Genomic DNA, 144,179 nt, shown 5'->3' with positions numbered 1-144,179 from the left:
TCTATCAAATTGTTTATCTTATCTCTTTCTTTTCTTCTTTATTCTAAATTTGAATATCTTCTTTCCTTATTTTCTTTCTTATTCTGAATTTGAATATCTTATGTACAGAACAATTAAAATAAAAGTAAAGAACGTAGAATCAAAATATAGATAAAATGTATCACAATTTTTCAATGACCCATAACCCATATGATGAAATATATAAACTCAAGAATCTAGCATATTGATAAGCAAAGGAATATTCGCTACAAGAAAATCTTTCTTCGATAAAAACCTAATCAAAAGTATACACGTCCAAGACGGACATTAATTGGTCCGCATGAGGCCTTTTTTTTTATTATATATATATATATATATATATATATATATATGGAGAGAGATCTATAATTTAAAAAAAAATAATTACAGATCAAATTTAATTATTTAAAAAATTTAAAAAAGATAAAAATATTTATTATTTTATTTTTATTCACTTACGTTGATTAATAATTTCATAACTAAATTGTTAATATCATATTTAATAGAAAATTAATTTAAAATTTTAGCTTCAGTATTTTATTGTTAATACTCTTAATATTCAAATATAATTTAAAAAATCTATTAATCATTTTTGAACTATAACAATCTTTATCAAGAATAAGAAGTACATCTTACTTAAACAAAAAGATTTTTTTTTGTTAAACAAGATTGTGAAGTAAAATAGAAGATTATTTTTTTTACATAATATAATTATTTACACTGAAAAATATATATAACCGAAAATTTGTCACTATTAGAATTTTTTATATTTCATGATATTTTTCATGCAATCTTTTATAAAAGAAAAGATTTTTTTTGTATTTTTTCCAAAAGTTTTAATTAATTGCTAATTCTTTTATGGATAATTATTTCTTACAAAATTATGAAATTTGCAAATATTTCTTAGTTTTTCTCTATGAAACCCTAAATATTTTACTAAAAAATTGGTAGCAATTTTTTACAAATTATTTTCTATAACAAAATTTGTAAGTATTTTTTATAAAAAAAATTTCAAAACAAAACTGACAGAAAATATATGTTTTTTTAGTAGTGTATGTTTTGGCTTAATTATTGATGGGTTCAATCATCTAAAAGTACAAAGAAAAAATTTATTAGATATATGTGATTTATTTTATAGTTATAATTAAATTATATATCGCATTTTTCTACTAGTGATAATGATAAAATATATAAATTTTAAAATATTATTTTGGCTCCTCAAAAGTTAATATTTAGATCTGTCACTGTAGACACCACAATCAACGATAGATAAGTCAAGACGTCACAATCCAATTTATGATTGATAAGTCAAGATGCAAAGATCAAGATTAATAAGTCTGACGAAGATTCACCACAAAGATCCCTGTTTTTGATAAGAACTTAATAATATTGACATCATAAATATCTCTTCTCTGTCTTTAATAAGAATCTTGAGACATAAGCCAAAAATAGAGAGAATTATCTTTCCTCTATTCATTTTACTTTATTTTCAATAAATATAAATTTATTTTATATATTAACTTAATAATATTATAATATTATTATCTACTTTACGTTTAAAACATAATAGACATGTATAATAATAACACATTTATTTACACTAACTCTAATATTTTGAAATATTATTTATAGTGATAGATTCCTTAGTCACCCATCGTGAATCTCTTGATCTATATCTCAGACTGATGGAAGTAGATCATTCACCAATCTCCTGTACTGTTGGTAAGGCCCAACGAAAATTAATGTCATGTTTTGTATATCTGTGCAGTTGCCAGGGTTCGGAGATCATAACAAGAGAATCTCGCTTGAATAATTATAATTGTTTCTAAAAATAGATCTACATAAGCTCGCTTAAGTAATTAAATTGTTTCAATTTTTTTTACTCTTAACAAATATATCTGCTAATGAATGCTAATTAAGATGGAAGTAGATCATTCACCCATTCATGCTATCACTATAGAAAAAATAAATGATCGAATCTATAATTTAATTACTAGAGAAAAATCACGAATGACGCCCTTATTATGGTTTAATTACAAATGAGGTGAGGTAACGAAGAGTTGCGAAATAGTAAAATACGATCATGAATGTTTTCAGAATTTTTACTGTTGTCCTCGTAAACATTAAAAATACATTGTATTAATGTTTTAAATATTTTTTTAATATATTTTAAAATGTTAGAATTAATAGTAATCATATATTATGAAAATACAATAAAAAAACAACACACGAAAAATCAGATAAAAAAATCTAAATTTGTATTTTAGCTTCCTATCTCTCTTGGATAGAATACCATTTGGTTATTTAAAAGTGATATCTTATTAATACAATCTATTCATTATGAAAATTTTTAAAATGGAATAAATGAAATTTATCTATTTCAACATATTTTTAAAAATATAATATAAAAAATATAACTTGTATTTTACCTTTAATCTAATTATTATTATTATTATTATTATTATTATTATTTTGTAATCTACCAAACGAACAAGACACAAGACATGAGAAAGTAGCATCCCACACCTAAAACAATGATAATCATGTCATCCTGCTCGCTGTCCATGGATTATGACCAAATTCCGGAACCGTCCCGTTTAGGGAACATTGCATTACATTACATTGCGTATCCATCTATCACATTGTGTCAGTCAACACACTCAACCCATCCATAGTCAATATACAATATACAACGGGTATTACTTTTGTCTTTGGGCTCATAAAATTAAATGAGTTTCATCATTATTCATAAATTAAAAAAAAAAAAACATTTAAAGTTATTGATGCAAATTGATAAAATTGACCGTCACTAGCAATATTAACGTATAGCAAAATTCCTCCTCCATACACTTCGCCAAGTTGCAGATTTAGTTAGGAGAGGTTTTTGACAAGTAATCCTAAATACTAAAATATATAAATGCAATTGAAACAAACTATGTAATAAAATGGTAAAATGTAGGCGCATTTTTCACATACCAAATCTGTGACAAGGAACTATAAAAGCAATGAATTACTTATATGTGGTAAAGCAAATTTAACTTGGCAATGACATTACTACTGGGGTTTTATTCGACAGAAACAGAATTGTTTGAATTAATCGGACTAGATTAGGGTAAATAACAAAAGTCGAAGCAATTAACATTTTAAAATAGAAGATAAGGCGTTGAAGGTGTGGTGGGTCAGAATGAGAAATAGGTCAGAAAGAAGTGAAGCCGAGCAGGGAAAGTAATGACTACCGAACCCATTTGCAAAATTACTTTTCCAATTATAAAAGAGTGCAGACACAGCAAAGTTACGTTCAATTTGAGTCCCAGGTGAGTTTTGCAGATCCAACACGCCTCAACTTAACTCCTCAATCTCTATTTATGTCCACTGTCCCATCCTTGCTATAACACATACTTCCTTTTTTTCCTTTCATCAACTCAATTCTCTAGCCACGCCTCTCCCTGTTCACATCCTCCAAACATCACACAACACAACCATTTCTAACTGAACAATTCTCCATTTATTAAAGAAAACGAAGAAAAAAAAAGATTCTGGGCATTTGTCGGATTCGGGTTCGCGTTGGTCACATCCATCAAACACACCCTGATTCTTGGCGTGCGTCAGTGAACCTGGAAGAGCGTCAGGTTCATTTATATCCAAACCCAAACAACTCTTTCTCTCTCACTCCTCCCTCTCCTGACACCTACCGTGTTGTACGTGTCTTTCAAACGTCACCCACTTCAAAACGTAAACCATGTATCCACCAGATTCATTATAATATTCATTTCCCAAATTGCTACTACTCAGATTGATAAACCCACCACACCACACTCTATCTTTCCACCATAACAATCGTTGTGTTTGCAAGAGAGTCGGTTTGGAAATAATAAAGATGGGGAATTGCCAAGCTGCGGAAGCGGCTACTGTTGTGATTCAACACCCTGGGAACAAGATCGAGAGGATTTATTGGTCGCTTAGCGCACACCAGGTTATGGACTCCAACCCTGGTCATTATGTTGCACTGGTCGTGTCCTCACCTACGCTTAAGTCCGACAATGGCACGCCAATGAAACAACTTAAGCTTCTCCGACCAGACGATACTTTGCATATTGGCCAGGTTTATCGGTTGATCAGTTTCGAAGGTATAATAAATTATTACCTCCTATTCTTGCCTGTCTTTGTTTCTTTATACAAAAAGATTAAGAAAAATTGATTGTGGGTGCGTGTGTTTTGGTGGGCCATAGATGTATTGAAGGAGTTTGCTTCCAAGAAATGTGGCAAACTCGGGAAATTGCTGAAGGAAACAGGGGGTCATGGGGTTCAGATGAAGCACAGAGATAACAGAGCTTCAAATCCTAGCCTCACTTCCAAAAATGAATATGGTTCCAGTAAGGTAATCGTGTTTCTTGTTCTCTCTGTTTCAATTTTTTTTCTCTCGTGCAACTAGTTAAATTGGTTTGAAAATATTAGATTCGTATGCATGCTTGTGTGGGGATGATTATGATTATGATTATGATTATGAATATCATGTTTGAAGGATAGTATGGCCTTTTCTTTTTCATTTCCTTATCTTTAAGGCATTGTCTAGTTGGAACGTGGAACGTTTAGGTGCGGCGTTTTTCTTTTCTCTTAATAAAGGATCTTTACCATACCTTTTCCCTTCCTCTGTTTGCATGTTTTAAATTCATAAAAACCCATATCTTCAGTACATTAGCAGAATTTGATCATTATTTATTTAAGTACGGATCTCGAGGGTGATTTTCTTTTTTTGCAAGTTTGGTTATAAATATTCCTCACTTTTAGTTGGGACAGAGACACTGGTGGTGAGTGCATGTAATGATTGTTTATTTTAGTTGCAAGTTTGTTGTGCTATACGATTCTTCGCACAGTCATCCACAATCGATCCATGGTTTCTACAGATCTTGCGTTAAGGGGTTTTCTCATTAAACTCAATTCCTAATTTGTTGTTGCGCTTACTAAAACCCTTTCTGCTGCAATGTCCATTTTTATTCTACTATTACTTAATTTGACTGTGTTAGTGGTTATAGAAAATGGTAAAACCTTTTCTGAACGTTCAAGTGAACCATCTGAAGTATAGAATTTTACATAAACAACACACTAATGGGGATCATAATAATTCAGCATGCATTTGTCTTAAAACTAGGAAGTAATAATTTTGATAAAATTATTTTTAAACCATTTACTGTAGCTGAAATGCATATCCAAAATAATAGTTAAAAAATTATATATGCTATATGGTTAGATGTTTAGATTAAAATGAAGCCGAATCAATTTTGAAGCATTGAGCACAATTAAAATGTGTCTAAATTAATTTTAGCAAGAAATGGTGCATCAGGACATGTGCATATCAAAAGAAAATGATTTTGAGTGTAAAATAAAACAGTGTCTAGTCGAGCATGCAGTGGTAAATTAGGAAAGTACGTCAAACAATGCATGCTCCACTATCCAAATAACGATACATGTCTTTGTTGTGTTGGTTTTTATCTCTTTTTAAGTTTCTTCACGTTTCCACTTCATGAAAGCACTACCAAATTGCAAAATGCAAAAGGCGTGTCAGGACCACTGGTGATCTTATCATAGGATACCATGGATGCTTTTAGTTAAAGATATCATCTTTTCAACTTTTAAGTGACCTTTTTTTTTTATTAACAAAAAGAAGAGAGTAAAGAAAGAAAAGTGAAGATATATCAGATAAATACAACATTTACTATAAGTATTAATGTTTCGGAGACATGGATGATTATTATTATTAAGCACAGACATGGATTGAAACGCTGTTGAAGCCTACCATCTGTGACTTGTGTGATCTGTTGTACTACATGAATGAATAAGATTTGTCATTTTCCCCTTACCTCTTGGCGTGTGAAGCTATCCAACGCAATGTGAAAGTTATCTCTTTTTCCTGTTCATTGTCAGGTGGAACAAGAGATCCAACGAATGGATAGCAATGGCAGCGGCGGCAGCAGCAGCAGCAATAACAAAGGTGTTGGAAGGCATTTCGTTGGTTCTGGTGGGCAATGGAAGCCAGCCTTACAGAGCATTGCAGAAATTGGAACTTAAACGCACTGTTAGCACCCATTTCCATGAATAAACCATGCAGAGCAATAGCACCACCAACAACAACAAGACATTAGGGTTTGTATTTGTTAAGCTTATCTCTCTGTGGAAAGGACATGTATGTATACATTTTAACCCTACAATTAGACATCATCCAAGTTCTTATAGAATACTGTACGTTTGCCTTGAAATTTTAGTAGCGGACCACCAACCATTTCGTTAATTGAATGTTCCTCTGCTTTTCAGACTTCATTTTTGCCAAATTGGTGTTTTTTTCGAGTACTGATTCTTAATATTATACGCATGACCAGCAGTGTCTGGGTTCAATTTTAAACTACACAACAAATAATGCTACCCCACAAACTATAGACTCCACAGCGATCACATAATATATAAGTTACAATATTAAAAAACGAAAGTCTTAAACAGAGACTTACACTATTCTTCTCCTGCATCATATTAATGATCATTTTAAAACTTAAATCATATTGACTTATATATAATGGTTATTATATATTTTAATAAAAAAGTATTATTTTTGTAAAACATAGAAAACAGTTGGGCTCATTGGTTTATGAGTTCGTCTCACTTAAATTCATCTTTGATAATTGTTCTTTTATTCTATAATCCATTTTACAGATTTTCAAGATCCATATCTAATCGTGCTCTTAAATGCTAAGGATCCGACATGGCCTTGGTAGTGGTAGTTCCACTATGCTCCATTCACATATTAATGTTTGAATGTTGGTTGGTTGGTTTGTTTGGATGGAACCACGGGTCAAAGGTGCAATCACTTTATCCCTTGTTTTTCATTCAATTCTGAGTTTAATTTAAAAGACAGGGTACTTGTTCTAAATATTGTTTGTTTGTGTTTTCATCAACATGCTTGTCCACTTCAAGTTGGGGTATGACCTCCAGCTGTAAGGGAAGGGCATAGACTTCTTCAATGTTATATTAAGATAGGACATTAAGAACTATAAATTGCTTCTTTAACCATTCATTACCTGTACTTATAAATATATTAAAAAAATGTTTAATAATTTTTAAGCTCAAAAACTCCGCGCTTCCTAAATAGATGAATGTTTACAGGGGTTGAATCTTTTATTTGAAAACTAACGATTCCTTTATGAATAAGAGGTGGCTTATTCTATCCGGTGCCTAAGGACACCGTTAAGGAATTAGCATAGTATAAACAAATGCACTATCTATTATCTATTGTGTCTATGTATGTATTTTTTAAATATACATGATATTATATTAGTAGGTGATAATATTGTAATATTATTAAGTTGTTATATAAACTAAAATTATATTTATTAAAAAGAAAGTGAAATATATCAGGATAGATGAAAGAATAACCATTGATAAATAAAGAAGAAAGAGAAGAAGCAGAGATAACCGAATTTATAAAAAGATTATAAAATTAATGGTCAATTTTTAAAAATTTAATAAATTACTATATTTAAAGGGTAAAATTGGTATTTTAAAACGTGGACACAAAAAGGATAATCCCCTTTATATATTGTTATAGATAATAAATATATTTTGGTATTATCATTTTTACATTGAAAATTAAAATAATTAAATACAGTAATTAAAATAGTATAAATGTACATAATAAATTTTATAAAGACAAAAATATTTTCTTAAATTTATAGATAATAACTCACTGTTACAAAACAAGAATTTTAAAATTTGTAATGTCTCTACTAAAAAGAAAAAAAAATTCAATTAAATCTCAAATTGACACTTTAATTGTTCTTTTTTTTTGTAACATTTGTAGATGTTTAACACTAATTTTTTTGTTGGTTTTTCTATTAATTTATATTTTTTTATATATTTTTAAAAATTTTTAAATGTTTAATACTATTTTTGTGTTGATTTTTCTGTTAATTTAAACTTTCTTATATTTAATTTTTAATAACATTAAAATATAGTTATTTTATTATTTAATTAGTTTTTAACTTTTATTTGTGAACATTAAATAAAATATTAAATACACATGTACAATATTTATGAGTAGGAATGTCAAAAATATCCGTATCTATGGGTATCCGCGGATAAAACCCGCAATGGGTAGGAAACGGATATTCAAAATGGATACCCGTTACTCGGGGGTATGGGTATTTTTGATACCCGCATGTTAACGGGGCGGGTACGGGTATCATAGTATCTGTGCCCGTGGATACCCGTACCCGCTAAACTTTAATTCACAAAAATATCTTTATATATATATATATATATATATATTGTTATGAATTAATGGTCGTCCATTGATTTATACAATTACTCATATGATTGATAATCATATTATTCATTACTCTTTATGATGTAATATTTTGTATTTACTATTTGATTTTATATCCTTTCTGGGTTACCATATTGTACCTATAAATAGGACTCGTCCTATCAGTAATGAGACACACATAAAAACAGAAGTTGCTCCCTACTCTCTCATTCTCTATTCTTCCTCTCCTTTGTCTCTCTTATTACCTTTATTTTATAACACGTTATCAGCACGAGGGTTATCCAACTGAGCGTGAAGGCATATTTTTTTTTTTTCTCCCTAAGAACAACGCTCTATATTCCTTAACCGAGGTTCTTTCTAATCTTTTTCTCATTCACAAACTTTATCTCATTTTCTTTTTTTTGTGTAATGATAATTGTTTGATTTATTTTTCTCTGTCATATTATTATTATTATTATTATTTGATTTTAATAATTTCATACATGAAATTTGATTATATTAATATTTTATGTGCTAGTTTTAAACACGCGAAACGTTGCAAAATTCTCTGTCATAATATTTTTATTATGACGATGATTATTATTAATATTATTATTTTGATGATGATGATTATTATTAATATTATTATTTTATGTGTTAGTTTTAAACACGCGAAACGTTGCAAAATTTGGATTTGTGACCCTTGATATTGTAAGGAAGAATTCCTTATATTGGATTTTAAATGTTGAAATATATTTAGATGCAATGGATATTGGGATACCATTAAATAAAGAAATAAAGCAACTAATTTGCTCATAACAAAAAATATTGTGAAAAGAGACTTCACAAATATTGTGAATTTATTTCATGCCTATGCATGGCTGGCTGGACAAAGCAATAAAGCTTTTGATGAAAAATCATGAGATCCGCCTAATCTGCTCCATTCCCAGAAGTGAATGGAGCAATCAATATTATGAATTGATTTCATGCCTTCTTGTGGCTGAACAAAATAATGAGCTCTTGATGAAAAATCATGAGGCCCGACCAACTGGTTCTGCTCCATTCCCAGAAGTGAATGCAGCAACATCTGATCCATATAATCATGGACGAGGTCAAGACCATAATAATAATCGTGGTCGTAATTTTGGCCGTGGTCGTAGCCATGGTCGTGGTTGTGGTCGTGCTATTAATCATGGTCGTGGACATGGTTATAAAGGAAATTTTCAAAGAGAAACTTCATCAACAGAAGTGGAACAAGAATGCGAAAAAGGAAAAAGAAAGGGGTGAAAATAATGGCAAAAAGGCTGAAAATATATGTTACCGTTGTGGTAGTAAAGGTCATTGGACCCGTGCCTGTTATACACCAAAGCATCTTGTTGAACTCTACCAAGAATCACTTAAAAAGAAGAATGTAGAAACACACTTTGCTTATGAAGATGGTGATTCTGATTATGGTCATATGGATACTACTCATCTTGATATTGGTGATTTCTTTTCTAAACCCGATGGAAGCATTGATCACCTTATTGGTGATGGGAGTGTTAGAAAATAGTTTTATTTTATGATTAATTTTTAAGACAATGTTTTATATTTAATTCATGTTGCTTTTATATGTACAAGTTTTTATGTTTTTATGAATAAAATCCTCTATTTTATTTTTTTTTTTTCTTTCTCTCCTCTTACAAAGTAATCTCTAATATTGATATTTATGTTTATATGAAGAATGAATATTGGCATTAACACCAATGATGAGGATCTGTGCCTTGCTGATAGTGCAACAACTCATACAATTCTCAAGAGTAATAAATTGTTCTCTACTTTGGTAATGCGAGAAGTCAATGTTAGTACTATTTCTGGTACTACAAATATAATTGAAGGCTCTGGAAGAGCTACAGTACTTCTGCCAAGAGGTACAAGATTGCATATTAAAAATGCATTTTATTCTCCTAAGTCCAATAGAAACTTATTAAGTTTCAAGGATATTCGTCTAAATGGATATCATATTGAGACAAATAATGAAGGAGATGTTGAATATCTTTATATCACTCAAATTGAGTCAAATAAAAAATGTGTATTGGAGAAATTATCAGCCTTCTCTTATGGCTTGTACTACACATATATTAATGCGATTGAGACGCATGTTATTGTAAGCCAGAAGCTTACAAATAAGAATGAATTTCTTGTTTGGCATGATCGGTTGGGTCATCCTGGATATATCATGATGCGAAAAATAGCTGAAAACTCATGTGGACATCCACTTAAAAGTCAAAAGCTTCTTCAGTCCAATGATTTCTCATGTACTGCATGTTCGCAGGGAAAATTGATAATAAGACCATCACCAGAAAAAAATTAGAAATGAGTCAATCTCATTTTTAGAACGAATACAAGGTGATATTTGTGGTCCAATACACCCACCATGTGGATCATTTAGATATTTCATGGTATTAATTGATGCGTCCACTAGATGGTCACATATTTGTTTACTATCAACTCGAAATCAAGCATTTGCTAAGTTATTAGCACAATTGATCAAGTTAAGAGCCCACTTCCCAGATTATCCAATTAAGAAAATTCGTCTTGATAATGCTGGTGAATTTACATCTCATGCTTTTAATGAGTATTGTATGTCAATTGGAATTGAAGTTGAACATCCAGTAGCACATGTTCATACTCAAAATGGACTTGCAGAATCATTGATAAAACGTCTAAAATTGATTGCACGACCTTTACTTATGAAAGCTAATCTTCCAATGACTACTTGGGGATATGCAATTCTGCATGCTGCAGTATTGATTCGCATCAGACCAACAAGTTATCACAAATACTCTCCTTTACAGTTGGTTTTTGGTCAACAACCAAATATTTCTCATTTAAGAATTTTTGGGTGTGCTGTATATGTCCCAATTTCCCCACCAAAAAGGACTATGATGGGTCCTCAAAGACGTTTGGGAATATATGTTGGATATGATTCTCCATCGATAATAAAATATCTTGAACCATCAACAGGTGACTTATTTACAGCTCGATTTGCTGATAGTCATTTTGATGAATCAATTTTTCCAACGTTAGGGGGAGAAAGAAAGAAACTGGAAAAAGATATTGGTTGGAATGAATTATCATTATCTCATCTTGATCCTCGTACAAAAGAGTGTGAACTAGAAGTTCAACGGATAATTCATTTACAAAAATTGGCCAACCAATTACCAGATGCTTTTACTGACACAAAAAGGGTAACTAAGTCGCATATACCCGCTGCTAATACTCCAATCAGAATTGATATTCCTGTTGGACAATCTAATATAGCAAATGAATCTCAAACACGCCTAAAGCGTGGTAGGCCTTTGGGTTCCAAAGATAAAAATCCTCGTGTGAGAAAAAGGGAAAAAAGGCAAGATGGCCTAATCGAGGGGGTAAAAGTCCCAAAAGATTCTTTTGACATAATCAATGATTCGGTTCCAGAAGAACCTCAGGTACCTGAAATTGTTGAAAATGATGAGATCTCAATAAATTATGTCATGAATCATAAAATATGGAATCGAAATAAAGTCAATATTGACGAGGTTTTTGCATATAATGTAGCAAAGGATGTCATAAGTGACAATGATGATCAAGAACCAATGACAATTGAAGATTGTCGGCAAAGAAATGATTGGCCAAAATGGAAAGATGCAATCCAAGCAGAATTAGATTCGCTTGCTAAACGAAAGGTTTTTGGACCTGTAGTTCGCACACCTGAGGGTGTAAAACCTATTGGGTACAGATGGGTTTTTGTACAAAAACGAAATGAGAATGGTGAAATTGTTAGATACAAAGCACGGTTAGTTGCTCAAGGTTTTTCACAAAGACCTGGTATTGATTTTGAGGAGACATATTCTCCAGTATTGGATGCAACAACATTTAGATATTTAATTAGCCTTGTTGCACAAGAAGGTTTGAATTTGCACCTCATGGATGTTGTTACAGCCTATTTGTATGGCTCTTTGGAAAATGATATTTATATGAAACTCCCTGAAGGATTTAATGTGCCCAACAAAGCAAATTCTAAAAAGGATTATTCAATAAAATTGAATAAGTCCCTTTATGGATTGAAACAATCAGGACGTATGTGGTATAACCGTCTAAGTGAGTACTTATTAAAGGAAGGGTATAAAAATGACCCTATTTGTCCTTGTATTTATATGAAAAGATCCGAGAATGAATTTGCCATAATTGCTGTTTATGTAGATGACATAAACATAGTTGGAACTCCTAATGAGCTCACAAAGGCAATTGATTGTTTAAAGAAAGAATTTGAGATGAAGGATCTTGGAAGGACAAAGTTTTGTTTGGGATTACAAATTGAGTATTTAAACAAAGGTGTTCTTGTACATCAAGAAGCTTATATAACGAAAGTGCTTAAAAAGTTCTATATGGACAAATCACATTCACTATGCACTCCAATGGTGGTGAGGTCATTAGATGTTGATAAAGACCCTTTTAGACCTCAAGAAAAAGATGAAGAACTACTTGGTCCTGAAGTACCATATCTTAGTGCTATAGGAGCACTAATGTATCTTGCTAATTATACTCGACCCGATATAGCATTTGCTGTAAATTTGTTAGCAAGATATAGTTCTTCACCTACAAGAAGACATTGGAATGGAGTAAAACAAATACTCCGTTACCTTAAAGGCACTATGAATATGGGCTTGTTTTACCCAAATGATTCAAAATTAGATCTAATGGGTTATGCAGATGCAGGTTATTTATCAGATCCTCATAATGGTCGATCACAAACAGGATATTTGTTCACATGTGGTGGCACAGCGATTTCATGGCGATCTGTGAAACAAACAATAACAGCAACATCGTCAAATCATGCAGAAATTTTAGCATTACATGAGGCAAGTCGTGAATGTGTTTGGTTAAGGTCTATAATTCAACATGTGCGACAAACTTGTGGTTTATCCTTGGGAAAAATGAAACCAACAACGATATATGAAGACAATAGTGCATGCATTGCTCAATTGAAAGAAGGATATATTAAAGGAGACAGAACAAAACATATTCTTCCAAAATTCTTTTTCACTCATGATCTTCAAAGAAATGGTGATGTAGAGATCCAAAAGATTCGCTCATGTGAAAATCTAGCAGATTTATTTACAAAGTCTTTGCCAAGGAGAACTTTTGAGCAATTGGTTCATAGGATTGGACTCCGCCATCTTAATGATGTAAGTTTACATGAGGGGGAGAAATTAGAAGATGCAAAGAACAATATTATATAGAATGATGTACTCTTTTTCCTTCACTAGGTTTTTATCCCAAAGGGTTTTTCCTAGTAAGGTTTTAACGAGGCACATTCTTTTATTAATGGACACCCAAGGGGGAGTGTTATGAATTAATGGTCGTCCATTGATTTATACAATTACTCATATGATTGATAATCATATTATTCATTACTCTTTATGATGTAATATTTTGTATTTACTATTTGATTTTATATCCTTTCTGGGTTACCATATTGTACCTATAAATAGGACTCGTCCTATCAGTAATGAGACACACATAAAAACAGAAGTTGCTCCCTACTCTCTCATTCTCTATTCTTCCTCTCCTTTGTCTCTCTTATTACCTTTATTTTATAACATATATATATATATATATATATATATATATATATATATATATATATATATATATATATATATATATATATATATATATAAAGATATATATATATATTAGTAAAAAATATTCTGACGTATTTTTTTCTCAAAAATCAATCAGAGAAAGTGAGTTTGTAGATCAAAGCACTAATTAAAGAATTTTCAATGTGTTGAACGTCATTTTATATTTATTTTTATGATTTTTTATATTTGTATGGACTTGAGTTTCTTTAAACTTTATTTAAAATTTATGACAATGATGTATTTTGTTTTATTTTATTTCAATTTATGATTAAATATTTATTTTTAAAATAATTTTGTAAATACCCGCGGGTACCCATGGATACTCGCGGATATGAAAAAAATAGACGGGTACCCGCATAACAGATACCCGACGGATATAGGTACGGGTACGGAGCGGATATTTATCTAGCAGGTAGGGTACGGGGGAGCTACTACCCGTACCCTACCCGCCCCGTTGACATCCCTATTTATGAGTATTTTTGTTCTTTAAAGAAAATAAAGTTACAATAATATTTTTAAGTCAGATTTTATTTAATATCACACTTATCTATATATTTTTATAGAAAATCGATGTATATTAATTATCCTTAACCGGTGGGCACTAGTTACGATGACCCTATTTTATTTTACACAACCCTCTCATTTTCCTTTCATTCTTGCTTCCTTTAAATCCTTTATTTCCTTACCAAATTTCTACCCCTTTTACTGTAATAAAATTCTTTCATTCCACGCCAACCTCTCAATTATTCTCATTCAATGGAACCAAACTAAAATGAGTGCAGTGTGAATCCCATTTTTATTTCATGCTTGATTAACTTCCCACTAATCCAATTTTTCAAAATTTTTCACAATTACCATTCACACAAAATAATCCAAATATATCCAATTTTATACACTCTAATTTTCATATCAATTTTCATATAAGCTATAGTTCTACCATTGATCAGGATCTTCAATGTACTGATGAAAAATAGTGAATATATATATATATATATATATATATATATATATATATATATATATATATATATATATATATATATATATATATATATGAGACACATCATCCGATTTCATGTTATAATTTCAAAATCCAGCACTTTTCACTCCAGTCGAACTAGAAAAAATCATGTTCAGTGAAAAGGGGAAAAAGAAGGAGAGGAATAAGAATAATCTCAAACACAACAAATAGTAAAGTCCACCGCTAAAGAGGATGAACCCATCATTGCTATGAAAGAAATACAAAAGTCAACATTTCATCAATAGAAAGTTTGATTGGAACCAAGCATGAACACAAGTTGAAAGACCTTTCTGTGTTGGGCCTTTTGTGGTATCTCAAAGGAAATGTTTTAGGTTGAGGAGTTGATAGAACTCAAACCTAAGAAAATTCAAGTACTTTATGTTTTTTTTTTTTGTTAGTTTTCTGTAACAGAGAAGTTGAATTGACACCTTTTTCTCTCTTCCCTACCATCTAACACTGTGTCCCCTGTCACTTATTTAAATAATCTATGGTGAGGGACTCAAGGTTTTCTTTTAAGATTAAAAGAAGTTGAGTTGGTGGTTTATAGGGTGAAAAATGTATAAAAAATTAGTATTTTTACACTTGCAATGGACAAAATTATTTTCAATTATATTAAATGTTTTCGTATAATAATTATAAGTAATTAAATGAGTCTAAAATAGATATTCTAGTTTAAATATAGATGTTAAATATGATGAATTTATTATTTCATGATCTTGACCTAAATAATGATTATGTGAAATTGATCAGCAGCTTCACAAAATGTGTATTTGAATTTTCTAGTTCCAAAATTAATATACAGTAGATACATAAATAAGAATTAAATTAGTATTAGAATAATTTGTATACTCTCGTATTCATGACCAATGAAAAAGGCACTTTATTTTAAAGATTTTCAATTTTTTTTAAACTGCTTTTGTAGCTATTGTTGTTACATTTTATCTTGATCTAGAATAAATATTTTCGATTCATTTTTAATTTTGACTTTAAAAACCGCTACATATAATTGATCTTATATTAATTTTAGAGAAATAGATTTTAACTCTTGTTTATTGTTATTATCGGAAATTGTCTTCTTTGAAATTTGAAAGAAAATAAAAAATCAGCATAGATCAAGTCCATGATTAATATGAATATTTTATAACCAATGTTCTTGACTATAATTATTATAGTAGGAATAACAATTTCTTTATAATTATTACTTGCAACCTTGTATCATTATAATACTATTTGTTTTATCAATATTTTCTAAAAGCATGATAGATAAACCAACTTTCAATTTTAAATCTATGATTGAAAATTTTTGATCATTTAATTTCATTTAAACACTCTAGTATAAATTATTTGACATGAATTTTTGTTGTTTTCATCATATAGACAATATGTATCTAAACTTAAATAAGTTTCTTGTTAAATAGAAGTAAGAAATAAAATGAAATCATTTACTTATTCTACATACTCAATTATAGGATAATGTACTATCATCTTTAAAAAAACAAGATTCATCGTATTATGCAAGAAATCAAGATAAACAAATTCTACTAAAAAACGTAAAGATAAATCATTGTCTTCGATTAAAAGATCTTCTGATATTTTAATATTACATTCACTGTTATCATTCAAATCCAAGTGTTGATCTCCAATTTTTATAATCCAATAAAAAATATTATAGTTGTTGCACTCCCATTTGTTTTTGCTGTCTTTAATCTTGTGTTTTCTCCAAGTTTTAGAACTTTGCAATGTTTCTAAAATTGTAGGAGTTTATTGGTGAATTCACACCATCATGTCTTGATCTTTTTAATATAGAAAAAAATCATCTAAAATTATCTCCTACGATATCTTGGTTTATGTGGTGAAAAATGTATAAAAAAAGAGTCATCTTCTTTAAAGAAGGGTTAAAAAATTGTTTCTTACTTTATCCATGTCAAGAATGATGTGAAAGTTACAATTGGTCCATACAATATGAAAGTTGAATATAAGCAACTATAAATGTTAAATTTGATTACAAAAAGATTTCCCTTTAACCAAATGATAAGAGACAGCATATCTATCAAAGTTTTGTCAACGAAAAAGAAATTTCTTCTTAGTCAACACACAACCTTTTCCTCATCCTGTAAAAGATTGTCACCAAAATAACATTTTCAAAATTAAAACATCACTCTAATTAATTTTATAAAATATTATTTTAAAATTTGGATAGTATACACTGATTCAATATAAAAAAATAGCCTATATATTAACTAAAAAGAAAAATACTTATCTTAAAATTACTCAGAACAGAATTGGTCCTTACTACGTATAAAAAATTGATTTGAACATATATTTTTTAAAAATAATGAATAATTTATTTTAAATTTAGTCTTATTTGCGATGGCCTATAAAACATGGGCCGTACATTTTCGTTATGATTCAAGAAAATAGTCAATTAGAACCCCACTTGTAAGGAATTTCTTCCTACACCCCCATGTTTTCTTACTGCAGGCCCATAAGCAAGGTAAAAAGTCAAATTTGTCCTTCTTTTCTTCTCTCCTCCTCCCCCACAGCACCTCCATACATTTTCCAACCTCCACCTCAATCTTCTTTTTCCACCTCCACCTTATTATCTTCTTCTTCCTCCTCCAACTCCATCCCCTCTCCCACCTTCATCTCCATCTTCATCTCCATCTCCATCTCCACCTCCACCTCATTTTCTTCTTCCACCTCCACCTCCATCCCATCTTTTCCTTCCATCTCCACTTCAAAAAAAAATCACAAGTATCCATTAAAACAAATGAAAATATTAAAAATATTATGAATAATATGAAGTGTAAAAAAAAATGGAAATTAACGATGAAAAACATAGAATGTAAGTTATGGATTCTACGATCTATGTGCATTCTAGATTGTACAATTCGTAATGTAAAATTATATTTTGGATTGTACAATCCGAAATGTAAAATCACAATCTGGGATATTAATTTGTATTATGGATTGTACAATCCATAATGTAATTTTGTATTACGGATTGTATAATCCAAAATATCTATGGATTGCACAATCTAAAACTATATTTACAGCATGAGTATAATTAGAATTTTCAAATATATGGGCTGCAGGAAGAAAATATGAAAATATGGGATGCAGAAAAAAAAATTCCCTTTGTCGTATCACTAAAAATTGTCTAACGGGTAATTCAACTTTTTCTTATATAACTTTATGGGGATTTCTTCCTGTAACTCCAAGATTTCTTCTGCACCTCCAAACATTTTTCAAATTCAAAAATGTTCTTTGATGATATGAAAAGAGTAAAACAAATCTCATCCCTAGATATGTCAAAATGGGTTCTAACTCGTGAGCCAACCTGGTTCACGGGTTGAGTTGAGAAAAATTAAGTTTTTTCAAAAATGGATTGAATTCAACCCAGCTCACTTAATCCACTAACATTTTTTTTACAATTTTATTTTTATTTTTTTATAATTATTTACCACTCTTAATTATATAGGTTCACAATTTTATGTTTTTAAATGCTAAAATGTTGCTCAATAATATTTGAATAGTTTGATTGTTTAATTAATTTGATTATATATGTTGATACTTTAATCTTTAATTATTATCTTTATAATAAACTACTCAAACATTTATCTTATAAAGACATTTTCCTAAATTAGTGTGACAAAACAAATATATTTTTTTCATTTATATTTTGTTAAATAGCATGACAAAAATTGTGTGTTATTAGTTATGTTTTTTTGGATTATATGGACACTTTCTTGGAAACAATCCATCATATATTGGTGGTGAGTATGATGAAGACATTGATTTTTGATTTTATAGTGATTGTCATCTCATGGGTTACTTAAACAAATATTTGAATATTTGAATATTTAAAAATAAATAATTTTTTTCTTTTTTATATGGGTTGGTGAGCCAACCCATTTAACCCACCAACCTGTGGTGGGTTGAGATGGGTTGCAAAATTTCTGGCTCACCATAAAGTGAGCCGGGTTGAGCTTACTCATTTTTAACCTAACTCATGGTGAACCAACTCGTGTGAGCCGAGTTGGCTCACTTTGACATGTCTACTCACCCCCAAAGTTACTTTTGACATGTCAAAGTGAGCCAACACGGCTCACATAGATTGACTCACCACGAGCCGAGTTGAAAATTAGTGAACTTAACCCGGGTTACTTTATAGTGAGCCAGAAATTTTGCAACCCGACTCAACCCACCACGAGTTGGTGGGTTAAGTGAGTTGGTTCACCAACCCACATAAAAAATTATTTATGTATTTATTTTTAATTTTTCATATATTTAAATAATTTTTTAAACAAACCATGAGATGACAATCATAGGAACCAATGTCTTCATCATGCTCACCACCAATATATGATGAATTATTTCCTATAAAGTGTCCATAAAGTGACTGGAGGAGCCCATGGCCCCAAATTTTTTAGATTTTTTTAAAATTTATATATTGAATTTTTAAATTAAATGTAACATATATTAAAAATTAATGAAAATTAAATTATATACAAAATTTAATGTTAATAAATAATAAAATATAAAATCAAATATTACAACGAATAAAAATATTTATTAAGATATTTTCTTTATTTTCTTCCACATTATCTTTTGAGTTTTTCACATATTATAATCATCTTTCGGTCTCACTTTTTTTTAATAAAAAAATAAATAAACACAAATTCACTATTTTTGTTTTTATCTCTTATGTTCTCTTCTATTCTTAAAGGGGAAAAAACTCATTTTTGTCTTCCTTAATAATGAAGTATTAGTTTAACTGTTAACTTTATTTATTTTTTACCTCATGAGACATTGTATTTTCATTTTTTATTAATATAGAAGAAAAATTAACGTACTATTTTTTTTCATAACCCATTTTCAATTGTGGCTTGATTAGTATAGAGTTTTCTTTTAGTAATTATGTCTTTGAATTTTTTATAAGATTATAATAAACTATTTTTGAATTCTAAACTTAAAAAAAATGATAGATTGATGAAGAATAAAAAAATAAATTTATTTTTTAAAAGTAATATAAGGGAAGTCACCCATAAAGATGAAAACAAAATAAATTCAATTTTTTTACATAATCTGAAATATCATACTAATAATACAATCGTTCAATTAGAAAAGTGATTTTTTACGATTCAGACAATTACAGGTGATGAGTTTAATATTAATTTCTTAGAATGTGATACACAAAAACGTCCTTAAATAAGAAATTCAATAAGTAAAAATGATGAAATTAGGAAAGTTTATTTAAGATAGTGCTTATATCAAATACAACTTTATAAACTTTAAGTGTATTACTTTGACTCTCCCAAAATTATTGTTAAGATCCGCCAATGAAATATATGTCAAATGATATTCAAATAGAGAGTTGCAAACACTAAAACATGAATGATAAGTTAAAAGTTTACTCATTATGAATTATGTATAGAAGGTACTATAATTTTTGCTAAAAAATATTTATATTTTATTTGATAATACTTTGTGGTTTATTCTACTTTCAAATTTAGATTACAAATTTTACTAAAATTTATTTATATTTTATTTGAAAATACTTTTGTAAATTACAAATTATAACATTACTTTTACTATAATTTAAAACTTTTAACTTACATACTTTATTTTTGTGCTCAAAATTTTGTAGCTCAAAAAAATTTTATTTTTTTTAATAATTTCATTAGTTATTTATTATTTTTAAACATTTTTAATGTCTTATTTTATCTTTGTCAACCAAATTAACTGAAGTTGAAAAATTACAATATTTTAAAATGCCAACATCCGCGCGTTGTTTACGCTGGTGGTTTTAAAATAGATTTAACTTTGTTACGGTCTCTTTGTACTAGAGAAATAAAAATTAAACATTTTTTAAAGTAAACATTTAATCTCTATTTTTACAAATTAAGTGATGATAATTAAATTTTCCCATGTACTATAATGTGAGTAGAGGTTGGCTTTAACTTTTTCTAACGTAAATACGTTAAAATCAATTTATTTATACAATAGTTTTTAGAACTTCTCTCATAAATTCTTTTTTTTTAATATTTTAATTTATGTAGAAGTGAAATTTTAGTTTATAGAAAAGTTTATTGTATTTTACTTTTTACTAAAAATGTTAATAAAAAACTTTTTCTGATAAATTTAAAACTATTTTATTCTTATCAAATATTTTCTCCTTAACTAATTATGATTGGCTTAACGCTTTCTATAGAAATATCATGCCTTATTTCTTCCTCCCTTGTATTTTATTTATTTCATTTGGCTCTGTTAATGTTTATTATTATTTTTTTCAGTTGGCTCTATTAATATTTATTATTTTGTAACTTTGTCCAATCTTCTTCTTTTTTTCAACCTTTATTTCTTATTCTAAGATAACCAATCTAATGGCGACGCCTAAAAATAGTATAATTTCTTACAGTTTTACTAAACTTTATTCCATAAGCAAAGCCTCTAGTAGGTTCCGCTTACAACAGAAAAGGAAAAACATTATTATTATAACTCTTATTTGTCGTTTTAACAACTGACTTTAGTCATTAACAAATTTTTTTCAATGATTATATATGCTTTCTGATTAAATAGATAGATACTTATACACTTTTGAAAATAAAGAGCCTATTTTAAAAGAAGATTAAAGATAACAACAGCAACCGTTGTGGTGGGTTGATTCGAATCTTTATAGTTAAATAACGTGAGTGGTGGGGATGAAGAGAGAGGGAAGAAAAAGGTCAAAAAGTTAACGGAAAAATTTGAAAGGTGCTTTAAAAAAAAGGAGGCAATGCGTAGTGGAAAAACAACGTGCAACATCCACACTCAACGGGAATATTACGTATGTAATCTTAAAAAGAAAATATTTGTTTCAAATATAACACGGGAATGGTTGCAGATTTTGAACGCGTTTTTGTTTCCTTAGTCGGTTCAGTTCAGCGAAAGAAACAAGAAACTTCCTCTTCCTCTCACCGCCGCTGAATCTTCTTTATATACAACACCACAAGCTCTTTCTCTTCCCCGCATCACTCGCCTTCGTTGTCGATTTGTTTCCATCAAGTTTCGTTTTCAAAAACACCCATCAACATGAGCTACTACGATCATCACCAACAGCCTCCAGTTGGGGTTCCTCCCCCACAAGGTATTCATCTATCTATTTTAATGCCTCTTACTTAAACCATATTTCAATGCTTCAAACCCACTGGGTATTCTTCAATTATTGAATTGTTTTTGTTCTGATTTGTCAATACTTTTAACTCAACAGGGTATCCAGGAAAGGACTCTTATCCCCCACCAGGGTACCCTGCTCAAGGTTACCCTCCGGCAGGCTACCCTCCACCGGGGTACCCTCCCCAAGGCTACGCTCCTCAGTACGTTCAACAACCTCCTCCTCCTAGGCAAGAAACCGGTTTTCTTGAAGGATGGTATGTTTCTCTTTCTCTTTCTAGCTATTATGCGTTGACGCTGTTTCCTTTCTTGTTTGTTTTATCAAGAGAAAAACGCAAATTTCACAGTGGGCTGGCTGGAGATAATCTAGGGATTGAATTAGGTTTTTAGATTTCTGGCCGATATAGGTTGGACTGAAATTAATTTAAACCTGTGTGATGGGTTTGTATTTGTTTGATGAATCTGGAGATAGGAGTCAAATGTTCTAATAATTCGTGATTTGTTTCTTTGTTTGGATCTTATGTTAACGTTTGTTTGGATCTTATGCTAACGTTTGGTGTGCCTAGTATTGATACCCGTGAATTGGAAAAAATTGACAAAAACTGACGTTGTCTTCTGTTGCAGTTTGGCTGCACTCTGCTGCTGTTGTTTACTTGATGCTTGCTTTTAAGTTCTGAAGAGACGTGATTGGTTGCTGATTCGGTGTCATTATACTGAGTTCTCGGCTATATGTTCTGCTAATTCAGTATTAGATTGGTGTCGGTGATTACTGTATTTATACGTGTTAATTAACGGATTCATTTTTAGCATAGTTATTATCATAATCTTTCTCTCATGCATTTTTCTTATTTACGATTATTAATTAATTAAACAACCTTGTATCTTATAACACTTAATAAGTCTAGATAATTTCATGTCAGATATATGATTCAAAAATTTATGTTTTTACCTTTTCTCCAATTCTCATGAACGACGTTATAAAGTAATATATTTTCTCTTTCATTTGTCATCGTTTTATTCTATTAAAAAACTTTAAAAATCTCTGTTAGTACATATATCTATATATATTTATAGGGAGGAGAAAGATAGATAGTTAACAAAGTGAGCCTGTTTGAGATTGGTGAGCTGATTTTTGAAGATAAATGTAAAGAAAGATAGTTTTAAAGAAACTTGCGATGAAGGAATTAGAGCGAAAAAACATTTTAGCATAGTTTATTTTATGCCAGTGGCCTCATCTTTGTTTGGATTCTTTCACCAATCAATAATAATAATAATAATAATAATAATAATAATAATAATAATAATATCAATTATAAAATAGAAACTATAGAAAAAAAAACTACTACTAATAATAATTATAATAATTTAATACTAATTCTAATAATTATTATTACAATAATAATTATTATATTTAATTATTATATTAATTTTAATTATAAAGATAAATTTATAATTAAATTTTTTTATCAATCACGTCTATACATCATTCAAAATTTTAGTTTTAATCTCTTCACTTTTATGTCTGTGTCTCTTAGAATAAACAACTTGATTTTCATGTCTTTATCTCTTCTGAATTCACCCACTCCTTTCCAAAAGCAAACACACCATATAAAAGGCAGCACTAGAAACGAGCTACGGCACATTGGAACAGAAGGAGCTTCAAACAAACCGTATAAGCTGCGTTCTAATTCTCGTGTAACACTAGACTGAAAAAAATAAATTTACAAAAAGAAAAAGAGACGGTGTCGTTAAAATGTTTAAAAAAAATACAAAAACTGAATATGTTGAAGTTAGAAATATTTATGAGAAGGCTATGAAGTTCATACATGAATTCGGATATATACGAAATTGAAAAATATCAAATATTAACAAAAAACATTTATAAAAAAAGTTTGAAAAATTTATGTAAATACTCTTATAGCTATTTATTTTAGGGTTAGATATATTTTTGATCCCTTAACTTTCAATGAATTTTGGAATTAGTCCATCTTGAAACTTTAGACCAATTTAGTCCTTCATCTTTCGAAATGCATGGATTTAGTCCTTTTAATCAAATGTTATTAGGTTTATTCGATGTTTCGTTCGTATTTCAGCATTTTATTTGAGTTGTTTATACTCTTTGACACATTTTTGTTTTAATGTTAAGTCAAATACTATTATGAAACGTGCTTGAGATGTCAAATAAACTTAAAAAAAAAATTGATTAAAAGGACTAAATCCATGTATTTCAAAAGATGAAGGACTAAATTGGTCCAAAGTTTCAAAATGGATTAATTCCAAAATTTACTGAAAGTTAAGGGACCAAAAACATATTTAACCCTTTATTTTATGTTTGTTCCTATGGTACTCAATACCCTATATATTTATATTATTTAGAAGTTGAAGTCTAAACGATTTAAATATTTCTTCTTCCTTTCACTATTTGATTAGTGATTAGTCTTTTAAGGAAACAAAATTGGGAGAGAGTCTACACTCTAAAGCGGATAATACCTTGAATGTATGGTGGTTGACCCTAATGATGTCTTGGAATCAAAACATTGACACTCACCATGGAGTCAATAACAGAACCATCAGAACATTGGTTCTCACCATGGAGCCGATAACGGAACCATCGGTCCTGTGGGATCGATAATGGAACCATTGGTCCCTTAAACCCTCCATTGGTGATGATCCACTCATTTCCCTTATACCTCGACTTAGAGAGTTATGTTCCTACTGCACCCTGTAGTTGCACATTGCATAGAAGTCGAGGCCTAAAGCGGTTTAAATACACATTCCTCCTTCCACTCTCTGAGATGTCTTTTAAGAACAAAATTGTGACAGAGTCACTTCAAAGTGGACCATACCTCGAATGTATAGTGATTTACCCTAATGATTGGGATTAGAACATTGGCATCCTTTGTAGGGCTGATAACAGAATCGTCAGTCCCATGAGATCGATAACGGAACGGGATCAATATCAGAACCATTGGTCCTTTAAGCCCTCCATTGGAGATAATATTCCCTTTAGACTTCGACTACGAGACTTATGTTCAAATCGCACCCAGTACTCTCATATGGCTTAAAAGTCGAGACCTAACACTTTAAATAACCCATTTAAAGACCCCTTCCTCCTTCTACCCTCTAAGGTGCCTTATAAGGACAAAATCATGACAAAGTTGAAGCTCCAAAGCGGACAATACCTATCTATGGTGATTAACCCAAATGATGTCTTGGTGTCGCAACCGAGATCGCGACAGAACAACAAAAATAATTTTAAATAGTACAGAGGAGTCGCCACCATAGTTTATTATGGAAAACTATAGAAAAAACCTTAAAAGAATGGTCTTCGAAACCAAATTTGGGTTCAGGAGTCGGTTACGTGTGGGAAAGGTATTAACACCCCACAACGCCTGTCTTAAGACGGTTCCCTCTTTCATTAAGTGTGAAAAGTAGAATTTTGATGTTTAAAATATTTGTTATTCCCCAAAAAAATCAAACAAAATAAAAAAAACACATACAAAAATATTAAAGATTCAAACAAAATTATTTTTTTATTTTTTGGGCCCGACGAAAATTGTACCTCGCTCTTACGTATTTTCATTTGGAAAATCAGGGATAACGTAATCCTTTATAAAAAAATTGTTGTTTGATTTTGTTTTTTTTAATTTTCTAGATTTTGATGTATATGTATATTTTATTAATATCAAGAGAACCGAAGATTCTACATGATAAATATTTAGTTATCAAGCAAATACGAGATTTGACATGATAGTTAAGATGATTTTATAATTTTTTTTTTATTTTTATTATTTCTAATTTTTTTAAAAAAAAAAGAATTAAAAGCCTATAAAAGAGTGTTTTGATTATTAAGCAAGTCCGAGACTTGATATAACATTCACAACTTATATAAAAGAAAATATAACTTTTTATTTTATTTATTTATTTATTATTTTTTTTTAGAAAATTAAAGTCTACGAAAAATATCTTTTTAATTACCAAGATAAAAAATAAAGGAAAAGAGAAAGGTTGACCACATCAATGATAAACCCAAAATCATCTAACATAGAATCTCGAACACATTTAATCATACAAAAATTCAAACGATCATATATGTGATGTTATAAGAGAATCATGAAAAACATTAGGAGCAAAGAAAATTTACCTTAAGGTGACCCCTTTTTGTGTGTGCTCTATAATAAAAAAAGAGAGGGGTTTTTCGAATTTTTTTTTCTGTGTCTTGCATTGGAGAAATTTTGTACTTATATAAGCCACTTGAATACTACTAAGATCCTAGTCTTTAATTATAATAAAATATACGGGAAAGAATTGGTCTTATTGAATCGTTGCATAATATCCACAATATTGATTATAATTATTAACGAAATATTATCTGTAATTACTAGAATCATATTTTCTGTCACATAAAGATCGTGATCAAATCATAACATATTATTCATATAATTGATTCCAATTATTAAATTCGTACCATTCCCTAAAAACGTTATTATTAGGAATATTTGCTTCTAATTAAATAATACCTTCCCAAACTGACCACAAAAAAGGACACATAAGTGTAAATGCACAATATTTATTCAAATTATTATAAAAAAATATTACTCCTAATATTATACGCTTCTCCAAAAACAAAATTATGAAACGTCCTTTTCTGACATGTCATGTGGAGAGTGTACATAGCAAACAGTGGGGTAAAAATATGTAAAACATTTGGGCTCATGAACAGAGTGTGATAATTAACAATAAATTAGATTCTCCTTCTCTTGTTTTTTTTTTCTTTTTTCTCATGGTAGAATTAAAGTTTAAAAACCTACCATCAATCAAAACATATTTTTTATTTTATTTTATTATTTATTATTATTATTATATTATATATTATTATTATTATTATTATTATTATTAACCAAACAAATACATTTATCCGGACGAAATTGGGTGTTGACACTTGGGATCAGAACATTGATGCCCATTATGGAACCGATAATGAAATCATCAATCTCTTAAGCCCTTCATTGGGATATGAGGTTGATAATGGAATCATCGGTCTCTTAAGCCCTACATGGGGATGATCCTCTCATTCCATTTAGACCTCGAGTGGGGGACATTTAAATTCATTTTTTTTAAATCAATTTTAAAAACAATATGAAACCAATTTATAAGGATCAAAACTATTTTTTTTATAAAGACAAATTTGAGTTATTCTCATAAATATTTAGAATTAATCCAATTGTTCCAACCACAAGTGCAACATAGTATCATTAGGATCAACCACCCACTGCGTTCTTAAGGAATTGTGCGCTTTGGAAGGTGAAGTTCCATCATCCATCACTCTTGAAAGACATCTGGGAGGATGAAGGGAGGATGGAGTATTTTAAATCATTTTTCCTTCCTTCACTCTCTGACACGTCCAAAAAGGTTAAAGGTATTGTGCGCTTTGGAGGGTGGGTGAAGTTCCATCACTCTTAAAAGATATCTTGGAGGTTTATTTTAATTTTTTTTGACACTTAAATTCATTTAAAAATAATCAATTTTAAAAATAATATGAAACTAATTTATAAGGATCAAAAATATTTTTTTATAAAAGATAAATTTAAGTTATTCTCATAAATATTTAGAATCAATTTGATAGTTCGAACTGCAAGTGCAACCCCTGTGTTTTTAAGGTATTGTGTGAAGTTTCATCATCATCCATCACTCTTAAAAGATATATTGGATAATGAAGGGAGGAAGGAGTATTTTAAATACTTTTTTCCTTCCTTCACCCTCCAACATGTCACCCTCCAAGATATTCTAAGAGGTTAAGGGAAAAAAGAGATATTTAAATTATCTTAGAACTCAACTTCTAAGTAATATTTAAACTATCTCTATTTTCATCATGTTTGGTCCAACATGAATAACTTTTATCAATTCTGTTGCATACTAAATGCTCTTCCAACTCATCTGTGTTGACTATCCTTGAATGACAACACTTCAAGCAAGGACAAATGATTCTATTAGGGTTTTTTGCATGCTCAACTGCAAATCTTTGAAACTCTTTCACCCCATCCTCGTATTCTTTTGATAATTGACTGGCAAACATTCATTTTCGGTCCATATTTTCTTGATCTATCATGTTAGTTATCAATATTAGATATATAGAGATGCTAAGATACAACATAATAATAAAAAAGAAAATTCCTAATCTAATAATTTAATTTTCTAAAAAGGATAACTAAGAAAAATTCATATGCCTGTATATACACGTCAAACTAACACCATTTTCATAACAAACTATAAGATAAGATTCATCATACCTCAACTTTGAAGACACTAAGATTTTTGTAATAAAAGTTCCCAACTGTAAATTAAAAAAGAATAAAAATGCAATCAATTAAAATAAAGAACTATTTAAATGATAGCATATCATTTTTCATCCACCAATATAAAATTTGTTTAACAAAAAACTAATAACTATTATACCTACACTAGTACCATAAAAAAAGGTATAGTTTTAAATTACTACCATAAAAAAATTAAAATAACTTATAAACCAAAATAAATAGACTACGACGAGAGGATTCCATACTATAGTATCTATTAATTATAACATGTCCCACTTTTTGATTTCATATCTCCACCATTCCTATATATGTATAATATCATGGTGATGGCTAAGAAAGGCATTAAAACACTCTTTCCCTTCTTAATTTTCTCTATCAGTATTGCATAAACTTTATAAGACAAAGAAAATAAAAATATAAGAATTGAATACCAAACCTAAAGGAGAAGCTAACAGGTTTAGAAAAACAAAGTCCCACCCTTTTCACGTATACTGATCCATTTTTATAATACCTAAGTTCATTAAAACACATTCATTTGGGTTTTCTTTTTCTTTTCTTATAAATCAAAATCAACCTTTACTATTTTAAATTTTATTATTTACGTGGACAAGACTATCAGAAGGTTACTTCCATAAAGAAAAAAAAAGATTATTCTTCTTACTCGTTGACAATGAATGAATACTTTAATGCATCCCTATTATTCCTTAGTTGGGATTTGGTTTTTCTCTAACTAACAACTATCCACATTTCTTCATAAATTCTGATTGACCCACTACTTGTGCACCTCTTGAATTAAATTTTGAATGCAAAAATTCACAGAAATGTGTTTAAAATCTTCGCACCACTTTCTGGTTTTCGATATCTTAAAATCGTTTTCAATGGCATGTTTGAAACATTTGTGCCTTGTCCTAAAATTCACAAAAATGTTCACCCTAAATCCTATAAAACTCAATAATCCCTATAAAACTCAATAATCTCAAAAGCGACACTCCTTTTCACCCTTTTCACTTACAAAAACCTACTCAATAAAAAATTTCTCAAAAAAAGAAATCACATTACATGGTGACAAAACGTTACCTCGAGCTTTCAACGGTACTTGTAGTTGACCTTTGTGTTGGAGAGCTTTCAATCTTTGCAACGCAGACGCACACGAGTGTTGATGAAACGCAGACGCACATGAAACGCAGATGCACACAAAGCACAGAGGGCACCGCACACAAGTGTTGATGAAACGCACCGCACACGAAGCGCAAGACTGTTGACACTACGCAGACGAAAAGCACAATTGCAGTAGAAATGAACGAACAATGATGAAAATGAATGGGCACGGTAGAAATACAATGGCATTGATGAAGAAGGGAATGTGAGGGCATCACACACAAGTGTTGACAAAACAAAGACAGAAAGCAAGAGTGCAGGACGGTGCAAATAGAATGGGAACGACAATAGAATGGGCGCTAATGAAGAAGGTATTTGATAGAGGTCGTACCCCACCAAATTAAAACATATTAAATATAGTATATGAAAGTGAACCAAGTCGTCTCCCAATGACCAATATTTTCATTTAAAGCGAAATTTCCAGATTAACACAACAATAAAACACAAGGGGGGGTTGGCAGATTCACACAAGTTTGCTAAATTCTAATCAAAACACCAAAACTGAATTAAACACACAATTCAAAACGTACTGGTCCCTTGATTCCACTGAAAATCCACCAATCACAGGTTACTAAATCAAGTCTCTTATCCAATTTACTCTCATGAAATCCGAATTAATCAACTATGCAAAAATTAACACAACTTCATTATGCCATTAAGCATAACACACATCCTACTTTCAATTTCACACACACACACACACAGATTAAGCAACTGTGGCCAAAACCCGAACTCACTAAGCATGACAAGGATTCTGAAATTGTGCAAAATATGAACCCACGATTAAGCATCACAAATTCCATTTCATTCAAAGCTACGAAATTGAATAGGATGAAGAGAAATTAGGAATTGAAGTGCACTGCAAAACATCAACCTCATGGTTTCAAATCGGTTTCTTCAAGGAACCAATACGAAAAACTTAGCTAGACATGGAAAATGAACAATCAAACACTTCAAAACTGCAATAACAAAACAGAACCAAGAACCCTAACTTATGAAATCTGAAAAACGCAATTTAAGAGAAAAAATAGAGATTTCAAAGCTTAAATGGAATGCAAAACGGTATTGTCATATATTTACAAATTCGTGGTCATATCGTGGTCATATCACCCCTGCCACTCATATTTACAAAACTGCCACTCTGCCACTCAGATTTACAAAAATGCCACTCTGGGCCTCAAATGTTGACCCATTGACTTTGCTGACGTGGAAATGACATGAAAATGTTGTGGCAATGATGTGGAAAGTCTCTTCAACTAAATATTAATGTCCAAGCTCCAAAATTGCTTCACCCAAATACCTAAAAATAATTAAAAACAAAAATTAGGCCAAATAATGTGAAATTAGTCCAAATTCGGAACAGTGGCCCAATAAAGTCCAACAGATGAAAAACACTCTAATGATGAACAATTAAGCACTAATCAACTGTCTAATGGGTGCACAAAGGCTAGTGGAATAGAAGAAAATAATGACTCATCAAAATCGACCACACTTACCCTTTTGCACCCCTGGGCAAAATTAAAGAGTAAAGCAAAGCAAGGACATCACAAACATAATAAGAGAGACAAAAAGACACAAGACAAACAGACACATGACAAACGGAAACACATCTAACACAGAAGGATTCAAAGCTGCAAGGTATCCATGAACATCATCCAAGCAATTCAAAACATGTCAAGTACCCAGTTCAGCTTAAGGAGAGAATTGAAAGCAACATAACCTCACGAAATATGCACTGTATCACTCAAATCTCTAGGTTACTGTTTACTCTCAAAGCACCCCTGAAAAACAAACATCAAACAGACTTGGCAAGCCTCTAGAACGAACAATCAAACCAGAAACACATGCAGGTCAAGATCAGAAGGACTTTTCAAGGTTGTAATGGGACTGGGACAAGGTGTGGAACATATGGATAAGTAGCTAAGCAACCAAGGAAATAGAGGAGCAATGGGGAATAAGTCTCAATCAATCATGAAAGTAATCCCAAACACCAACACTTCCAACTTCGGTTCTCACACAATGCTCAAATCCAAACTCCTTTTTATTTATTTTCTTTATTCTCTTTTCTTTTCTTTTTGTTTTCTCTCTTTTCTTTTCTATACAAAGAACATGCAAAGAAACAATAATTTTGAAATCCCACTTTGGTGTACAAATGAGCAATTCCAAGAACCAACCAACAACAAGTGCGCGCACAACCACACTTGTTGTGTGCGACCACACTTAATTGAGCACCCATTCCCAAAACAATTCCAAAGCTCCAAAATTTCCTAAGGTAGGAATAATCATGGTTTTTCAGGCTAAGGGCTTGTAATGAGCTGTAGAATAATGAAAGGGTATGCAGGCTCAAAAAGGGGTATCAACAGAAATAGTTCAAGGTAGGCTCATCTGGCTATAGGCTCACAAAACAAAATTGCCTAAATCATATCCCAACATGCATGTGTATCAGGAAAGTATCAGAAAGAGTCAAGCCAAGGCCACTGTGCAAGCATTCAAGAGGCGGTATCACACAACAAAGAACAGAGAGTGGCTCAAATTCTCACACAGGATAAAACAATTCCAAAAGCAACTTGACATGCAAAGACAAAGCAAGGATATCAATTCACAGAATAACCAACAACTCATCCTCCAAAAGTGAAGTGAGTGTTCCAAACAGAAAGCAAAAATATAACACTAACTAACACAAATTAACAAAAAGGAATCAAACAAAAGGAAACAACAACAGACAGACCTAGACAAGTGCAATAAAAGTAAAGAAGAAAGGGAAAGAAAACTCCCTGAATCATGGTGAAACAGTAGTGGGGCAAGCAGGGAGGTTTCCTCCACAACAGTATCCACCAAGGCAGGATTGCTGAGGAATGGCTTAAGACGATGCCTATTCACTTTGAAGCTCTTATCTGTGGACTGGCTTTTGATTTCAACTACACCATAAGGATAAACATCAGTGACAACAAAAGGACCAATCCACTTTGATCTCAACTTACCCCCCATGAGTCCAAGTCTGGAGTTATACAGTAAAACTTGCTGACCAATAACAAACTCCTTTCTAGCAATGGAGCTATCATGGAATCTCTTGGTCTTCTCCTTGTAGAACATAGAGTTCTGATATGCCTCCAAACGGATCTCATCCAACTCGTTTAACTACAACTTCCTTTCCTCCCCAGCTTGATCAAAAGAGAAGTTGCATGACTTGACAGCCCAGTAGCCTCGATGCTCTATCTCCACTGGAAGGTGGCATGGCTTACCAAAGATAACCCGATAAGAAGACATCCCTATAGGTGCCTTGTAAGCAGTCCTGTGAGCCCATAGAGCGTCCTCAAGTCTACCCTCGGCTGCTTATCAATCCTTTGAGCTAGAACAACCCCTAATGCATAGTTGGATGCATCACACATAAGCTCAAATGTGGCTGTCCAGTCGGGCGCCTGAATGATTGGAGTTGTGGTCAGGGCCTTCTTGAGGCAATCAAAAGCCTCTTTGCATCCTTCATCAAAGATGAAGTCAACATCCTTTTGCAGTAGATTGGATAGTGGGAGGGCCTTCTTACTGAAGTCTTGAATGAAGCGCCTGTAAAACCTTGCATGGCCAAGAAAATAACGAACCTCTCGCACAGAAGAGGGGTAAGGCAATTGAGAAATAATTGAGATCTTGGCAGGGTCAACTTCAATGCCCTTTTTTGAAATTATGTGCCCCAATACTATGCCTTGTTCTACCATGAAATGACATTTCTCAAAATTGAGAACAAGGTTAGATTGGATGCACCTGTTTAAAACTCTGTCCAAACTATCCAAACATGCATCAAATGAGGACCCATATACAGTAAAGTCGTCCATAAATACCTCTATGTATTTTTCAAGAAAATCACTAAAAATGCTAAGCATGCAACGCTGGAATGTGCCAGGGGCATTGCATAGGCCAAACGGGATCCTCCTATAGGCAAAAGTGCCAAAGGGGTAGGTGAATGTGGTTTTTTCTTGGTCCTCAGGTGCAATGTGAATTTGAAAATAACCAAAAAACCCATCAAGAAAGCAATAGTGGGACTTACCTGCCAAGCGCTCAAGCATCTGATCTAGAGATGGCAAATAAACCCGTCCCCGTGGGTATTGCCCGAACCCGTCCCCGTTTTGATGGGGAATCCCCACATTGACTGGGTATGGGTATGGGTATGGGGAATCCCCGACTTTTTCAGTTGGGTATGGGGATGGGTATGAGGATGTACATATACCCGCCATAATACCCGTCCCCGCCATATCTCCATTCTCGTTTAAATTATTAAAATATTCACAATTAATTAAGTAACTCCTATATATATATATATATATATATATATTTTTTTTTTTTTCTATTTTTTATTCTTTTAATTATTTCATTTGTCATGAAACTCATTCTCATCTCCAATATATTTTTTATCTTATCATAACCTTTATGTAATTATGTTAAAATGATGTATGTTAATAAAAAAAAATATTATGCCTCACATTTGAATATTTATATTATTTTTTAATATTTTTATTTATTATAAATTTTCCTTTCACATGAGAATGTTTATACTCTCAATTTAAGATAATATAAAAAAATTCTTTACTTATTATTATTATTATTATTATTATTATTAATTTTTGTTTAATTTGAAGAACTCTTTTGTTTCATTGAAATAATTTTCGTTATTTTTCAACCATTAAGTATATATGTTGATATTTGAAAAGTTTTCTTAGTTCTCTAAGATATTTTTCATCTTATCATACCTTAGTTATACATTTGATTTCCTTTGTGTGATTTTTTTCGATAGTCTCTCAAATTATTTCTAAAACACACATTTGTTAGCTTTTTAATATTTTTATTTATTGTTTTTATTTTTATCATGTAGAATAATATTTCGATATATTCTATCTAATTATTTTTTATTTTATAACTCATTGTTAATCATAATGTAATTTTTTCACTTTCAATTCTGTTTGAAGTGGTTAAAATTATATATATATATATATATATATAATGATATTTAGGAATAATATATGATAATTCACTACAAGAAAAACATGAAATGGTGACTGATTTAGTCAGTAACCCATATCAGTCACTATTTTTCATCATTGGTGGTAGTAGTTGATTTATTGTCTGAATCAATGACTAAATTAGTGACTGATTCAATGATCGAATCGATACTTGATTTAATGACCAATTTAATTACTAATTTATTTGTAATTTAATGACAAATTTTTTGGTCACTAATGATATTTCTATTTAATTTCAACCACTTCAAACGTAATTTAATAATTAGTTCTCTAATGTATTTTTTATTTTATCATACCTTAATTATACATTTGATTTCCTTTGTGCGATTTCTTTCGATAGTCTCTCAAATTATTTCTAAAACACACATTTGTTAGTTTTTTAATATTTTTATTTATTGTTTATTTTCATCATGTAGAATAATATTTCGATATATTCTATCTAATTATTTGTTATTTTATAACTCACTATTAATCATACTGTAATTTTTTTCACTTTAATTGTATAAATAACTTTTATTTACTACAATATAAAAATTTAATGTAATTGCTATGAATATTTTTTTGTCACTATCCAACATATATTGAAGTTCAAAAGATACAAAATCTATGTCAAAATTTTATTATTATGTTTATTATTTGTTCTTTGTGTCATTTTGATCAAGTGATGTATTATAACTTTTATTAGTGTATAAAAAAGAGATTTATTATAATTTAAAAAATTGAAGTAAACAAACATTTAAAATATATTTTAATTTGAATATTTTTTTCCTTTTATTATTATGTTTATTATTTGTTCTTTGTGTCATTTTGATCAAGTGATATATTATAACTTTTATTAGTGTATAAAAAAGAGATTCATTAGAATTTAAAAAATTGAAGTAAACAAACATTTAAAATATATTTTAATTTGAATATTTGTTTTCCTTTTATATTTTTTTGAAATATTTTTTAATTTTATCAACTAAGTTCATCAATGTTGTAGTTTGCAAATTTAATAAATGTTTTGGTTCACATGAAATTTTATTTGGTATTCTAATATAAAATGTAAACAATTATAATTTATTTTAAGGTATTTGGCATCAAAGAAAATCCTCCTAATATTGAATATTTCATAATATTATGTTTTCTTTACCGTAATTTTTTTTCTTTTATAAAAATTAATAGTGAAGTAGTTAGAACACGGGTACGGGTATGGGTACGAGATTATACCCGTTACCCGGTGGGGATGGGGATGGGAAAAAAGTTTGATACCCGTTGGGTTTGGGTATGGGGATGGGGATGAATTTTTTATGCGGGGATGGGTATGAGATAGCGAAACCCGTCCCCGCCCCGCCCCGTTGCCATCCCTAATCTGATCAATAAAAGGCAGGGGGAAGTGGTCTTTTCTGGTTTCTTGATTTAGCCTTCTGTAGTCAATGCAAACCCTCCAACTGTTTTGCACTCTTGTTGGAATCAGCTCCTCTTTTTCATTCTTGACTACAGTGAGGCCAGTCTTCTTTGGAACAACATGGATGGGGCTAACCCACTGACTGTCAGAAATGGGGTAGATGATCCCAGCTTGTAGAAGCTTGGTCACCTCCTTCTTTACAACTAGGGATGGCAACGGGGCGGGGCGGGTACGGGTATCATGATCCCATCCCCATCCCCATAATAAAAATTCATCCCCATCCCCATCCTCAAACCCAACGGGTATACAACTTTTGACCCATCCCCATCCCCACCGGGTAACGGGTATTTTCTTATACCCATACCCATACCCATTTTTTTATTGTTCCATATATCAATTAAATATTTTTTATAAAAAAAATTTAAAAATCACACCAACGGAATCATGATACTATCAAAATATTCAATATTAAAATAACATACTCTTTTTGATTTTCATGATGTCAAATATTAAGAAAAATATTATAATAGTATAAATCTCAAATTAAAGTATCAAATAACAACTAAATAAAATTCAAATAATTATATAAAAGCTAAAAAATTACACATTACTAAAATTTTATAATAACCAAAATATTTATTAATTTTACAAATGATCAGTGGTTTCATTTGCATTCGATCCACCTACACATAGAAAAAAAATGAAAAATTAGATATGATATAATAATTGAAATTGAAAATTTTAATTACTAGAATATAATGTACCTTCTTCATCAGATTCATTTTCACTCATGAGAACATCTTTTCCTTTTAATTTTTTAACACCTACAAACACCAAATGTAGAATATTAGATGAGAATTCACAAAAAATACTAACAAAAAATATTAATAAATTTGAGTAACTTACCTAGATGGTTTGAGTTCCATATCCAACTTCTTGTACACATCAAAGCCTCTATAGTAATATGATGAAGTCGACTACGGTGAGAAGTTAATATCTGACCACCAGTACTAAAAGCAGATTCAGAAGCTACAGTTGTTATTGGAATAGCTAAAACATCCCTTGCAATTGCTTGAAGGGTTGGAAACTTTAACCCATTTGTTTTCCACCATGATAGGATATCAAATTCTTGTGTAACCGGCAAATTATCTTCTTCCAAGTAATAATCCAACTCTGTTTTCATAACTGTAGTTCTAGATTTTTTCTTTTTTGCCATAAACTCTAAAAATTCATTCGCATCATTATCAACATCCTTTCCCAACTCCAATGATGTAGCTCTATAAGAAGAAGTTTCATTCTTTTTTAATTGATATTCCAAAACCAAATCATAGCACATTTGACGAATCCTACTAAGTTTCAGATCAAAATCATTACCATACAATTTATAAAAATAATATTCTAACATGTCCATCTTGTACCTTGGATCTAAAACTGAAACAATTGCCAATATGTTATATAACAAAAAACAAAGAGAATGAGAAATATGTTATATATATATATATATATATATATATATATATATATATATATATATTATATTATATTATATTATATTATATATTATATTACTATGTATATATATATTATATGTGTGGATATCTTATGTTTATATATATATATATATATATATATATATATATATATATATATATATATAATTATTTATATATATTATATTATATTATATATTATATTATTATTATATATTATATTATTATTACTATGTATATATATTATATGTGTGGATATCTTATGTTTATATATATATATATATATATATATATATATATATATATATATATATATATATATATATATATATATTTTTATAGATATATATTTATTTTAAGTATATATTATATTATATTATATAATAATATAAATATAATAATATATATTATATTATTATGTATATATATTATATGTATATGTGTAGATATTTTATGCTTTTATATATATATATATATATATATATATATATATATATATATATATATATATATATTTCTTTTAAATTTTTATAAATTTGTAATGTTATAAATTTGTTTATAAAAGATCTCACTAGTTAAATGATTAATTTGTTTTATACGTATATATTATATATATTATATTATATTATTATGTATATATATTATATGTATATTATATTATATTATATTATATTATATTATATTACATGTATATGTGTAAATATATATATATATATATATATATATAAAAGTATATTTTATTTATATGTATATATACTATATTATATTATATTATATTTTATGTGTAAATATATTATTTATTTATATATATTTTTTAGATTATTTAATAAATTATAAATAGTTTAGTAATTTAAGCGGGGACGGGTATTTGGGCGGGTATATATATATCCCCATCCCCATCCCCATCCCCAGTTGAAAATTTCGGGTATTACCCATACCCATACCCATACCCAGTCAAAGCGGGGATTCCCCGTCAAAACGGGGACGGGTTCGGGTAATACCCACGGGCACGGGTTTATTTGCCATCTCTATTTACAACATCCGAGATGACAGGGTTGAGTAGCCTATGTGGCTGTCTCACTGGCTTTGCTCCATCTTCCAACAATATCCTGTGCATGCATGTTGATGGGCTAATACCAGGGATGTCAGCCAATGTCCATCCAATTGCCTTCTTATGCTTCTTAAGAACTTGCAACAACCTCTGCTCTTGTTCAGCAGTGAGGGAGGTGGAAATGATGACATGCAGTTTTTTCTCCTCCTCTAAGTAGACATACTTGAGGTTGTCTGGCAGTGGTTTCAACTCTAGAGTACTGGATGCTGGCTGAATATCAGGAACCAGAGGGGAGGGAGAAATGGGTTCCATAGCCTGTACTTGAGCATAACAATCAGATGCATATGTACTTCCTGCAACATGGTTAGTGCAACCTGATTGTATAACATCAAAGTGAATAGGTACAACATCCAGAGAGTCAAACTCTGTACATTCAACATTATCCACATCATATTCAGCATCATCAGAATCAGAATCAAAATCAGAATTAGAATCAAGAACATCAATGCATGCAAATTCAGATAACTCAGACACGGATGAATGTTTTAATGTATGCAAAGAGTGGAAATCAGAAATCAATCCATCAACAGCATCATCAATAATATCCACGTGAAAAACAGAATGATCCTCAGAAGGATGTTTCATGGCATCCAGAATGTTGAATCGCACAACAATATCATCAAACTCCATGGACAAAGTACCTGCATGGACATCAATTTTGGTTCGTGCAGTTTTCAAAAATGGTCTGCCTAAAATGATTGGTGCAGAACCATGTGAAAATCTCTCTTCCATATCAAGAATGTAAAAATCAGCAGGGAAAATCAATTCACCAACACGAACCGAAACATCATCAACCAAACCTGCGGGGTGGGCAACACTTCTATTTGCCAACTGAATCACCACACCCGTAGGTTACAAGGGTCCAAGAGAAAGAGATTTAAAAATAGACAGAGGCATTACATTTATTGAAGCACCAAGATCAAGCATTGCATTTTCAAATTTATTGTTACCTATGATGCAAGGTACACAAAATGTACCTGGGTCCTTGCACTTCTTAGGAATCTGAGGAACAGATTTACCTATCAATGCTGACATGTTTCTGCCACCATGCTGATGTTTTCGTTTCCCTTTAGCCTCCTCTTGTGCGTGCATAGCTCCTTCAAGAACTTTGCATATCTGGGAATCTGTTTAATGGCATCCAACAGAGGTATGTTCACCTCCACCTTCCTGAAAGTTTCTAAGATCTCCCTGTCAACCTCTTCCATCTTTTTGCTTGGAATGGCTCTTGGAGGGAAAGGAAGAGGTATGGAAGGTGCAGCAGTAGAGGTGGAAGGTGTAGAAGTCGCACGAGATGTGGAAGGACCAGCTGCATGAGCATCACGCTTTCTTTGAAGTGTGGCAGGGTCGGCTTCCTTTGGAGGTGTAGGCTCGAAAGTGGAAACTTCAATGTTCTTCCCAGATCTCAAAGTAATGGCATTCACATTCCTAGGATTTTCCACCGTCTGTGATGGAAGCTTGTCAGAATTCTGAGCTTGTGCCTGGTTTAGCTGAGTGGCCATCTGCCCCATTTGATTTGTCAAACTCTGGATTGAGGCCCTAGTCTCCTGCTGGAATTGCATATTTTGAAGGGTCATCATCCTGACTAACTCCTCCAATGAAGTAGAAGAAGAAGGTGCAGGTGCTGCAGTAGGAGCTGGTGTGGGTATAGGTGGAACAGGAGCAGCTTGTGGTGCAGGTGCAACTCTTTGTTGTGGAGGTGGTTGCACATTTTGAAATTGTTGGGGCTGCTGGTACCCTGGTTTCCCCATCTCAAATTAGGGTGATTCCTCCATCCTGGATTATATCTGTTGGTTGACAAATCATGGTGGTTTTGTTGTTGGGGTCTATTGTTGTTGAAAATATTTGCTGCATAAGCCTGAGGTGTGTCCACTGGTGTAGAAGAAGAAGGAGAAGCAGCTTGTTGTTGCAATGCTGGGCAAGATTCTGTAAAATGATCAACAGATGTACAAAGGCCACAAACTCTTGCAGCTGGAGCTCTCTGATTGGAAGCAAGTTGGTTGACCAGTGTGGTAAGAGCATCAATCTTACTCTCTAACTTCTTCGTGTACTCGGTTGCTCCTACATCATGAACACCTCTAACAACTATGGCATCACTCCTTGTGCCAAATTGTTGAGAATTTGAAGCCATGTTCTCTATCAGTTGTCTGGCTGCAGCTGGGGTTATGTTACCAAGGGCACCACCACTTGCGACATCAATCATATTTCGATCCATGTGGTGCAAGCCTTCATAAAAATACTGCAGAAGGAGATGTTCAGAAATCTGATGGTGTGGACAGCTTGAACAGAGATTCTTGAACCTCTCCCAGTACTCATAAAGGGTCTCCCCAGATTGCTGCTTGATGCCAGAAATCTCCTTCCTTATGGTTGTTGTCCTTGAAGCAGGAAAGAACTTGGCAAGGAACAATCTCTTCAGGTCATCCCAGCTTGTGATGGACCTGGGTGCTAGGTAGTACAGCCAGTCTTTCGCATTACCCTCCAAAGAATGAGGGAATGCCTTCAAGTATACATGGTCCTCTTGTACATCTGCAGGATTCATGGTGGAACAGACGACATGAAACTGCTTCAAGTGTTTGCACGGGTCCTCACCTGCAAGACCATGGAACTTTGGCAACAAGTGTATTGAACCAGTTTTCAGCACATATGGAACCTCCTCCTCAGGGTATTGTATGCATAAACTATCATAAGTGAACTCTGGTGCAGTGAGCTCACTCATGGTTCTCTCATGAGGTGGAGGAGGTTAAGCCATGTTATCAGTATGAAAATGAAAATGCTCAGAATAAACAGTATGCTCAGAATGTAAAGAATGAGGAGTGTCAGGAATGTGATGAGAGTCAGAAGAATCAAGAAAAGTCACTGAATATTCAGCATGCAAAGATGGATTCCTAAGATGCCTACTTCCTCTGTGGAATGTCCTATCAATCTCAGGGTCAAATGGTTGTAATTCACTTGGGTTTCCCCTAGTCATGCACCAAAAAGCACTAATTGTAGTGATATTGGCATAACAAAGGGTATAACTACAAGTATACTCAAACGACCTTCAAATGACTTGAAAATTGGTAGGATATTCCTTTGAGTGGTCAAACAGAAGCACACAAAAAATCAGATCAAAACTCAAAGCACAAGTATTTTTTTCAATTTTTCAAAAGTAAAAAAAATGAAGAAAAATCACAAAAAACATTGCTGAAATGTAGAAAATGGCATTTTCTGGAGAATCTGAGTTTGCAAACCGGCGGAGCGAGTTAAGACAAGGTGGGAAATCAAATTCTACCCCAAATCCATATAAAATAATAGTGATTCTGATAACCAGAGCAAAAGTTATGGTCCTCTGAAGTTTCACTAAAAATCAGTCCAAAATTTTTTTGAATCTCTTAACTCAGACCATACCAACTGCTCTAGCTATTTTTCCTATCAAGTTCAACGTCTTAGAAGTGGGGGAAAAAATTTCAAGTCAAAACAAGCACCGTAGCTACCAAAACAAAAATCCAGAAGTTAAATGTCAGATTCGGACACTATTCAAACACTATTTACTACTACAAATGACACTATTCATGCGCGCCGCAACACTATTCACTACACTACACAGAAACACACAGGAATGGAAACAGGCATTGAACTTAACACAACATTAACATCACAATGAACATATACCAACTCAACCACACTTGAACTACACACACACCAAAACACAAAACACAAACACACTGGAAATTTTACTTTGAACGAAACGATTGGTCCCCGGCAACGGTGCCAAATTTGATAGAGGTCGTACCCCACCAAATTAAAACATATTAAATATAGTATATGAAAGTGAACCAAGTCGTCTCCCAACGACCAATATTTTCATTTAAAGCAAAATTTTCAGATTAACACAACAATAAAACACAAGGGGGGGTTGGCAGATTCACACAAGTTTGCTAAATTCTAATCAAAACACCAAAACTGAATTAAACACACAATTCAAAACGTACTGGTCCCTTAATTCCACTGAAAATCCACCAATCACAGGTTACTAAATCAAGTCTCTTATCCAATTTACTCTCATGAAATCCGAATTAATCAACTATGCGAAAATTAACACAACTTCATTATGCCATTAAGCATAACATACATCCTACTTTCAATTTCACACACACACACAGATTAAGCAACTGTGGCCAAAATCCGAACTCACTAAGCATGACAAGGATTCTGAAATTGTGCAAAATATGAACCCACGATTAAGCATCACAAATTCCATTTCATTCAAAGCTACGAAATTGAATAGGATGAAGAGAAATTAGGAATTGGAGTGCACTGCAAAACATCAACCTCATGGTTTCTAATCAGTTTCTTCAAGGAACCAATACGAAAAACTTAGCTAGACATGGAAAATGAACAATCAAACACTTCAAAACTGCAATAACAAAACAGAACCAAGAACCCTAACTTATGAAATCTAAAAAACGCAATTTAAGAGCAAAAATAGAGATTTCAAAGCTTAAATGGAATGCAAAACGGTATTGTCATATATAAATGCGAAAACCCCATGAATGGGTATTGTTCCAAGTCAATAAAACCCACAAAACGAACTGCCCAAGCAAGAAAACGAATTCAAAACGTAAAACCCTCAATGGGTGCTGTCAAATATGCATAAAAACGGTAAAAATGAGCCAAAAACGTGAAAAACCGCAAGGGGGGCGTCCATGGAAGCTTGGAGAACGAAAATGGAGGTTTTGAAGAGAGGTTGAAGAAGATGGAGCGGCTGGCCTCCTTTCATGCAGACCTAATTCGTGGTCATATCACCCCTGCCACTCATATTTACAAAACTGCCACTCTGCCACTCAGATTTACAAAAATGCCACTCTGGGCCTCAAATGTTGACCCATTGACTTTGCTGACATGGAAATGACATGAAAATGATGTGGCAATGATGTGGAAAGTCTCTTCAACTAAATATTAATGTCCAAGCTCCAAAATTGCTTCACCCAAATACCTAAAAATACCTAAAAATAATTAAAAACAAAAATTAGGCAAAATAATGTGAAATTAGTCCAAATTCGGAACAGTGGCCCAATAAAGCCCAACAGATGAAAAACACTCTAATGATGAACAATTAAGCACTAATCAACTGTCTAATGGGTGCACAAAGGCTCGTGGAATAGAAAAAAATAATGACTCACCAGTATTGCGAGGGCGCCATAAATCACTGTTGACGAAACGAAGACGGAAAGAAAGAGTGGTGCTGAAACGAACGTTGATGCAGAAAGAATGGACACGACAATAGAGTAGGCACTGACAAAGGAGTGAATGTGAGGGCACCAATTTTCTTTTAATTAATAAAAAGATCAGAACAATAGATAACACTTGTTCAATTACATGCTCTCTCTTTGTATCTCAATACATTGCACTTATTTCTACAAACACTCTCTTTTGATCTACTAAAATTAAAAAATAAAAAAAATATAGGCGGTGCTTATATAAAAAATGCTATTTATGTAAAATAATTAGATAGCACTTATTTTATGAAGCGTTTTCTTTTTGGTTCCGTGTTTCTATAGATAACACTTGATTAAAAAAAACACTTTTTAAAATGCATAACGGAAGTTTAAATTATTTCTAAGATAATATAAATTTGAATCCTGGATGATTCTAGAATACAGTATCTAAAGGATTTGGTGTAATGAATTTGTCATTTGCACGTGCTACATTGTGACAAAATTTTGTCAGTGGTGGAGATAGGCTTTGGGAATTTGGGATGCTCCTTGCCAACAAACAAGCGCGGCTTAGACTGAGCCCCAGAAACAGAAAAAAAAAAGAAGACATAATTCACTTCCTTCTTTGTCCTCACTTCACCAAAGCTACTCATTCATTTTGAGTCATACCTTCTCGTGATCAACCTTACATGTCTGCGCATGTTAAGATGGTGTTTGTTGTTGTTCTGTCTCATGAAATTGTTGCTAGTCATTGTTTGGATGCCACTCTCAAGGTACCTCTTATCCCTCCAATCTCATCAATTATCAATTATAAAATACAAAACTCTAATAGTTTCTATTATCAACTCTTCTGCTTAAGAAACAGTCACATCTTTTAGTTTGCATGCAAACATACACTTGTTGTTGATTGATAACAATGGAAATACTAGTCATAGAACTCTCTAAAACATTTTTATAACCAGCTATTAATTAAAATTTGTTCGCATTTCTAAAATCTCATCCTTTTTAACTTAAAATGTTTCTTTCCATCATCTCTCTAACAATGAATTTACTTGAACGGTAATAAATATATAGAACAAAATAGTACGAATTATAGCATATTTTCTTGTTTACTTTAAATAAGGAAAAAAGTTGACTTTTAGAACTTCTTTTTACTTCCAATTCAAATCTTTAAATTTTATTATTTTATTATTTTTCATCAACTTAACAAAGAGATATCCTACATTAATTAATATCAAAAGTAATTTAAATGTAGTTTTTTTTCTAAAAGAGAAGCAATTACTATATTTATTCCTCCACGTTTTCTTGTTGAGTGTTGGTTTTTTATAGAACTGTCAAAACGGGTAATCCAACCTAATCTGACTTGACCCACCACGGGTTGTTCATTTAGTGACTCAACCCAACCCAACTCACTTATTATTGAATCAAAAAAAATTGAATCTGGTCTGACTCATCATGGGTTTGTGGGTTAAACAGGTTGACTCACTGACTCACTTAATTAACAAAAAAGTATAATTTTTTTTCCTTCAGTTTCAAAAAACCTAAATTATAATTTTGATTCAAATCTAAATAAACTTCAATGCAATCCAAAAAGATGTTAAACTCCAAATAGAAACCAAAATTATAAAAATACAAATTATCAATGTGTTGGCTAAAAAAACAATCTAACCCAACCCAAATCAATGCCCAACATAATTAAAAATATGTGTGATTATTTATCTGCACCAACTCGGCTCACCACCGGTTCAACCCGAGTGTGCTGAGTTCTAGGTGGACTGGATCAAAAATTAATCCATGTTGAAATTTGTAAAAAATTTTAGCCCAATCCGGTCCAAACCCGTGGTAAGCCAAATTGGCTCGTGGGTTTCAACTCATTTTGACAACTCTAGTTTTTTAATTAAAAAAAAATATTTTTTATGTCACTTTTTACATTTCAAGTGAACAATTTTTTTTCTAATTATATGCTTAATTTAATTAATACGAGAAGAGAGTAAACATAATGACACATAAATATACATGAAAATTAAAAATTAAAAAATATAATAGATAACTTGTTTAAAATTATATTAAAATAAAAAATAAAAAATATTCTTGATTTTGGTGAAAAACTTTAACAAGTATTATAAAGTACCTCAATTCGTTTTGAACAGTTAATTATTTAAAAAATATTTTTATCGTTATTTTTTAATTTTGAAGTAACATTATTTGATTTAATTATAATATAAAAAATAAAAACTACTCATGAAAACGAAAACATTATAATAGCACTAGATTAGGAAAAGAAAACTGATTTGAAGATTAAAAAGTCCAAAATTTTGAAAGTTTTATAAAGCCCTTGAACTTTAAAAAATTAACAAGATTATTGGTTATTTTATGGAAATTGTCTGGTCTCGGGTTGAGAGTTTGAAAATACTTGTAACAGTTTCATCACCTAAGTGTCCATAGCAGAAGTAACAATGATTTTTTCTGGTTTCAAGGTTCTGCAATTTGCATATTCTTCATACTTTACCATTTCGTCACAACACAAGTCACGCAATGCATACATTACAAGAAAGGGAGAGCTTGTGTCGAACTAAAAATACATCATGTGAATTTTATAAATCACTTATTTTTTTTTATTTTACTTTGTTTTTGTAATTTAAACATTTTTTTCAATTTTTTGTATTTGTTAGTATTGGAATCTTTTAAAGTTTGAAGATGTATTGAAACAATCTTTTGGTCCGGCATATTCCTTATTTTCCGGAGATATGTTTTTTGATAGTGTTGGTTGGTATAGAGGAATTTGTTTCATCCTTCTTTCTTCAAGTGTTTTCATGCCCGCAAGTCATTTAATGTTTGGAGGTCTTTTCAGACAAAAAGAAACGTGTCGAAAATAAAATCAGTAGAAATAAACATTTTGTACAAAGAAAAATAAAATATTAAGTCTTGTAATGGAAAATAAGAAAGAAAATATAAATTTTTCTTTTGTATCTAAATTAATTTTATATCCCAAATATTTTTGTACGAAATATCTTCACACGTTAGTATTTCTATCTTTTTTACCATTTTAGTGTAATTTTATTATAAAATAACAAGAGTGGTGTAGGTTTAAAATAAATTGAGTTTGGATAACTTGTACGGAGTTGGCACGGTTATAAAATGAATAAGTTGTGTCATATTGTGACGATTTCAGTTTTGTAATGAAATAAATTAAAATCATTGCATGTTATGACAATATCAGTTTTTGTAATGATATAAATTGAAGTTGTGTCATATTGTGATGATTTTAGTCTTCTTATAAAATGCATTGAAGTATTACAAAATTAAAGTCATCATAGTATAATACGACTTCAATTTATTATATTATAGAACTGAAGTTGTCTCAAATTGTGACAATTTTAATTTTTTCAAAGAAATCGTCATGAGTTGGCACAACTTCAGTTCATTTGCAGTGAAGTTACTTTAATATAACTCAATTTATTTGTTTTGAAGTCATGTCAGGTTAGCACAAATTGTCCAAAATCAAATATTTTAAAAATTAACACCATTATTGTAATTTATATTGAAATTACAAGTAAAAAAATAACATCTCCTATAAAGAAGCTTAAACTTTTAGGTAAAAAATTATGGAGATCGTACATGATGTGATTGAAAAATTTACCTGGATGTAATGCAAAACTAATTAATTTTGGGATAAAATTTGTTTTTAATCACTAAATTTAGACTTGAAATTTGAATTGATTTTTGTTTCAAACATTGATATATTTTGGTCCTCAAACTTTAAAAATAAAAAAATATTGTCATTTTAACTCAAATACATTAAATTTCTTTTTGACATGTCGAACATATTATAGGATGATGTTTGAGTTGTTTACGTCTTTTTGACACGTTATAACTTAAATTAATGTCAACATAAAGTACCATTTAACAAGTAAGAAAAATTATATTCATTCATAAGAAAAATTATATTCATTCATTTTTAAAGTTTGAGGACTAAAATATGTGAAAGTTTGAGATATAAATTAATTTCATTTTAGACTAAAAAATATTTAATCTTTAATTTTTTTACTATTAATCAATTTGGTCAAAAAGTTCATTTATAGCAGTGGTTAAAATGAATGGATAAGATAAAAGTTTTTATGATAATATGATCATAATTATCTTCCATACTAAAATTAGCACCTTTTATAAATTATTTTATTTATATTTAATGTGATTTTAATTGTTAAAAAAAATAGATAATGCATTTGACAATAATTATTTGATTAGTTTGGTTGGAAAGTTTGATAAGTGACATGTATTTACTTTCTTTACAAAAATACTTAAAAATGAGATACTGTTGAAAAAAATAATTAAGTGAAGACTAATTTGAAACCGTAGAAAAACTTAGAATCAATCGGATAATTAAACCGTAGAAAAAATACAAATATAACTTAGACAATTTTGAATATTTTAAAAAACTATTTTTCAAAAATAATTTTAAAGATCTAATAAATTTTGTAAATACAAGGAATATTTTTAATAAAATTATCGGTTGTAGATTAATACCTGTAGAGTTGATTTTAAGAATAAATTTGTCAATGTAAATTCACTCAACCATTTTTTTTTTGTAAGTTATAAATCAAGATCTATTAAAATATACTTAAATTTTAATTTATTAGATACTTATTCTATAAACATAAGTGAGTATGTAATAACATACGCATACTTTTTTAAAAAGGAAATATTATAATACTATTTTTGGTCTCATACAAAAACTAATGAATAATTTATCAAGATCATAAAAATAATTAAATTAATTTATTCTTGAATTAATAATGTCAAGTATTCGAATTTTATTTAATAAATAATCATAAATTTAACGGGTTTAAGTAGTTTTTAAATATAAAGACACGCAACTAAATAATTTTTTAACCTTTCCGTATTAATATTTTAATATAACTAGCGTAACACAGGCGCTATCGCGCCTGTGTGTATATATTTTTTAAATATACGTGATATTATATTAGTAGGTGATAATATGATAATGTTATTAAGTTAATACTAGCGTAACACAGGCGCTATCGCGCCTGTGTCTATATATTTTTTAAAATGCGTGATATTATATTAGTAGGTGATAATATTATAATATTATTAAGTTAATATATATTTTAAAATTATATTTATTAAAAATAAAGTAAAATATATCAAAACAGATAAAAGAATAACCATTGATAAATAAAGAAGAAGAGAAGAAACAGAGACATCTGATTTTATAAAAAGTTTGTAAAAGTAACGGTCAATTTTTTAAAATTTAATAAATTGTTATATTTAAAGGGTAAAATCGGTATTTTGAAAAGTGGACACAAAAAGGGGAATCCCCTTTATATATTAAGTTAATATATATATATATATATATATATATATATATATTAGAATTATATTTATTAAAAATAAAGTGAAATATATCAGAACAGATAAAAGAATAACCATTAATAAATAAAGAAGAAGTAGAGACATCTGATTTTATAAAATTTTTGTAAAAGTAACGGTCAATTTTAAAAAATTTAAAAAATTGTTATATTTAAAGGGTAAAATCGGTATTTTAAAAAGTGGACACAAAAAGGGGAATCCCCTTTATATATTGTTATAGATGACACAAACAGTTACTAATATCTATCAAAATTATCTTATGTAAGAACCAATAAAATAAAGAAGCATAATCACCATGATAATGCTACAAATCTGTGTTGAGTATCCATTAATAAAATAACCGATGAGACAGAGCCTTTGGAGTTCTCTTCAGTTGTGTCGCAATTCAAGAGCCTATGGCGGCTTTGTCTTCCACCTCTCGCACATCCTTTCCAAACCTTCCCAATTGTTCATCCCACAAATTCAATTTCCACCCACAGCTACTCAATTTACGCCCTCGCTCACCAAAATTCAAGCCAAACAAGCCGTTATCTTTTACGAGAGTCCCAACCTCAACATTGGAGCCCTGCAACGTGTTCAGCGAGGAACTGGTCGGAAGCGTGGCGGAAGACGAGGGTTACAGCAGCTCCATGGACGATAAGCGATTCGTGCGTTGGTTTCGTGAGACGTGGCCATACTTGAGGGTCCACCGCGGTGCGACCTTCGTTATCATCGTTTCCGGTGAAATTGTCGCTAGTCCTTACTTGGATCCTATTCTCAAGGCACCTCCAAATATTTCATTTTTTTATTTATTTTACTGGCTCATTCAGACACAGATAAATGTATCAAATTATTTTTTGGAATGTATCCTCGCAGGTATAATATGAGAGAGAAATATTAGATAGTCTGGGATCAAAATGTGTTTATGATCTTAATCAGTTTGTGACTCATACTTCAATGTTTCTATGTGAGAAAAAGAATTAATAAAGGGTGGAGTGATGGAGAGATTAGTTGAGACTATGGTGGTCCTGGATCGTGTGATAATTTCTCTTAGGCAAATAATCCTGGGTAGGATGATGAAAATTTCCTTTCAAGAACTTAATTATGTATAAAATTGTTGAATTAATTAATTTTCTTTAAAAGGGAATATTTTCTAGATTAATCTCATACTTAGCTCCGTAACGTGCGTGCAGGATATAGCATTTCTTCATCACCTGGGAATCCGGTTTGTTCTTGTTCCGGGGACCCATATGCAAATTGACAATCTTTTGCGTGAGAGAGGTGAGTCATGCTTTCCGCACAGGGAAATGAAATCACGAGTTGAATATGAATGGGTGGTAGTGGCTAGTTTTCTTAATGTAGTGAAAGTGACTATTTTTTATGATCTTATGTTGATTGATACATGCCAACCCCACAAGAGAGAAATGAAATTTCAACTAGTGTGAATGAGCATTGATTAATGATGTTGCTATTTTGTAGGGAGAGAACCTAAGTATGTTGGTCCATATAGGGTAACTGATGATGAGTCTCTAGCAGCTGCAATGGAAGCAGCTGGGAGAATAAGATTGATGATTGAAGCAAAGCTTTCTCCTGGACCCTCCATTTGCAATATTCGTCGACATGGTGACAATAGCCGTTTGCATGAAGTTGGTGTCAGTGTTGCAAGTGGAAACTTTCTTGCAGCCAAGGTTTGAATTCTGTGATTCAATTTTCTTCATATTATCTGGAGAACATGGTTTCTTTCAATTCCCTTGTTCTGTTGTTGCGGTATCAATGAGATTTCAATGTTATCCCCTGTTTTTTTTTTTTTTTTTTTTTCTGTTTTCTGCTTCTGTTACTGTTTTAGAGCAAGTCCTTTTAAACGTTTTGTTTGGCAGAGAAGAGGGGTTGTCAAAGGAGTTGATTTTGGGTCAACTGGGGAGGTTAAAAAAGTTGACGTTTCTCGCATGCATGAGAGGCTTGATGGCAACTGCATTGTTATTTTAAGCAACTTGGGTTACTCCAGCTCTGGAGAAGTATTAGATTGCAAGTATGTTTTAGAACCTCTGATAACTCCTTTTTACAACCTGGTAATTCTTGATTGCTTCCTGACATGTATATTCTGTTATACAATGTTTGTAATTTTTTTTTTAATCTGCTATATTTTTTCACCATGCTCTATTATTATTTGTCTATTGTAGAAAGCCTCAATATTTTATGTTGTTCATATTTTTCAATTGGGAGGTTAGTTATGGACCAATGGGGAGGTTGTTGCCTTGTGACAAGGTCAAAGGTTCTAGTTGTGGTTCAGCCTCTGCTCTCAAGTGAGTACGGCTTTCTAGATTTTACCATCCCCAAAAAACCATCACTGAAGAAGCTAACTATCTATTATCAATTATGTTTCTTATATCAATACCTTGGAAAATATTGATATCTTTCTTCAATGATAGCTTTTAAAGGTTGGAGTTAGACATAGATGGGAAGAAACAGCTTCATGGAGAATGTGTTGAAATAAAATCATAGAAAGTTAGTTTCTTTGGAAAAAAAAAAAAATACATTTACAAAATTTCACACAGTTATTTAGTACGCAAAATAGTTTATTATAGAATTTGACATGCTGTGGAATGTGAAAACAAAATACTGAGGAAATAATACAAGGTTTTTGCTAACTATTTTGTTTGTAAATCAGATTTACACTTGTATCAATGTGTTCGATTTATTTTTCTTTTGAATATTGCTATATAGTACTTGGATGTGATCCAGCAGATAAAAAAGAAATGCTTGAATACTGGACACTGATGATTTGTTTTCCACAGTACCTATGAAGTTGCAACAGCTTGTGCGTTGGCAATAGAAGCAGACAAGCTTATATGCATCATGGATGGTCCTATCCTGGATGAAAGTGGACACCTTATTAGCTTCTTGACTCTTCAAGAGGCAGACATGCTAATCCGTAAACGGGTTGAGCAAAGTGAAACAGCTGCTAACTATGTCAAAGCTGTTGCGGAAGAAAGTTTCAACACACTTAATAAATTTAATGGGGCTCTGCCAAATGGAGAACCATTTTCAGGATATCATATTGCAACCTTTCATAATGGTGTTGGTTTTGAAAATGGGAATGGCCTTTGGTCTGGGGAGCAGGGTTTTGCTATTGGAGGTCAGGAGTCCCTAAGTCGGACGAATGGTTACCTATCAGAGCTAGCTGCTGCAGCTTTCGTTTGCAGAGTAAGTTGATGATTCAACTTTTCCTTGGTTATTTAGGTCTACAATGTGCTTTAGTATCTTCAATCACTTAAAGTCTGAAATTTTTATTTTCATTGCATATTGTTCTGTTCCGTTATGGCAGACAGGTTTTATTTCATTATTTTTTCACAAACCAAATAGTTTTTAAAGATTTGTCAAGTGACTGATTTTTATAAATATAGTGACCCCAATGTAACTATTTTTTGTAGAAATTACCTATTTTTTTCCAGTTCTTTTACCTATCACTTCATTATCATACTGAAATTCCTTGAGAAGTTGCTTTTTCAAATAAGATGGTGGTGCTTGAAATCCCAGTTAATATGTTGCTAAGTATAACTTCTTCTGTCTGTCAGGGCGGTGTTCAAAGAGTTCATTTGTTGGATGGCACTATTAGTGGAGTTCTCTTGTTGGAATTGTTCAAGAGAGATGGGATGGGGACAATGGTGGCAAGGCAAATTTTTGTTTATCTATGGATTTTTTTCTTATTACTATGAAATATTTTCTCTATTACTTAGGAACTAACTGGTGATAGTAACAGTACTATGGTAGGTTGTATCCTCATTCGTTCAACTAAACTGTTAAGTTTCTTGATTTTTTTCAGTTATTAGATTTTAATAAATCATAATTTTAGTTTGCATTCTAGCGGATTTTCTGCTAGAGTCATCACATTGGTTATACCAGTGAGAAGCAAACTTTTTTGTAGTTGTCTATGATGAGTTGATGGTTACACTGTTACACGGATATTTATCGAGATTGAAAGAAGCAAATATTTGATTTGGATCTATAGATCATTCTCCTGTTTTACCTTTTAAGGATAGCTGAGTTAGTTGAAATATATTTGTTATAAAGAGAGTAAAGTGGTTAAATTCAACCATTCTATGACCATATGCTGCACCCTTGAAAGAAATTTTTGCCTGCTTTTATTTTCAAACCCCAAAAACTAATTAATGGCAACATGATGTTTATGGGATAACCATTTCTGCTACTGCCTACTAGCATAAACTATGTGGCAGATTGCCGAAGGTGTTATGGATAATTAAGGTCTTTTTTCTTTTCTTTTATCTAGTTATATTTCTTAAAGCTTTTTAATCTTTATTTTTTTGCTTTCAATTAATTTTGCAGTGACCTTTATGAAGGCACCCGGATGGCTCAAGTAACTGATATTTCTGGAATTAAACAACTTATCCAGCCTTTACAGGAGTCTGGCATATTAGTTATGCGGACTGATGAAGAGGTTTGCTCACTTTGCTTGATATCTTCTTCATAGATATTGTAGAGGCCACATTATCACCATCAATGGGGATTTCCTTAAATAGTCCCCTACATTTTGACCATTGTCTTTTTATAGCTGCTTCAATCGTTGGGCTCCTTCGTTGTTGTGGAAAGAGAAGGTCAAATAATTGCTTGCGCTGCCCTTTTTCCTTTCTTTGAAGAGAAGTGTGGAGAGGTTGCTGCAATTGCAGTATCCCCTGATTGTAGAGGCCAAGGACAGGGAGACAAATTACTTGGTATGATATGCTATTATTGCCTCTGTGGATTGACATTGTTGTTTTTAATTCATAGAGAAGTAGTCAGTGATTCCCTATTTTTGTAATATATTGAAATTCCATGGATTTATTATTCTTTATTCTGGCTTGTTTCTATTATTTTTCATGGATTAGCATTAATAAGAAAGGTTTGGACTTTGAATTGTGACTACTGTTCCCTTCTGCTTCTCTTATGAATTTGTTTCTTAGGGTCTTCAAGTTTTTACCTTCTATTTCAAATTATTTCAAATTTCCATTCATTTACTGTGGTTCTACAGAAGTTCCCAACATAGTATGAATTATTAGGCATTTAAGACTCTTGCAAAGTTTTCAATGTCTTTCATTTTCTGATACATAGAAAGGATCGTATTGTTTCACTACACTAGGAGGGACTGATTTTGTACTTCCAGTGTACACTACTTTTTCTCTCATATTTCAGCAACGCAGTTTTAAACCAGAGTCCCAGATTGACCACTCAACCAAGTTAAATGTAAACTGGTCTGATTAAACCTTTTAAACTGTCATTCTAGAAATGCCACTAGACCGAATGAGCCTATACTGAACTGTCAAGACCATGAACATGGTTTAACAGGTTCAATCAGTCCTAGGTTAATATTATCGTGATGAAACCAAAAGACAGGAAATGAAGATTCATACTTCGACCTGTGGTTGTACTTGAAACTGTCTTTCTGATACCAAGCTACTGACACGTGCATTGCTACTGATCAGTGTTGGATTTTAATAAACTTAAACATATTAGCTGTGGAGAAGAGGTCGGTTGAGAAACTCAAATGTTTAGTGTGGCAGGTATGACCATTATGCAAAGGAGTGCTACTCGAATAAGTGCTTCAGTTGTGGTAAGGTTGAGCTTTTTGCCAAAGATTGGCAGTTTGAAAATAGGAAAGAAGAGACGATCAACCTCACAAAAGAAGAAGTGACGTTATTGACAATGACACATAGCTCTAGGGCCGAGAACAAGCGAGTGGAGAATTCACAAAGAAAATCGAATAGCAAGGAGAATTCGGCAAGACAGCCGAGTAATGTGGATAGGTCGGCTACACAACCAAGTAGGTTGGTAAGATATGCAAATAGCCCTGACAACACGGTGGACCATATGAAAAACTCGAGTAGCACAATGGAACAAGTGAACAACTCAGATAGCTCAGTGGAGCAAGTGTACATCTTGGAAAGCTCAATGGGGAGCCTAGGTAGCTCGGTGGAGAATGTTGATAGCTTGGATAAGTTGGAGGAGCAAGTGTTGCACAGTTCAATGGTGCATCTATACAATTCGGATAACTTAGACATGTGCGGGGATGAGGTTGTTATCCAAAGGTTAGAGATTGCAAAAAGTGATTTGCAACAAAGAGTTGAAAAGGAGGTTAGAGGTAATGCAATTTTACAAGCAAGCTTAGAGAGAAGGAAGCAGACTTTTGCAGAAACGACGCTTGGAACTTGAAGAACGGCGGTACAGAAAAGGAGTACTCGTGGTTGGGCAGAAAAGGAGTACTCGTGATTGGGCAGCTTCCGCTGGAAGGGGAGTGTACCAATGTGGTTGAAGGGACTCATCCTTGAGGGGGAGATTGTTAGAAATTCAAGTGTGAGTCTAAGTCCCACATTGACCAGAAATGAGAAAGTAGAGCATCATATAAGGATTAAGGCCCATAAACCCATTGCCTTGGTGTCAGTGTCTTATGTGGTTGGGCTCAGGTCTCATTGGTGTTGTTCTCCCTAGTAAAACCCCCTCTGTAATCCTGACAAGTTGTATCAGAGCCGATGGTTAATATCGGCTCAGACGAGTGCAGTACCAGTATGGTCCTAGTATCGAAAGTCTTCCTAGCAAGAGTCCCAGGTAAGGGTTCCAGGTAAGCGTGGGGGAGTGTACCAATGTGGTTGAAGGGACTCACCCTTGAGGGGGAGATTGTTAGGAATACAAGTGTGAGTCTAAGTCCCACATTGACCAGAAATGAGAAAGTAGAGCACTATATAAGAATACAGACCCATAAACCCATTGTCTTAAGGTTTTGGATTGAGAGTGGTGTCAGTGTCTTATGTGGTTAGGCTCATATCTCATTGGTGTTGTTCTCCCCAGTGAAACCCCCTCTGTAAAACCTGACATGTGAGAGGAGTTATTGCACATGGGAAGCCGGGATGAAGAATAAAGGAATTGAGATGAAGAATAAAACAAACATTTAAGTTTACGGGAGAATTTTGTTGGATTTTTAATAAACTTAAATGTATTAGCTGTTGTAGGTAGTTTATGTAGCCGTTGGAGTGTCGATAGTTAATGAATTAGCAGTTTATAATTGTTTTTGTCTGTTTTGAGTACAAAGGTCAGAAAATTGTGAGCCTATAAATTGTATTGCTGATGACATGAATGAAACAACAAGAGGTGAATTAAGTTTTTCACAATAGAGAGTTTGTTGTCTACAAACTGTTCATACTGTTCATGGTTAATCTTGAACAGGTTCAACCTATTCAAGGCTATATTATGGTGATGATAGCCTGAAACTCTTAGAGAGGACTAGGATTACTTCAAACCAACACTCTTTTTAAGTACCTCTCGAACTACTATGCCAAGTTTGGCTTTTACTTTTGATGCACATGTAATATTTTATGTTGTTTTATAAGTTAAACTGTTAAAACAAACTGAACATGGAGTCATACTTTACGTTGAATCAATCAATTATTAATCAATGTATTATAAATGTATATGAAGTTGTTAATACTTTCATATAGTGCATGGTTAATTTAAGTAACATAGCTCACTTTTTTTCTATTTTTATGCATGGATGTGCATTATATTTGTCTAACATGTTGCCACTTACGTACGTTTATAAGCGTACACATATTGAACCATGGTTTAACCTTAAATTTCTCACTTTGCCATTTCAATCGCTAATTTAATTTTGAAAAGATTAAGTTTTGGGAAGTTCATCTGTCAGAGTAGCAAACGTCAACTCATGTTCATCTTGATATTCCTTACTAGGAGTATTCGATCTAAAAGCAAAAAACCACACTGCTCTTCCTTTTATTTATTTATTTTTTTCCTATTTTGTCTTTGAAAAGTAGTGAATCCTACTAGGCTTGTAGGTTCTTGCATACGTTCAGTGGCTGACTAGTTCCTTATGCAATTCTCCAAGGATCAGAAATTGTTTGCAAATATCAGACCATAACATATAATTTCTAGGCAAAAATTGTTTCCGATTTCATCCAGAAACTACTTTTAGGGTGTAGTGTGAAGTCTATGCAGTGCATGGTAAACCATATTTTTTAGCAGCCGTTTGATTATAATCTTTGGGTACTTTCGCTCATAATAGTATTTATCTCATGTTTTGACTGTATTGTTTAATGTTATGATCAAATGTAACAGATTATATAGAGAAGAAGGCATCATATCTGGGATTTGAAATGCTTTTCTTGCTTACAACTCGTACAGCTGATTGGTATGTACCTTGGACATCAAACATATGTCAATATATTTATCTAGAATCAACGTCATTTTTTCTCAGTGGATTTTTACTTGCTGCATGCTCTATCTTTTCTTGGATGCTTTATATGGTTTGTTAACTCCATAAATCCTTTTCTAAAGACAATGGATTCATAATGTGTTAACAGGTTTGTGAGACGTGGATTTTCGGAATGTTCAATTGATTTTATTCCTGAGAAGAAAAGGAGAAAGATTAATCTATCCCGCAAGTCCAAGTATTACAGGAAGAAGCTTCTACCCAGTAAGAGTGGAATTACGTTTGGTAGCAATTTTTCTTCCCCTTAGCATATCTTTTTTTTTTTCACTGGGGAAAGGTTAGTTACATAAAGCGTTTGGCATTTTCTGTAGGTAATAATATCGTAATTATATGTTTTCTGGAAAATCAATAGCTATAACAAGTTTTCTGTTATTTATTGTTATTTAATTTCCAGATTTAGAGTTTTTTCTCTCTCGCAAATCAGTTGTTGAATAATATTGATTTGCTACATGTTACATATATATGGATTAATTTTTATTTTGCATCTAATAATGTGATAAGGAAATTAACACCGGTGAAATAATGAAGAGAGGTAATTAAATAAAGCAGGATTTACAAAAGTTCAATATTTAAGCAAATATTTTACTAACAAAGGACTCTTGCAGTTTTAGTATGTGTTTAGTTCAGTGTTTGAGGATTGATTCTAATTGAATCAATTTTCTATCGTAAAAGTAACAATTAATTATATCTCATATTCAAAGTTAATTTTTTATTTTTTAATTAATTTTAAAAGTCAAACGCATATTGATTTTGTATTAAAAATTTAATTCTTACCAATTATGTATTTCTGTCTGACATATCCATTGTTGAAAGTGATATCTGTTGTAGAAAGTGAAAGTGTTTTTAGTGTTTATAGCGGTCTGGGGGTATCAAACGCAGGCAAGCACACAATTTGTGGTTGTATAAACTACACTATTGCCATTTAGCACAGCCCAATCATCCTCATCACCATCACATTAAAATGACCATCAATTTAAAATGAAGGAAATTGTTCAATCATATAAAATAGGTTCATGTACTATTTGATTAGTTTTATTCTTGTGTTTTTTTTATTTTCCACAGAAAAAAAAAATGAAAAGAGTATTAAGATGTGTAATCCACTTCATTGTTCCCGTTTCCTTTATCTGTACAATAAATTATTAAGAGCATCTTCGATAAGAGTTGGTTACAAGAGGTTTTTTAAAAATAAAAGTATTATTTTAATAAGCAATTCCTGTGAACAATGAATGTTTATAATGTTAAATAGTGAACTTTTAATTGGATTGATTTTTAAGGCTACTTACAAGAGTAAAAAAGTGTTTATCGATTAAAATTAGGTTTAATCACTCGAATGATATTTATTTTAATAGGATTGTATCAATTTGGTACTCGCTTTTAAAAAAATATCAATTGTATTTCAATTCTTTAAAAAGTATTTCAATTAGATCCCTTTCAGATGTAAATGACTACCGTCGTTAACAGCGTGCCACGTATCAATATGTGATTTTTTTTTTAAATTAAGTCAAAATTGAATCAAAGATACAAAAAATTAAAAAATAAATAAATAAACCACATATATTGACACGTGACACATCATTGCGTTAGTCATATGAAACCTAATTGAAACACTTATTTAAAAGTTGGGATGCAATTGACATTTTTTTAAAAACTGGTACAAGATTGATACATCTCTACCAAAGTGAGTGTCATATGAATAATTAAACCTTAAAATTAACTTATTTATTAGTTAGTTAAACTTAACTTCTTTTTTGAGAAATTGTTTTAATTTTTAAAATATGTTTTGCTTTATTAGAACTATAATCCATAAGCACTAAAAGAAAATGTGGAAGAAATTAAATAATATCTAAAAAGGTTAAAATTAGTTTAAACATAAGTTCATAAAAAAGGAGTGGAAGACGAAGGATAAAAATTTAGCGCTTCATGAAAAAAAGACGAACATTCTTGACTAACTTGTAGCTTAGAATTTAAGCCAGATTAAAGATAAATATATATATATATATATATATATATATATATATATATATATATATATATATATATATATATATATATATATATAACTCACCAACGAACATTCTTTACCGCTTTTTATCATATTTTTATAGGTTTTTATTATCATTATTTATTATTTTTAATTATTTAAATTGACAAATTGATTTTTTTTAAATTAGAATGTTTTTATATAAAAATTGAATAGTTTTAATATTTAATTTATTTGTTTTTCAAAAATATGTATTTTTAACTAATGTATTTATAATAACATTTGGTGAAATAAGTGAATACATTAATTGTGTTACAACAAATATATAAAATAAATTAGAAAAACAAAATATTCTAAGTTAACCCACATAATTTATCAACTCTTAGTAAATCGAGTTGTGTTATAAAATTTCTTACTCATAAAAAAGTGGGTTTAGTTGAGCTGATTTAATTTTAGCTCAATCCAGAATAAATAAGTTCTTATAGTTGATTCTTTTTTTATACTTCTTTATAAATATTGTCATCTTTCACCTTTGTAATTATTAGTCTCTTTACATATATTGTTATTAAGATACATGTTTCATTTTAAGTTGTTGAACTTATGAGTCTTATTATTTATAATTATTAGATAAGTAATTGTTTTAGGTTAACCATGTTAGTAAGTATGATTTTAGTAACTTACTATTTCATACATATTTACTGGCATGAAGATTTTTTCTTTCAAAGATTAAGAATAAATTTGCTATACTTATGAGATATCTTTTACTAACATTTTTCTCAAGCATAAGTAATACGAATGATTAGTGATGTAGAGGAATTTGAGGATAAAAAAAGCTATGACTTTTATACGTTGTAGAAGTTTTAAATTTTAAGTTTATACATGCCAGATCCATTATTTTTCTGTTTACTAGAGGTAGAAAAACAATTTCTAAAAAGTTTATAGTAATTAAACATTTTAATTTCTCTCTTAATTTAATAATATACTTATTACAAACATGATGTATATGGGTTAACTAATAATTATAATAAATATTAATAACGATTTATCAAAAGATTCTTTTTAGACATTTGTTAAATATTTTTTTTTTCAATTTTTAATAAAAAATTAGAATTAGTCTCTATTCGAAACTTTAAACCAATTTAGTTTATCATATTTAAAAATGTGAAGATTTGATATTTTAATTAAATTTTGTTAAATTTATAATATTCTGCTTGAAACGTTTTAACAAATTTGATTAAAATGACTAAATTTTCAAAATTTAATAAAAATACTAATTTTAATTTTTACTCAACGATCAAAAATATATTTGATTCTTAATTTAATTAAAAATTACTAATTATATGTTTTTTTTAATTAAAGTAGCTCGGGTGAGTTACAGTTAATAGTAAATACCTCTAAATTTATTTATTTATTTCGGTCTTTAAGATTTTAATTTCTTTCGGTAATAATAAATATGAATTTAAGAGAAATTGAAGATAAGGTCAAATAAATATTAAAAAAGAACGCAGAAAATGGTTTTAATTGAGAATGAAAAGGTAGAGCGCTTGGTCCAGTTCAAAAGTGCAACAGTGCAGTTGGGTGAAAAACTCAGCTAATTCTCTTTCAATCAATTACCCACTTCACTTCATTCCACTAATTCTATTCTGCTACTTCCTTCCACACCTCACTTTCCGTTTTATTCAATGCACTCTGATTTTATAATATATATTTATTACAAACATTCATTTGATGTAAATGGGCTAAATAATAATTATAATAAAATATTAATAGCAAGTTATCGGAGACATTTATTTTAATTAAAATTTACTAAATATACGCTTTTATTCTTATAGATTAAAGTAACTTGGGTGAGTTGCAGTTAATAAGAAATATCTTTCAATTTTGTTTACATTTATTCATTTATTTATTCAGTCTTTAAACATGATTTTAATTTCTTTCGGTCATAATAAATATTAATTTGAGAGATATTGAGGATAAGATCGAATAATAAATATACAAAAAGATGGCAAAAAAGATTGTTTTATGGTGAGAATGAAGTGTAGGGAGTTTGGTCCAGTTGAAGAGTGCAAGAGAAGAAGGGTGCAGTTGGGTGAAAAACTCAACTAACTCTCTGCTGCTTCAATCAATTACTCATCTCACTTCATTCCACTGGTACTTCCTTCCACACCTCACTTTCCGTTTTATTCATTGAACTCTGATGTTAATTTTATCTATATTCATCTTCGTATTCGCATGTATTCAGCAGGAACAGGGTCTGGTTCGCTCGCGATGAAGAGGTCATTTCCGTGGGATAATCAAATTGATTTGTCTTCTTCTTCACCAAACTCCATAGGTATTCTTATCATGTATTCGTCCATAGTCATACATACCTATGTTATAACTCTTTTTAGAGTTAGGGTTGTTCTTTTTCTGTGATTCTTAAACAGAATCAGTTGTTCTGTTTCTCTTTTGGATATCAGAAAATCTATATTCAGTTTACCTTGTGTGTGACTTGGAGTTTGAGATAGGAAGCGTGTGTCTGAGTTCGGTGAGTTTAGCCGTGAGTGTGCGTCCGTCACGTTGAAGGAGTTTGCTCCCTGGGGGGTTCTGCGAGAGTGAAAAGAAGTTAGAGTTAGGAAAGAGGATCTTCTGTTACGGGGAGTAAGAAGGAGGTTAGGGTTGTATAGGAAATCTTAACATTTTATCCCTTTCTTTTCTTTGAGTACATCAAATCAAAATCACTTCTCAATTGAAGAATTAAAATGTATATGTGTGTGAATGGTGACAAATCCATGTAGTTGAATGGTGGAAAATCAGTGTAGTCGTGATGTTTAAGGGGTAAATGGCTAGAATGTTGAACTGTATATGTGATTTATGGATATGTTTTAAGACATTATTTCTTTTGTATACGATGTTAGTTGTTAGTGAGAGGTCAATTTTGGTTTATAATGTCAATAATATGGATTTAATCTTCAATGAGATCTTTTTTCTATTTTTTTATTTTGTCATCTTGTGTTGTTCAAAACATAGCTATGAGAACACACATTGAAACATCTTCTTTCCTATCACATGAAAATTGGAAGATCTTTGTCAATTCTCTTCCCCGAGGCTTAGTTTGTAACTCATTGCAGATAACTGTGTTCTTTGGTTTCTAGTTAACCTGTATGCTACTCTTTTAGTTTATATTGCTTGCCATTGTGACGCATGCACTTACTTTAGCGATGTGGTGCTTGTAAGCAGATGCACTGATGAGACGAGCAGAAATGTATCAGGATTACATGAAGCAGATCCCAATCCCAAATCATCGAGGTTCTGTGATACCATTCACCTCGTGGATGGGATTGGGCAGATCCATGAAGCAGTTATATGGACAGCCCCTTCACTACCTCACAAATATTATGCTTAAACAATGGGATCAGTTGAGAATTGGCAGTGAAGACGAATACAAGCCCTTGGACATCATTATTCATCCACACAAAGCCGAGAACACCATCTGGCTCATTGAAGAAATCCACCGCCAAACCTCATCGCATTTTCATATTGCTAGTCTCTGGAAGGTGGACTCTATGTACAGTGGTTTTATTGATCCCATTTTCCCAAGATTACAGCACGCATCATGAAGACATGAATGAAACCATTTAGTTTGTAGGCTTTCTACTCTATCCTGGAAATAGTTTCACATTTGTTGTGCTTTTGGTAAAGCAAAATTGAATAGCTTTGCTTCTAACTTTTTTTCTGGCTTTGACTATTTTCCGTTTTATACATGGCTCAATCGCAGGACGCCTCAAGGAGACCATAAAATTGAATATTTGTCTGGCTTTGAATATTTTTGTTTTAAATCTTTGTCAACACAAAGCTCTTTACATGTTTTTTTCACAATAAATGTTTTAATTTAAAACAATACTTCCTTGCGAACAGAATTTAAAACAAACAGATGTTATGTCCCTATCCCTACGAGCGCTACTTTTTTCTTTTTATTGTAAAAGAAAGTTTTATTCGACAGTTTTTCAGGAATTAGGCCACGGTAAACAAGATATACGAATAAAAAAAGAAGTTACAGATTTTGGCTTTCTTTTCATCCTGCACCTCCATGATGATGAATGTGTGCATCTTCATGTTAACAATAAAAAGACTAAAATAGTTTTCCTCACTCTGCACCGCAAGAGTCATTGTTGTCATTGTGTCTTCTTCACTGCACTTACGGAGCTACTATATTCTTGTTGCCAAGATTTGCAACAGCATATCAGTGGGAATGTCACTTTAGGAAATCTGGAGCCTCCGCCACGGAGACATTGAAGATTATATAGTAAAACATAGTTTTGTCTCCTTTCAGATGGTTCAATTCGTAATGTTTCCGAATGGTTCAATCTGAAGGAAAGATGGACGCTTATATAGGGTTGAAACCTAGTTTGTTATTGAAAACTTATTTCCAGAAAACATCTTCGGGAAAACTTGTTCCGAAAAACATCTTATACGTTCTTGAAACCTTCTTCCGGAACCATTATTTTAACATCTTGTTATGAAATCTTTCTAAAAAAGTTGTTCTACAAAATTCAAGTCACCATAAAAATATAACATGAAGGGTAAAATGGTTATCTTACAAATTATGGAGATCAGTTAGTAACTTAGAGGAATGAAAAACACAAACGTCCAGATTTTTTACTGCGATTTTGATATACTAAAAAGTATTTTTAATATATTTTAAAATATAAGTTAATGTAACTTAAAAGTAGAGGTACCTATAAAACAATAAGTAGAAAATCAAAATTCATAAAAAAAAAAAAAAAAATCAGTATGCTCGTATCTTTCTACTTCAAATAATGCTCGTGAAAATAATCACTCCGATAAAGATTTTTCAAGATTGAGTTAATGACATTTCAAAGCTAGAGTTCATGGTATTTGTAGGCATTAATTTTTATTTGTAGGCTTTATTTTTTATATAACATCAAACAGAGATCTTTTCCTGCACCTAGTTTTTAATTACGCCAATCTTCTCCCATATTACCATCTCAATAGAAAAACAATCGCATTGTACATTGTCGAACTCCTAAAAGATACAACCTTCGCCAGCGTTTCACTATGTTTAAACAGGGCTCTTAAGAGGCATAGAAAGAAATTACAGTTTCATTGTCTAAATTATGCAGTATCGTCGAAATGAGACTGATTAAAATCATTTCTACAAAACCTAACAAAAGAAAAACAATTTCTTTCTTCAAAATTAGAAAACGTTCTACTAAGATGAAAATTTTAACCTGACTTCCCCTTCCTCCAAACCCTCCGTCCCAAAATTACTAGAGAACATGACACCTATATCTCGGGACAAAGTCTTATCTTAGGGCAAACTTGTTTCTCAGGATAAATCTTATGCATATTTATAGTAACACGCCCATTTAATCAACACGTAGTAGCTTGGAAATTAAATACCCACAATTAGATCAGTTAGAATAATACTTTTTCATAAGCAGTTGAATAATACCTTACAAAAATTAAAAAAAAAAAAAAAGTTCGGGCCATTTTGTTTAGTATTCTCAAGAATATACTATTACCCAAAGTCAGCATGTATTGTTGGATCAGTTTTTTTCTTGCAGACATTTGTTCATTAAAGAATCCAAGTAAGATGTTAGGCGTAATCAATCATAATTAGATCAGTCCCATTTTATTTTCAACAAGTAATTCACACTAAAACTTTCTTTTTCCAAGAAAAGATGCAGAGAAAACTGCTGCATGTTGAAACTCCTGAAGGCGGAATACATTAACATGAATACAAACCAAGCAATCACTCTTCAGCAGGTTTGGGTGGGCCCTTCCATTTAAAGTTGTCCGCATATGATTTGACCTGCAACCACAAGTAGTATGCATTAACACGTATAGAATTATATTACCACTGATCGCACCATGCTGCCACAAACAAGGTTGTGAAAGAAACGAACTCCACCGTCGTTCAAACTAACACTTAAGTCGTTCAAAATGCACCCAGTTAAAGTACAAAAATGGTGAAAGATGTTAAACCTTCAGCAATGGTGTGTGGCGCTTCTTGACCTGCAACAAGTTCAGAGCTTTTGTTACTCATAATAAAATAAAACCCCAACGGGCAAAACATGATGAACACTAATTCACAGTGAGTTTTTTAAATTTAGGGGCCTGATTCTTGAAGCAGAATTAGTGACTAACAAACGTACTCTAATGATATACATTTCACAAAATCATTTGAAAAACAAGACATGGGAATTCACCATTGCCATATTAAAACTAAAGGCATCTCTATTGTAAAAGTCATCCAGGGTCATAAATTAAAAATCTAGATTTTAGAAGACCTCGACATTCGAATATGCTGACATAACAAAATTTAAGAACTGAGTTTTAAATAAGACCTTGGGTCAAAAGAATAAAAGATATTTTTTTGTCTTGAAAACGTCCACATCCAAATAAAACATTAGTATGGGTGAAGACCCTTCCAATAGAGTAAAAGTGATAAAGATGTCTTAAAAGTGATGTGGCAAACGGTAGGATCCCCAAAATGAAAAGTATGACCTCATGCCATGATTCTTACAATGAAGATGACCTTATACAATCTTAGTATCATGATTGAATCACGGGTAAGAAAATAGAAATCAATTCACCAAATATGAGATCACTAATTAGCAAGAGGTTGGGGAGGAAGTGGAAAGGGATTAGTCGAGGGAATTATGAGTTGGATGAGAGAATATTGAAGTGCTTCCTTCTTTAGAGTTAAACTTACATATGTGAATATTCAAGAAAGAGTATGTCTTGTTTTTCATTCCCATTCACTTGAAGAACGAATGCTATAATTTATATCTCATACGGCCATGAATATAGCATCTAAGGATACCTACGGTCTGGAAAGTTTTCTAGTGTTTTAATACGATGCTTCGCAATTTTTAATTACACAATCTAACCGGCTTTGTTACATTGGTTATAAGTTGTGTATTATCAACAATTTCTTCAGTTGGTGATAAAATGTAGTCTTCAGCAATTACATATCCAAGACCTTTGAAACAAATAGCTGTGTTCTGATCTCTATACAGATTACTTCTCAATACATTTTTTTTTAAATTCATTAAAACTTCACGTATTGATTCTGCAATACCTACTATGGTTTCATGTGATATTTTCTCTGATTTTCCATGCATGTTGTAACGCCTATTGCATTTGTATCGTTTTGGCTTTTCTTTAACAATTTGAGTTTTGTATATCCTTTGCATGAACTGATTAGGGGAAGAAGTCAAGGATGGAATGAAGTAGCAATCTTAGAACTTTCACCAGTGCTGATGGATAATGCTATGCAAATCACTGAGAAGAACTGAACATTTAACAGATGGGAATTCTCAGACAAGGAAGGGCTACATTCAGAAGTTACGCACCATCCAAAAAGTAACATGTGAAAGTGGTTCTAGGTCATCTGTGCAGACTAACTCATACGGAGGAGGCTCAGTGATAAGCTTTGCAGCCTAACCAGTGGTACTTTGAAAAGCCAAGGAGGGAGGTTGAAGAGATTTTCTGAATTCTGATGCAAAATTATTTGTCGATATCAAGAAGGGATATGTTTTAAGTATGACGAGAAATATATCCTGGATCATATGTGCCAAACAAAAAATTTGCAGTACTAGAGGAAGAGATAGAATGGGAGGGAGATGGAATGTCCACTTGAGGATAGGCTGCTAAATTTCCCCTTGAGGTCATTGTTTTAGGAATTGAAACAGGGTGAAACACATTATTTTTTGAGGGGAGGCTAGGGCATGGGAGTATTGTCAGAGAGACCATGCGACATGGTCAGATAAGCATGGAGCTATGGGTTACGGTCACACTCATATGTATGTTCGGCAGACAGATAAGAGTGGCATGGATAATCAGGAATAAAAGAAGGAGATGTGGAGTTAACTGAGTTATTGATTGATTGAGAGGGAGTTAGGGGAGAGTAGAAGGCTCTCAAAAAGGAGGGTTAGGGACCTCTATTCTGCAATAGTTTTTATCTTCGTTTCCTTGTCTCTAGTATTCCAGTGATACAACCCAGAGGCAGATATGGAGGTCTCTGTCAATGAACATTCCATTTACTTTCTACCTTACGATCCATCTCCATTATTAATTATTTATTTCAATAAGAACATATATGATTTGTACCAAAAGAAACCTTGAACATTTAAAAAAGTATGAGAGATTATCTGTGTTTCAATATTTGAATAGTAAGACATACCGAATATTCCCAACCATGTTTCTCTGCAAATGCTTTTGCCGCTTCTTCACTATCAAATGTCAAGGCAGAATCACCAACATGAGCATAGGGATCCCCAGTGGATGTCCAGCCCATCAGTGGATTTTCCCACCTACAATTAGTAGAAAATTACCATTTGTTGAGCCATTATTAATGATTACACAACAATTAATCCAATTTAGGTTATCATACTGAAACCGCTAGCCTTGACTCCTTAAACTATTCGAGGATTTCCAGAATCAATGTGCTATAAGTTTGAAACTAAAACATATGAAAATTTCCATAGGACATGAGATGTCAATGATAGCACAAGCTCCCCTCTTATGAATTCCTTTAAATCGTTAATTTGCATACAAAATCCCAAGCATCCCACCTACCCAATTATCAAACTCGATATTGAAGGGGAAAAAATATTCAAATTGTTCAACTCAGACAATGATGTTTATAAAAGCAGTGAAAGAATTGTGATAAAGCGAAAGAATATACTTTTGGGTTGATAAGAAGTTGATCTTCCATCTTCCAACCTTCCCAGATCCTTGCTGAGATGCAGTTCTAGCGGGAGAATAAATCACAACCTGCATTGCGGTGAAAGTACAAGACAGAAAGTCCAACAGTGTCACAACGATTAGCAAGTGAAAGTAGGCGATCTAGAGATGCATAAATTATTTCCAAACTGTGAAGTCTGTGTATAGAACTTGGGAGAGCCTATACTAGGTGAAAGTGAGAAAGGTGAAATAAGCCAATCACGAACACTGAATCACTAGATGATTGAATGATCAAGATTGGCGTCCTTAACCTCTCACACTCTCAGTTAATACGCCCAATTGACCATTGGTACTTAACCTCTCACTCTCAGCTAATACGCCCAATTGAACATTGATACCCTCTAAAATGGTGAATATGGCTGCAGTTGAATCTACCAAAACCAAAATGTCTATGCTAAGATTTATCGCTTAGTTTTTAGTATAATAACCATAAACATAGGCGACTGGCATGCATTTCTACGCATAATTAAGTTATGGTAAGGTTTTCTAAATCGGTGAGTGTGCATAGAAGGTGATGGAGAGCCTCGGAAATTGAGCGAATCAATGAATTTAAAAAATATATATAAAAAGAGAATAAAAAGAGTAGAATACCCTCCTACGAAGGTGTTCTTGAGGAATTCCAGAAACAATTCCGATCTCGCCTGGTTTGGTTTCGACTAGTGCCTGGGTGGAGAACCGACGGGCCATGGTGGCGCGTAGGGCACGTTGTAGAGTATTCGCCATCGTCAAGGAGAAATTTGATTGTGCGCACTAAACAGGGCCAAGTGAGATTGGAAGCAAAATCTCGTGTATTTCATTTACTGTTACGAATTTATTAGCTTCACCCTTTCATTTTTTATTACTGGTGGGAATCTGGGCTGGATAATGTTCACACAGTTTCTTCTTGCACCTCCATAATTTTTTCCTTGCATCCCACTTAAAAAAATTTCTGTTTTTTTTTATTATCTAAAAGTCATTCCAGAAAATAAAAAAGATTTTTAAATTGTGTAATTTAAAAAATATTTTTCTTTAAAAAAGCTTTTAATTGCATACTCTTGAAGTCGATTATTCATAAAAAAAAATATTTTTTTTTCAAATTTAAAAGTTATTTCTGATTCAAAAGTCGTTTTTAATATTAGATTTTGTAATCTGGAAATAAAAAATGATTTTTAATTATAAAATATTCTGAAAAAAAAATGAAATTTTTTATATGAAGCTACAAGAAACTGCCTGTAGTGCAGTGAGTTTTTGGACTGTCAGATAATGTTTGAATAAAAAAAATTTAAATTCTTTTAGCATCAAATTTAATACAATATAAAAATGATTAATTGATATAAGAATAATAATTAAAGGAAAAATTTAAACTTAATAATTTATTATTTACACAAATAAAAAATACTATAATAAAATAGTTTAATAAATTATGAAATAGAATTTAGAAATATATTTATAAATATATGATATCAATTAAATAATTAGTAAGAGTAGTTAGTTATATTTAATATTAAAAAAATTATAGCGATAATAATAAAGGTTAAATATGCTCTTTGAACTTTGATACAAAATTATAATTCGTCTCTATAAAAAACTTTGATACATTATTGTCATCCAACTTTAAAAATAAATAGAAATAGTCTTATTAAGCTAATTACATTTTTTTTTTTACGAATCAAACACATCTTTCAATTGAGATTGAAACGAGAACGTGTCATAAGGGACGCATGTCACAAGGCCTCACTATCAAGTGAGTGCCCAACATGCCCTTCGAGCGCCCAACGTGGAGGACTATTAAAGCTCAATGTCAGATCAACGTCTGGCGAAACACAGATGGCGTCCAACACTATAAACCTTTGGAGTCCTCTATAAAACACACGCCTAGCAATGGATTGTAGTGCCTGACACTCCGGAACCTGAAGCTCTCTATTCCAAGTTTTTATAACTGACGCCCAACGCCCTATTGCTGCCCAACGCTAATACAAAAAAACCAAGGATGCAAATAATTTGGCTTGCTTCATTAGTTCAAATTATTACTTTTTTCTCTCTTTTTTTCAATTGGTTGCAAAACATTTTCAAAAGTATCACCAAAGACTAGTTTTACAAGCTTGAATATTCTCAGACAAATATTTCTAAATTTCCAATCAACCTAAACTCACAATCATGACAACACAATTTTCATATACCTCTCATTTATGAATTTAAAAATTCCCAGTCACGTAGTTTCTTTTGTATTGTGTAGGGCTTGATACATCTAAGCCAAACTAAACCTGGTGAGTCTGGACATAAAATCGAATACATCTCGACCATATATTGATTATCCTAATCAAGCCTAGTATGCAAGGCCCAAATCTAATACAAAGACTAACGGTATGAGACTAGACTATCTCGGACAAGGACCTGCTAACTTCGGAGTACATAAAGGTGTCTCAATTTCAAGTATAAGGTATCTTAATGTTGCTATCATCACTAAATTTATCATATATTCCTCACAACTCACTTGAGCATCAAAGTACTTGCAAGTACTCGTTCCCACGTGGTTCATTGTATCAGACTTAATGAGGACATCTCAATCTTGAAGATCTAGTATATCTCGACAAGAAACTAAAGAATAGTACCACACCTTGCAGGACAATCAGTTTCATACAAAAACACCTTAAATTAAGCCCACAATTTCATCATGTACTATAGTTCAATCATTTTAAATAATCCAAACAATCATATAAATAAATAATTCAATTTATAATTTTCCTTACCTTGCAAGATCTCCTTTCTATAGTCAAAACACTTATTCAATTGCTCAAGTCACAAATAAACCTATTTTCACACAAAAACCTAAGATTAATGATCCAAAAGTACCATTAGGATCATCAACTAACAAAGGGATAAAATGGGAAGGATTTAATCGCATGTAATTCAATCTTGTTCACATGCACCCAAAAACACAGTTTGACTTTAAAGAGAGGTAGAAAACAACTTACTAAAGTCATTTTTATCGAACAAGGTTGGAGTACTCTTCGTGATTCCAAAGGTAGACTCTGATCGAAAAAAAGATGAAAGGTGAATTTTATATCCTAAGGAGAAGGTAGAAAACCTATACAACTATTATTATCATCGTCCTCCTCCTCCTCCTTATTATTATTACCATTATTATTATTATTATTATTATTATTATTATTATTATTATATTCAACTATCATGATATTAAACCTTTTATAACTTTAAATACCAAAAATTATTGTTCTTAGCATTAATAATGACTTAAGATATATAACTTCAAAAGTAAAAGTAATATGCTTGAACAATTACCCCTAGATCATACCCATTTTCATAGAAAAAAAGTCATTCCCGTCTTCATATCCAAACTCAACGAGTATTAAATTTTTGTCTAATTTCCATCCCCACCGGATAAAGTATATTCTTGTACCCCTACATGTATCAATTTTCTTACTATTTTAATATTAATTAATTATTTTTCATAAAATAAAAAAAATTACAATAAAGGAAACATAATATTATCAAATACTCAATATTAAGAGGATGATTGTTTATTCGATATCAAATATTTAGAAAAAAATTATAATTGTATACATTTCAAATTATAATACCATATAAAATTTTAGGAGAACCTAAACATTTATTAAATTTACAAACATTATTGAAACCTAGTGGACAAAAACTTAAAAATATTAAAAAAATATATAAAAGAAAAATAAATATTCAAATTAAATAATATTTTGAATGTATGTTTACTTCAATTTTCTAAATTATAGTGAATCTCTTTTTAATACACTATTAAAAAGTTATAATATATCACTTAATCAAAATCATGCAAAGAACAAAGATTAAATTAATAATAATAAAATCTTAATACATATTGTATCTTTTGAATATTAAGATATGTTGGATGGTAATAAAAAAATCATGACAATTACATTAAATTTTTATATTATAGTAAATAAAATTTATTTATGTAATTATAATAATAAAATTACAATATGATAATGAGTTAGAAAATAAAAAATAATTATATAAAATATATAAAAAATAATATTTTACGTTATAAAAATAAACAACAAATAAAAATATAAAAAAGTTATTAAATATATGTCTTAAAAACAATTTTAAGAGACTATTTAATGAGATCGCACAAAGGAAAATAAATATGTAATTAAGGGTATGCTAAGATGAAAAATACCTTAAACATCTAAAAAAACTTTTTAAATATCAACATAGTCAATAGTTGAGAAATAACGAAAGTTGTTTTAGCAAAACAAAATAATTTTTAAATGAAATAAAAAATTAATAATAATAGAGTAAAGAAAATAATTTTTTTATATTATCTAGTAAATGAAATGTTTATAAATCTGTTAAACATTCTCATGTGAAAGGAAAATATACAATAAATATAAATATTAAAAACGAATAAAAATATTCAAATGTGAGATATACAAATATTTTATTGACATAACAATTTGAAAAAAATAAAAAAATAGAAAGTGTGTAATAATAATATATATAAGGTTACTTAATTGACTATAAATATATAATTTAAACGAGGACGAGTATAATAGCGGGTATGAAGACGGGGACGGGAAGAATATGTACATCTCCATATCTATCTCCTACCCAAATGAAAAAGTCCAGAATTCATCATACTCATACTCATACCCAATCAATACAAGAATTTTCCGTCAAAATAAAAACTAGTTTGGACAATATCCACGAAAACAAATTTATTTGTCTTCTCTAATCTCATTGTAACAAATATTAAATTATTTTAAAATTTTGTTTACAATATATTAAAGTTAAATTTGCTCTCAATTTTCTCTTAATTTTCTCTTAGTATAAACTATCATAAATCATCTTAACAATAATACACCACTTCAACAATTTCTATCAAAATATAGTTACTTTGATAGTAATGTTTTAGAAAAACTATTTTACATCTAATTTTTTTACTAATGTAATAATTCTGAAAATAACCATTTTAAATAAGAAATAAAACAAAATAAAAATTTTACTTTTTTAAAAAAATACCTTTTTTATCACCAAGTTACTCTTCTTAAATCACATTCAATTACTTATATTTTTATTTTGTACGATGAATTTAAAATACGATTAAATGAATAAAATTTTAAAAAGTTAATTCTCTTAATAATCTTTTTTCAATTTCATACTTTTACTGAAAAAAATTGATTTTATAAAAAAATTAGAAGGGCTGACTCAATATTTATCTAACTGTAAAATATACTTTAAAAGGAAACATTTTAAATTGATATAAATACATTACTAAAACTAAAATGATTTATTCTGAGATTATTGTTTTTAAAATTTTGAAATATGTAATTACTTATTAAATATAATGTAATAATATTAATTTTGAATTTTAAACAATTATTTAATTCGTAAGTTAATTTTTATCGACTATTTTTTATAAAGCGCATGTTAGATTTGTATATTTTTTTCAATTTTTTTTTATTACATTCATATTTAGTCCACTACCCTTCCCATGTATTCAGAGGACAACTCCCAAAGTGTAGAATATTTTCACGACTAAATCCCCGGTTTAATCAGAAACATTGTTTTGTCAAGGTTTACTCAAGAGACATAAATAAAGAGACACTTTTTATTTATTTATTTATTTTATATTTCACCTCGATTGAATAAAACTCATATCATGTGTCTCATTCTTCTCTGGTTTTAGGCAAAATCGTTTGGATTATTCCTTTTCTCTGTGTAAATACTTCAACTATTCCAATTCTCACCGTCGTCCGGTTATTCGGTACATCTCTCTCCAACGATTCTTTCATTTATTTTTCACCCTTTGGTTTTTAGTTTTCCCCCCAAAGAAAGTTGTAAATTTTGGCATTCATCAGAAGTATAGTGTGGCATTTCTCTTCCCAGTTGAATGCATGTCTTTCTAGTTTATGCAGTTGTGATTTTTTTAACTTAAATGTTGGTACTTTCTCCGTCCGAGTTGAAAGGCTGTTCCTTTTCGTTGTCATTCAGTTCAACATGAATTTAATTCGATGGATTCAATGAAATTTGAAGCTGAGACATTGAAATCCTCAGATTTTGCATTTTGCATAATACATAATTCCAGATCATTTTAGGTTATTCCCAAGCTGCACCTTCCTTTCAGAAGGCCTAATAGCACAGGCATTTCAAGAGTACATTGCAAAAATGTTTCTGCATGGTTCTTACAATGTTATAATTCACTTTACCAGTTATATATTAGAGCATTGGGGTATTAGGGACGGCATTGAAGTGAATATTTGGGATTTATCGTAGGAACTTTATTTATTTGATTGATTTGTTGTTTTATTTATGAACCTTGAAAATAACATGTTTTGACAAGTGAAAATATTTATTTTCTTGTTGAGGTTGTTTGGTGGGCAACAGTAGTCAGATTTTTTTCTTTTTCAAAGATGCACTAGTAGAAGAGGGAAGTACCGCATTCCATTTCCCTCTAAAGTTGAAGCAAAGAGTATCTGTCATAAAAAGCGGCAACCTTTCCTTCAATGGGTGCTCCTAAGCAGAAATGGACTGCAGAAGAAGAAGCTGCGTTGAAAGCTGGAGTAGTCAAACATGGGGCAGGAAAATGGCGCACAATACTTACAGATCCTGAATTTAGTGCTATTTTGCGCATGCGTTCAAATGTAGATCTTAAGGTATGTCTTTGCCATAGCGCAGCAGGTTGTGGGAAGTGTTGCATAGAGGAAGTTTTATTCTTCTATCTTTTTTTATCTGGTTGGGAAGCTTATAATTACGCTAGCCAAAGGATTATACGTACATTGCACCATAAAATCAGCATATAATGCTACTGTCCTTTGCTTCAATATAATTTCCAAAGTTTTGCTGTACTTGTTTATATGCTTTTGAACGGTGAACAGGATAAATGGAGGAATATAAATGTCACAGCAATATGGGGATCCCGGCAGAAGGCAAAACTTGCTCTTAAGAGGAGCCTACCCGCCCCCAAAATTGACAATAACCATATGGCCTTAAGTACTGTAGTTCGACATGATGAAGTTCTTGATACTAAGCCTTTAGCAGTTTCTGGTGGACCATTGCAATCTCCTAATTTGAAAGAACAAATATCAAGGTTACAGAATATTCAGTTAATATATCTGCCATTTATCATCTGGAAAAAATAAATTATCTGTGACTGTTGTGCTGGACTTGTTTAATTTTGTTGGTGAATTGTGTCTGGAAATTTTACACTTGTAGACGTTACATCCCTTACAAGTCAATTGTTCTAAGAGAAGCTGTGTGCTGTTTCCCAACTTTTGCAAATGAATACATTACCAGACTTTTCTACATTCACGTGTTGTCATTTCCAATGTTTCTCTCTGTTTTAAGCATGGCGATGGCATATGAGAAAGATGGTTTTGTTACCTTTCTGGAATAACGAAAGAAAAGAGGAACAAAAAGATCATGGATCATGTTAGCTACCTAATGGGTCACTACTTTTGCATTTTTGGGGAGAAAAATTATATCCTATGTTAGATAATTATTTGCTTACTTGCAATTCTTTTAAACTATTATTTGAATATCAGAAAATTCAAATCATATGACACCGTGTACATATATTTCTATCTCTTACCTTTTTGTCTTTTTTTTTTCTATGCATGCATCTAAAAATACACCTCAAAATCAAAGGGGATAACTTTTATGCTTCCTGTAGGAAAATACTATAAATAATTAGCAATGATTTGTACATGGACTCCTTTTCTAAAGGAATTCATGCTTAGGTATGTTTATCTTAATGTTCTCACGTTCCAATGTGCATTAATTCTAGATTAAACTTTCATGGCTGTGTACATAGGTTCTAATTGTAAGTTGCAATTGCAAATATTAGTAAACTTTTTTCCTGTTTGATGTCATTTCTGATAACATTTCATCTTGTTCTGAATGTTGAAATTATGCAGCAATGTATACTTTTGACTTATGAAAGCAATGATGGTGTCAGGTTGGTAGATAATCATATATTGGAGGCCATTGTCAACATGAAGGAGCAAAAGGGTTCTGACAAAGGTGCCATTATTTCTTATATGGAGGTATTTCTACTTGACTTTTCAAATGATTGTAAAATCTAAACATCAATGAATGTTATCATCCCCTAAAGTAACCGATAGTTTAACTTTTGTCATGTTAGTTAAGTATTGACTGATGTCTAACATCAAATATTTTTTTTTTATTGATATGATGATTATTGTTATGTCAATTGTTGTTTAATATCTTTTTGTCAGAAAATCTTTTGCGTAAAACATAATAAAAACTGTTATAGTTTTTCAAAAACAAAACTTAATTATTACATAATAAATTATAACATGTTGACAGGACTGATTCCGTGTCTCATGTTCCTAGAGTTATTCTTTTAGTTAGTGATCATGAGTATGTGCTTCAATATGTCATTTTTAGTGGCATACACTATGTGATCTCATTTTGTCTGCTTTAAACTGGCAAGTAACAACTGTTAGTTGTTTTCTGTCCCAAATGGTTAAAAAATAGTATAATTCAACCCATCACCCTATGCTATATGTTGCATATCTTGTCTTTGGAAATGACCTGTAATTTACCTTTAGAATATTGGTGAATTGTCAATACAGCTAAGCAATATAATGACTGTTTACATATCTGCATCAAAATTCAAAAGTAATTTCGAAACTTTTTCATGTGTTTAGGAAAAGTATCGGTGCCCGCCAAATATCAGTAAATTACTGTCAACCAAACTGAAGCATATGGTAGCAAGTGGCAAAATAATCAAGGTAGTTTTACTATGAGAAGCTCTGCCTGGAAACCTGTGTAATAGACTCAGTCAATGTGATTTGAAGGCCGTATTGAAGTTTTTCATGTATGAAAGCGATAAATATTTGATGTTGCTGAAACTCATTAAAAGAAAATGATTGGCAATGAAGTTAATTGGTTATATCATGTTAAGACTGAGCAATTGGAATAGGAAACCAAATGCTGTTAGATTTTCTTAGAACTGACAATATAAAAGAAGAGTGAAATCTGAACAGTGTTCAAATGGTTGTAAGCACCTTACAATCGTGAAAACAGAAATAAAGGAGAACCTTGAGACTGGGAGATACCCGTCAGCACAGCCTTGCATTAACCACTCAATTGAGCTTTTGAATAACCTCCTGTTATTTCCTTCCCCCCTGCGACCTCCTTAATTGCCATTTTGTCCATTCAGTTACTACCCTCTCTTTCCCTTTTCCAAATTCCATCTAAGCTGCCTTAATCAGGCCCACACTACTACCTTTGGGGCCATATCGCACTCTCTCCTTTATTTTTTCTCGTATTTACTTGTGAAATGGGCCTAGCAATTGCAATGTGCATAGATGGGCATTATCTTAGCGAGGAGAGTTCTATTTGAGTTGATAAATTGCTGCTCCATACAATAAACAGATATTCCTTTGACAGGTTCGTTTGGCATGAAAATTCAATATATGATAAGTTGATCGTGTGTATGGTATATCTGTTGACAGGAGAAGCATAAGTATAGAATTGCATCAAGTTCAGCAGTCTCTGAGAAAAGAAGGTTCTCATCATTGGAAGGGAGGTCCAAAGATCCTTCAGAAGCAAATAAGAATGATGATGTCAACATCCTTTCAAAATCACAAATTGATGAAGAGATATCAAAAGTGAAGGGCTTGACAGCTCAAGAGGCAGCTGCTGCAGCTGCAAAAGCCGTGGCAGAGGCAGAGTCTGCAATTGCACAGGCTGAGGCAGCAGCTAGGGAGGCAGAGGCTGCAGAAGCTGAAGCTGAGGCTGCCCAAGTGTTTGCAAAAGCAGCAATGAAGGCGCTTAAATGCAAAATGCTTCATATTTGGTAGCTTCCTCTCCAAGAAATCTATATTGATTCCTGTAGATGAGATGCTCAATAACTTCACTTAAATTTTATGTTCCTGTTTATAATGCATATCAAATCATAGTTATTCAAAAATTATGCTTGTTCTCTGCACTCTTCAGTTTGTCATTCCTTAACAATCTTCACATCCTTATTTTGTTTCCTTTGTTTTAGGTTACTTAATTAGAGGCTGATCTGTATGTGGTCAGACTTTCTTCATGTGGGTAATTTGCTCAAAACATCTTATTGCCAACTTTTTTCTACCTATCTTGAATTTCTGACAATGTCTACAGTGGGGTTTCACTTTCAAAAAATGAAAGGTCCAACTGTAATAGTAGTGAAAATTATAAAGACTTAGATTTAGAAACCAATAAAAGTCAAATACCTGATCTTCTAAATACCAATAAAAGTCGAATACTTGTATTTGTCTTTTATTGGTATTTACTTGTATGTTTTGCTCAAGACAAGACACCTTTGACTTTTTTTTTTTTATAACTATGAGTGTTATGTAACTCTTTATCATTTTTTAGAATTTATACATTACATAGACAATTTTGCAACAGTGGCTAGCTATGACATTTTTTTGGGCCAGGTGCTGTGTTTTGTTATGCGGATATAAAACATTAGTTATGACTCAACAACAAATTCTACTTTTATCTTCTATTTGGTTGAGAGAAGAGAAATAGAGTGGATGAAAATAAAAATGATGAGTTCGAAAACGACAGTAATAAAGTATAAATTAACAGTGTTTGTTGAAAAGAAATATAAGAGATGAACCAAAGTGGGTGAGAAATTGTACAACAAATCCTACCATTTCAAAATAATTCTCCTATAATCTATTGAACCAAACACCTCCAACTTATTTCTCTATCCACTTGAAATTATTTCCACGTTACATGCAAAACTTGGTCTTATTATACTCATGAAATTGAGGACTGGTATGAAAAGCTATATTTCATGAAAGGTGACATGTGAGCCATAGACATGATGACTTTGATAGCAACAACACTTACCACACCAATGAAAATACATTTAATCGTGAGTCTAACTTTTTACAGTGTTGACTGTGAGAGTGAACTAAGACAAGAAATTCAAAGACATGAGTTGAGAGACTAGGATATGATAGGAGAGGAGGGGAAGAATGATTATACGTGCTGTACTGGGCCCATGTCGTTTAAGACCTGAGAAGTTAAATTGTTTGTGATAAACGTAGCAGTCAAGATGGCATCTCCCCCATAAATTTTGGGAACAAACATTTAGAAAACTGGAGCTCTAACTGCTTCAAGATGACAGCTTTTGTTTCTACAACTGCATTTGAGAAATTTGGATTAGCATAGATGTTGCCATTGTCAGACTGCAATCTTTTGATAGATTTTCTAATCTAAGATGGAAAAAGAAAATTAAAGGACAACTGTAAAATCTCATTTTTCATGGGAAGTAGCCGTGTGACTTAAGTACAATCATTAGTAAACGGCACAAACAACTTTACCCCAAATATTGTAGATATACAAATTGGTCCCCACACATTAGAGTGAACAAGGACAAAAAGGTTCAAGACACATAATTACTCAGAAAAAATATTCTACCATGGTGTTTTGCAAGTTGACAAACATTGCAATGAAAAAGAACTCCATTAAATCTTTTGTAATTAAGTGAGGAAACAAAAGCTTACAAACACTAAAAGCCGGATGTCAGAGATGCATATGTTGATGCCAAACCTGGGAAACACCTTGTTGCTGGTACATTCGGTGTCCATACGTTGTAAGCATATAATACCCTACTCGGCAATGAAAAACACAATGGGAGTGGGAGTGTTACCTTGCATTTGTAGTCCTGTGCAAATGTTATTAGCCAGTTTGGCACATGAAGGACATTGTCTATCCACAGTGAAAGAGATTAGAAAGTCTTGTAGTTGATCAAAATTTGAGATTCATAATAATTGTCATCGTTTAAGGATAGTGATGGTCAAAGTTGAATGTACCTAATCCGACAGTAGTGGCAGGAGTTCCATTAGCAGTAGTAATGTGTTAGTTTCTAGACAATGTGGAATAAGATGAGAAGTATGAGGCCAAAGGTGTCACATATGATCCGTTGGCTTAGAGTCATCGATCCAAAAATCTTGAGGAACAATACAAGAGACATTGAAAGAACTCTTAGCAAAACCTAGCAAGTTTAAGATATTGTTGGGACCCAAGGACTGGAAAGAAGAACGTGTATCTTCATCCATGGCAAGGGCAACACTTCTAAGAGGAGTAATTAGAGCTTTCAAATAGGCACTAAGCACGACAAGGTTGAAGAATATTGACCATTGTGCCTGAAAGGGGGCCTCATCAGTGATGATGTGAGAGAAGAATGGGCTATTTGAAGAGAAGGCTCCTTGATGCAATTGCTGACCTAGGTGGTGTCAGTGGAGAGGAGGAAAAGTGGAAAACTATTTGATGTTTGATTCAATAAGGCTCTAATTCATACCGAGGGAAAGATGGATGGAAACTGCGAATAGGCTAAACCTATTAAGTGAAAGATGGAAAAAAAAGTGAAAAATCTATCTTAACATGTTGAAAGATATTCTATCCCGAATTAGTGTCTATTTACAATCCCCTGCATCCCCCACCCCACCAAGGAAATGCAAAAGCGTGCTAGCTTCCAACAACAAAATATGAGCAGTTTCATTAAGATGACAACATTTATTCCTGGCCAATACATTTTTTGGAGGTATGTTAAGGAGTGTTGATTGACGTAGAAACCCTGAAGATGACAAAAATTCGTAGGAAACTATTCTGTTTCATAGTCTCTTCTCAAGATGAAATTGACTCGAGAAATTGATTTTGAATTTCAACATAAAATGACTAAAAAGATTTAACCTTAGAAGGAGTTAGAACTTTCCAAATAGGTTTATCAAGGTGGAGGGAAACTCTAAATGGACTAGGAATTGAAAGTAACGTAAAAATCACCAAAACACCCCAGGACTGAGGAGTAACTTCCTCCATCACATGTTTTCTTCCAACCAAGATTCTATCTCTTCTGAAAGGACCCAAAACTCTGTTAGTTACTGTGGGTTAAGTGCTTTTCCTAAGCTTTAATTAGGGCTGTGCATTATTCTGATGTCTGTAAAGTAGTTTCTTTTAGGCCAGTAGGTTTTGTTCGTTTAAACCTACAGTCATCACCTCATTATTCTGATGCTTGTGCAGAAGTAATTTCATTTAGTCTTAGTTCTTTCTAAGCATTAATCAGTGCTTCTGTATTGTAATGCGACATTGAAACTTCTGTTAGTTCTTTAACCCTGTTTAATAGTTTGTAAATTCTTTGCAGATGGTGTGGACACATGATCAATTATTAGCGGAGTTGACTTGAGATTATTGTTTTTCTGCTGCGCTTCCTCCCTGTTTTCCGTAACTGTACATAATTTTCGGCTTGTAAATCTGGAATAGTGCAGGATGATTCATGAAAACATTGTCAGGAGTCAATAATAGCCTTTTTTTTTTCCTTTCCGTTTTCTTAATTTTAAAGGAAGACAATGAGGGGAAAGCTACAAGCAGCAACGGAAGAGTGGAAATGGCCATGTTTTTCTGTAGTAGAATGATTGACATCCACGTAGAGTAAATGAAGAAGTAGTGTTTCAAAAGCAATATGGATTGTTATTTATAGGCAGATGATATATTCAATTCAAGGATGCTTACTGTTACTCTTGCTACGTATTATATTGCCTTCCTTGTTCTATAGTCTGGAATTTTAGCCAATACTGAGGACAGTACGACGATGTATGTGTCTATAGGGTATAGAGGGCATTTGTTCCAAATTGAGAAAATGGTCAGTTCTTAGAAAACCTGGCAGCGAATGGTAGTACAAATTATTATCAATCGTGCTTCTGCACAGATGTAGGTTCTCGGTCATGTGTAAATGATCTTTTACGAGTAATTAGTATGCTTAAATAATTACAACTGGTAACATTCTCAAACTAGTTTAAAATGTTTTTTTAGTCAGCCGTAAGATATAATTCAATGAAAAAAGGTACTCATAGTGTCAGAAGTACAAGACTATAATAAGTCCAGCTAGTTCGTCAAGGATTATTGTAGAATATACATTCACCCGTTAATCCAAGATAATTAAACCAAATGAAGCATAGTGTAAAACTCTGTCGAAATCATGGTACTACCAAATGAAGAAACTCAATTGCAGAATGCAGCAGTCATATATAATGGACATTATAGTTGGGGACCGAATTCCCTTCAAAAGAGGAGAATAAAAAAATGAGACCCGAAGGGAGGTTTTAATGAGGTATATTGGCTATTCTACTTCATGCTTAGATTAAAGGTCGAGATAAGGATGTCAACAGGATGAGTAGGGTACGGATAGTAGCTCTTCTGTATTTTATCGTTAGATAAATCTGTACCCCTATCTATATTCATGGATATTTATAAAAAAAATTAATATTTAACGACATATTTTAACCATAAATTCAAATAAAAATACAATACATAACATTCATCAATTTCAAATAAAGTACAAATAATTCATTCAAATAGTATCGAATGACAGCTTACAAAAAAAATGAGCTTTTTTGAAATCAATTGATAAAAAATAATTTCATTCAAAATCAATGTGTTAATATTTTAATCATGTTTTTTTATTTATTTTTAATTTAAATTTTAATCATGTTGAAAAGGAAAGATTGATCAAGAGCGAATAGGTTAGGTAATAGTTGACGATTTACTAGATCAATTAAAACAATACTTAACTGACAAATGACTTAGTAATTTTATGGAATATTTTTAACAAATCAGCAATTTATTGTCTACATGGCCTCAGTTAATCACGCCACTTATTAGCAATCATTTAACGATAGGAACTGAATCTGGCCAATTTTATAATAATGAGAGGAACCAAAAGCTAAGAAAAAAAAACGCAAGAACTAGCTCTTAAGTTTATTATATTTATTCTAGAAACTAAAAATATATTTAAATTCTTGAAATATTAGTACAATCCCCTGCAAAAAATATTATGACAAGGGAAAGGTTGCCAACATTTTAATTTTACAGTGTTTTAATTGGGTTCCCTTGTTTTGATTATAACATCGTACCAGTTATCACCAGGATTGATCGGAACAGGCTAATCTACACTGGAAATTGTTACATTTGTCCCTGTCTAGATAGTTTATATGTAAGCAGTTGAACAACTTGCAATCACTAGCCACGACCAAGTTCAGAATGTAACAAGCTCCCGTCCTCCACTCTTAATTCTTTCCATAATTCTAATATTTCATATGCTGTGGCCTTCTTAGTTACTCCCTCACCATTATCATCTTCAGAGCTTCCATCATCCCAGAGCTTTTTGTCCAATGCATCAGAAGACTTTTCAAGTGCCAGATTATCAGTGCATTCCAACCTATCAGCTTGTGAACTCGTTCCATCTTCAATATCAGAGTTTTGATGCCTGAAAACCATGACATCATCATTATCTCCTTCATTGCCTCCATCACGAGTACAGGCAGACGTCGCTGAATCATAACTACCAATAAAAATGTCATTCTCAGATTCAGCACCTTCAATCATCATTCTTGTGCTAAATTTTGGCGCATTTCTATCATCAATTCTTTCATTCGGACCTGAGCCATTAACAGAATCTTTACTTCCAAAAGGTATTATACTAGAGAATTTTCTAGATGTATCTAATCCACAAAGAACATGTAATGATTTTGTTAAATTAGAGACTGTTGATTCTGAAACCACGTCACAACTACCAAGAGCATCCAACAATCGCTCTAGATTTTCATGACTCATTCTGTCTTCACTTTCCTTAAACAAGTTTGTCCACTGCTTTTCACTCACTTGGAATGGTGCATGAGCCAAGGTGTTTATTAAGATAACAGCTCGATCATAATTATGTTGAACTATAGCTTGAATCACCAATTCAAAAAAGAAAAGATGGCGAGGAATTTCTCCAGCTTCCAGAATCATGTCAAATGCATGCTCCAGTAAATGCAACTGCATGGAAACCAAAATATGCCATCAAATTCAAAGTTTAGCTAGACACATAAAAATTAATAAACCACTAAAGATGTATGTTTTGTGGTTCCGTCAGCTGACTGGGGCAACTAGTAATAAGAAAAGCAATTGAATCTGGAAATCATCAACAAATGTTAGTCTGATTCTAAAGGATTGAAGGTTGAAATAATGCACAGGTCTTCTATGGAGATCAAGGCCACAAGTCTAAATATATTACGTTTTTGAGCTGAACTATACATTCAAGCTTTTTACATTTGCTTGCGCACAGTACAAAATAATTTATAAAATGTATGCTGACACTAACAAAAAATAGTAGTCTTTTTTCACCTTTATAGTAAATTGATGGATGAAACAGAAGCACTCTAGGGTGCAAGCATAGTTTGAAACACAAATTTGTAGGATATGACACCATGAGCAGACATATAAATAAGCATTGTCTGAATATAAATAAGTACATTTTCTACCTTGCCAGCTCTTGAAGCTTTAACAAGTAATAACAAGTGTTTATTTTGATCCAATTGATAGCCAGAAACAATCATCTCTCTGTACACATGCTCAAAGTATTCCCATTGCTGTGCACTAGCTGAAGCTTCCAACATTGAGTTATATGTGTATGCGTCTGGGACAACAGAGCTATTACCATCCCCTGGAGTGGCATAAGATTTTGATTTGGCTGCTTTAACTTCCTCAAACAAAACTTTGGCTTTAGAAAACATATCATTTTGGCCATAAATTTTCAGCATTGTATTTATGGTCCCTATGTTAGGAACACAGTGGTCTTTCATGTATTCAAATATCTGTATGGAATCGTCCATATGCCCACCATCCATGGAAGACTTAATCATGCCAGTGAAAGTAACCTCCAAAGGCTTGGCACGAGGAAGACTTCTAATATTGTCAACCTGTAGCCAAGTGTCAAGGTCGATCTTAATAAGGATTTATAAGTAGCTACATGTTCATCTTACCACATATATGTAAAAAGAAAAGCAAGAATAAATAACCAAATTCATAACCTAAAACTCCACCCGGAGTCCCTAAAAGTGTGCACACGGGTTAGAAGGCAAGGGGATGGAATCAAAGGAAAACGAAAGGAAGGGTAAATTGTCTCTTGTTTGGCTGTTACTAATTTTCCAGGAGAAGGAATGAAGGATTAGTAAATAAAACAATTAATAACATAATAAATTTACAGTTTCACCCGTTTTTTTTAATAACTAACATGATTAAACAAAATACTTTTTACCTAAACCCCTGTCCCCACTTTGGAGAACTCAAAAGGAGGATGTTTGGAAATTTTATTGTAAATCCTCATTCCTATTCCATCTCAGTAGAAGACTCCCGCCGAGCAATGAAAAAACTAACCATAAGCCTTGCATTCCCTCCCTCACTATCCAAAGATCTCATCCCCAACATGGCTCAAGGAAAAACAGACGTTGGCCATATTAGATAGTTCTAGGGATGTGTCCAGAATCTAGTGCTGATGTAGTTCTCAGGACCTAATATGTCCACCACCAAATTTCTCAAACTCAGATTTGAGTTTACTGAAAGAGATTGAAAACAGTACCTCTAGAATAGCATCTCGCCACCTCCCACAGTTGCAAAGGCAACAAGCTAGCTCGTAATATACACCAGCTGTTCCAACTACTCCTCTTCTTTCCATATCCCTGATTGCTTTCACAGCTTCTTCAACTTTACCTTCCTTCCAGAAGGTTCTCACCAACACTAACGAAGTGAGATAAAATATATGAGGTTATCGGTTACCAAATATCAATAGCAAATAATACCAAGGAAGTAAAGAACTACCTTTATAAGTAAGGGCTTTTGGAACTTCCCCACTTCTCTTCATCTTTCCAAAAAACTCATGGACAAGGTGATAATTCCCCGACTCCAGCATTACCTTGTAACAAGCACCACCTGTAAGACTTGAATACAAACATGCTTTGAGAGTAATAACATCAGAAGGTAACATTTTCCTCATCAAATAAATTTCCCATTCAGCCATAAAGACTGAAATAAAATATAACTTAAAGTAACTTGTTAATAAAAATAGAAATCTCAGCCACCATACAGGGATATATAATGCTTCTATACAGGGAAGATAGCAATAATTACTTTATAACAAAAAAGTTTACTTAATAAATAAGATAAATAAATCTAGTGTGTTCACTTTTGCCAAGAACAGATGATCTTTTTATTTCAAATAACATGAAACTGACTTAACTGTACTGAGCTAAATTGTTACTTGTAAATGACAAAAACAGGCTGAAGATGATTGCACAAGTAAAGATTCAGAAAAGCAGTTCTCAAATAGATTTAGCTCGTAAAGAAAAGTAAAAACTATTGAGTTAATTGTATCCCCCTGTTTCAGTATTGCAGCATACACACTTGGTATATTACTTGGTGTCAGATGCTTTCATCCTGTAATTACCTCCATTGCAAGTCCATAAGTTGCTCCGTTAGGTTTTAGACCACTTTTTCTCATTTGCTTCAAAACCCATGACACACCTTTCCACTGCTTTGATGGAACACAAGCATTGAGCACCTATAGCAATCAAAGAAATTTGACGATTCAATCAGTCTGCAAAATTGCATTCATTAGAAAGCTATATGATAAATTTTGAAATATGTAGTTGTTCTCTTACAGCATTGTATATAACCAGATCAGGTTCAAGGACTGGATCCCAGTTCTCGCGATGCATAAATGCTTTGGGTTTCTGCCTCATGCATTCCACAATATTCAGCAACTCTTTCAAAAGACCAGCTTGACCAAGCGTAACAGCAATGCTGTGATATGCAGCAATATCAGGATATATATGGATGCTTTCCTGAATAAGTTGAAAGTAAATCAATTAAGAAACATTCCAAAAACAATTAAAAACAAGCCTTAATGTGGAAAATAAAGCTCTTACACGCATCAATTTGAAAATTTGAAGGGCCTCCTTTGGCCTTCCTGCCTTCCCAAGAACTGCAAGAAGTTTTGTATACACAAACCTACAAATTCATTATTAACTTCTTCATGAGACAGGACTAAGAATGCAAACATATAAACACAACAACCAAAATATAGACTCTTTAGAATTAATCACACATAAAATTTTATAACATGATACGCCAGGTTCAAGACATCCTCAACCAGTATCCTATACTGTTCACGTTGTTTGCACAATTACTGATAATAAAACATTCATCTTCTCAAGCACCATATCAAATTTAGGTTGAAACAATACAGCACAAGAATGTTGCACCATTCCATTCCATTTGCCCCGTCCCATTATTATTATTTGTTTCCCATTCCATTTGTTAACACAATACATTAGCAAAAGCCATCCAATGCCGTCAATCCATTTGTTTGATTAGTTGTTTCCTCCAAAAATATAAAACCACACACAACACAGATTTCTTAAGGAGCCTTCAAAAACAATGCCAGTAAGCCAAGACAAATATCTAAACCCACCTGCTTTGGAACTTCCTGCGATCCTTATATCTGTACACCCACTGTACTACAGAAAGAGCTTGCTTCCAACAACGTTTAAAACCAAGCATCTCGACAATCCTCAACAACTGTTCTTCGGTAAATGGCAATCCCGACAACTTCATCATCCTCGAAAACTTCCAATCCCTCATAGTAATCTCCCTATCACTCAGCCTACATCGTAAAAAGAAATATAACAGATAAATTACTTTTGGGTTTATCACATGTGTCCTACATTAAGAAGCATTGTCATACACTAAATAAGGACACCTTTTTTCGGTGGTGATTAAATTACCACATCGATGAAGAATAATATATTCAGCTATACCCAATTCCCATTGGTTAACAAAGATATTTATTAAGTTAACACAATACACGTGAAAAAACAAATTAATTAACAATATTGAACAAGAAACGAACCTATCAACGAGAAACTTGATAACCGCACCCTCGCTACGTTTCCGAGTGTCGCCCCTCGTTCCATGCCCTTCGTTGAACCAATCCTCATTGATTTCGAGGTCGGCGTCGAAAACCCACTTGAGTTCATCCATCTTCCGCTCCTCGAACATTTCCTTGAGCTCCGTTAAGCTCTCTCTTCTAAGCTTTCCTCCTCTGTACTCCTTGATCGCTCTCGCCTTCTCCAGAAACTCGACCGTTTGAAGCTCCTCCCAGGGCTTCCCCGCCACGACGCGCTTCTCGTGGAAGGAGGTGGCTTCCATTACTTTTCTGAATTCGCGTTTGATGGCGTGGAAGTGTTTGTCTTCCTCCAAGGCTAGGGCCTCGGCGGGAGTGAGTGGAGGAGGGGGCTGGGACTTCAGTTTTCGGTTGTGCTTTTGGATTTCCCTCTTACGGAGTATGTGGACGATCTTGGGAGTTGGGTCGACGCCCTTTTCGATGAGCTTGCGTCGGATTTTGTCGGTGTCTGGACGGAATTGGGCGACCGGGCGCCCCTGGAGATGGAGGTGCAGAGGCTCCATGGGATTGGAAGTTCAATGTGGAGGCTTCAGGCTTCAGTTGCTCACTGTGACAAGATAATACTAGCGGAAGCGCCAGATATTTCCTTACTCAATAAAATAATTATTAAAAAAATTATAATTTAGAGGATATTAATTTTGTTGGCATACAAATGTTTTTTTTTAATCAAATTTAATTAGTAAAATGAACTTTAGAAAAAAATGTATTATAGATAATAAATAATTATAAAATTATTATTATTATAATTATGAAAATATATATAAATATTTTTTATTTATTTTGTTGATAATGTCTTGTAAAAAGTTATTTTATTTTTAGAAAATAATAAAATTTAAAAACAACAATAAATCAAAGTAAAAGAAAATGTTAAATTTAAAAAAAATACTTAAAATTAATACTTAAGAGTAAAGTAAAAAAAAAATTGTGTATATATCGATAAAGAACAATTTTATATAATAGTATCAATTATAGATAATAGAAAGAAACTCCTAAAACAAGTTATGGAAACTTAGAAAATTATATATAGAAAAAGTACGATTTTTTTTTTTTAAATCACAAAACAGAAACTGATATTTACTCGATAGATTTAATTCTCTCAGATAAAGCTAAATGGAGAGAGTAAATTTCATCCTTCCTTTAACTTCAAGTCTTATATTGAAATAATTTATGAGTTGGTTAAATAATTAACTTAATTTTAAGATTAATTTCAAATGCCAATGAGTCATGGTCAATAAAAACTGAAAACTCATCCACAATGTGAAATAAAAAGCAAATTGATGTCGTGCTCAATTTAATATTGAAATGAGCAAATGCAATTAGAAAATGAATAAAAAAGCAAATGCAATGAAAAAGAGGTGAAATGCACCTAGATAATGTTAACATTAACATGTTATATTTTTTTATATCATTATAAAAGATAAATTAGAAAAATTAATTGACTATAAAGACCTGTATATATAGGTATATATAATAACTATAGATGATCACATAAATAATTAATTATTAAAATACTTCTTTTTTCAAGCACGTCCTTCTTTTAAGAATGATTTACGTAAATGAAGAAGCATTGGACATTTGAAAACTGCCGTTGTGAGGAAGCTTATTTAAGAGCTGGGATAAACCCAAACATCATATTAACTATCTTTTAAAGAAAAGATAAAATAAATATTATCAGTAATTAAGGAAAATAATTTTTTTATATTATTTTTCACATCCAAGATAAAGACGATACACTAATATAAGTTTGCCTTCAATTAGCAGAAAATTAACTATAATAATTTATCAATATTATAATTATTTTGAATTCTTATAATTAAATTCATAATCGGACACTCTCACTTCCTTCTCTTCGACGACCAATTCTCTGCCCTTGCCGTTTCCGCATATTGGTGAAGATGGTGAATACAATCGGAGAAGTGAGTAAAAAAGACAAATAAAAGTTAAATGAGAAATAGAAAATATGAACCATCAATTTAAAAATAAAATGATCTAATGGTTCCTGAGGTTTTTCACCGTGGGAGACATGTATTGCTCTCCCACCCCTGTAGCGTGGACCTTCAACAATAAAAATCCCAGAAACACGAACTCTATCAGCAAGGTATTCACGGTTCAAGAGAGAAAGAAAACGAGGGAGGTGTAGGACCCATACATTACATGTGTCTTCTCTCTTTTGAGTTGTTCAATACTGGAGAGGATTTGTGCTTGTTGTAATTTGTCTCGACCGATAAACTCTGAATATAAAATTATTATTTTGTATAAAAATTATTGAGCTATCTTTTTCTGTTTTGCTGGAATTGTTGTAGAAAGCAAGAATCAAAAACTTCAAACACGATAAAATGACAAAAAGAATCCACTCAAATTTATTTGTATTTGACATACCCCAGGAAATAACAAGACCACACAAGGCTGACCATTAGAAAAATCTAATCTAATTTACAGAGATAGACAACCATTCCTCTCACAACTGCAGTTCTGCAAAGTATTCTAAAAATGCAACTAAGCTGACAATGACAATATGATTCACTCATAAAACAAACCTTGACATTTCATCTTGTGGTTTGATACCCCATTGGACTTGATATTACATTAAGAAGCAAATGAGAAGAGGGCAGGAATAAAATATCTGCAACAAAGTTAGGCATGAAGATGCCTTCAGCGACTTACAGATATATTTCATTGAAATTACAGTAGAGTACAAAACATTAAGAAACCTCTTAGCTCTTTGATTTGGAGTGCTTTACAAGCCAATCGATAACAGAGTCAATGTTAGTCGAGTTTTTGCACGAAATCATGAAGCAGCAAACTTCTCTATCGGTAATTGACTTCAGATCCCTGCATACCAGATAGCTCTTTTAGCACCCAAGCAATATAAAAGTAAGAGCAAAATAAGAAACAGGAAAACATGTAATAACTCAAAACAATTCAGTAAAGTAACTTCCAGTACTAGTTTACTTTCGTTATTGCTGCAAATTAGAATAAAAGTGACATAAATTACATTTGGTCAGTCAAAGCTTCTTTAGACAGAGCCCCTGGTTTGTCGATCTTGTTCCCCAATACCAACAAAGGAATACCATTCAATGATGGCTTACTCAATAAATCATGTAGTTCACTCTTTGATATGCTAAGGTTATCTTGATCTGCAGCATCAACAACATAACTGCAGGAAACATCATATTAGGGGAACTGTAACCAAAATCCGTTAATTAATAGATCAAGATAACATTGGACTCCTACACTAATGTTAATGCAGGAGAAGAAAAGATATCAACTTAGAGAAAGATTAGCAACAACAGCATGATTTAATCACACATCTATAGAAGATCGAAGTGGAAGACATTATTCAACAGCATCATAACTTCGGAATAACTAGGAAAGCTGTATTGTAATATAGCAAACCAGGTCTTTTAGAATTGGAAGCAATAAAACACAGAAGGTGAAAGATTTAACTAGTGAAATCATATAACTCATTCAATGAAGAACAATCCGGTCATACAGGACAAAGCTTCAAAGAGCTATGCTCACTTCCTCGCCTTACAAACTGCACTAACCATTATAAGCCATATTAACTAGTAAATAATCTTTATCGTGACACGACTTAAAGAGTCATTAGTAAAATCAACTAATATAGACAAACAAATCCCTCTGCACTTCTTCCCTTCTTTTTTTCGGTTACAGTACAGATAAAATATAATATTAAACCAAGGCAAGAGCTGTTGACATGGGCATCTAAAGTGAGTTTGCATCAAGTTCACTAATTAAAAATGAGTTTGGGCTCATGGAGGTAAAATGACAACTCGATCTTTAGTCCCAAAAAGAATAAAATTTACCATAACGAAACAACTATGAAAACAAAAACAAGCAATTGTGTAAGTTGATGAACAACTCAATTATGGAATTACCATGCATATGTTGACAGATTACCAATGCAAAAGTACAAATATACACAAGAAGATTTGTGCATTTATCAATGATGTCAGTCTCATTGAATGTACCGGTGCTAGGAGGGGAGATAGAGAGAGAGTTTTATAATCAAAAGGAAATAAGAAGTTTGCTCCATACACAATAGCAGAAACTGCACGACAGTAGCGCTCCCACATGCTGCGGAACCTAGGTTGCCCTCCAAGATCCCATAATTTTATTGTAACATTGCCTTTTGTTACTTTCCTCATATTGAATCCCACCTGGAATCCGATGACAAAATAGAGTGATCAGAATATCATGCTGCTTGATAAGAAGAAATCTTCATATAGTAACTCAAGGAGAAAGCTATAACCGAAAGCATTTGGCAAATAACACTTACAGTAGGAATCATGTCCTCGCTATACCCACCCGTCTAGTAAGAAGATCAGAAAAATAGCTTTCAGTGAATCAGTTCAATTAATGACAAATTACTAAGATAAATCCAAAAAAATTATCATACTTACAGCAATAACATTTACAAGTGAAGTCTTTCCAGCATTCTGAAGTCCAATCAAAGATAATTCCATTTCCTGCTTGAAAAAGAGGCTGCAATCAAATTTACAATGAGGTAAGCTACCTTGAATAAAGTAATCCACTAAGCCCAGATCAAGCATCCGTATAAAACGCACATACCGAAATTCAACTTAGGTGCAACCTAACAACACTCCAAAAAAAGTTTGTCACAAAAATAGAATCAGATTTAGTACAAACAATAGCTGTTCCTAAATTTCAGCAAACAGTTGTTCAAAAGTTTACAGATTACCTAAGCCCAGCAGCAGCTACTGTCGTTTGGCAACACTTTAACTTCGCAACTGACTAAAATTCATTTAGATTGAATGATTTTCCAATCGTTAGACAACACTTTTTTAAACGAATTGAATTCTTAAACTAATATAATCCAAAACAAGTTACATACAAGAATCCATTTATGCTTCCATTTAAAAAATCTTGAAACACCATCAAGAAAGAAAAGAAAGAGCAAAATTGGATTTGCTCATACATATCTAATTACACAAAAAAAAAAAAAAAAACGCATGACTAGAATTATCACCAATTCAGTAACAGAGAAAATATTTTGCGGGCAGTGAACATCTTAGAAAGTCCTATACATTATTACACTAAAACCTTAAACGAATTCACAATCGTTTATCACAACAATCAATTAATTCTGAGTTTAAACCGATATATAAATAAATAAAGAAGAACTACATTGTGATAATTTGTTTGTTGGAGTAGAAAAAGCTAACTAACCTGCGAAGCCAATTGAGAAAAGATTCCCACAACCCCATCGCTTCTCTTCACTGATAAAGAAAGGTACACAAACAAACACACGGATCTCGATTCCCTTGTTTCAACTCGAACCCCCACACAGATCCTTCAACACTGTTTATCGCATTCGCATCATGGAAACTACTTTTTATTTTTCTAAACAGTGCTTATTGCTTTGGGGTTTTGAATCGCGCGGGTCCCACACAGAAGAGACAAATGAAGCGCATCCAGATCAATAATGGTGACGATGCAGGGGATTATATCTCGCGATTAAAGCTTATTTGCACGATCTGAGCCTGTTGATGACCTTACCTAACCCACTCTCTTTGTAGAGCGCGTGACATGAAAACCACTAGACAGTTTTAGCACAGGATTCTACTGGGGAGTTGCGTGTTGACACTCGCGCGTGGAGAGAGGGTACACAGCGAAGATATTATGATTATATATGAACGTCAACAAATGAGAATATGCCACCTGTAGAATAAATAGTGCTTAACATCTCTGGCTCACGCCATCATGTGGCCAAGCAGGTACTTACAACTGTCAAAAATTGATGACGTAAGACTTGAGTCAAGGATATAGTTTTAAAATCTTTATAAAAATAAGTAGATTAAAAAATAGTAAAGAAATTGATAACTTATATTTGTAAAACATGATTTTAAGTGGTAAAATTGTGTTGGAAACATAAGTCTAAATTTTAAAATTTTCATTAAAATTAAGTTTTAATTCACAAATTTTATTTTTCTTTATATCTATGCAAGTGGCAACTCTCCCTTTTAAACTTACAATATCTTCAAAACAAAAATAATGAAAATAGTGGTCGTATAAACACAACTTTTTTAAATAAAAATAAAAACAAAAAAAATTGAATTTAAATGAAAATATAACCTATTTAATTTAAATTAAAAAATTGGATTGTAAAGTCATAATCTATTATGTATCGGTACTTCAATTTGGCTTACGCTGATACCGATACGTATCTGTATCCGATACTTTATGATATTTTATCGATACTTATTAATAAAGTATCTAATTCATGAAGTCGTAATAGACTATAAGGAAATATTTGAATAATGACCAATTCTAGTAAAAAATAAAAATTAGTCAATGTAATAACTAATTTAGGTACAAATTTATAAACTAAACATCATAGATAATTAAAATAGTTCAAAAAGTTATAATTGGTTTATAAATTGATAACTAAAGTATTTTCTATTATAAATTGATTTTTAAATTTGTCACTAACATTAACTATCAAAGTTTTATTTTGGATTCATACAATAACAATCTTATACTTATTATGTTTTTAACAATTGTTGTATACTTTTCAATATTCATATATAATATATTTATCGTATCCTATAATTTTTAAAATAAATGTATCGACGTATAACATACGATACATATCCGTTACACGTATCATATTCGTGCATCATAGGTCATAATATAAAACATAATCTCGAAATATTGTTTTAAAACCTAATTATTTGTTTTATAATTTTTAAAATTAACCATTTCCATAATTCTCTTGCAAAAATTACTTCAATTACATAAAAGAAAATGTAAAAAAAAAAAAAACATGGGCACGTTGAGGCAAATTAAGACATTAAGAAAGCTTATTTTTAGAACAAAAATTGAACTTACATAGGTTAATTTCAATGATTTGTTTACAGAGTAGTTCGTTTTAGTTTTTTGTTCGATTGAAATGGAGAGTCGTTCTTTTCTCATCAGTTTCCTAACTTTTTTTATGCATTGAAACTGTTATATATTCACCAACATGTTTTATTCTGTAATTACTTTTTTTTTTAATAACTTATGTATATAATACCTAGTAATTTTCAATTTTTTAAATATGTTTTAAATAAATTTTATCCATGTTTGTTATTTCTTAAGAAAGTACTACTAATTTTCGAAAACTGACTAAGAGCGAAAATAAATTAGTTTTTGAATTTATCTTCACTTAATAATTAACTCAAATACGTTTTTAATTAAATTAATAAAAGCAAACTTTTAGAATATTATTATGGATGAAAAAAAAGTAAGAAAATCAGTATATATATATATATATATATATATATATATATATATATATATATATTTATTTATTACATCTTAACTTAATAAAGTTTTATAACTGTATCGTCAAGCTTTTAACAAATTAAAGTTACAAATCAATAATTCTAAAATTATTGGATTAACATAATAACTACAAATAAATCAGATATCAACAAACAACAAAACAGAACATATGTCAACATTAATTACATATCAATTCAAAATAAGTAAATAAATTAATTGGAGACAAAATAGTTCTTAAGACATTTGAAGGAATAATCTCCATCCTACTAACTTTTATACTTTTATGAACAATAGACTGATCACCACTCTGTCCCACATAAATTGTGGTATAGTATTGAAAAATTATTTACATGTAATTGATAAAATTTATGTTGTCACTTATTAAAACCAATATGTGGTTGATAATAGATCTTATCTTTTAAGATATTTATAATTTTAATATGGTTAATTTATATTATAAATTAGCTTTGAAATTAGTTTAAACATAATAGTTTGTATTTATACATAGTAAAATAAGTTGTACTTGGAACTGTGAGACAACGTCATGTACTTTTTAAGTATTAATTTTTATTTTTTATTAAATTTAAAAAAATTTAATTCAGTAGCTATTAAATTTTTATGATATGTTAAGTTTTTTAAAATTTTAAATTTCTTTAAATGAGTCTTTATAAATAGATTTTTCTGTTAAATATATAATGTAACAATTATATTTTTCACCCTCACCTCTTTTAAATGTTACAATATAATATTTTATTATAAAATTCCATAATAACATGATATCTTTAAATGATTTACAGTATTTAAAAAAGTTATTTCAAAAATTAATTAAAATTATAAAATAAAAATTTAAAAGCTTAAAACTTTATAAAACATAAAGATTATAAAATAAAAAATTCATAAAATTATAAATTTATATAATATAAAATTATGAAATCATAAAATTAAAAAAATTATGTAATTATCAAATTATAAAATGACAAAATTACAAAATTATAAGATTAAAATATTATAATATGACAAAATTATTAAATTACGAAATATACAATTATAAAATTAATTAATTTATAAACTTTTAATTGTGTAATTTATTATTTATAAGGTTAAAATTATAAAATATAAAATTGAAAAACTAAAAATTTAAAAGGAAATTATACAACATAAAATTATAAATTAGATAATAATAAAACTATAAAATTATAAATTATAAAACTAAAAATAAATCGAATTACCTAACTTTATAAACTTTTATTTTTATATTTGATAATTTGATAATTTTTTCATTTTATGATATTTTATCTTTGAAATTTCGTAACTCAAATATTTTATAATTAAATTTTATAGTTTTACAAATTTATATTTTGATATTTTTATAATTTTAAGATTTCATAATTTTTTAATTTTTTTTTTACTTTTATATATTATCATTTATAATTTTCATTAATTTTAAAATTAACTTTCATTAAATATAACATATTTTTTATAAAAATATCATTAGGATACTATTTTATAATAAATTATTATGTTATGATATGTGACGTGGAATTAAAGATAAAGTTAAAGTTATAATAAGAATCAAATTTTACAATATATATATATATATATATATATATATATGTATATTTGATAATTTTTTTAAAATGTCAGACAATTTTATAATAATAAAAATTAGAATTTCAAATTTAATTTCAATATGTTGACTTGGTTTGTTTTGGTAAGACCCAATTTTTTTGTGTCAAAGAGGTGAGTCAACTTTGGTAAAAAGGTCCAAGGGCAGTTCATCTTGTTTTTCAGGATTCCTTCGATTGTCCACATACTTCCCATCTTGTTTCATCCACCCAAAACAGTTCACTCACCTTCTCCTATTCTAAAACAGAAAGTTTTACTAGGGCTTGAGTTACTCCCTCCAACAAGGTCATCGAACGTTGTCCTCCGCGTAAGTAGAACTTGAAACTCAATTTTCTTTATGTTTATTTTATGTTCCTAAGCTCTAGTTGATTGCATGTTTGTTTGAGCTGAAGTTTCTGGTTGCATGCACGAGTAGGGAAGAACTTTGCTGTTTTCGCCCAAGCGAGCAACCCTCGCCTAAGCGAAAAGTAAAATGATTTTTTGACTACTAAATTTTGACAACTTTCTCTTACAATCTTAGGTGTCATCTTTTATGTGGTTTTCCATTTTTTTTCTCATCCTCAATATTTCAAAACCATTTAAAAGATGACATCTCATGTTGTAAGAGAAAGTTATCAAAAATTAGTAGTCAAAGTATCATTGTTCAAGCGAAAATAGTAGAAAGCTCACCTACGGTTCTGCTCGAGTGGTTGCTCAGGCGATGAACTACAATTTTGAGTTAGAGCAATTTCGCCCAAATGAGAAGGTTTCGCTTAAGCAAGAACTCACAGAACCTTTGTGTGCTCACTGTTTGCAATCTCGCCTAGATAAGAGCTTTTAGCTTAAGTGAAAGACTCCTGTCGCTTGAGCGAGAGCTCCCTACCTTGAGCGAGATTGACAACAAAGTTGATTAAATGCTTGTCTACTTCCATGATTGATTGATTTACTTTTTAAAGCCTGAGGTATGATGTTGTGTATGTTTAAGTGCGATGGAATGAGACTGTTATATGTTGTGTTTGACATGAAATGAGTTGTAAATTGGTTGGTTGGTGGTACATTGGCATGAGATTATAATGCTTGAGATAAAATGAGGATTTGGTGTGAGAAACATGGACATGACATGAGTAGGCCTAATTCCACGAGACTTTTTTGACGATATTTCATGGTGGTGTTGTAGTGTACATAATTAGATAAGGGTTTAAACAATGTTGCATCCTGAAACTCTAAAGAATCAGTTAGTCTCACATAAAGCAAACTGATTCAAGTGGTGATATTAGCATGATGTCCTAGTCTTTGACAGAATAATGACCTTAGATGATATGGGCTAACCTTATGCATGGTAGGGTGAAACCTATTGACAATGGCTCTACAGAGTAGTAGAGGTCACCACAAGTGTAAATATTCAGTGAATTCGATCTCTTTATATGTATCCGTATAATTTAGTTTGGAGCTCAGATGAAGGTGAGTTAAAAAGAGTATGTGGTGTGGCTGATAGGGTAGAGTTCGTTGAAGATGTGAAGAGAGGTGGGCTATCATAATTTGCAAAAAAGATGTGAGGTTTTGTATGATGAAGTAAGACAATATTGCTTCTATTTTATTTTTCTCAATGGCAACATCCAGAAGAAACATGGTGAGAACACGATTTTTTTTTCAATTTTTTTTGGTTTGGAGGCCCTTACTAGTGGAGTTCAACGACATTTTTGGTGGTAGAGTCGTTGTTTGATAAATGTTTTGTGTTTAGGAAATAGCCATGAACTTAAAATATATTTTTTCACTTTCTGCTATGTACTTGTTCCAATGACTTCTTGTTATGTAATGTTATTATGGTTGACTACATTACATTTAGTGTGAAATCTAATTATAATCATGCATCTTATTTAAAAGTTAATTATAATCCATGCATTTTATTTATTTTATACCCTACATATTTTTTTTTAATAACTACAAATAAAAGTTAATAAGAATAATAATATTATAACTTTAATTTTATTCTTCCAATAATATTTTTTTTTCAATTTTAAATGAAAACTTAAATTTCATAATTTTCACTAATTACTTTTAAATTTATAACACAGTTTCTATCAAGAATAATTGGGTAAACATCTCTTATTATTTATTATAATATTTTTTTAATATATCGTACACATCATACCATACATAAATATTTAATTTTTTTTACTTCATATCTACTCAAATTACATTATCTTTCATTTAATTAGAATAACGTCAACTTCAACTTTTTTTTTCCTTTAAATTCACTTTCCCAAATCATATTCCACTCCAAACACAACCTAAATTTATAGAGCTTATTATAAGAAGTGTAGGACGCTTGCATTTGAAGAACAAGTGCATTGTATTTTTCCTCTTTGAATTAAGTTTTAATTTATTTTTGTTTTTATTTTTTGAATTTTTTAAAATGACACGTGTCAAAACTTCTTTTTAGCCTCTTCATTTATATTATTTATAGATACCGGTGCAAGGTGATTTAGGAGTTTTAAAAAATTGAAAATAAGTACTTTGAAGAAGAAATAAAAGTAAGGAAACTGATAAAAAAGAATTAAAATGTCAATTGTATGTGACAAACATTTTGTCGAGAAATTTAACCGTATTAATTAAGAATATTTTAAAACAATGACAACCTTAGTATAGGTTTTGAAATTATAAAGGCTTCATTAAAAATACGGTGAAAGTACATGGTGGTGCATAGTAAACTAGAGATGGTACTGAATCTAAATTAAATGCTGATATGTGGCAAACCGTGTTGTGTATTTGATCATAGTCTCATGGTTGATTAAACATGGGAAGAAGTTGAAGAACCGTAAGTTAGATTCATAGATAGCTGTTATAACTAAAGGACAAAAGGCACCGCAACACAAGGGCATGTTTGGTTTCGTTGGTTGTAAAGTCAACGTCGTAAACTCAGATCCAAATAGCGCCCTAAGTTAACTTCGCAACGACAACTTCGTCTTCTTAATTTCCTCCCTTTTGGACCGCAAAGTACTGAATTCACCCTATCTATTACTCAATGTGTCTGTAGCAAACAAGAGAACCTCATGTCGGGTCATTTTGCTACTTCCATAGTTCGGTTTGTTCCTGGTGAGTGACTGTTCTGCTTCAACTACATTTAACTTTGTTTTCTAGTTTCAATTTTTTGTTTTGTTTTTAAATTGAGTCTGTGGAGAACAATTCTTACTTCTGATACACGGGATTGAACTCTGATTCTTGTGGGAATCACTCATTCTACCCTGCATTATCCTCGTACGATCTTGTGGTAAAACCCTTTTCACCTTGTAAAGTTAAAAATGATGAATTTAATATGATTAAGGTCAGAATTTTGAAATAATTTGATTCAGTAGCAAAACAGAGAAACGAGTAAGGTGGCTTCTGTAAAATCAGCTTTTAGCGCTACTGGCAATCTCTTATTGCGATGAACTGTCACTTAGTTTTCGACTGCAGGGGTTTCGGTTCCAAACTTTTCGTATGGAACCATCAAATAAGGGATATTGAGAATTCGAAGGTTTACAAATATAATGAATCCAAGTTTTAACCTTTTGTCCGAGCTTAAAATTAATGCCTTAAATCTAGAAGAACTTGCTACGAAGAACTGAAACTTTTACGTGCCTCTTTCCTTTTTTTCTTTCTTATGCCTCTCTCTTCGTATACATTCATAGGCAGTACACAGCAAGGGCAAAAACCCAATAGTATAGTGTTCTATTTTACGATTTTCATATGTTCTCATTACTCATTGCATGTAAAGTAGCTTTTCGTGACTTGTTTCAATTGAGTTATCGGGTCTCAAACTCAATAGATTGCATTTTGTTAATTGCAATTTCCAGCATGATTTTGAAGATACTAAAACGGAAGAGAAAATGAGGATGAGGAACCTATACAGGAAACCAACTACTTTACGTTGCAATGCAGGGAGCAGATGCTATTCTGCATCAGCTGTGATATGGAGCTTGTTAGGATGCCTACTTTTGTTTCATCTGTATTCCAATATTCACCACAAACACGGGGAAGGTAGAGAGGTGCAACTGCATGTGACTAATCATCCTCAGTTTCGTGAACTCCAACAAGTGGAAGAGGAAATCATCCAACTTCCTCCACAAAAAGGGAAGAGGTCCCCACGGGCTGCAAAACGCAGGCATAAGCGGGTAACCCCACTGGTTGATGAATTCTTGGATGAAGATTCACGACTGAGACATGTTTTCTTTCCTGGTAACAAGAGTGCTATTGATCCAGTAAAGGTCACTGGGAATGATAGTTATTACTACTACCCTGGGAGAATTTGGCTGGATACTGATAGAAATCCTATTCAAGCTCATGGAGGGGGCATTCTATTTGATGAAAGATCAAACACATACTATTGGTATGGTGAATATAAAGATGGGCTCACATACCGTGCTCACAAGAGAGGAGCTGCTCGGGTAAGTTATTTTAATTGAAGAATATTATTGTTTTAACCATTAGTCCATAGTCAAAATGATGCTTATGTGGGGTTTATTTAGTGTTTGTCATTTCATGAAATAAATTTAATGGCTGTTAATGACTAGCTTCTGTTATGTTGGTCTGAATTTTTTGTAGTTGCATCCTTTGCTTAGTAAATAGAAAATAAATCTAGAAGATGACCTTCTGGTGACAAATTAAAGATACACATTTGAGTTTAGCATGTCCATTTGTTTTTGTTCTAACATTCTTATTATCATCATCATTATTGAGGTCTTTTAGCAGGGAAATTCTATGTTTCATAGGCCATTTACTTCTAGATGCCAGTGTTGGACTAATATATCCATATTCTTGTAATCTTTTCAGCTTGAATCAAATGAAAATACTAACATAATAATATGGTGATAGCTTTTACCCAAAACATGAAACATACTGAGAGATTTAGGCCTTAATATCCTTCTAACAAACACAGATGACAGAGGTGGGCATAAAAGTACCATACTAGAATGCACCTCTGTTTGTTTCTTACTCTTTCATGGCAACGAACCAGTCCAAATTGTGTTACACAAATTGTCCACCTCTCTGTGAACACAGTCACCATCAAATGCGTCTTGCCTGGGAGCCCCTTTTGGATTTCAAAGTGTGCAATAAACCAGTAGGATTTGTCATGGCTTAGCTTCTGCAGACGTGTTACCATCATTTTATGCTAGTTTGACAGTAGGATTTGTCGGGATCTAGCATGGCTTAGCTTCCAATAAACCAGTCTTGCCAATCATATGAATGATATACCTTCTTTGAGGAAGGATACACTACAACTTTGACTAAGTTGGGCTAAGGCATGACAATGGGTTAGTACATTCCCGAGATGAGACGTTCTTCCTTGAGTGAAATTTCCATAGCTTATCTTTACCTATCTTGGGCTCCCAATTCCTTTCATTATATCACAGCTTATATCGTCTCATCAAGGCTCTGAAATCCACTGAATACAGGTTCGTTTCTGAACAATATGTTTTTACTGCCAAGACATGTAAGTTTTCTCAAATTCTGATGATCAACGAACACTTGTTTCTCCTAAATTCTCCAATCCCTTTGAGTTCTTCTTATACAGCTCTAAGAAGATTTTACATGTCGTTGCATTTAAAAAAGAAAAAAACGAAAAACGTGTTGGCTCTTTGGACCTTCCACATGTCAAAAGCAAGTTAATATGTGGAATGCCCAATGTAAACTTTTGTTTCGGCATCAAATAACTTAGGATTTTTTTTTTTTTTATTGTAAGTGGCAGCACTGGTGAGTTTGTTGCAGGGTGTTTTGGTCCCAAGTCCACTGCCAATTATGCTTACAGATTTTGCCTTCTAACCCTAACTTTATGAACGTAAAGTAACCTTGTTTCTTCAACATTAAGATATTCTTGATGCTGATAAAAAAAATTAACACATTCTTGATTGCTGAAAGATTTATAGATAACTGTTTCCAAGTGAGTCTTGTGAGAATAATGATGTTATTACTATGATATGAGTCTACTCAAGGGTGTTTTTTTTCCCCAACCAAACATGTATGTGATACTCAGCTGCATACCCTGGTGACAAAAATGTAGCCTTTATCTCTCTTTCTGTCCATCAGGTGGACATTATAGGAGTTGGTTGCTATTCTTCTAAGGACTTGTGGACATGGAAAAATGAAGGTATTGTATTGGCTGCTGAGGAAATGAATGGAACCCACGACCTGTACAAGACTAATGTGCTCGAGAGGCCAAAAGTAATTTTCAACGAAAAAACCAGAAAGTATGTCATGTGGATGCACATTGACGATGGCAATTATACAAAAGCTGCTGTTGGCATAGCAATCAGTGATACACCTGATGGTCCATTTGAATATGTTGGAAGCCAAAGGCCCCACGGATATGAAAGCAGGGATATGACAGTTTTCAAAGATGAGGATGGTGTGGCATACCTTATCTACTCCTCTGAAGAAAACAACGTACTACACATCGGACCCATGACCGAAGATTATCTGAACTTGATGCCTGTGATGAGAAGAGTTTTTGTGGGACAGCGTAGAGAAGCACCAGCTGTGTTCAAACACCAGGGTACATATTACATGATCACATCAGGATGCACGGGATGGGCCCCGAATGAAGCACTTGCTCACGCAGCTGAGTCAATCCTGGGGCCTTGGGAAACATTGGGAAATCCATGTGTTGGAGGGAACAAAATGTTTCGAATTGCAACCTTTCTTGCTCAAAGCACTTTTGTGCTTCCCCTTCCTGGTTTCTCAGGTTCATTTATTTTCATGGCTGATAGATGGAATCCATCGGACTTAAGAGACTCAAGATATGTTTGGTTGCCTTTGATGGTGGAAGGACCTACTCATCATTCTCCTGAGTACAGTTCTAGATTACCACTCTGGTCAAGAGTTTCTATCTATTGGCACAGAAAATGGAGGCTGCCTCAGGGGTGGAGCACATTTTAGTGATTTGGTTTTTTTGTTCAACATTTGTTTTCTTCTCTTCATAGACATTGCTGTACATTTGTGATCATCAAACAAGTACTGATTCTTCAGACTTTTACAGATACCAGAAATATAGTAACTCACTCTTCAACATACTTTTTTAGTACACATTCTTTGCTGTATAGGATGAAATTTGTTAGAGATATACCTATTCCATGAATCTTACTTGTGATTTTATAGTTTTTCCAATAAATGTTAAGAAATAATAATAGGTGTGTCGGAAAGAGTGTTAAAGAGTCTCTTATTAAACATATTTCATATACTCTTAGGTTATACTTTATATTCATCTTTTATTCATTGTTTAATGTTCAAACACGTAAATATGAAAATAACAGGTAGCGTGATCGACTTAGTCCTTGAAAGTGTAAAATTATTTCAAATTAGTCTTAGAATTTAAATAAACGAAATTAAAGTTCACGAGAGTAACTTTCATTTCTCACATTCAGTTTTCATTTTGTGTAGATGCCTATATTTTATCATTAAAATGAAATTTAATCCTAGTATATTATTAGAGTATAATTTAGTCCATAAATGTAAGGTGAGAGATGAAAGGTTAAAGGTGAAAAATGAAAGTTACTCTTTAGGAACTTTTTATTTATTTTTTATTTAACCTTCAAGGACTAACTGGAAAAAAATGTACATTTTTAAAGACTGAAAATATCATTCAATCAAAATACTATATTAGATAAATGATAGCTTTCCACTGGATACACAATGTTATGGAGTAATTTGTGTCCTAAATTTTGCATTGTATCTATGTTTCATGATATCACATGTAACTTTTAGCTTGTCATAAATGAAGATTCACCGTGTATCTTACCTAGTTCCATGCTTGACAGAAAATTCACTAACTCTTTTGAGAACTTTGACATAGAAATTTCAGTCTCTGAGAGCATGAAAGGAACTTAGACCGACATAAATTTTGCCTAAAAAGGTTTTTAGTGTAATAATCAAGCATCGTTGATCAGCCACGTCGTGACCTTTTTCAGAAATACCTCTAATGATTTTGTTATTGAGGACATATTTTATGACTTGTTTCGGTTGCTTACTTTAAATTTTAAGTAATTTAATAATAGGTTAGGTATTTTAGAAATTTTAGTTTAGCTTTGAACTTATAGATACACATGCTCGTTTATAAAGTGTCACTGCTATCTTCCTTTACTTTTCATATATCTATTTTCTCCTTGATTTCCCTTATTTCTATATTTTTATTTTACAAAATATTTTCACCTATATTACTAAAGTTGTTGAAAGTTTTAGGAATTTAGAAATATAAAAGAAATGTTACAGGAAGAGTTTGTTTTATTTTATCCATATACTTTATATATGGTAAAATGTAATAAAATATCAAATACTTACAATATTTTAATCTTAATATAAATAATAAATAAATAAATTTTTATTTTTATATAAAACGTATTTAAAAAAAATAAAAGTTTCCTAGAAACTAATTTAAATAAAAGATATTATACAAATAATTAAGAGTTGAAATAAATTTTCCTCAGTAAAGATAGGTTGGGTTAAATGTTATGTTGAATGATTTATTTTGTGAGTAATTATGGTATAAACATGGTTTTTAATATTTTTTTTTGCCAAGTTTTTTTAATGCTTTATGAGTAATACAGAAAAATCTTCTTTTGACATATTAAGGTTTATTTAATATCTCTTACTCTAATTCCCACTTATATTACGCGGAAAGTTTTCTATTGCTAAACCTTATTGTCATAGTTTTATGGCTTATAAATTTTACTAATTTTCACAATATTTATAAACTTTAAGATCTTAAAATAAACTTTATCTTGGCGATTTAAATATCTCTTCTTTCACCGTTAAATATTGGAATGATGAGTACAAAATTATTTGGAAAACATTTTCACGTAATAAATCTCACTAAAACTAAATTGATTTAAGTTTTATATATATCAATTTCATAACCAACATCCACGACTCACATCGAGTAAAAATAAGTAAGTTGAGTATCATATAAGGATGAAGATCCACAAACCCATCATCTTAAGATCTTAGATTGAAAATGGTGTTAATCCCTGATGTGTGGGTTGAACTCATATCTCATTAGTGTTAAATCTTTCCGGTGATCCTCTTTCCGAAATTGATTTTCTAACATTTGATATATTTTTATTTATCTAAAAGTTTACATTTTTTTTCCAATATAACGAGTCATTTGATCAATCCAGTTCCTTCCCTCTTCAACATGATCATTACCGCCACATATATATTTCCTATTTCTATACCTGCGGTTTTCCTACAAATACAATATTTTTCGTACAAATACAAATAAACTTTATTTTGCAATTTAAGTACCATATTTTCACCATTAAACATTGGAATGAGGATTACAGAATTGTTGGAAGACATTTTTACACAATAACACTTCAAAAACTAAACCAATCATCAATATAAAGCACTCAACTGTGTATCTATTTTTTTTACAGGCAATAGCAAGTTTCATGTACAAGAACAGATGGTTTTAATGAGAAGTGGTGAAAGAACGAGAGGTGTTTTCTTTTTTGAGAAAAACATAATGATGTTTTCCATTTTTCACAGTCTTTCACTAACATGGAAAAGTTGAAAGTTCTTGTTTTTTTGTGCTCATTGTCAAACACCCAATGTTATTCTACAACGAAAGGAGAAGTTAAATTAAATGACTATGATGAAAACGGTTTGAAGTTAAAGCTCGGAATTTTCCTGACATCTTGAGGAGAATTTTTCGAATAATGGTATTTTACGAATTTTGAATTTTAAATAAATTTTAGATAATAAACTCGTTATTTAAAATGTTTTTAGATAATATTTTTTTCACAGTTGAAGATTTATATTTTATGATTTATTTCATTAATTATCACTTTAGATTCTTCGTAAATATAATAATAGATTAGATATTCGAGAGATTTTAAATTATTTGTAGGCTCAGGTATAAACATTCTTACTCATCAATTTTCCTGAGTATTAATTTCCTCTGTTTTTAATATTTATGTCTTCTCTACAAGTTTCACTATTTTTATTTTGAACAATATTTTTCATATTTTTATTGATTCGCCCCATAAATGGGACGATTATGAAGCAATAATTTCCCATAAAGAAGTTGGAAATCATCTCAAGCTTTTATTACTGTTTAACGAATTTTCATCCAGATCGATGAGCTTACAATTAATCTACAAAAAAAAAAAAGTATATGTATTAAATATTTAAATACATTTTTATGTTTTTATTTTGGTGCGAAATATGCTCCATCATTGGTGATAAGTTCTACAAACATTATTGATTGGTTTCCCTTTGACAAAAGAAATTGGGCCAAGTTTTGCTAAACAAGGATACGTTATGTTGAGCTGATTTTAGACAGACCTGATAGTGGGCCTAGTTATGCAGAAACCTATAAGCTGCTGGCCCTAAATCTGGTGTGGGCTCTTCCTCTGCATAAAGCCATAACCAAATATGATGCAAAAACAAGTAGGATATGTCACATCAACATAATTTAAATTTTCTTTGTTGTTCTTCATGGTGAGACGTTGCATTGTATTAATATTATTGAAAATAAATTAGCAACATAAAAGCATTGTATTATTGTCGGAAAGAAGAGGTAGGGTTTTTGTTTCAAAATGGAAAACACAGACAGAGGGACAAAATCCTGAAGTACTGTGAGTTGGAAAATTAAGCTTAAGTTGGGTTTCTACTTGAACATGGTCCCATAAAAACATAAAAGCCGTAAACTGGTCGTTGTCAATTATATAGAAAAAGGAGACTAAAGCTTAAACATGTAGAAGGTATGGGCCAGCATCAAACACTCTTTAAATAAACACTGAACAAAAGCAGATCCACATTTTTTTATAACTCAACCGGGAAAAAGGTGCAAAAGGAAGCTGTGTTACAACTTGGAGGGGGCAAGTACCATCAATACAAGTTTAAGATACACAAACCTAAAAAGATGAACCCAATATTAATATATATATATATGGGGTTTTATGGGCAAAAGACAACTCCTATGTATCAACCCTTAACCCGTGGCTTCGTCAAAAAAGTTGAGAAGAGGTTAAAAGCTGAAATGTTTGTGAAATTGTAAAGATCATAATATGCTTTAGACTTTGAGGTGGAGAGAAAAAGAAAGAAAAAAAAGAAGAGCATGCATCTTAGACATAACGTGCAGGGCACTAGTCTAAAACCCTTAAAGCCACTAATTACTGTACGCCTTTCAATGGATTGATTCCACAAACGATAACCTAACTCAAGGTAGCATGCTAACTCCTAAGATTCGGTGGCCCCCAAAATCCAAAACCTTCATTATTTATTAATCTCATCAAGATTATACGCATACCATGCATGCGTGCTTCCTTATTTCCACATTTCAGTTTTATCTTGGACTCATCTAAGAAAGGGAAATTACCATCATTATGCTCGTTAAACCACTTTAAATATGAAATCCAATGTTGTCAAAAACACAAGATTCTATTTGAAGTAAATAAGATTATTCCCGAGCTAGCTAGCTGTGAACACACACAATTATGCACCTTATCTCTGCTCAAATTGGGACCAGAACCACCACACCTGTAAAGAAAGCTATTCCTCAACTAAGTCAATATGATTCAAGATTCTCACGCTCATAATAGGATATATTTTGAGATTTTGATAATTAATAAATAAAGTTTTTCTATTCTTGAGTCTTGAAACTGTCCGAGTAAACCACGAAACTATATATGGACGAATGTGAAATATGAACATTTTATCATATGCTTCATAACGGAAGCCCACCGGTAATTTTCTGAAATTTACGACTTTTGTGTCTCCTCTTTAAGGTTGAAAAAGGAAAGAAATTTTTTTTGTGGAGTTGTGGATGATCCATATATGAGACGAAAACCATGTCAATCAATTACTTTATATATTATATATATATAGTTCATACAAATATGGATGGATGGAAAGCCACAAGCTATTGTTTGGTAAACAAAAAATCAATCATAAAATGTTAACAAAAAAATAATTTACTTAGTTCCTTTTTAACGCAAGCAAACGCCCATGAATCCCGGTGTCTTACCAAACTTATATATTTAACCAAAAGAACAAAATAGGAAGTAAATAAATAAAGCCCGATAATTAACACTGAAAGAAAACTCCATCATCCTTGCGCACGTGCCGAAAAAACCAAGCACACGTGCGACGCATTCATCCTCGTCAAAGCCAGCCACATGATCATACGATTGCGACGCGATCATCATCAAGCGTGAGTTTACGTTAAGGCCTCCATGCACTGGCCCACACCACCGGTGTTTCCTTCCACGAAAGGAATATTCCGGTGTCGGAGCACGGTACCATCGACCAACCCTCCTTGTACCTCCTCAACAGCGCCCTAACGTCGTCGCAAACCTCTTCGCTGAACGGCACCGCGCTTAGCCCTCCCCCATGCAGCCGCGTCCCCCACCTCGCGGCCGTCTCCCGACGCTCCAGGGAATCCGCTGGCGAACACGCCACCAGGTCCACCACCGCCCTCCCTGCCGCGCGCTCCAGCATCAGCCTCTCGTTGCACGTCTTCGCGAAACTCTCGTCCAGCGCCTCGAAGTAAACCCTAAACCACCTTAAACACTCCTCGAAACCCCTCACGAAGTCGTAGCCCTCGATTCCCACGTCCAAATCTGCCTCCTCCTCCACCACCGTCACGATCCTAGGCTGCAACCCTTGCAGCGAGGATATAAACGCGTCGCGGCCGTTCCCCGCCGGGGAAACAGAATGCAGCGCGTTCACGCAGTTGATGGCCAGGGCCTCGTCGTCTTTGAGGTTGAGTTGAGAGAAATTGAGGTCGGAGAGATCGCCGGCGTGATGAACGACGTTGAACTTGAACGGAACGCCCATGAGTCGCGCGAACTTCTCCATTCTTGTTCCGATTTCCTTCATGACGCGCTGCACGGAGTTACCGGTCCTCCCGGTGACGACGGTGGTTAACCTGAGGTGCGGGGTTTCGTCGGTTCGAGTTGCCAATGCCTCTAGAAGGGTTGGCCATTGAGTGCAATAGGTGTTGCTGATGTCAAGTATGTGCAATTTGGGGTTTCCTTCTAAGGCTTCTAAGATGGCGCCGTTGGACGCCACGTGTCCGAAAGTTGTCCAGGGGCTGACTTCTTGGAATTTCAACACCGTCTTCCTCGTTGACTCGAAGGAGCATGTTTTCTCCGATGCGGAGGCCAGGGTTCGGTAGGTTCGGTCTCCCGCGTCGGTGACGCGGCTGAACATGGCTTGGAGGAAATAGGCGGCGAGCTTTTGATCGGTGTCGCCGTATGGGGAGCTGAGTTCGTTGAGCATCCAGAGGAGGTGGTGGAGGCGCGTGCTATTGTTGTCGGCGAAGGCGCGTGCGGTTTCGAGGAGGAGGTTGTGGGACCAGTTGGGGGAGAATTGGAAGTTGAAGTCGGGGAGGGGAGGGGTGGGGGAGAAGGAGTAGGAGTAATCGGTGTTGGTGGTGGTGCTGAAGGTGTTGGTTGTGGCGGCGGTGGTGGTGGTGGATACGTTGTGGTACGGGTAGTAGTGTCTGGAAGAAGACGAGGACAGGTCTTCTTCATCCATGTAAAAGTTGAAGCATTCTTCGTCTTCTTGGTGGGGGTAATGGTAGTAGTTTTGTCGGGAGGATCTGGAACTGCTAGAGGTTCTGCTGGTGGTGGAGTTGAGGGATGGATCGGGTTGTGGTTGATGGTGTTGCTGTTGCTGTTGAAAGCTTACTAGCCTAAACAAGGTATCCATTTAACCCACATCAATAAACAATGTGTCTCTCTTAGGTCGCTCAGCTTAGCTGCTTCTCAGCACCACCAGACCAAACGTGTTTTTAACAGTGGGAATTGGGGCACTGTTGGGGAATGATTGGGGGAAGAACTTGGTCAAATTTCGATAGATTCTACTTACCTTACAAACTAGGTTAATTTTTCTAAATATATATAAAAAAAATACATAGTGGAGCTCAAGGGCTTTAGGTGTCACCCAACCTAACATAGAAACCAAGTATTTAATTGAGAAAAAATCATTTTTATTATATGATGGTAAGAAGAAATGAATTGGTTATCTTAATGTAATGGAGGTTATTGTGTTTTATTGGAGGTTATTGAGAATGGGTGGGGAGGGAGGGGACGGGAGATTGAGTGAGATGAGTTTTGTTGGTGAGTAGGTTGAAAAATGTAGTAGGGTCGTGAGCTAGCTAGGTGATGCTTAGAATAGAATTCTCTCTGACAAAAGATGGAAAAAATATGAAAGTGTGAGAAAAAGCAACGAAGGATGAGATAGTGGGCTAGCTTTTCATTGTTTAGAGAGAGAAAAATAAATTAATTAATTAATGAACTAAGCACAAGAAAATAGAGAAAGAGAGAGAGAATTTACTAGCATTGGATGAGTGGGAGCAGGCGTGCCCAACTGCCAATTGGGGTTTGAGAGGTAGAGAGAGGATAGTAAAAGCTGCCGGCGTGACTCATCATCATCAAACCCACTATCTTCTCGTAGCAGCAGCACAACCCACTCACGTTCCCTGCCTCCTAATCACTCTCCAAACTCTGCCAAATTTCCATTTCACTTTTCTCTTTCTATTTTATTACTAACCCTTTCATTTTCTACAAAATCATACCATCTCACTGTAAAATATTTCTGCTTCACTTAATAAAGGTTTTACACAGGTAACCGCTTTATATCATAATGTCGTCTTAACCAATAAACCTTTACATAATGATGATGTCTTATTATACTAACACAAAGTGTTCCCCTTCTCCAAATTCTAGGATGGCATGCCTTGCTTTTTCAAGTATCCACTGTTTACCTTCTCAATCCTCGGCCTATACAAAAACTCTTAAATTTCTTTGAATTTTGGATACCAAAGCAACCATTTTACTCCAATAATCTCCAAATGTTTGTATCCCACTTCATTCCAGCTGTTTTACATTTATCTAAAACTCACTTATCATCATCGCATACCAAGAATTATGCTTTATTGAACATCCCCTAAAAGTACATATATCTTATCCCCTCACATCTACAAATTGACGTCCCAATTCATTTGGAGTTTAATTATATTTTGTTAATGACGCATTTAGGTGACGAGGATTGATTATTGAGGTTGGTTGGAAATGTTAAGGAGTTGTTTGTTTGCCATCATCAATGATTGGGCAAAATCCATGTTTGAACTCTTTGTCCCCATGTCTTGAAGTGGGCCTAGGAGTTGAATCCATATTTTTAATTTGCATCTAAGTCACATTGATCCCAGACAGGACGAGACAGCTTATTACGGCCATACTGAAACTCATGCCCTTTCTTTCTTCTTGCTTTTTCCTTCTTCTCTTTTCTCTTCTTCCCCTGTTTTGTGGGGATGCTTCCATCTTTCAACTCAATAAACATTTTCCCAGCACCATTTTAAAACTACTTCTACCATGCTTCACGGATTAATATGTATGTAGGTTCCGTTTATTTCTTAACTATTATAATAAACTTTAAAAATTTATATAAGTTGTTATTAAAGTAAAGTATACAAATATTAATTACTTTAATTTTTGATAACATCTTTTTCACTCTTGTCTCAATTAATAAATTAAATCAAAAGATAGACATTGTTCATTAACGTTCACAGCTTTAGTGACTTTACTTTTCCTTCCTTTTCTTTGTTGAGGTGAGCCGTGAGTCTCATGACTCATCCTATATTATTATAGAAGAAAGAAAGGGTATACGTATATAGTTGAAGTGTCAATGCTTCACATCCTTCTTCTAAGAGCAGTATTTAGGGAAGTGTCAATACCAACACATTTATTTCACTACGAATAAAATCCATCTATATATGCTGCGATGATGATGTGCCATCTTAAAAAATCCTCACATGACACTAACATGAAACCTAATCTTATTATTGTTTGTTTTGTTTCTCATGATTCCTAGCAGAAGTCCAATGACTGAAATTAAAACAATGCCAAATGAGTTAATGTAGTATAAAGATGTATTCGGGTTGTAACTGTAACAGTAAAGAAAAGGTAACTGGGGTCGCTGAATCGAAGACAAGGTTGCCGGAATCTAGTATTCACGCCAGACAAGGGTCACAGGAATGGATGGGAAAAATCCCCCGAAGGCATAAATCGATTGGATTGGTAACGCCCCAGAAAGCGAGGAGCAGACTTCTGCGGTTAAAAGATTTGCATACTGGTAAACTTTAATCTCTGCTATTCAAACAATAAAGTTGAAAGTTTTCGGATACTATTTGCGAAGCCATTCATCGATTATATTCAGAACCAAATTATGAAATTCTGACAAGCCAGAAACATAACATGATTGCAACCTGCGAAGGGTCAGACGGATGGAGAACACACTTTGGACAAAATGATTCACGTATGTAACCATTACATTCTCCTTTATTTCATTTTTTATTTTATTTTAACATAAATACTCATATACATTCTGCCTTATATGATTAATCATTTAAAAATATTTTATACTAACAATACATATATATTAAACTTTAAAATGCTTTTAATATATATATATATTTAAATGGAAACTATTATGTTAAAAGAAACCTAGAACCCTTTTTCTACAAATGGTACAATATTATTGGGTTCCTACCATTGAAAATAACCTTTGAATTGATGATTCTCCCTTTTAATTTTATCCCTACCAGCAGTGTACTAGAGTCAACATAAGCATATTCCGCTTTGAGCATTCCTAGTTTTGAAGTACTTGCCACCACACCCCATCACCCCCATGCACGCAGATTCAGACTTTACAGCACCACTATTAAACCAACCCATTCCTCAATGCTAAACCATTAATAAAACACAAAGTTATTATAAAAGAAAGTAGAAATATGTGTAGCTTGCATTGTTCTTCGCTTCTTCCTCATTTTGTTTCCTGTATTTGCAAAATTTAAACTTAGAAGATGATAAAGTTATATATCTATATGCTGCTCCTGCTAACAGAATGATATGTAGAGAACAGTGATATGGAAGCATGACACCATCTCGATGATAAATAACTCGTAAGCCATTATAGGTTTTCCAGCGAGCTAGCATTATGGTTTGTTAAGTTGGGAAGAATTTATTTTATGTTATAAATACTAAATATTTAAGAAAATTAAACTTCTCTGCTAATTGAAAAAATAGCAATGTGCATAGTTAAAAGAATAATCATTTATTATTAGATTTATGTTTGATTAATAATTTTGTTCACGCGTTTATGGTTTTAAATCGTTTTCATCCTTATATTTTCTTTCCTTTACTAAATTGAATCTTTTTAAAAATACTCAAATGAATCCCATTTTTGTAAAAAGAAAAAATATCATGTGAAATCCCGTTAAATTGACAGTATTATTGATTGAAAGAATTTTATGTCAAAATCTGAATCTATCATATGTTAAAATTTATATCTATTATGCGCCAAAATCTAAATTATTTTCTACTTAAAAAATACCATATGTCATAATCAGAGAGATACAAAAGTAAAAAATGATTTATACTTGGACAAATAAACGACTTAAATATTAACACGCTACACTTTTAAGTGATGTTAATGACAATTTAATGAAAAAAAATCACATAATATGACTTAATATGACTTAATTGAGTAAAAACAAATATAAATAATACGACTTAATGGAGTATAAACAAATATAAGGAATAAAACAAATTATAAACCTAAATATAGGATCAAATTATTTATTAAGTTTAAATTTAACTTTAAGTATTAAAATTGAAGCAATTCTTTAAATTATAATTTTTGTTTCTTTTTCCGCAATATTCTTAACTTCCATCTTAGAGTTTTTTATGAAAATAAATCCTTCAAATTTTAAATTAACAAGAATCTTATTTACATTTAATTGTCTTAAGAAATATTTTTAAAAATTAACATTTTTTGTGAAAATTGATTTCATAAAAATAAAATAAAAAGCTTTAATGTGTGTGTCAATATATATTTTATTAAAAAGTCCTGATAAATTTTACTTGGAATTTTTTTAGTATTACATTAATTATTTTAAATACCATTTATTTTAGTTAAATTATTTCAAATGAATTCAAGAATATAAGGTATAACATGAATATTAGTTAACTTGTTATTTTGTTTTCACTTATTTATAGACTCAGATTTTATTGTGGTCGACGGTTTCATTTAGAACGTGTTGATCGGAAATACTGGATAGTAAAAGTTCCCCAACCCCCCAACTAATATAATGAAGAGCTTAGAGTAATAGGTTACTAATGAATTGAAGTACATCAAACAACATGACTCCATTATACCAACCTAAAAATAATTAATATAGTTTGGGTTAAATATGTTTTTGGTCTCTCAAGTTTCAGCCAAATTTGGAATTAGTCTCTCATCAAAATTTTTGACCAATTTAATCCTTCATCTCTCAAAATGCATGAATTTAGTCCTTTTAACAAAATTTTGTTAAGTTTATTGACGTTTCAAGCGCATTTCATGATAGTATTTAAATTATTTACACTGTTTGACACATTTTTTCTTCAATGTTAACTTAAATACTATCATGAAATGTGCTTGAAACGTCAGATAAACTGAACAAAATTTGGTTAAAAGAACTAAATTCACGCATTTTAAAAGATAAAGGACTAAATTGGTATAAAATTTTGATGAGGGACTAATTCCAAAATTCACTGAAACTTGAGAAATCAAAAACATATTTAACCCATATAGTTTCACATATTTGAATAAGATTGACTCAATCATAAACATTAATGAAATGACGATTCAAGTATTATATCAAACTACTTAAAAATTATATATATACATGTAAACACCGCATGGTAAAAATCCTCATACTTATTTTCAATGGCTCGAACTTCATTTTCTGATAGAAATTAATCAAAATGTATATATATTATACTTTTTTTTATTTGAAGAGTAATTGGTATATGTTAATTTTGTTAGTAAGGCAAGTTAAACTCACAATCTTTTTCACCTTTTTTTTAAATCCTTTCAAACCTACTATATTTTTTATATTATTAGGTAAATGAATCGAACCCACAACCTTTCTCTTCTTTCTAATCATTAGACATAGTTGTTATTGTAAAAATTCATATAGTGGTATAATTTTTGTGTATAAAATTATAAAAAAAAAAGGAAGAGATGAGATTTTCAAATAAAAATTTGAGCGGAGAGGATTATTTGTTGTCCGTTGTGATGATATAGTTACTTTTGCAAAACAATCTTTTTGCATCGTCACTACCTTTAACAACATTCACTAATTTGGATGTTAGTTTGAAAGCTATGTTTCAGATCTTCCATTTTTTAGATGTCCTCAAAAACCAATGAATGTGAAATGCTTTTTCTTGTATGTCATCATATTTCAATGAATCGATATCCACTTGTGCTGGATCTTCTTTTTACTACTACAATGATGTAAAATAAATAGTAAATTTGTTCATCACTTTTCTTGAATTCTTTCTGAGCTTCATTGATTGCTTTTGATGTTGAATAGAGAATTTCTCCTTCTACTCTTCACTTCTTAATTCGCTTAACCAACATTTATATTAGACAATTCAATAACCACGATAGTTTTTTCTTTCTCTCTACTTCATACAACAACTGACCAACATGTTATAACCATAACGATAAACTAGATCAAATTTTACGCTATTTTATCTCTCTATGATTATATTTGTATTATATTTTTTTATAAAGAAAAATTATACTATGATTTTCATTTTTTAATTTTTATTCTTTATTTTCTAACGTGACTTTGTGTGAGTCATTGATTCTTTCAGATAAAAAATAATGGTATATTAATCAATTGTTCACACTAAATCACGAAAATAAAAAAAATAGAGTCGATTTTTTTTTATAAGATATGAAAAATAACTGTGGATGTCAGTGTATCTTTGTCTGTATAACAAATGTGATTGACATTTATGTACAAAAAAAGTCACTTATTACTAACAAATTAAATCACATCTACATTGTGTAATCACTAACGATATACTTAAAAGTAACATTTTGATAATAGTAAAACTAAATAGAGCTATTAGCCCGTGCCAGTCTAGCACAATAATGAAATAGTTAATGGTTCAATTAATTACTAAAAGGTGTCATAGTATAGTTTTGTTAATATATAGAGTCTATAATTGGGTTGAAAATAGTGCGTAAATAAACATTAATTGGGCCCCGTGTTAATTTCTTATCTGATAAAAAAATTATAACCTTTGTCTAACAAAATATTAACTGTTGGAAACATTAATGTTTGAGGTCTACATACTTAACATAGTACCTCAAACTAATAATAAAAATGGCTGATATATACTATTAATATTTTAAATGTCAGCGTATATTGTGTTATTATTAAGACTGTCGATAACTGCACAAATAAACAATTAATCAACATTGAGTTTTCATTAATTAATCAATAATCTTCTTGTAATGAATATCCATTGCAGTTTGAAGTGGCATCATGTTTGTTTGAAGTTTATATATGAGCTGCAGACTTGAATAAAGTGAAAAACTGGAAATGATTAATGGATGGCCCATGGTAGCAACAGCATTGCAGAGTGAATTAATCGAAAGTTGGTGTTGAAAAGGGTTTCGTCGTTTTGATGACTTCCTTTAGTTGTACCAGCAGGATCAGCAGCTTGTATTATAAAGTTGGCGCATAAAATTGATGATTATTATTGTAGGAAGAATAAGCAAGATTATGAGGCACACCTGTTCATACTATGTTCCACAGAAAGAAACGCCATTATTGTGTCACCCAATTAATGTGATAAAGTTCTATCCTTTGACATGTCCCTGCATCACACTGCAGATGAGAGTTCACATCACCATGTCCATGTGTTTAGTGCAACACTCGTATTCAGATTCAACTTTTAATAACAAGCATTAAGTGAAAACTGAAAAGCAACACTAGTACAGTATGAAAATAGCATTTTTTTTTTTTTTTACTGAATTAAAGAGGATTTCTAAAAGGAATTTGATGGGACTTTAATCCTTCCCCTTTTAAATTTACATTGAATTCTGTGTGGGATTTGGGTTCTCCTAATTAATAAAAATAAGAACAAATGGTTTCTTCTGTCAATTTCATTCTATTTATAATATGTAAACACTTATTTGTATGTAACTTTGAGAGTTATCATTCATTTATCTTCCTATCAATCCAAAATTCAAAATAATTCATATGCAGTATAAAATTTCACCGTTGGACTTGTCCTGCAATTTGTTTTTCTTCTAGAACTTCAAAGACAAGAGAATTTGTAAGAAATCCAATGTTTACGAATTTTAATAGAAAATTCATTTCATGAAATATAATTCTTTAAATAATATAACCCTAGCTATGTCAACGAATTTGTGATAAAATTTAGTTAAACGTTTTTTATGTTTTTTTAGGTGCGTGAGCTCTACATGCATTTTTATCTTGGGATCTTTAATCGATATACAACTCACACATAAGGGATTGACATCACTTTTAATCCAAAATCTTAAAAATGGGTTTATGGGTCTTCATTATATGCACTTTTATCTTGGGATCAATTGATATACAACTCACACATAAAATATTGACACCACTTTTAACCAAAAACCTCAAGGCGATGAGTTTATGAGTCTTCATTAGGGATGTAAAAAAAAATCGTACCCACGAATAAAATTTACAGTGGGTAGAAAATGAATATTGTAAATAGATACTCACAGGTTCCCGTGGATATTATAAAGATAACGGGTACCCACGCCAGTGGCGGATTTTGACCAAGAGTTTTGGAGGGGCCAAAATAATATTTTTCTTTAATCATTTGATTAGACTATTAATATAACACTTTAAAAAATGACTCTTCTATAAAATGATTGGATCGTTAGGGTGGATTATTAGTATAATGTTTTAAATACTTTAAAAGATGTGAATAAGTATAATTTAACTTGTTTTCATCTTCACGTGTAGTTTCCCTTTTACAAAATGAATTCATTATTCTATTCTTCATTGATATGTTTTTTTAATATACTAAAAAATAATTTATCATAATCTAATAAAATATTAAGAGGCATAAGTATTAGAAAAAAATATATTATAATCAAGTCACAATTAAAAATCGGTTATAAAAAAACACATAATACATTATTTTTCTCTTCTATAATCATAAAAAATAAGTATACAAAAGGCTCATGAGATAAAAAATAATTTTAATAATTGTTAAACTAATATTTCATCATCAAGTAAGACAAGAGAGAGTTAGATTTTTTTTTCTTCGAGAAATGAAGGAAACATATGAGAAATGAGAGCAAACATAATGAGTATGTGTTTATCTTCATTTTTCTTCAAAAAAAAAAAACATATGATAGTGAGAGATGAGTATAATCTTGTCAAAAATTAAAAAGGCAATGACAGAAGAAAATAAATATTTTAATAAATGTTTAGTTTAATTACTCTTTTGATTATTGTTTCCAAAAATGTAAGTTGGTCTTCTAATTTTTTTAGTTTCAATTTAGTCGCAATTTGGTATTTTTAGACGAAAACAGATACTAAAAAACTAATTAAACCTAAATATTTTTTTTTATTATATTAGATTTTATGTTTTATTATTTATTAACATATTAATTTATTTCTCTTTATAAAAGAAATAAAGAGACACAATTTAATTATCATCAATTTCTAAAATATATTATTTATAATTTTCAACATTTTCAACAAATTTCAAAATTCCAAATATATATATATATATATATATATATATATATAAAATTTTGAAAAAAAAATCAAAAATATTTGGGGCCTAGACCCCTCCCTGCTCCTATGATGCTCCGTCTCTGCCCGCCACATAACGGGTACGGGACGAATATTTATCCACCATACCTATCCCATCTCGTTGACATTTTTAGTCTTCATCCTTATATGATTTTCAACTTTTTCATTATACTCAATATAAACCTTAAATTCACACTTAGATTCTCGATACTTATCATAACCTACGAATTCAGTGTTATAGAACAAACATATTGCATAATCATCAAGAACGTGTTTATTTCAATCTTATGTGAATAGATTCTATTATGTCCTATTAAAGGCAAGAAAGACCTATTGGATTTATTTATATAAATAAATTAGGAACTTATCTTTTCTTAGTTAATAAAATACAAGTTCGTCTTTTTAAGTTGAAAAAGGATAGGAACATAGAACACAACCTTTCAGCCAATTCAAAGTCGGTAAAATACGCAGTTTTGTGTCTTGTGAATAGTTAATGTCTGAATTTAATTTATTGAAAGTAAAAATACACATTCAAACTCAAATTATTTTTCTCGTTTTACATTTATTTTTCCCCATTCAAGTTCAATATCTTTTTCTCGTTTTACATATGAAACTAGGCATTTTTAGTAATAGTAACACCTTCTCACAATATATTTTGACTCAGAATAATGAACTTTATGTTCTTGACTAACTATCGGAATGAAAGTTTGTTTAATTAGTCTTGCAAGAATTATTGTATCATACATTTTATACCGTTTAGAAGTAATTTGCTTCTTTAGTTGTTTTAAATAGGAAAACAAACATACAATCCTTCACGGGCATTTTTTTTACCCTTGAAAAAAATAATGAGTCCTGAAAATTCCTTTCATAAATGTAAATCTTAGATATTTTTTCATCAATGTAAAACATTTTTTAATATACTTTTTCACATTAAACACGTACAAAGAATAATAGTTTTAATATAATTTGTTTCGATGCCAAATTTGATAATATAATCACTATCAATCAGTATGCATATGAGGTATTGTCCGAGTTGGAGTATGGAGTTTCATCATGATTTTATTCTTTAAAGGTGCATCGTAGGGTGAGAGAAGGAATATGTATTTAAACCGTCTAAGGCCTCGACTTCGATCATCCCTAATGGAGGACTCGAGATGGTTCATTGTAAAACATCATTATCGGCTCACAGTGGACAACAATGTTCCGATCCTAAGTCTGATAATAGAATCGTTGTCAATCACCATGCATCTGACCTGAGACATTTTATGGAGTGTGTGTTCAATCACAGTGTTCTCCTTAAAAAGTTGTTTCAGAAGATGGAAGGAGTAAGAGATATTAGACCGCTTTAGGCCTCGATTTCTAAACAATGTGAGACTATTGAACGTCGTAGGAAAATAAGTCCAATCGAGGTCTAAAGAAAATGACGAATCATCTCCAATTGAGAGCTTAAGGGACTAAAGGTTCGTCTTAGAATCATGTTATCGACCCCACAGTGAGCACCAATATTTTAATCCCAAGTCTGATGATAAAATCGTTGTTAATCACCATGCATCCAAAATATTATTGATATGAAATGTGAAAATGTGATAAGAACATAATTTTTCTTAATTAAATTTGAAGTTAAACTCAACTTAATTCTATATTTACGAAATGTGAAATTTGATTCTTTTTCAAATAAGTTTTTAATCCAGCAACATCGACTAAGTGTAATATGTTGTCTATCAAGTGTTAATCAATTGTAAATGTTAAATCTTTTAATTTAATACTTATACGTGATTATAAAAAAGTGTGGACACTATAGAGTCAATTTATGGGTATATTTTTATAGTTTGAAATTTTAGTTTGTTTGAAAGTTTGTAATCATTTCAAGTTAATTTCTTTCTTATCCTAACAATATTAATAATGTGTAAAGGTATTTTCGGTGTTTTTTAATTTTTCAAGATGTTGCTTCATGTTTTTATGATTTTAAGTTAATTGTAATGAATTAAAATTGAAGTTATTATTGACTTTCACGATTTTAACATTAACATCTAACGTGGTAACAGCTTCATCACAACAAAGTTGTTACAACTTGTTCCTCTACGTAATTTTTTAAATAGAGAATCCATGTCTATGATTCAAAAGCAAATTAGTTCAGATTAATTTAAAAAAACCTACTATCCGCAACGGACAAAAGATAACTATGATAATTTTATAAAATTTAAATATTAAAATTACTCTTAATTCAAATATATTATTTTATCCCTCTCAAAATTATTAATCAAAATCAATACACATAAAACAATTATTTGAATATTTAATTTCCTTTCGAGTGTGTAATACCTATATTCATTTGATAGAGAAAACACCTACTCTTAAGTTTAGGAGTGTGGGACCTGGCATGAAGAAAACTCTTGAAAGAGTATTGAAATTATTATTTGAAAAAGCAATTGAAATAATGTTAAAAAAAAAAAACAAAAGTGACTTACGAAAAAAAATGGTTTTTAAATGTTACCTATACAAACTAATTAGTATAAAAATATATCTTATTTCTTCTATTTATTCTCAAAATAGGTTTTTAAATTTGAGTTTTTAATAAAGCATATTATAGACATAGTTTGATAGTTGCAAAAGAGCTTTTATAAAGCAAAATTCAACCCTCTTCATAAACAAAGATTATATTTAGATTTAAAAACGAGTTAAGATTTTTTTGTTAAAATAGTAAAGGTGGTAAAAAACATTCGAATTCTGAAATTCAATTTAGAATAATTTAAAATCTTTTATATTTTGGGTTTTTATTCTTTTTGTTATAATGTTTTGAGTTTTGATTTTTTTTCTTAATATTTGTTTTTAGTTCAATAAAGTCTCATTATATGTTAAATTGATTCAATGTGATCTCTTCTATTAAATTGACGCTAACAGTTAATGTTGTTTGGAAAGTGATCAATCACGTGTCAGTCTAATAAGAGATTTAATTATTAATTTAATCCAAATATTATTTTTTATATTATTTAAATAGAGACAATATGGTTCTTTTTGTAAAATAAGTGTTAACATAGTTTAGAGTTTACCGCGTGTGAGTCCAAACTCTTTTCTTCCTTTCTAACCCTTTTTTTTTTATGATACAATTCCATTGAAATAACCTCCTTCAAATTCTAGATTAATTCCTTTAGATAAAAATTCATATATCTAAGCTCACTGATCTAAGATTTTCATTTTTGTTTATTGCATTGTCAAAGATGGTAACATGAACCCATTCATTCCTAGGATCCATGGAGGATGACCCTAACATAAAGGGGACCACATTTTTTCCATGTAAAAGATACACGTATAAGGACTAAATTACTGATTGCATATTTTTTTCGACTATCACGTGATCACATTCCAAACGACGTTAATGTCAATTTAATGGAGGTGAGCACATTGAATCAATTTAATACATAGTGGGACTTGATTGAACCAAAAAACAAATATCGGGACCAAAACAAATCAAAGACCAAAATATAGAGACCAAAATAGTAGTTAAACCTAATCTAAATCTATATTCTTTCAATCCATTTAAATGGATTTATCCTAAATCCAAATCCATATATTTGGTTTGGATTTAGATTTGATCATTTGTAGGATTTTGAAAATCTAAAATCAAGGTGTGTCTAAGGTGAATCAAGGTGGTTGGGGATCAAGTCAAACCAACTCGATCTAGGTCCATGGTTAAGTAAAGTCAACTTGGAGCAAACGAGTTAAGTTGGCCTAAAACGAAGGTCAAGCCAAATCTATATAAGTTGAAGCTCAAACTGAGTCACCATATGTAGAAGAATCGAGTTGAGTGGCCCCAAGTAGAAGAATCAAATTGAGTCGTTCTAGGCCAGAGTTCAAGCTGAGTTGGCCTAGCTGAAGGTTGTAAAAGTCATTTCGGCTAAAGATCAACAAAGTTAGTCTCAACCAAAGGTCGACAAAGTCTGTCGCAGCCAAAGATCGAATCGATTTGATCCCGATCGAAGGTCTGACCCCAACCTAAACATATTTGATAGAAATTATATTTAGATATATTATATCAATGCACTAAATTTAATCTTATTGACAAAATGGATTTAATCTAAATTTGATAAAGATTCAATATACATTTAATTCAATTTAGATTGAATTAAAAAATATTTAAATCTAATTGATATAATAAAATTAAACCTGAATTATTCATCAATTCGTTTTATTAGATCTAAATTAAATCTAGGCTGTGAAAAATTTATTCATGTCTCTCCTTATAAAATAGTCACATTAGTTTGGAATTTCAACCTAGAAAATGAGTTATATATAATAAGTTTATTGGACAACCTCCATATGAATCAGAGCCGTTCAATGTGGCACAATATGTATATTTTCAAATAATTATTTATTCTTTGGTTAGTTCGTGAAAATATTTTTTATTCAATATCACTTTACTGATATGGCATCATTTAGGTCGTAGGCGCATTATGTGCTGAAATGAAAATAAATAAATAAATAAGTAAGTAAGTAGTTACTTATATTTCTATTGCTGCTTCTTTGGCGCCAAATGGTAATTTTTTATGGATATAAAGTTGAAAGGAAATGTCTTGGTGGATGACAAATGCTTTGTAAAGTAAAAAGTCTACGCAACCTAATAGCTAATTAATTGATGTTTACAGCATTTAATATGATAAAATATTTTTTTTTCTTCATTGATGATAAAAAAAAGTTCAATTTTAATCCTCAACATATCACAAAGTTCATTTTTATTTTTATTTTAAAAAGGAAAATGAAATTTTAGTTTTTATATCATTGTACTATTACGCCATATAAAATGAAAATGATAAGTTGTCGATTATGACATGATAATTTGTTAAGTTTAAATCTAATTTAATTTTATAAAATTAAAATTAAATTATTATTTGGTCCTTTATTATTTTATATAAATTTGTTTTTTATTCTTTCAAAAAAATTAATTTAGTATTTCTGCTTTTGAAAGAAGTCAAAACGGTGTTTCTTTAGCTTAAAACCAACTCCATAAATATTTTAAGTATGTTGTTAATTAGAAGTCATCACAAAAATAGTATTACTTTTCTTGATTATACATTATAATAAATTTTACCGTTATAATTAAAATAGTCAAAATTTAAATTTAAATTATAAGATTCTACAATTTTATATAATATTTTAATTAAATTTTGATCTCACTCACACATAATAATATAATAAAATCGGTCAAATCGTAATACAAAATCATATAAATTTTCGTTTTATTTAAAATTATTTTGTTGCACCTTCTTCACCTTCTTAAGCTATTAAATTCAGCTTAAATTAAATCTAAATCTAACTAAAAATTAAAAATTAATGTAATTAAAATTTTTCATAATTAAAAGTGTTGTCACCATATTTTATCCGATTAAAAATTAATATAATTATTATTAAAATTTATTTTCTGTTTAAAAATTAATAAAAAAAAGTCTAACAACATCTAATTAAAAATTAATATAATTAAAATTTTACTTTTTGAGATGTTAATGTAATTAAATAAATGCATTTGAGAGGATAAGAATATAAAATGTAAAAATACAATTTAACATATATATATATATATATATATATATATATATATATATATTATGTTGGTATAAAAAAGAAAAATCTACTCTATGACTTTTTTTTATCTTAAAAATAATCTCGATTTAAAATATATTAATTATAATGATTAAAAATTATATTAGTAATTAAAATTTATATCAGTAACTATATATCTTGGTTAAAGCTTTAACAACATGTAAAGATGAGGTTGATAATTTAAAAGAATTTAACACAACAGTGGTGGTTGGGTTGCATTTTGGCCTTTGGGAGGAGCAATAATTATTGCTTTTAGACCATGGTTGCATTTTCTTCAGTTTCAACTACGTCAAGAAGTTTTGCAATTAAATCGTTAGAAATGTTGATTATAATTTATATCCACCTTTCATCTTCCATCATGGTCAATAAGCTACGACACAGGGAGAAGAGGAAAATATATTTTAAACTTTTTATCTTTTAATTAGAGTGGTAATTAAAATTCATCATTATGTATAGTAAAATATTTAAAGAAAAAACATTATTTTGCAATGCCTTTTAACATTGTTTTAATTTATTACTCGAATTGATTTTAAGCCGACAGAAGTAAGAGATAAAGATAAAATTGATAATTAACCTAAAATTAATTTAGGAGTATTTTTATTTTTCTACAAAAAAAAAAGCTTTACCAAAATTTAATGAGCTTAGCACATTTTTAGTTCTATTATTAAGCTTTTAATTGAGTCAGAAAAGTAGTTTTCAAAAAGGCTAATTTCTGGAAAGAAAATCCAAGTTTTTGATTCCAAACTGGGCCTAACAATCCATAGCCACGAGAAAGCCCAATTATGTTGCGGAGACCCTGCTTACTGAAGCGATGATGGCGTTCTGTTGTTCTGCCCTGTCCTGTGTTGAACGAAACGTCGAAACCTGAAAGCGAACCATGGCAGAAGGAGAACCAACCAACGGTTACTGCAGCAGCAGTGGCGAAGAAGACGGTGACGCCGCTTGGAGAGCAGCTATCCACTCCATTGCCCAAACCACCACTTACGTCTCTTCCACCACCAAACATGCTCACCCAAATGACGACGACGATGATTATAGCAAACCCAAAACACAACAGCTTAAGCACCATCAACTCAAGGTTTCCCTTTCAATTTCTCAATTTTCTGTTAATAGGTTAGTTTGAGTATGAGTATATTGAAATTGCCAGTTAATATTTTTAAAATTAAAAAAAAAATGGAAATTTCCCTTTACTCTGATGAACACATGCCCATAACAGAAAGTGTGGAATTGTTTACTAAGTTGGCATCTTTTTTCTAATGGGGTTACAAATAGTTTCATGGCTGTTTCAATTTCTGAACATGTGGTCTGCATAGTTGCAGTTGCAGCACCTTTTTTTTTTAAAAAAAATTGATCCAAGTTACTGTTCATCATTTCATTATAACTTTACAACTCTCTTGGACTTTTGCTATCTAACTCTGATTACATAGTGTACCATTGTCCCCTTTCTTTTTCTGGTGTTTCGTTCTGATGATATGTGGATATATATACTGTGGATGTTCTTGACAGGCGCAAAAGCTTCTGAATGATATATTGGAAAATACAATAGAGATAGTGAGAAAACCTGTCCCTGTCGAGGATGATGATCCCAAAATCGATGAATGCGGCATTCGATTGTTTAAATATGCTAAGCCAGGAATAGTGTTTGATCACGTAGGTAAGCAAGTGTGTGGTACCACCTTGGCTTAGGTTAAGATATCTGTTGCAATTGATTGTTATGCCTATAAAGGGTTCATTTTAGATTTTGGGTAGTTTTGTTGGCTTTTACTATGCTATGGTAAGTTGGCTTTATGAGGTAGTGTTGGTGGCAGTAGGTCACTAGTCACCATTGTTCTTGACTTGCATATGGAAAATTGAGAACTTCTCTGAAACATGAAAAAAGCTGCATTAGATAAAAGCAGCTTCTGGTGCTGGTGCTGGTAGCTTGCTGTTAACAAAAAGTACTACTTTTTCAGAATAGTGCACACGCACCCAGCGCCAGTCGTTAAGAAAGTGGAGCCCAGATCAGCATGCCATGCATCTCTTTTTCCACTCTGCAATCTTTTGTTGACATCAGAGAATTCAGAAGATTAGAGTTATTTTTAGCACTGCTTTGTGATATAATGCTGTGTGATGCTGCATTGCAATAATCCATTTGTTAGGTCGTTAACCACTGAGAAATTGTCAGTCATTGTGCGTTAGTCACTTGCTATAGATAGAGCAGCATTCTCGGGGCCTTTGCCATGACTTATGGAGCATTGGTCTTGCTCAGTTGGCCAACTGAACCAGAATTACTGGTCCAGGTTATCACATGGACCATGTAATTATGAAGTATGAAGAAATTCAGAGTCATACTAGCACATGTTTATAGAATACCATTGAAGTTGAGTAAAGTAGTGGACAACTGGTTTACTGATTGTGACAATTTTTGGTTTGAGTAACTAAACACTAACCTTGAAAAGTTGAATTCAATGCCACATCTTACTATGAGGTGGCCTCCGGTCCCAATTGTAGCAAGACTGATTTTTATTTCTGACACTCACATCCATTCAATGAGTTTAGTGATGGAAATCAAAATAGTTTATTACTGATAACAATATTGCACAAAAGGGTTACAAAATTGTTAACTTAGTGATTAATCTTGAAATATTACCAAATTGCATTTGTATGTGTGGCTTAGGATTTTACATTATATGGCTGCAGATGAACCCCAACCACCAAGGAAACGGCCTAGAATACTTCCCGGAGAGGATATCAATGAGAAATCAAAGAAGGTCTAATAGTTAGTTAATCCCAAAATGTGGTTGTATATATTGTTTTTTTATTTTGTGTGTATTTGGTTATTTTCTAAACGACTATCTGCTATCTTAGCAGTTCAGAAAACGGATTAGATCTGTTGCTGTGAATGGGATAGATATATTAGCTGCAGCAAACGATTCATGCAAGAAGTCATTAGCTAGAGTAGAAGCTAAAGATGCAGCAGCAAAAGCTAAAGCAAAGAGAGAAGAGGAAAGAGTTGAAAATTTGAAAAAGATTAGGGGAGAGAGGTGGCTACCTTCTATGGCCAAGGAGATGAAGGTTAAAACTCAACGCTGACTTTTTTTCTTTCCATGCTCTTAACTTTGATGCTATTTTTTGTATAAACCTTTGTTTATTTGTTAGTGTAGCTTGTTGTATACTGAGGAATTATAATTTAGGCTTGAGACGTTTTTCTTTCTTCTTTTTCACTATATTGTTGCAATTCCATTCAGAAATCCACATTCAAATTTCCAAAAATGTAAAACACTTGCTGGGTATGAGGACCAAGGCTCCTTTTTTTGGAATCTTAAACCACATGAAATATTTATTTATTCTGAGAGTGAGTCATTGACTCTCAGATTTGTTCAGCTCTCCGTGGGGACACCCGTTGGTGGGCTTGGGAGTGTTTTTGGGTCCATTCATTAGAATTTTGAAAGTCGAATGAGAGTACTTATACTTGTTGGATGTTTTGGCCACAAAAAACTTGTTGGATGTATTCACCACGAAAAATAAAGGTACTTGGTGGATATCACACTTTACATTATTTTGTATTCTGTGTATTTATTCATTCTTACAGTTCAGTTTAAGATCGGCATTAAGTAGCAAGTTAACAAGTTCTAAATTTAACATTAGTAGTTTTTGCTTCAAAATCCATAATTATCATGTCAACCTGAAAAACCGATCATAGGTAACTAAATATGTATAGTTCTATATGATCCCATTTTCATATGAAAATGGCGACTATCTGGTATGCCAAACAACCGGTCATTGGTTTTTGCAATGCTAACTCTAATAACAGCAATATTGATAAAAAGATTAGAACATTTGTATGTTATCGACACTTGCAATGATAATATTAGTTTTTGAGAGGGAGAGCTGTTTTATAAAGTATACCTTAGGATTAAAATAAGCTCTTGAACAAAGGTTATATGCAGAGAATTGTAAAATAAGCATTTTACTAATAGATATAAGATTTCTATAAACATTTTGAAAAGCGATCATACACACGTGACAGGTAAAGAAAGATAATAGAAAAGCACACCAGAGTTTTATAATGCTTTGGTTTGTCATGAAAGTTATGTTCAAATGCTAAACAAATGCATTGTTTACAAAGATTATAAAACTTTGTAAGGGTGTAAGTTGTTTCGGGTATAGGGGTCAAGCATCTACTTTTAATACTAAAATTATCCTTAAGTTCTTTTGTCTGATATATGTCTCATAATATTATGATGTATTAATTCTAAATCTCAATAGTATGGGTGGTAAAGTAGGTGGAGTCCAACGGGTTAGCCTGTTAACCCGCTAAAATAGAACGGGTCAGGTTGAAATTTTTAATCTGTCAGTCTGTTTTTGTTCGGCTCGTTTAGTCTGTCAGACGGGTCAGGTTGAAATTTTTAATTTATCAGTCCGTTTTGGTTCGGTCCATTTAGTCTGTCAATCTGACAAGTCAAAGGCAGATCAGTTTATGCCTAATTCGTTGGTTCATTTTGATTTATTTTTTATTTATTTTAATTTTTTAAATTAAAAATGATTAAAAAGATTAAATCGTGTATATTATATTTTTGTAAAGATGTAAATATGCAATATTATTAAAATTTAAATTATTAACACTTACAAATTAAGTTCTAGTTATTAATTACAAAATAGAGTAATTTAATATGTAAATGTAATAATTATTTTAATTTATTCAACTAAAAATATTAATTGATCAATTAAAAGTTTATAAAATATTTATATAAATTTATAAAATATTTATATGATTAAAAATGTTATAAATTTTATAAAAAAATTAAATTTGAAAAAAATAAAAAATAAATAAAAAAAGTGACAGGTCAACAATCTTATGTTACAATTCCTAAGCTATTTTTTAGTGGACCAACTCAGTCCAACCCGTTTTACCTAGCAAAGGGCGGCCCGGACCAGCTGATTTTTATTTTCAGTTTTAGTTTATTACATGTTTGCTTCTTTTCCATGTTTCATGTTTCATGCTTCTTCCATTAAGATTTACCTTGTAATTTTTGTCTTAGTTTTCAAAAGCTTTCATTGTACTCTCCGAATTTGGAGAAACTCTTCCGTTGAAGCTACATACTCGTAACAAAGGTATGAAAAATTCTATATTATTACATTAAATAATAATGAGAAGATAATTTAATAATAACATTAATAGAATTTTGTTTCATGGACACATATATGGATGACAACATGGAATCGAGCTATGTCGTTTGAACAACCAATCTGTTGGAAAAGTTAGAGACGGATCAAGTATTTTAATTTACTGGCCACATAACGTGCAACAAAAATTTTCATTGGATTTTAATCCCTAAACCAACGAGTTCTATGCTATTTTTTTCTATTTCATTATTCCTTCACTTCAATCATGAACCCCTAAGCCCAACACTCTTGCTTGAATTTTACATTGGCTCCCAATCCTTAACAATTATATCCTCTTTTATATAAGAATGTGAAAACTGTAAGGCCCATTAAAATCTTATTTATGTATTTATGCCCTAAAGTAAAGGGCTGCCCTTGTAATTGGGCCTAGGGCTGGCCCAAGTGATAAAACTGAACCCTAATCTGCCCTAACACACTCACCCCTCACTCTTCACAGAATCAGCCGTCACGCCTTCTACTCCGAGAGAGAGCTCTGCTAGGGTTCAGCCGCTTTTCGCATCCAGTGGACTCGAATCAGTTTTCCGCTTCTCGTAAGTCCATTCCAACTTGTGCTCGTACTTCCTTCGATGTTTCTTCATGTTTGTTTTCAGCTAGGATTCCATAATGAGCTTATCTTGTGATCTGCTCCGTTGTTTTTCCAGTTCCTAAGCATACTCTAGAGTCGTGGTGTCCATGGTTGCCGTTGAGTTCCTGTACTAGCATATTCCAGGTAAGGGAAGCTAGAACCCCCCTTGTGATGTGTTTACTGTAGATTTAATGATCTTTCGAGCTTGATACACTGTTGTGGATGTTTGGACTGGCTGATCTTCTTGTTTGGGATATGTTTATGCGTGTTGCAGGCGCGAACAGTGGCAAACACTCTCGCCCAAGCGAGCTCGCCTCGCCCAGGTGAGATATGCAGAGGCTCGCCCAGGGCTTTCTGCGCGAGTGGTCGCCCAGGCGACCAGAACGCGTTTTGAGTGAGCAGATATCTCGCTTAGGCGAAGGGGATCTCGCCTAAGCGAGATTGCGCAGGGGCCACTGTCTTCCTTGTCAAGCTCTCGCCTAGGCGGAGGGGAGCTCGCCTAAGCGAGAGTCATTCTCGCTTGGGCGAGACCCTTCAGCCTAAGCGAGGAGCTGGGCGAGGATGCATCCCGAGATGTTGTTTCCTCTGTGCTTGGATGTTTGAATTGTGCTTATATGGATTATTGTATGATGGCTTAATGAGAATGAGTATGCATGATTGGGAGGGGATTATATGTGGGGGATTGTGAGCTTGGCATGATTTTTATATGAGTTGTACATGAGAAGTTGGATACATATATATGTGCGTGTAGTCACAAAATTGGCATGAGCAACAATGGATCTTGATGGTTGGTAAACCAGTGGTATGGTTTTGGTATGAGGAGAAACACTTTACTCATGGTTGGGAATAACGAGTTGGTAATGATTCAACATATGAGAATTGAGGTTTTGGTTGTAGGTGTTGGCATGAAATTTCATGGGTGATGTATGTGAAAATTATTGGTTGTTTATATATGTTGGACTGTGTCAGTGCGTAATTCCTTGGAGTCTCTAGGTGAGACTTTCAGGGTCGTGCTTCAGTGGTCGGGACGTAATTCATTGGCCCCTATTAGTGGGTGTCCATGGTGGTGCCCCATCTATATGGTCTGGTAATGATTCAAGGGAAGGTTGCCTCCTGACACTCTAAGGAGTCAGTTAGTCTCACTTAGAGCGGACTAATTCCTGTGGTGAGAGTAGCAGGAGGCCCGAAATTCATTAAGGGCTAATCTTGTGTGTGAGAGAAATTGATTCATTATAACACTTGTAACACTTAGCTCGGGGGTGAGCAGAGGTATCCACCACAAGTGCAAGCATCCGCTGAATCCGACCAGGCTATATGTATTCGGATGAGTCGAGTCTTAGTATATTGATTGAAGGGTCATAACATGTTTGAGTGATATGTGTATGTTGTATATGTGTATATTGGCTATGAAGGTACATTCAATTGCATGATGAAATTGTTGTTGGCTCTAGCTTACCTTTTCTTGTTGGTTGCTTTGTATGTTGTTCTTCTATCTTCGCGATGATCATCAATTTTATTGATGGGAGCAGACGCGAGAGGTAACCGTGGTCAACGAGGGAGAGACGAACCCGCTGCTTAGTCTTCTTGGGTCGGACTTTCGGTCTTTCTTGGTCTATCTTTAGGGCTACAGTCCATGTACTTGTCCGCTTTTATATCTTGCTAGGATTCCAGTAAATCGTTTAAATGTTTCTTTTATTTTTTGTGGCATCGTGGTGTGCCTTGGTTTGTACGGCGTTATGTTTAAATTCCAGGACTGCATGGTTATATTATCATTGCGTGACGTTTCTTTAATTACGCGTATTAATTAAATGAGACGTTACAAAAACTATCATTGGTACTTCTAGTCGAAAACATGAATTTTTTGAGAGTGGTAAAACCTTTTTAATAGGTCTTATTTTTATTATATTATTTTTATTTTAAATTCATTAATTGTCAATGTTCAAATATATGTAAATGATAACGAAAAAAATTATAACTATGAATAAGTAACTTACAACGTTATATTTAATGTTATTGAAATAGAAAAAATAAAAACGATGATTTGAAGTCAAAACAAGACGGTGATTAACTGATATAGTCTTTAGTAATTTAGACTTCAATTTTTTATGTTTCCTTAAAAGATTTAATTTTGAGATATTTATTTGATGTAAGTTTAAAATCTTATGTTTATTTAATTTTTTTATGTTTATTTTATTTTATTTTATTGACCATTGTAGACTCATAGTTTGCAAGAAAATGTAAAATATTAAAATAAGATTATTGTAGGTTTTTTTTTTTTAATTTTGTTTATGTGAACTTGTTCGTAGGTTTGCGATCCAACCATTATGACAAACAAAACAATAAAATTAGTTTTCAATTCTTATCTAGACCAATTTACTCAAGTCAATCTTTTATGGATCAAATGCAGGAAGGCTAATCTATATTGTCATTCTTAGACATAAATATTTACAATTGCTATCAAGCCTTTTGTAGTAATCTAGATTTAATTTGTTAATTTGCAAAGACAAATATTGTAAATGTAATTTTTTCAATTGTTTGCATTAATAATATATTTTAGTCTATAATATTGAGATATCTAATTTTGAGTATTCAGTGTGTTTTTTCCTTTTTGCCACCTTTATTTAAGAGATTATTCTGATGTGAATATTTTATATTTATTATCTATATTCATTAGTAGAGATACCTCTTTAATATCACTCAGAATAATTTAAATGTCTAAAGTCAATATCTTAATTTGTTGACCTAAATGTGTCATATAAATAACATATAAGGTATAAACCAATCCGATGAAAATTGATCGGATATTAGGATCATATGTGAGTTATAACACTAAAAGTATTGAAGACTTGAATTGTTAGTAATAATAAGTTGTCATGCCCTATTAAACAATAAATATGTTTTACTATTGTCAGTGTACAACAATAAATTTAAATGATTATCAAGAAAACAGTTAATAAAAATCTCCTCAAGTAAAGATATCGAGAGAGAAAGTAAAATTAAAATTAAATGAATCATTAATAAATATAAATACGCTTTTTTTTTTCTCTCATGTAAATTAGAATAAATGTTACTAAAAAATAGGTTTAAACACGGCAAAAAGGAAGAATTTTAAAAATTACTGCTACGGTTATCGTCAACAAGATCTTCTAGAACCAATAGTTTAATAATTACGAGTTTCAATTATTCTATTATTATATTATTTAAGTCTAACTAAGTTAATTATTACGTTGTGGTTATCATTTTCTATATTTCATTAGTTTTAAATTATTTAATATATTATCGAGAGAGCGAGAAAAAGGTACAAAACATTTATTTGGGTAGAGAATAAACAACTACCGACCGAAGCTTTTAATAATATTTTTTACCTTGAGTCAAACAAAGGTATTACATGTTAACTAACTTCACTGTTAAGATGACTACATTATAATAGAAATATGTATATAAAAAATGAATTATTAATGATTAAGTGAGAGTTAAAAGAATATGAAGGGAGTGGGCGCACATTCTTTGTAGTGAAGCAGACGCAAGGATTAAACTTTACTCTTCTGCTTTACTTTGCTTGTTAATTCCAGTTTGCATGTTTCACTTACGCGATGCGGGTAACTGCACTAGTGCTGTCCCACTTTGCCCTGTCACTGCTTTCCTAATAGAAAATTTCGTTGAATAAGATAAAACTTAGGAAACATCGCGGAAGCAACCATCGTCTCTTTATCTGCTGCAATCAAGTTCCCTAATCAACAACCCAAAATATCCCAACTCTCTCACCATTGCAATATCGTTCTTCAAAGATGCCACATTTGCTCACAATGGTGGCTGGCGGTGTTGGAGGCTTCGTCAAAACGCTGTGGGCACTGCAAGAACGCCGCTGGTCCTACACTTTTGACGCTGTGGCCTCTGCTGTGGTGTCCGTAACCATGACATTGGTCTTCTGCATCTTGTCTATCCGCAGTAGTCATAGGCTTAGACGAGGTGACATGGTATTTGCATTTGCCTCTTTCTGATGTAACCATTCTCATCTATCCAATAAATCTCTGTTTCTTTTCATATTCATTCACATTTTTTGTAAAATTCTCAATACTTGTACATTACCCATCACTCTATTAGTTTGGCTAATTGCGATTCCTAATCTTGACTATTTTCGTAACAATGGTGGGAGGTGGGGTGATAAAGCTCAGATTCTTTGTAATATAATGTGGAGTTCTCCTCTTCAGATCGTTCAACAGATTGCTCTCGGCGAAACATCCATTACCCATACACCCTGATCCACTCTTCTTTTTTTTCTGTCCAAGCCTATTTTCACTCCGAACACTTACTTTGCATTTTCTGGCCAAGGTTACTTCCTGATTGTTCAAACTTCATTACCGAAACGCAATAAGGTTCACCGAACCATCAGTACCCGTCTTCACCAATCATAAACCTGGGATTCTTAAGAATTTACGTTTCTTAAAAGTAAGCTTCCCCATACTAAATCTACCTTGAATTGGTAATTGTCAACTTTCCCAGGTATAACCCTTTACTTGTAAATTAAAAGACACGTCTTTCTAAACTGCTAAAATCTGCTAACGTTCATTGAAATTGAAGAATTATATTTAATGGGTCACTTCATGGTATCTAGAAATGTATATCCCTAGCTGTGCCCGATACAGAAATGTCGGCAACGAGCACTCCCGGTGTTACCAGTTACTCTTGCGCAATTCTTGAGATGACAGATTTTCACGCTCGCTGTACATTCCACGACAACCAATTATTGGGCGAAAGATGCAAAACAAATACAATAAATACTTTGTTCCTAGGTGGTGTACCAATCGGCGGTAACTCCTTAGTCCTTCCCCATGGTTCTCTACCTTTTCTTATTTTGTCCTGAAGCAGATTTGCAGGAAACGATGATTTCCTTACTGCTGGAAAGGAGAACTTATTGGGAACACCATTGTCCCAACTAATTTCCACATGACATCATTTTAATTTAAAACTGTCATGTAGAGATTGGCTAGGACCAAGGAAGGAACAAGTTTTTATGCGCCAAAAATTATATTACACACAATATAACTATAGGTTACAAGAAAGACCCCTTTGAAGCAATCAACAAAGAAAGGCTTTAAAATGAAGTCATGCACGCAGGTATCCATTCTCCTCCAAGTAGGATATCACAATTTCAGCCATATCACTGGGAGACTTACAGCCATTTCCTTTCTGTTGTAGTACTATCTGCAAGATGAAGAAGGACCCGGTCTTTTGAAATGAATATGAAAACCGGAACTAATAAAATGAAAAACAAATATTGAGAATCCCAGAAATTAAAGTTCAGGAGAAAAGTTTCAAAAGGGAAAGCGTGAGGCTAAATCTGGCTTATATAGTAAATTAGTAAGCTTATGATCTACCTATCCAATCAAAGTTCAGAGAAAGCAAAGAAAAAGATATTACAAAAATGAGAAAAAGAACAGACATCCCTGAAGACAACAATTTTTCCCTTCCAAGTTGGATCCCCAATAAAGCGAACTAAAATTTTCAATTACAATAGGGATAGTATTTGCTATTTAGCAGTTAATTGAATGTTAAAGTTTTTACACTGTTTTTACTAGTTAATTGCAATTCTGTTATTCGTTAACAATGTGTACGGTCGATGCCGATGGTGATTCAATCATTGATTAACATAGGGTTTTACTAAGTAATAATCAGTAACAGATATTGTTGTTCAAAAAACACGTGTAAAAATGCCAACGCAAAAATAGCGACAAGTACAAACCTCACAACTACACGGTGGTTCATAAGGATCATCTATACCAGTGAAACCTGCACCATTCCAAATAAAAAATTCAGTCCCGTCAGGAGAAGAGATACCCCACAATATTGATTAGAAAAAAATAAAAATAAACATGCTATATGTAACCGAACTGATGATGCTAATGTAGTTGGATAACGGATCCAACATTACAGTGAAAATTTGTATCAAGATAACCTTTGATCTTTCCAGCTCGAGCAAGCTTGTAGAGCCCCTTTGGGTCCCTAGCTTCACATACCTGTAGTGGAACGTCTATGAAAACCTGCAACGTGTAAGCTTTGCCTTAGCAATGATTTAAGAACAACCTTTCTTGTTCTATAATTGTACAAAATACTATTAGCATAGGCCAAACTACGTCGATTATTTGCACGACTAATAAGAATATTAATATTACCTCAATAAAATCTCCTTTCGGAAGTAGTGCTCTACATGCATCTCTATCCTTTTGGTACGGTGATATTAAACTAGTGATGCAAATAACACCAGCATCTGCAAAGAGTTTTGCCACCTCACCTGAAAAATTTTAAATAGTGATGTCTGATTATTAGTTGAAACAGACAATCTTACTGGAAGATATAAAGGAATCTAGAAAAACTCACCAATCCTTCGAATGTTTTCTGACCGATCTTCTGCTTTAAAACTAAGATCATGGTTTAGACCATGCCGAATATTGTCACCATCAAGGATGTATGACAGTTTCCCTCTGGAGTGCAAGCTTCTGCTCAGAGCACATGCAATAGTGCTTTTTCCTGCAATTAATAATGATTAACAAGTCTGGAAGGCTGGAAAAGAGTGCGAGCGAGAAAAAGAATCTAGATTCTAGAACAATGAAAATAATGGTAAATTCTAATACATGTAGAAAATCAATACAAAAGCTTTCATCTCATTCATCTGCAGATTATATGAAAGCAGACATGAAGTATTTCAGCCAATGCCACTACATGTTACACATTTTCAAGATTTTTAACTTGCATGAATTTTATATATAATATCCCCAAGAGAATAAATTAAAAAATAAAAACAAGTGCTCATAGAGATACTAGCTGGAGATACTCATACATTAGACATTATGTTTAACAAATCAAGTAAAATCACAGTAAGCATAGTCGTGTATTACATTATACTTAAATTATTTGCTGCGCAGATGGGCAAATAAGACTCACTGAGTGGGTAGCTGATCTAGGGCTATAACAATTTCAACTTTTATTTCACATGAACAAGTGTTGAACTAAAGCTGAAATTGATTGAAGACAAAATTGGTAGACCTTGGTTGTAAGATAGGCAACTAAAAATCAGTAATTTGTACTATGGAGATTTCAACACCGTAACTTGCCATGACAATTTTCAGTGCCCAAATAGTAGAACTATGTGCTGGGTGATTGTAAGCGTCTATTATGGGTGTATATTAACCCATGCCAAGATCAGTTAAGCACTGTGTTTACAATCCTAAATTATTATATTCTAGTAAAATTGAAGAGTAATTAGTATGTTTTTTCTTGACATCTGTGATGTCAATGTCAGGTGAAAAATCATCGATTGTAGTTACAAATAGATTAAATGAGTCTGGAAAAGATGACACTGCAACATTTGAAGGGTCACGCATATAACAACATTAAAAGTAACAAAAAACGGAGCACGTACCAACACAAATGCTCACTGTTTCTACAATCATTGAATGTATGACATTAGACAACATATATCAAAATCACATGAAGCACATCCAGAGCTACAAACCAAATCACCAACAGAATTGGAATCCAAGATGCATTTAAGACAGGTGGAAAAGAAGTGTCGACTGTATTCTTGCTCAGTGCACAAACCATGTTCTTTACTAGATTAAAGGAACTAATCAGACTTTCAGATACAAGAACTATCTAAAATGCCACAAACCTGATCCACTGAGGCCAGTTAGCCATATAACGCAGCCTTTTTGCTGAAGTAGCTGCTGTCTATCTTGTTTCTGAATTGGACAGTCATGCCACAAAATGTTTGTTGCGTTACCAACATTTGACATCTGGGGGAGATTTTTACCTAGTTAGATAATAGATTGGTTAACTCTGAAACAATTTGAGCCCTAATTCCCTGAAGAATCACGTATTCATTCGCTTCAAAGGGAGACAATAAATGAAGGGGGGAAAGTCAACTACCCATGTGTATGCATCAATATTCAATCCTCACAATAATTCAACAAAGTCAACGAGACTTCCAGTTCCACTCAACCAAAATTCAACAAAGAAATCGTCTGTTTTACTTAACCTCTAGAAGGCTTAGAAAGAACATTTCAAGACTCAAAAGATGAACACGAATAAGAGCAAAAAGTAAAAATTACCTTTTTTTTCTATTATTTATGAGCACGATGAAGATGCTTACCAGAAAAGTAGCCTTAGTAGGCTCTATCAGCTTTCAAGAGCCACTCAACAAGAATCTGTTCGTTTTTTTTTTCCGGGAGAAACAAATGCATCGATTTATATTGAATGTTCGGCACAGTATAGATGAAAAAAGTTGCTTGCTCTGCTACACGCCACTGAATTATGATTATGACCCACGTAGCTGAGGTGTACAATTTTTAAATGGTTCAACACGAATTTCTTACCTCGCCGTCTTTTCTAATAAGTATATGGTTGAATTTGAATGCGCGTGACCAATTGAAACAGACGCATTTTTATTTATAACTTAAAATAAAAAAAATAAGATTCCGAATTTGTCTAAATTCCTCTCCGCACGGTATAAAGAAGCTCGTTGAAATTTATCTACAAAAACGACTCTTATAATTTGCATTTCAGTAAAAGACATTAATTCCAGATTCCAGATCTTGATAGTGAGCCGAAAACGAAAATCGCAGTACCAGGAAATGCAGCAGCACGTTCCTCTGTGTCCGAATCCTCCTTTGCCTTAATTGGCTTCAACCAGTCATCGATCAAAGAAGCACCTGCGTTCTCCTTCGCCTTAGTAGGCTTCGATCTCGCGTGGGAGACAAAGCTTCTGCGACTTCGGTACAATCCGGCGACATTGATTCCTCGGAGCTTGGCCAACCCTAGCGTCTCCGCCACCGGCGACGGCCCGCTTTCGATTTTGCGGAAGAATCCGGAGGCACACGGCGGTGGCGGTGCTTTCGCGGTGATCATCTGCGGCAGAGGAAGAAGAATGAGGCGGCGAAATTAATAAAACCGATTGTCTTCGTAACCGTTTTCAGTTATGGCTAATGTTTGTAATTTATATACGAAGCTCATTGAGGATTTTATTTGACATTTAACTGTTAGTGGTAGCAAAAAGAAAGCAGTGGCGGACAAATGATAAATATTCCCAAACATAATCATGTAGAGTCTATATCCCACTTTCATATTAAATGAATTCACTCTAGGGATGGCAACGGGGCGGGGCGGGGACGGGTTTCGCTATCTCATACCCATCCCCGCATAAAAAATTTATCCCCATACCCAAACCCAACGGGTATCAAACTTTTTTTCAATTCCCATCCCCATCGGGTAACGGGTATAATCTCGTACCCATACCCGTACCCGTGTTCTAACTACTTTAATATTAATTTTTATAAAAGAAAAAAAATTACGGTAAAGAAAACATAATATTATGAAATATTAATATTATGAGGATTTTCTTCGATGCCAAATACCTTAAAATAAATTATAATTGTTTACATTTTATATTAGAATACCAAATAAAATTTCATGTGAACCAAAACATTTATTAAATTTGCAAACTACAACATTGATGAACTTAGTTGATAAAATTAAAAAATATTTCAAAAAAATATAAAAGGAAAACAAATATTCAAATTAAAATATATTTTAAATGTTTGTTTACTTCAATTTTTTAAATTCTAATGAATCTCTTTTTTATACACTAATAAAAGTTATAATATATCACTTGATCAAAATGACACAAAGAACAAATAATAAACATAATAATAAAAGGAAAACAAATATTCAAATTAAAATATATTTTAAATGTTTGTTTACTTCAATTTTTTAAATTATAATGAATCTCTTTTTTATACACTAATAAAATTTATAATACATCACTTGATCAAAATGACACAAAGAACAAATAATAAACATAATAATAAAATTTTGACATAAATTTTGTATCTTTTGAACTTCAATATATGTTGGATAGTGACAAAAAAATATTCATAGCAATTACATTAAATTTTTATATTGTAGTAAATAAAAGTTATTTATACAATTAAAGTGAAAAAAATTACAGTATGATTAATAGTGAGTTATAAAATAACGAATAATTAGATAGAATATATCGAAATATTATTCTACATGATGAAAATAAACAATAAATAAAAATATTAAAAAACTAACAAATGTGTGTTTTAGAAATAATTTGAGAGATTATCGAAAGAAATCGTACAAAGGAAATCAAATGTATAATTAAGGTATGATAAGATGAAAAATACCTTAGAGAACTAATTATTAAATTATGTTTGAAGTGGTTAAAATTAAATAGAAATATCATTAGTGACCAAAAAATTTGTCATTAAATTACAAATAAATTAGTAATTAAATTGGTCACTAAATTAAGTACCGATTCGATCATTGAATCAGTCACTAATTTAGTCATTGATTCAGACAATAAATCAACTACTACCACCAATGACGAAAAATCAGTCACCATTTCATGTTTTTCTTGTAGTGAATTATCATATACTATTTCTAAATATCATTATATATATATATATATATATATATATATATATATATATATAATTTTAATCACTTCAAACAGAATTTAAAGTGAAAAAATTACATTATGATTAATAATGAGTTATAAAACAAAAAATAATTAGATAGAATATATCGAAATATTATTCTACATGATGAAAATAAAAACAATAAATAAAAATATTAAAAAACTAACAAATGTGTGTTTTAGAAATAATTTGAGAGACTATCGAAAAAAAACAAATCAAATGCATAACTAAGGTATGATAAGACGAAAAATATCTTAGAGAATTAAGAAAACTTTTCAAATATCAACATATATACTTAAGGTTGAAAAATAACGAAAATTATTTTAATGAAAAAAAAGAGTTCTTCAAATTAAACAAAAATTAATAATAATAATAAGTAAATAATTTTTTTATATTACCCTAAATTGAGAGTATAAACATTCTCATGTGAAAGAAAAATTTATAATAAATAAAAATATTAAAAAATAATATAAATATTCAAATGTGAGGCATAATTTTTTTTAATTAACATACATCATTTTAACATAATTACATAAAGGTTATGATAAGATAAAAAAATATATTGGAGATGAGAATGAGTTTCATGACAAATGAAATAATTAAAAGAAATAAAAAATAGAATATATATATATATATATATATATATATATATATATATATATATATATAGGGGTTACTTGATTAATTGTGAATATTTTAATAATTTAAACAAGAATGGAGATATGGCGGGGACGGGTATTATGGCGGGTATATGTACATCCCCATACCCATCCCCATACCCAACTGAAAAAGTCGGGGATTCCCCATACCCGTACCCATACCCAGTCAATGCGGGGATTCCCCGTCAAAACGGGGACGGGTTCGGGCAATACCCACGGGGACGGGTTTATTTGCCATCTCTACACTCTGATTTATAATCTTTACTTATTTAACAAATTAAATATGAAAAGCAAACAAGAAAAATCAAATACAAAAAAATTAAGTAATGGTTACATTAGTAAACATATTTAGTTTTATTAGGATGTCCCTTGTAAATAAATAAATAAAGAATTATCATCTGAGGTATAAAAACTAGAATTATCAAAATGAATTAGAATCCACGAGCCAATTTGATCCACCACGGGTTTAGGTTGGATTGGGTTAAAATCTTTTTACAAATTTCAATATGATTCATTTTTTACCCGGTCTACTATTATCCGGTTCACTCGAATTGAACTCGTAGTAAGTCGAGCTGGATCACTAACCCACAAATAAAGGATCACACAAGTATTTTTTGTTAGATTGAAATTTGCATTTGGGCTAAGTTGGGTTATTTTTTTAGCCAACACATATATAATTTGTATTTTTGTGATTTTGGTTTGTATTTGGATTGTATTAAAGTTTATTTAGATTTTAATTATAATTATAATTTAGTTTTGACCGAAAAAAAATAAAAAAGTTGTACTTTTTTTAATTAAGTCCGTGAGCCAACCTGTTTAACCCACTAACCGGGCCGGATTCAATTTTTTTTGACTCGCTAATAAGTGAGCTGGGTTGAGTTAGTTCATTTAGTGATCAACCCGTGATGAATCGAGGTAAGCCGGACTGGGTTATCTGTTTTCACAAATCTAATAAAAACACATAAAAATGGTAGTGAAGTCGTATAAATAGTTTTTTTTTAAGTGTTATTTGTTGAAATTTAATATCAAGAAACTCAAACATTCATTAAAATTAATTTTTTTCATTTAATTAAAGGATTTTTAATGATATAATTAAAGCATATAAAAGTGGTAAAAAAATTCTTTATTTGAGTACTTCAATTTGCTTGTGTTTATAATTTAGATGATTGAGATTGGGGTACGTTTATAGTAATCCTCTATTGATAATGTTTCAATAATTAAATTATATTCTAATTTCTTCTTTTAAATGAGAAAATTGATAAAAGTTTATAATTCTTATAAGATACCTAATATAGGGAGTAGGTATAAAATAATAAAACTTGCATAAATGGTAATGATGCACTTGGGTGAGACAATTTAATAAAGTAATTAATTGATTTAGAGAATATGAATTTTTTTTAAGAAAAATAATATGTTTGGATGAAAAAATTAAAAGAAAATTGAAATTGAGAAATTTTGAGAAGATATTTTAAATAACTAAAGTAGTAGAATTTAAATTTCACTTAAAATAGGAAATTAAATTTTCCTAAATTGCATAATTACTTATTGGTTAGGACAAAAAATGTTAACAGGTCCAAAATGTTAAGTTGGGTCGAAAAAAAAGTTGAGCCAAGTCAGGCTAATGATTGAGTCGGGCCAGGCCGAGGTGAAGCTCGAGCTAAGTCGAGCTAAAGGTCAAGCCAGCCTAAGCTGAAGGTTAAATCAGGTCAAAGGTCGAGTCGGACCTAATTAGGTCCAAGGTCGACTTAAATCAAAAATCAAGGCAAGTATTATAGAAATTAAAGTCAAACTAAGTCAAGTTAGACTCAGAGATAGTATTAAGTTTGTCGTAAAATATAAATTAAATTATTTAATTCAAATTAAAAAAAAATGAAATTTAATTATTTAAGAAACGAATATAATTCAATTGCGTATTTTAATTTTTTTTATAGTTGAAATTTCTCGTCCTAACACAATATTATAGTATTTTCAATTAAATTATATTTCAACGTTTATTTTCCTTTTCAAAATGAATAAAAACTTAACTATTTATAATATTTTAAAAATATTAAGTACAATAAACCACCGAGCATAGAAAAAACAAAGCTTGAGCTTTTAAAATTTAACTTTGTACATGAACAATATAATACGAGAAACATTGATGATGTATTTTTTTTTTCCATGTCA

General features: G+C 31.7%; 11 protein-coding genes, 1 long non-coding RNA gene, 1 other non-coding gene and 2 pseudogenes across 29 annotated transcripts; 9 read left to right on the top strand and 6 right to left on the bottom strand.

Annotated features, from left to right (window-relative positions):
- Positions 1-3,288: 3,288 nt before the first annotated feature.
- On the top strand, positions 3,289-6,328 carry LOC114175852 (DUF4228 domain protein). The gene is made up of 3 exons (XM_028060684.2): positions 3,289-4,145; positions 4,248-4,396; positions 5,941-6,328. The coding sequence occupies exons 1-3, from the start codon at positions 3,896-3,898 to the stop codon at positions 6,082-6,084; spliced, it is 543 nt and encodes a 180-aa protein (XP_027916485.1). The 5' UTR covers positions 3,289-3,895; the 3' UTR covers positions 6,085-6,328.
- A 15,491-nt stretch (positions 6,329-21,819) lies between these two features.
- WIH1 (cysteine-rich TM module stress tolerance protein) lies at positions 21,820-23,072 on the top strand. The gene is made up of 3 exons (XM_028061396.2): positions 21,820-22,127; positions 22,251-22,410; positions 22,778-23,072. The coding sequence occupies exons 1-3, from the start codon at positions 22,073-22,075 to the stop codon at positions 22,821-22,823; spliced, it is 261 nt and encodes an 86-aa protein (XP_027917197.1). The 5' UTR covers positions 21,820-22,072; the 3' UTR covers positions 22,824-23,072.
- Positions 23,073-38,375: 15,303 nt separating this feature from the next.
- LOC146887939 (uncharacterized) lies at positions 38,376-43,567 on the bottom strand (annotated as a pseudogene).
- LOC114180039 (small nucleolar RNA R71) lies at positions 40,884-40,990 on the top strand. The gene has a single exon (XR_003603615.1). It is a non-coding gene; the product is annotated as a small nucleolar RNA R71 (small nucleolar RNA).
- Positions 43,568-49,521: 5,954 nt separating the features above from the next.
- LOC114178177 (putative amino-acid acetyltransferase NAGS2, chloroplastic) lies at positions 49,522-57,831 on the top strand. 4 transcript variants are annotated; one of them, XM_085671285.1, is made up of 12 exons: positions 49,831-49,969; positions 50,064-50,255; positions 50,381-50,468; positions 50,667-50,875; positions 51,065-51,216; positions 51,416-51,490; positions 51,983-52,391; positions 52,763-52,860; positions 53,532-53,643; positions 53,758-53,917; positions 57,306-57,378; positions 57,551-57,831. In XM_085671285.1, the coding sequence occupies exons 3-12, from the start codon at positions 50,438-50,440 to the stop codon at positions 57,705-57,707; spliced, it is 1,476 nt and encodes a 491-aa protein (XP_085527411.1). In that variant the 5' UTR covers positions 49,831-49,969; positions 50,064-50,255; positions 50,381-50,437; the 3' UTR covers positions 57,708-57,831. The 4 variants fall into 4 exon arrangements, with proteins under 4 accessions (XP_027919733.1, XP_027919734.1, XP_085527412.1 ...); XM_028063932.2 differs by lacking the exon at positions 50,064-50,255 and having other exon boundaries at positions 49,522-49,969; XM_085671286.1 differs by lacking the exon at positions 50,064-50,255 and having other exon boundaries at positions 49,799-49,928.
- Positions 57,832-61,431: 3,600 nt separating this feature from the next.
- LOC114176441 (protein RDM1) lies at positions 61,432-63,258 on the top strand. Of its 2 annotated transcripts, none has more exons than XM_028061484.2 (3): positions 61,432-61,591; positions 61,683-61,772; positions 62,660-63,258. In XM_028061484.2, exons 2-3 carry the CDS (start codon positions 61,709-61,711, stop codon positions 63,037-63,039), a joined length of 444 nt encoding a protein of 147 aa, XP_027917285.1. In that variant the 5' UTR covers positions 61,432-61,591; positions 61,683-61,708; the 3' UTR covers positions 63,040-63,258. The 2 variants fall into 2 exon arrangements, with proteins under 2 accessions (XP_027917285.1, XP_027917286.1); XM_028061485.2 differs by having other exon boundaries at positions 61,436-61,591; positions 61,686-61,772.
- Positions 63,259-65,046: 1,788 nt separating this feature from the next.
- On the bottom strand, positions 65,047-69,004 carry FRO1 (NADH-ubiquinone oxidoreductase-like protein). Its single transcript, XM_028061141.2, has 5 exons — positions 68,786-69,004; positions 68,136-68,224; positions 67,632-67,761; positions 65,429-65,458; positions 65,047-65,255 (listed from the first exon to the last, which is right to left on the bottom strand). The coding sequence occupies exons 1-5, from the start codon at positions 68,915-68,917 to the stop codon at positions 65,196-65,198; spliced, it is 441 nt and encodes a 146-aa protein (XP_027916942.1). The 5' UTR covers positions 68,918-69,004; the 3' UTR covers positions 65,047-65,195.
- Positions 69,005-73,793: 4,789 nt separating this feature from the next.
- Positions 73,794-81,711, top strand: TRB2 (Homeodomain-like/winged-helix DNA-binding family protein). Of its 4 annotated transcripts, none has more exons than XM_085671306.1 (8): positions 73,795-73,952; positions 74,554-74,841; positions 75,064-75,290; positions 76,143-76,230; positions 76,858-76,941; positions 77,668-78,011; positions 78,204-78,253; positions 81,339-81,711. In XM_085671306.1, exons 2-7 carry the CDS (start codon positions 74,692-74,694, stop codon positions 78,214-78,216), a joined length of 906 nt encoding a protein of 301 aa, XP_085527432.1. In that variant the 5' UTR covers positions 73,795-73,952; positions 74,554-74,691; the 3' UTR covers positions 78,217-78,253; positions 81,339-81,711. The 4 variants fall into 4 exon arrangements, with proteins under 4 accessions (XP_085527434.1, XP_085527433.1, XP_085527432.1 ...); XM_085671305.1 differs by having other exon boundaries at positions 73,796-73,952; positions 78,204-78,249; XM_085671308.1 differs by lacking the exon at positions 78,204-78,253 and having other exon boundaries at positions 73,794-73,952.
- Positions 81,712-82,939: 1,228 nt separating this feature from the next.
- On the bottom strand, positions 82,940-88,533 carry DG1 (Tetratricopeptide repeat (TPR)-like superfamily protein). The gene is made up of 9 exons (XM_028065979.2): positions 87,921-88,533; positions 87,483-87,674; positions 86,938-87,019; positions 86,671-86,853; positions 86,457-86,570; positions 85,832-85,925; positions 85,593-85,750; positions 84,496-84,933; positions 82,940-84,010 (listed from the first exon to the last, which is right to left on the bottom strand). Exons 1-9 carry the CDS (start codon positions 88,475-88,477, stop codon positions 83,213-83,215), a joined length of 2,616 nt encoding a protein of 871 aa, XP_027921780.1. The 5' UTR covers positions 88,478-88,533; the 3' UTR covers positions 82,940-83,212.
- Positions 88,534-90,311: 1,778 nt separating this feature from the next.
- On the bottom strand, positions 90,312-93,444 carry LOC114179585 (ADP-ribosylation factor-like protein 8a). Of its 2 annotated transcripts, XM_028065981.2 has the most exons (7): positions 93,186-93,444; positions 92,399-92,480; positions 92,275-92,307; positions 92,034-92,155; positions 90,970-91,131; positions 90,686-90,806; positions 90,312-90,597 (listed from the first exon to the last, which is right to left on the bottom strand). In XM_028065981.2, exons 1-6 carry the CDS (start codon positions 93,221-93,223, stop codon positions 90,689-90,691), a joined length of 555 nt encoding a protein of 184 aa, XP_027921782.1. In that variant the 5' UTR covers positions 93,224-93,444; the 3' UTR covers positions 90,312-90,597; positions 90,686-90,688. The 2 variants fall into 2 exon arrangements, with proteins under 2 accessions (XP_027921782.1, XP_027921781.1); XM_028065980.2 differs by having other exon boundaries at positions 90,312-90,806; positions 93,186-93,443.
- A 6,228-nt stretch (positions 93,445-99,672) lies between these two features.
- Positions 99,673-103,936, top strand: LOC114178297 (uncharacterized). Of its 2 annotated transcripts, none has more exons than XM_028064120.2 (3): positions 99,673-99,983; positions 100,809-101,314; positions 102,954-103,936. In XM_028064120.2, exons 1-3 carry the CDS (start codon positions 99,941-99,943, stop codon positions 103,800-103,802), a joined length of 1,398 nt encoding a protein of 465 aa, XP_027919921.1. In that variant the 5' UTR covers positions 99,673-99,940; the 3' UTR covers positions 103,803-103,936. The 2 variants fall into 2 exon arrangements, with proteins under 2 accessions (XP_027919921.1, XP_027919920.1); XM_028064119.2 differs by having other exon boundaries at positions 99,675-99,983; positions 100,724-101,314.
- A 4,763-nt stretch (positions 103,937-108,699) lies between these two features.
- On the bottom strand, positions 108,700-110,913 carry LOC114179633 (protein SHORT-ROOT pseudogene; annotated as a pseudogene).
- Positions 110,914-125,884: 14,971 nt separating this feature from the next.
- Positions 125,885-128,396, top strand: LOC114176789 (uncharacterized). The gene is made up of 4 exons (XM_028061949.2): positions 125,885-126,202; positions 126,631-126,778; positions 127,804-127,874; positions 127,975-128,396. The coding sequence occupies exons 1-4, from the start codon at positions 126,002-126,004 to the stop codon at positions 128,194-128,196; spliced, it is 642 nt and encodes a 213-aa protein (XP_027917750.1). The 5' UTR covers positions 125,885-126,001; the 3' UTR covers positions 128,197-128,396.
- A 2,307-nt stretch (positions 128,397-130,703) lies between these two features.
- LOC114176136 (uncharacterized) lies at positions 130,704-132,646 on the top strand. Its single transcript, XR_003602972.2, has 3 exons — positions 130,704-130,820; positions 130,932-130,999; positions 132,385-132,646. It is a non-coding gene; the product is annotated as an uncharacterized LOC114176136 (long non-coding RNA).
- Positions 132,647-135,424: 2,778 nt separating this feature from the next.
- On the bottom strand, positions 135,425-139,913 carry LOC114178424 (adenylyl-sulfate kinase, chloroplastic-like). 8 transcript variants are annotated; one of them, XR_014993913.1, is made up of 7 exons: positions 139,480-139,913; positions 138,525-138,665; positions 137,234-137,383; positions 137,029-137,147; positions 136,748-136,896; positions 136,599-136,645; positions 135,425-136,060 (listed from the first exon to the last, which is right to left on the bottom strand). XR_014993913.1 is itself a non-coding variant. In XM_028064317.2 (7 exons), exons 1-7 carry the CDS (start codon positions 139,757-139,759, stop codon positions 135,962-135,964), a joined length of 921 nt encoding a protein of 306 aa, XP_027920118.1. In that variant the 5' UTR covers positions 139,760-139,908; the 3' UTR covers positions 135,425-135,961. The 8 variants fall into 8 exon arrangements, 7 of the variants coding, with proteins under 7 accessions (XP_027920118.1, XP_085527452.1, XP_027920121.1 ...); XM_028064317.2 differs by having other exon boundaries at positions 136,812-136,896; positions 139,480-139,908; XM_085671326.1 differs by having other exon boundaries at positions 136,812-136,896; positions 138,525-138,648; positions 139,480-139,618.
- Positions 139,914-144,179: the final 4,266 nt, after the last annotated feature.

This window comes from Vigna unguiculata, chromosome 3 (genome assembly GCF_037176805.1).
Source record: "Vigna unguiculata cultivar grain cowpea cultivar isolate G323 ecotype 2 chromosome 3, ASM3717680v1, whole genome shotgun sequence".
Classification (NCBI taxonomy): domain Eukaryota; kingdom Viridiplantae; phylum Streptophyta; class Magnoliopsida; order Fabales; family Fabaceae; genus Vigna; species Vigna unguiculata.
The sequence above is the reverse complement of the archived record's forward strand: the minus strand, read 5'-3'. Positions and strand labels throughout refer to the sequence as shown.

Bases quoted from the DNA above. Each gene is read 5' to 3' on its own strand.
- LOC114175852 (XM_028060684.2), top strand. From the start codon at position 3,896: ATGGGGAATTGCCAAGCTGCGGAAGCGGCTACTGTTGTGATTCAACAC. The intron at 4,146-4,247 runs GTATAATAAATT...GGTGGGCCATAG, and splicing joins TCGGTTGATCAGTTTCGAAG to ATGTATTGAAGGAGTTTGCT. The intron at 4,397-5,940 runs GTAATCGTGTTT...GTTCATTGTCAG, and splicing joins ATGAATATGGTTCCAGTAAG to GTGGAACAAGAGATCCAACG.
- WIH1 (XM_028061396.2), top strand. From the start codon at position 22,073: ATGAGCTACTACGATCATCACCAACAGCCTCCAGTTGGGGTTCCTCCC. The intron at 22,128-22,250 runs GTATTCATCTAT...TTAACTCAACAG, and splicing joins TGGGGTTCCTCCCCCACAAG to GGTATCCAGGAAAGGACTCT. The intron at 22,411-22,777 runs GTATGTTTCTCT...CTTCTGTTGCAG, and splicing joins ACCGGTTTTCTTGAAGGATG to TTTGGCTGCACTCTGCTGCT.
- LOC114178177 (XM_028063932.2), top strand. From the start codon at position 49,604: ATGGCGGCTTTGTCTTCCACCTCTCGCACATCCTTTCCAAACCTTCCC. The intron at 49,970-50,380 runs GCACCTCCAAAT...ACGTGCGTGCAG, and splicing joins ACTTGGATCCTATTCTCAAG to GATATAGCATTTCTTCATCA. The intron at 50,469-50,666 runs GTGAGTCATGCT...GCTATTTTGTAG, and splicing joins CAATCTTTTGCGTGAGAGAG to GGAGAGAACCTAAGTATGTT.
- LOC114176441 (XM_028061484.2), top strand. From the start codon at position 61,709: ATGAAGAGGTCATTTCCGTGGGATAATCAAATTGATTTGTCTTCTTCT. The intron at 61,773-62,659 runs GTATTCTTATCA...GCTTGTAAGCAG, and splicing joins TTCTTCACCAAACTCCATAG to ATGCACTGATGAGACGAGCA.
- FRO1 (XM_028061141.2), bottom strand. From the start codon at position 68,917: ATGGCGAATACTCTACAACGTGCCCTACGCGCCACCATGGCCCGTCGG. The intron at 67,762-68,135 runs GTATATTCTTTC...TACTAATTGTAG, and splicing joins AACTTCTTATCAACCCAAAA to GTGGGAAAATCCACTGATGG. The intron at 65,256-65,428 runs GTTTAACATCTT...TTGTGGTTGCAG, and splicing joins GCCACACACCATTGCTGAAG to GTCAAATCATATGCGGACAA.
- TRB2 (XM_085671306.1), top strand. From the start codon at position 74,692: ATGGGTGCTCCTAAGCAGAAATGGACTGCAGAAGAAGAAGCTGCGTTG. The intron at 75,291-76,142 runs GTTAATATATCT...TGATGGTGTCAG, and splicing joins TCAAGGTTACAGAATATTCA to GTTGGTAGATAATCATATAT. The intron at 76,231-76,857 runs GTATTTCTACTT...TCATGTGTTTAG, and splicing joins CCATTATTTCTTATATGGAG to GAAAAGTATCGGTGCCCGCC.
- DG1 (XM_028065979.2), bottom strand. From the start codon at position 88,477: ATGGAGCCTCTGCACCTCCATCTCCAGGGGCGCCCGGTCGCCCAATTC. The intron at 87,675-87,920 runs GTTCGTTTCTTG...TTTACGATGTAG, and splicing joins ATCAAGTTTCTCGTTGATAG to GCTGAGTGATAGGGAGATTA. The intron at 85,926-86,456 runs GTAATTACAGGA...GCTTGTTACAAG, and splicing joins CTTATGGACTTGCAATGGAG to GTAATGCTGGAGTCGGGGAA.
- LOC114179585 (XM_028065981.2), bottom strand. From the start codon at position 93,223: ATGGGGTTGTGGGAATCTTTTCTCAATTGGCTTCGCAG. The intron at 92,156-92,274 runs GTAAGTGTTATT...ATCGGATTCCAG, and splicing joins GCGAGGACATGATTCCTACT to GTGGGATTCAATATGAGGAA. The intron at 91,132-92,033 runs GTATGGAGCAAA...TGTTTCCTGCAG, and splicing joins CGTGCAGTTTCTGCTATTGT to TTATGTTGTTGATGCTGCAG.
- LOC114178297 (XM_028064119.2), top strand. From the start codon at position 100,757: ATGAGGATGAGGAACCTATACAGGAAACCAACTACTTTACGTTGCAAT. The intron at 101,315-102,953 runs GTAAGTTATTTT...TCTGTCCATCAG, and splicing joins ACAAGAGAGGAGCTGCTCGG to GTGGACATTATAGGAGTTGG.
- LOC114176789 (XM_028061949.2), top strand. From the start codon at position 126,002: ATGGCAGAAGGAGAACCAACCAACGGTTACTGCAGCAGCAGTGGCGAA. The intron at 126,203-126,630 runs GTTTCCCTTTCA...TGTTCTTGACAG, and splicing joins TTAAGCACCATCAACTCAAG to GCGCAAAAGCTTCTGAATGA. The intron at 126,779-127,803 runs GTAAGCAAGTGT...ATATGGCTGCAG, and splicing joins AATAGTGTTTGATCACGTAG to ATGAACCCCAACCACCAAGG.
- LOC114178424 (XM_028064317.2), bottom strand. From the start codon at position 139,759: ATGATCACCGCGAAAGCACCGCCACCGCCGTGTGCCTCCGGATTCTTC. The intron at 138,666-139,479 runs GTACTGCGATTT...TTATCTAACTAG, and splicing joins ACGTGCTGCTGCATTTCCTG to GTAAAAATCTCCCCCAGATG. The intron at 137,148-137,233 runs GTGAGTTTTTCT...AAAATTTTTCAG, and splicing joins AGAAAACATTCGAAGGATTG to GTGAGGTGGCAAAACTCTTT.